Source organism: Arachis hypogaea, chromosome 10, assembly GCF_003086295.3.
Source record: "Arachis hypogaea cultivar Tifrunner chromosome 10, arahy.Tifrunner.gnm2.J5K5, whole genome shotgun sequence".
NCBI lineage: Eukaryota > Viridiplantae > Streptophyta > Magnoliopsida > Fabales > Fabaceae > Arachis > Arachis hypogaea.
In genome coordinates, this window is record NC_092045.1 from 17,585,991 (window position 1) to 17,730,169 (window position 144,179).

The following is a 144,179-nucleotide window of genomic DNA, read 5'->3' on the forward strand; positions in this document are numbered from 1 at the left end:
GCTCTAAGGTAGAGCTTATGATTATAGAAAAAGTGTTATCTTCTCCCAGAAATGCATATTTCAGGGATGGTGGTAGTGGTTTGAGCTCGGGTTTAGGAGGCTTCTCCCCTTCCTGAGGAGTTTTCAGAGGTTCTTCTATTTTCTCTGGTTCCTCTAGATCAAGCTGAACATCTTTAAAGATGTCCTCTAGCTATGATTCAAGACTCTCAGTCATATTGACCTCTTCCACCAGAGTGTCAATAAGATCAACTCTCATGCAGTCTTTTGATGTGTCTGGATGCTGCATAGCTTTGCAACATTCAAGTTAAACTCATCCTCATTGACTCTCAGGGTCACTTCCCCCTTTTAGACATCAATGAGAGTTTGTCCAGTTGCTAGGAAAGGGCTTCTTAGAATGAGAGTAGCACTCTTGTGCTCCTCCATTTCCAGCACTACAAAGTCAGTGGGAAAGGCAAATGGCCCAACCTTGACAATCATGTCCTCAACCATGCCTGATGGAAATTTGATGGAGCCATCAGTAAGTTGGAAGCATATTCTAGTTAGTTTGACATCTTCAATCAAACCAAGCTTCCTGATAGTGGATGCAGGTATCAGGTTGATACTTGCTCCAAGATCACATAAAGCTGTCTTGGTACAAGTACCCTCTAATGTGCATGGTATCATAAAGCTTCTAGGATCTTTAAGCTTCTCTGGTAAGCTCTTTAAAATGACTGCACTGCATTCTTCAGTGAGAAAAACTTTTTCAGTCTCTTTCCATTCCTTCTTATGGCTTAAGATCTCTTTCATGAACTTAGCATAAGAGGGTATTTGCTCAAGTTCCTTTGCAAACGGAATCTTAATTTCAAGAGTCCTGAGATAGTCTATAAAGCGGGCAAATTGTTTATCCTGTTCCGCTTGGTGGAGTTTCTGAGGATAAGGCATCTTAGCTTTGTATTCTTCAACCTTAGTTGCTGCACGTTTATTTCTTACAGAGGTGGTTGGAGAAGCCTTCTTAGAGGGGTTACTATCAGCACTTGCAAGTGTCTGATCCCTCATTGGCATTTGAATGCCAAGATTGGGGGGCTAGATGGGCATTTAACGCTAGATTTCCACCCTTTTCTGGCGTTTGAACGCCAAAACTGGACACCCACTGGGCATTTAATGCCAGTTTTTCCCCCTTTTTTGGCGTTTGAACGCCAGAACTGGGCATCCACTAGGCGTTTAACACCAATTTTTTACCCTTTTCTGGCGTTTGAACACCAGAAGTATTTCTCTCTGGGCTCTTACTGTCCTCAAAGGGATTTTGGGCAGTGATTTGCTCATCCTCTGTCAATTGTTCCTTTCTTGGCTTTTTGCTGCTTTGAGTTGAGGTATTTAATGTCTTCCCACTCCTTAAATGAACAGCTTGGCACTCTTCTGTTATCTATTTGGATAACTGCTGTTTTGTCTGATTCAATTATTTTTCCATATTCTGGTTAGTATCTTTGGTTTCTTGTAGCATCTCTTTGAATTCTACTAGCTGTTTTGTTAGAAAACATAATTGCTAATTGAGTTCAGCAACTTGTTCTGGAGGACCAAGTTCAGTGGATACTGCCTTAGCTTCTTCTTTCATGGAGGACTCATTGCTTAAGTACAGATGCTGATTTCTAGCAACTGTATCAATGAGCTCTTGAGCTTCTTCAATTATTTTTCTCATGTGTATAGATCCACTAGCTGAGTGGTCTAGAGATATCTGGGATTTTTCTGTAAGCCCATAGTAGAAGATGTCTAACTGCACCCACTTTGAAAATATTTCAGAGGGGCATTTCCTTAGCATCTTTCTGTACCTCTCCCAAGTATCATAAAGAGATTCATGATCCTCTTGTTTAAAGCCTTGGATGTCCAGCCTTAGCTGTGTCATCCTTCTTGGAGGAAAATATTGATTCAGGAATTTGTCTGATAATTGTTTCCATGTTCTTATGCTTGCTATGGGTTGGTTATTCAGCCACCTCTTAGCTTGATCTTTTACAGCAAATGGAAATAGCAATAATCTATAGACATCCTGATCCACTTCTTTATCACGTACTGTGTCAGTAATTTGTAAGAACTGTGCCAGAAACTCAGTAGGTTCTTCCTGTGGAAGACCGGAATATTGGCAATTTTGCTGCACCATGATAATGAGCTAAGGATTTAGCTCAAAAGTGTTAGCTCTTATGGGGGGTATACAGATACTACTCCCATATGAAGCAGTAGTGGGGTTAGCATATGACCCCAAAGTCCTTCTGGACTGTTCATTTCCACTTAGGCCCATGATGGAGAACGAGAGATGATGTGGATTGGAGATAGAAATATTATATTTATTATTTAATTTTTTTAGAAAACCAAAAATAAAAGAAGATAAAATAAAATAAAATAAAATAAATGAAAGATTTTGGGTGAGGACTTTTGAAAAATGAAGAGAGAGAAAGTGGTTAGGAAGTTTTGAAAAAGATATGATCTTAAATTTTAAAGATTGAATCTTTCTTAACAAAAAAACACCAAACTTAAAATTTTTCAATCAATTTAGTGAACCAAGACAAGAGATTCGAAAATTGTATGTAAGAAAAAGAAAAAGACTTTGAAAAATTTTATGAAGGATTTTCGAAAAAAATAAAAAGAGAAAATTGAAAAAGAGTTTGTTTTGAAAAAGGTTTAAGAAGATAATTTTAAAAATTGAAATTTTGACTTGACTAACAAGAAACTACCAAATTTTAAAAATTTTGACTAAATCAACTCAAGGAATTCGAAAATTATGAGTGAATAAAGGAAAAGATATTTTTTTTATTTTTTTTGAATTTAATGAGGAAAGAGAAAAATAATAAAAAGACACAAGACTTAAAATTTTTAGATCTAATGCTCCTTATTTTCAAAAATTTGAAGGGAAAACACCAATGAACACCAAACTTAAAAATTTTAAGATCAAAACACAAAAAAAGACTCAAGAACACTTTGAAGACTCAAAGAACAACAAGAACATAAAAAGAACACCAAGAACACTTTTTGAAAAATTTTTAAGGTAATAACAACACAAGAAACAAAAAACTTAAAAATGTTTATACTCTCGACACTAATAATTTGAAAATACACAGGAAAAACAAGGAAAGACACCAAACAAGAGAATTCAAAGATCAAATAAGGAAAATAAACAAGAACAACTCGAAAAATTGAAAGAAAATAACCACATGCAATTGACACCAAACTTAAAACATGAAACCAAACTCAAAGAAAATTAAAGAATAATAAAGAAAAATGATATTTTTGAAATTTTTTTTGAAAATAAAATAGAATACTCTAAACCAAAAAGACAAAATTTTCCTAATCTAACTAACAAGATGAACCGTCAGTTGTCCAAACTCGAACAATCCCCGGCAACGGCGCCAAAAATTTGGTGCACAAAATCACAATCACACTTTTGTAATTCCACATAACTAACCAACAAGTGCATTGGGTCGTCCAAGTAATACCTTACGTGAGTAAGGGTCGATCCCACGGAGATTGTCGACTTGAAGCAATCTATGGTTATCTTGTAAACCTTAGTCAGGAGATTAATAATGAAAAGAGTTTTGTTTGTAAAAAGTAAAAGAACATGAAATGAATAATACTTGTTATGCAGTAATGGAGAATAGGTTGAGGTTTTGGAGATGCTCTATCTTCTGAATCTCTGCTTTCCTATTGTTGTCTTCTTCACGCATGCAAGGCTCCTTCCATGGCAAGCTGTATGTTGGTGGATCACTGTTGTCAATGGCTACCATCCATCTTCTCAGTGAAAATAGTCTAACTATAGGTTCCGTAGGGCTAATCATCTGTCGGTTCTCACTCATGCTGGAATAGGATCCATTGATCCTTTTGCACACTATCACTACGCCCAACATTTGTGAGTTTGAAGCTCGTCACAGTCACCCCTTCCCAGATCCTACTCAGAAAATCACAGACAAGGTTTAGACTTTCTGGATCTCAAGAGTGCTGCTAATTGATTCTAGCTTATACCACGAAGACTCTGGTTTCACGGATTTGAAAACTTTGTTGTCAGGAGAGGCAATCAAATTCGTGAACTAGGAACCCAAGAGATACACACTCAATCTAAGGTAGAACGAAAGTGGTTGTCAAGCACGCGTTCATAAGTTGAGAATGGTGATGAGTGTCACGGGTCATCACATTCATCATGTTGAAGTACGAATGAATATCTTAGAATAAAAACAAGCGTGATTGAATAGAAAACAGAAATAATTGCATTAATCCATCGAGACACAGCAGAGCTCCTCACCCCCAACCATGGGGTTTAGAGACTCATGTAGAAGATACAAATTCAGATGTAAAATGTCATGAGATACAAAATAAATCTCTAAAAGTAATTTTTATACTCAACTAGTAACCTAGGTTTATAGAAAATGAGTAAACTAAGATAGATAGTGCAAAAATCCACTTCCAGGACCCACTTGGTGTGTGTTTGGGCTGAGCATTGAAGCTTTCACGTGCATAGGCTATTCCTGGAGTTAAACGCCAGCTTTGGTGCCAGTTTGGGCGTTTAACTTCAACTTTTATGCCAGTTCTGGCATTTAAATGCCAGTTTGCGCTATCAAATCTTGGGCAAAATATGGACTATTATCCATTGCTGGAAAGCCCAATATGTCTACTTTCCAACGCAGTTGAGAACACGCCAATTGGGCTTTTGTAGCTCTAGAAAATCCATTTCGCGTGCAGGAGGGTCAAAATCTAACAGCATCTGCAGTCCTTTTTCAGCCTCTGAATCAGATTTTTGCTAAGGTCCCTCAATTTCTGCCAGAATATACCTGAAATCACCGAAAAATACAAAAACTCATAGTAAAGTCTAGAAATGTGATTTTTGCATAAAAACTAATAAAAATATACTAAAAAGTAACTAAAGCATACTAAAAACTACATGAAAATACCACCAAAAAGTGTATAAAATATCCGCTCATCAGAGTTCTACATTATAGATTGAAGTAAATCATTGTTGTTAGAGTACATGCAAGAGTACATTATTTAATTGTTTTATGTGATGTGTGATGTGTTGCAGGTGTTGCTATTCGAGAAAGATCCAGACAGGTATTGTAACAATTCAATGTATGCACCATTCCAAGAAGAAGGGTTCATCGAGGAGAATGCAGCGAGTGATGGAGATGATTTCGAATGGATTGGGGGACATTCAGCTGAGTCAGGTGTAGAAGGCATCAACGATGATGTATACGGTGATGGCTTTTATTACAATTGGGAAGAAATGGGAATTGATCGACTGGCTGATCTAGGTTGTATAAATTTGAAGAAAATTAGGGTTGATCAGATTAAAATGTTACATTTTGTAGACCAGGAAGTTGCTTTTGCTTTCTATAACCTGTATGCGAAGATGAACGAGTTTGCTGCAAGAAGGTACCGGTCACGATGGAACATGAACAACGAGGTTACACAACAGTCTTTTGTTTTCTTTAGTCAGTGATTTAGAAAGCATAATGATTGTGAAGAACTTAAAAAGGGAACCAAAGCCAAAGACCAGATGTGGTTGTGAGGTTGAGATGTGTGTACATGTACACAGGGAAAGTGGAAGATGGATCATAATCTATTTTCAGGAAGTTCATAATCACAAGATGCTTGAGGACACACTAACTTTCATGCTTCCCAGACACAGGATCATGAATGCGGCAGCTATTAATCAGATGAATATGATGCTTAAGGTTGGCATTAGGACTCCACAAATTTATGCATCATTTGTGCAGACCGCAGGAGGCCACAAAAATGTTCCATTTAGACAAACAAAGGAAGCTCATTGGTGGGGATGCAATATCGTGTCTTAAGTTGTTAGAATCAATGGCAGAGCAGAATCCAGGAATGTTTGTAAGATACTTGGTGGATAAAGATGGGCGATTGGTTCACCTGTTTTGGTTAGACAATTACAGTCAGCTAGATTACCATCTTTTCGAGGATGTGTTAGCATTTGATGCAACATATCGTAAGAATAAGTACATGTGCCACTTGTGGTTTTTTCGGTGTAAACCATCATAACCAAACAATTGTATTTGCTGCTGCACTAGTTGCAAACGAGACAGAAGAAACATACACTTGATTACTTCAGCAATTTCTTGAAGTAATGAAAGGGAAGGCACCTGGATGTGTTATAACTGATGGTCACGGTGCAATGAAGAAGGCCATTGAAGCTATATTTCCAGGTGCTTATCATCGACTCCATGCTTGGCATTTAATTAGGAATGCTACTTCAAATATTAGCAATCCGGTGTTTACATCTGAATTCAAAAAATGCATGTTATTTGACTATGAGGTATCTGAGTTTGAGGAAAGATGGCAGAAGGTTGTATCGGAACTTGGTATCGAGACTAATCAGTGGGTGTGTGATCTTTATGCCAAGAGAGCAATGTGGGCCACTGCATATATCCGTGGACATTTTTTCGGTGGCTTCCGAACGACCTCGAGGTGTGAAGGTTTGCATTCTATGCTCAGCAAGTTTGTACACTCTAGACATAACTTGAAGGACTTCGTTGAGCAGTTCTTTCGATGCATAACTCAGATGAGGTCTTGGGAAGCACATATTGATTTGCAATCTATTGTTGGGGATTTGGTAATGTAGACACTATTGCATGCTCTTGAGAGATCGGCTGCAAATTCGCTTAGACGGGAAATTTTTCTATTGTTTAGGCCAATGTGGTGAGGGCCGAAGCGGGTTTAGGAATTTTTCTCAAAGTAGAATTGGCATTGCAAGTATAGCCCCAAACTCACAATCAAAGTTTGAATTCAAAAGAATGTCACAATTCAAAACCAATTCAATTTCGGGAGTGTTTAGTTCTCGGGTCGTCTCCCAAGGACACTTGAGATCAATGAGTGTTCAATTCCGGTTGGTGATCAAGGGATTTTCAATGAAGAGATAAACATATGAAAAAATAAAAGAACATGCAAAATTGTAATAAATGAACTAATGGAGGAATTAAAGAACTAACTATGCAATATAGACAAGTAAGGTATAAAAGGGATTAAGGTAAATGGCTATGAAAGATTTAAAACATAAAAGGTATCTTGGCTTGGAGTGAGCTAAGGGTCCTTTCCTTGTTGGAACCACAACTATGACAATTGGAATGGATTAATCTTACTTGATTAACCCTCACATCAGAGGGCAAGATAAATGAGCATAAGTGTTGTTAACCCATAAATCTTAAATTGCTTGCTAATTGTCTTAGCAACAAATTAGCGTTAGTGGGAACAAGAACAATTAACAATCCAAGAACTGACACTAAATGTTGGATATTCCAACTCTAGAAACCCAATTGCTCACTTTCCCCAAGTCAAGAGATAGAAAACTAGCCCAAAATCATAATTGACATTTTGTCAAATACTTGGTGGGCAAAAACAATAAACATGGGAAAAATGAGAAAATGCTTGAAACTAAAAGCAACAAATGATCTCAATCAACAATAACAACTCAAGAAAGCATGTAACAAACATCAATCATCAAATTCATCAATAAGAAATTGAAATTGCAAAAGAGAAGTAAAATCGAACTATAACTTGAATTATAAGAAAGAGTAAGAACAATGTAACTATAAAGAGTAGTAACAAAGAGATACTTACAATGGAAGCTAGCAAAATCTAAGATAAAAAATGGAAATGGCATTTGAATGTAAAACCCTAGTATAAACCCTAACAGAGATGATGAAAAACTTAGAGGAGAAAAACTATACTAAAGCTTCCTCCTACTACTCCTAAGCTACCCTAATGTTATCCTATCCTCCTCTCATCATTTTCCCCTCAATATGAGCTAAATGGCTTCAGAAATGGGCCTCCAATCCACTAAAATTGCGAGTCACGTGCAATTTTAATAAAGGCATGTGCAGGCACCTGTGCGTATGCACAGACGTGTGCGCACGCACACTCTGCCAAAATCTCTTCCTGTGCGTACGCACAAGTAGTTGTGTGCACGCACAGTGGGCGATGCTCTGAATGTTCGCGCGACGCGCACAATGCAGCTCACACGCACGCGCTGCTCCACTTTGATGCTTGTGCGTACGCACGCAGGTCTGTGCGCACGCACACATCACTGTGCTCTTTTCCTTTGATGCTTTATGCTTCCTCCTCTTAGCATGCTCTTCTTTCATTCTCTCCAAGTCATTCCTACCTTATACATCTGAAATCACTCACAAACAAAATCAAGGTATCAAATGGAAGGCAAATGGAATAAAATTGATCAAATTAGGCACAAAAGAGCATGTTTTCATAATCAAGCATAAATTGGGAGGAAAGTTCAAAAGCATGCTATTTAAGGGAATAAGTGCAGGTTTATATGATGAAATCCATTCAATTTCAACCAAAAATCATCATCAAATATGGATTCATCACAATGCTTTCACGAGCTTGCACGCTGAAGGTTCGCACTTGCACATACACACCTATGTGTGAGATTTATACACTTTTACGATTCGGAGATGCACAGCGAGAGTGGCAAGTCTCTCATTATCCTAATGGAACTTTCTTTAAGTGTTTATGCATGAGGATGGAGTCACTGGGTATTCCATGTGATCACATTGTGGTGGTCCTTGTTCATGTGGATGCCACAGAGATACACTCAACTCTGGTTCTGGGCAGGTGCTCAAAGGATGCCAGGTCCAAAGTTAGGGCATTCATGGAGAAAGGACCATTTTGCTAGGATTCAATGTTCAACTGTCGTAATAGGATGTTGAATAACTTTTGCTGGGAGCTGTGTGTGCTAGCGTCCAACGATGCTGATGAGTTTGTGGAAGCCACCCAGAAAATTAGGAATGAGATCTCCCGCATTAAGGGTTTGGTTAAAGAGGTTGGCAAAAGACCGAATGTGGTCGGATCCTCCACTCTGGAGGAATGTGTTAGGATCCAAATATCGCCCGATAACGTACTAGGCATAGAAAAGGTTCACTGAACCATCCATCAGTCAAGGGTGTCAAGAGGTGTAGCATTTGTAGGAAAGTTGGACATAATAGACTTTCATGCCATCAAAGGCAAACCAGGCGTGAGTCTGAGTCTTTGGTAGCGAGACGTAGCCCAAGCGCTGAGATGTACGATGATATCGTATACTATGAAGACATATCCCAGGTTAGTCTCGTATGACTCTTCAGGCACCAATTTGAACAATCAGTTATACACCAAATTGAATAATTATGACAAGTGTGTGTCTTTTCTTGTACCAATCTTATAGCATGAAGATGGAGATTATTATATCCCGGCACACATGACTGATGGTGATGTTGATGCTGATGAGGATGAATTGGCTGAGCAATGTGTAACGGATGAACATGAGTATGATATTTCATTATCGGAATCTTAGATAATTGTAATGTTGGGTAGTTGAATTTGTATTATTGAGTACTTATTGATAACTTGTTACCTCCAGGTAAAGACATTAGCTTCCTTTATTGTTTATAAGTAGAAAATGTAAGATGTTCTTGCTTATTGTTGTTCTACATTTTCTCAATTGAAGGGAATGACATTTGCTTGCATATCAAAGTGTATCTTCTCAATTGGTGTTCAACTTTATTCTTTTATTTGATCCAGAAAACTTTATGTAGTTATTGTAATTTTTCTCCCAGTTTTCCAGAAAATTAACGGTATGATAGTTGAGGGATAATGTCTTTGCTAACCTATGTTTAATAATTGGAATCCTAATTCAATGGTTTTGAATGAAATTTGTTTACATATTATGATAGAATATAGAAATGTAGAGATACAAACATAGAGAAATAAGGATATATTATTGTTGAGTAATTATGGGTAACTTGTTAAGTCAAAGTAAAGACATTAGCTTCCTTTATTGTTTTGATTCCAACCATTCTTAAGTTGTGATGTCCGAGCAAATCATTCATAGAACACAATTAAAAATGTTTTGGTTCAAATAAGTTTAATTTGTCTTGTCCGACTCAATGCCATTTACTAGTAAGATCCAGATACATAAAAGACTACATATAAGTTCATAAGTTCAAAGGATATCCGACAATTAAAAGGAAGATGTTTAAATAGTAGGCACATGCCGGATTGAAACATAAAGTCTACTATGATCACCGACCAATTCACAACAAAAGGTGTACAGCGAAGACCAGTCTCTCTTTATCTCAAACTTCTGCACCAATACTTGGCATCCAAGATGTCACTTCATTGAAGGGCGCCATGACCAAACCCAATGCGGTGTGCATCCTGACAAGATTTTCATCGAGCTGTAACAATTTTCCACAAGTCAAGCAAGCGGCATTTGTCATAGATCGAACATTCAAGAACATATTTGATTACTTACATGGGGCATAAGGTTACGCTGAAAGGTGCTGCTCATTGCCATTCAAATCAAAATTAAAAGCATTGAAGTCTCCCTACGCGGTGGAATTGGCATATTAACATTACACACTGAATTGCCATCCATAAGTGTACTTTACAATTTGGATAAGGACAATTGAAAGGCATAATGGATTCCACCTTACCTTGATTGGGCTGCTGGTAGACTGTCTGCTTTTCTTATGCGGAAGTATGTCACTCCTTTGTACTTCTTGGAGAATTGCAGCAGGTACTTTGGTTTACCAATGACTGCTAACAAACCATTTCCCTGAATCCATGCAAAATGTATTGTTTTAAGTTAAAGGCAACTCTATCCATCACAAATTTGAGTTACTGTATTAGACTAACCAATTTTTTTATGGTGGCTTTACGTCGAATTGCTTTTTCATCATCCGTCGAAGCATCCAGGTGATAAAGCACCTCATTTTTTAATGCTACGACAGCCAGGAACCAGTTTCCCTCATCCTCTTTGACAGGGATATAAGCCTACGAAAGAGTTACCTAATTAATCATTATGGAATAAATTATGAACATGTTACGGGTTGTATTTGTGAGTACATAGTTAAGATTCATAGAAGGCCTCATCCAAGTCAGTATGTAAGTTTCGGCTATTTATTGCACATCTATGTCATTGACGACATCATTCTGCAAGTAAAAATGGTCTTAGTTAGGCCAACGAAATCAAACAGGCAATGATATAACCATTGAAGGTCCTTACCAAAAATGATGGTGGAAGACACCAAATAACTGGTCCATCTTGTCGTTGAAACAATTTTGTCAGCCTCAAAGCAAACATTTCAAAGGTCTTATCATGCGGAAGCTCACCTGGTTTCAACGTCATCAGCTCCGCTCTTGTCATCATTAAATCCCCATATTTCACCAGTACCTCCCTATTTTCAGAAAAATATTATAGTCACCATTCGGTCTAGGATAATGTTACCATGAATGAACTTGCAAAAAACAATCATAAAAACTTAGTGACACTTACTCATGGTTCCCTTGTAGGTTGAATACATATGTTGCAATGCTTATTTGGAGTTCTAACAGTGACGGCTCAGTAGGGCTTGGTGATATAGTTGGATTCATCTTAATTATATTGTTATTAACAATATTGTGGTTGGGGGTTGTATTCATCACACTGCCAAATAGCTTCAATGAACTGCCTCCGTTACCCTTTTGTCCATTTGCACTCGACCGGCCTATTCTGGACGGAACGCCATGCAAAGTTTCTTATGCCCGAATAGGTAAATTGGTCTTTGAGTTGCCTATCTTCCCTCGTTGTATAGGATATGCTGCTGAGCTCAAATTTCCCCCTTTATATATCATAGCTGGACGGCCCATTAGCGGCGATTGGGGATTTTGTGACCCGACACCGATTGAAGAGCCTGCGTTCAATATCGAAGTTATAGAAATCGAGTTCATCTGGAACTATTGCTTCTTGTTGGTGGCAGGGACATCGCTTTGTGGCAATGGAGAACAAGGAAATGCAATTGCAGTGGCAGACTTCCCCTAAAACGGTTGTTATGATAAGGGTTAAATAGGTCAATTTAATTAAACAACTTTGATCTAACCCGGCCCAAGAAAATGTTATCCCGTTGTGGCTTATTTGCTTACCAATTCAATGCTGGATTAATTGTGAAGTATACCTTTTTTATATAAAATATACCTTTATCATGAATCAAAATAAATCACAAAAGTTTATTTTCATAGTCTTGCTTATTTTATTTTTATATACCTCAGTCAATCCCTAACATGCATGGTTATACTCTGAACAGGCCCAACCTCCCATAAATCTTAACTTATCTAAAAAAATCCATTATTAGAGAATTATAGTTGAAGTCAATTCATAATAAATCAATGCCAATGAAGAGATATGAAATAAAATCGAATATAATTATTAATAATTTAAATTAAATCAATTAAACTAAACCAAGTATTTTAATACGAATTAATTTTTATTTTTTAAATTAAAAATAACCTACAAAAATTGAGAATTTTTTAAGTATTTTCATAATATAAATTAATATTTATTATTTTAAATTAAATATAATATATAAAATAACATATTTTAGTACTTTTTTAAGTATTCTTTTTAATCTTATAAATTTTGTAGTACTCTTATTATTATTTTATTTAGTATTATTTTAGATGTAAAAGTTTATTATTTTATTTTTTTTAATAAGATAATAATTCATATTATAACAAAATTACAATACAAAATTTCATAAAATTTAAAAAATTTAAAATATGAAAGGACGATACTACTAAAAATGAACTTATGCAGTAGAAGCGTGTGAGGAAGAACCCAAATACCTTCGTTGAAGACTCGCAAGGAAAAAATATGATTCTCCAAACCTTTGTTTCTTTTCACTGTGGAGTTCTCACCTACTAGATCACCGTCATCGTCATCAAGAATGGAAATAGGAATGGGAATGTCGGTGTTCAAACCGTCAACCATTCTTGACATTTTTCCCAATGACTTTTGACAAATCTCCGTCTAGTATATTTTTTTTGTAAATGGAATATCTTGTTGGCTCTTGCCCATGTCTTTCTGGGAAAATGTTTGGGGGCATGTTTGACTCCATCGGAGCAAGTACTTTGCATAATGAGTCAAAGCAATGTTCAATCCGTCCTCCACGAACATCACTTTGTTCGACCCTCGCTGCCAAAGCATCAACGGAGGTCGCCAAAGCCTTGATGGCAGCAACAAGCTCCGAGTGTGCGCATAGATAAATCTGCATGGGTGCCAGTAATTACAAGAGACAAAAAAAATACAAAAACAACATATGTAAGTATTGTTAATGGCATGACAATGAGGAACACTATTCGAAGGTCGTTCCTTGCTTACATTTTTTTAGCTTTGCATAAGAGTCCCGCCAACTGACATTCCTGTGTGGTCGATGTTCATGAGAGAGTGGGTCTCCTCTACGACGGATGCATCTACAACCATTTTCTCTATTGCTTTAGAAGACTGCGACGTTGGCGTCTTCGTTCTAGCTGGAGAAGTTTTATCCATGTGTTTGAATGAGAATGTCAGGCAAGGCCAATGGATACGCGTTTTAATATACTAAGAGAATATAATATTAAATTATGAAAATATTAACAAATTAAAACAGGTCTTCGAAGAGGCAACAAAAAACAAAAAAATAAAATAAAATGCATCATTAGTGTCTCGGTGATGAAGCATCAGGGAGCACATGCCAAATTTTTTCTATTTCCAGTTAAAGATTGCGCCTAACGCTGATGTATATCAAAGATTGATACGTTAAATAAAAAATATAAACAATACAATAGAGAAGTTTTTTAATTATGTCGGTTTTATTATCCAAGTTGAAAGTCCATAGTACCAGGCATCATTTTTAGCCTTGACACCGAATGTGTCCAGAATCTCGATTCAATGACCTTGACAATTAAGCACATAGTCGAGGTCTATATTGGCACACTAAATGCGTATAAGAGTTATGTAAAACATAAAACATTTGCTATCTTTACAATGGTACTTGTGTCATCCGTGTAACTATGGGCATTATTTTTTTTCTTAAAACGTTTAAGAAATAATATCTGCCTGAGTGATTAAATGAATGATTTAATGTTAATGAGTCGGCTGGATAAAAAACATTTGCTTTGATAGAGACATTACTTTAACATTACAAATCCATAACAAAAATCATCTCACTTCCTAATATGAACCAACCAAGACTTCAGTATATAGACCATAAACTTTTAATATCTGGGACAGTGATGCTATCTTATGATCATGTTTCAGATTGTAAGAAGCTTATTCCTGCAATAGCTTACATACTATCATGGAAGTGGAATCTAGCCTTCAAATAACACTACTAATTTATAGGGTGTTCACATCCAAATCGGTAAAAAAAAAATGTGAAACCGTACCGATCCAAACTGAAAACCATTTTAAACCGCTCAATTTTGGATTTTTTTGGATTTTGGATCGGTTTTATTGCGGTTCGGTTTGGTTTTTGGTTCCACTCTTCACAACCGAACCAAACCGAACCGCATATAATAATAATAATAATGATACCTTACCCATACGGCATAATGGCATATGGCCATACAGCGGCAGCCCATACTCCCTTAGGCCTTAGTTCCTTAGTCCATTTCCCTTAATTTCCCCCCCACCAAGCCCATACCCAATCATCCACAGGCCATAGCACTGCATTGCACACACTCATTCAGTCATTTCCCGTTTTCCCTTTCCCATAAAGAAACACAAACCCTAAGAAACACAAACCCTGTATCTCACCGTCACAGACTCACATTACATACACCTCGGCTCAAACCTCACTCACTCTCACCATCACATGCCAAGTTGCCGACGCCATCCACTGCTCCTCTTCGACGTCATTTCTGCCTCCTCTTCTCGGTGAGTTTTATTTGTTACTTTTTTATATGATGATCAACATTATCTGTGTCTTTGATGTTCAAACCATAGTTGTAATAATAATATCTACAAACCACCACCAACTCTGTTTTCTTGATGACATTTTTATTAAAAATAAAAAGAAAAAGTCTTTCTTCTCTATTTCTGATTTTCTTTTAATGTGTTGAATTTGAAGTCAATCTGTTCTTTTTACTTTGACAATTTATTATGTTAAATTTGTTATTTTTGACAATCTATTATTATTATCTTTGAGAATCTGTTATATTAAATTTTTTGTTGTACTTTTGCAGATTTTATATTTGTTCAATTGGTTTTAACTTTTAATTTGAAGATCAACAATGTCAGCTTCATATCCTGAGGTAATATTCTTATTTTGGAATGTTTATGTTAGTAACAATTCAATAGGTTAATTATTTGAAAAAATATTAAAATAACAAACTAATTTTGGTTATCACAGAGTGCTTAATCAATATAGAAGCTCTCTTACCCCAAAAACTGTTGAAGCTTTGATTTGTGCACAAAATTGGTTTCGAGCCAATTCATTGCCAATTGATCTTGAGGAGTCTTTTGAAGAATTTGAAAAACTTGAGAAAGGTAATGTTCTTTATTATTATGTTTTATTCTATCTACATATATTGATTAACTTTACTACTTGATAATATGTTTAAGTTACTAATATTTATTTTATTATATTTTATTGTAGAACTTGAGCCAATTCTTCAACTAATAGATGAAGAAGACTCTGGTGTTGAATCTGATTAGTGATCGGTGCTTCACTTCTCAGCTTGGAGTTTTTTATGTTATGTTTTTTTAAGACTTTGTTATGTTATTTAATTTTATGTTGTTGAGACTTGTTTAGTTATGTTTATGTTGAAGAATTATTATTCAAGACTTGTTGGATAATTAGATTGTTGGATATTTGGACATGTTGCTTTATAATGTTTTATGAAATTTACATTTTATTATTATGTTAGATTGTTGGACAGGTTATCATCTCTATAAATTAAGTTATTATTAGTTTTTATCTAAAAAACCGCGGATTCAAACCGATCCAAACCGCTTGTAATCGGATCGAATCGGATCTCCAAAAAAAGTTTATTCAATCCAAACCACACCGCGAATACCCCTAAATTTATGGATTTCAAGGGTCCTGTTAGGACTGCATTTTGCTCAAACTCCCTCACCCCTAAGCCACCTAGCAGCCCGCACCCTTAGTAGGCTTTCCATCACGTTGAATATGCACCCCGCAAGAGAGATAGCCGTCGTTCTATGGATTGTGGAGTCCTCCATATGGAAACAAGAAAATAATAATAATCGGGGTAGTGATACCAAAATACTATGAATTACTATTTTTATGATGGAAACTTACTACTCCACTTATCTCCAAGGGGTTGAACCTCTCTTCAGGATCCATCCACGAGATCACCCAAGCACTTGAACTATCACTACACCCCCAAATTGTATAGCTTTAGCAATAGTAATATACAATTTATGATTTTTCAAGTTATCATACACAATCATGACATAGAGTACACATTTTATTAATTTGGCCCACTAGTTGTACTTAACTTTTTTCACACTTTTTTTTTACTTTTTTTTCTCTATGACTCTGTTTAGTTGTTTAGTTTTCTTTTATTTTATTCCGTAACCATAATTTTCTTGAGTTTCTAGTTTAAAAATTGAAATATATCCTACAAACTACAAGATGTGGCATATAAAAAGAGAACATCGTATTGCAGTTCGGGATTCCTTGTCCTCGCGGCACTGGCCAAGTTCCAAAATTCGATGGTGTATAAAGTCCATAGGGCTCAAAACACTTACTTTTGGTCACTTCATGGAGATTTACCAACTGAAATATCAATAATGCTATAACACATTTCAACCCTCGACACCAATGAGTTAATGGGAAATGCAGAAAATCATGCTTCTTACTAGTGTGTGCATAACTTTTTCCCTGTTGTGTACCATGTTTGGATCTGGATACGAATCAAGATGGTACACGCATTTGTCACTAAAGTCCACTACCATGTAGTACCAATGCATGAAGATGTCTTCAATAGGTATAAAGATCTGCTACGCCATTTTAGTTCGTCATAGTTGCGTAAGAAAATTGTTGTCTACGAACGAATTAAGCAACAAAAAAATAACTCATTCACTTACACGATTAACAAATTTACTTGGCTTGATCCAGAATGGCACATACTTCTCCGTTAACTCCTCTCCGCTCAAACCAAGCATAACATCTTCCTGCACCATATAATTCATTTAGCACGCATTTGGACAATGATTTGGATAGCAAAAGTGATTGTTAATAGTACTCACAGCAGAGCTTGGGGACAGGTACCAAAAGCTTGTATTTTTCACATGCTAATTGAGAATGCATTACGCATGGCAACCATCTCCACAACACTCCCATGTATAGGGCGTCTAGGAATGAGACTATAGATGTCTCGCCTTGTCAATCCATACTTACGAATTCGCATAAGTGTCTCACTGATTCAAACAACAGTGAAAAAACTAAGCAAAATCATGCATGAGGATCGAAAACTATACAAATGACACACTCATCACACATTACTTACTCCAACGGATGGCCATTCGAGAACTTGTAATTGAACAGCAACGTGTCTGCCCGATTGAAGTCCATGTGAAAGGTTGCCGTGAATTTTGGCTTCAATGGCTTCTGCATCATAGTATGATATTGTCAGCAACATGGAATGCCAAAAAAAATAAGAAACTCAACAAAACAAACAATCATGCAAATTAACGCGTGGGTTATTTGCAGCAGTGGCCCTTGCACTGGCCCTTGGTCGTTTTGCATTGCAAGTTAAAACTGGCCGGTGAGTATGAAAAAGCCTTTGCGCCTTAACGATTGGAACTATCACAGGTTTGTCCTCTTCAGTGTCTGCAGCGACATGTTGGGAGCAATGCGCCGGCTATTGTCACCTTCGATCCGCTCTGCCGACACGTTGCCTTCCAAGTAAATGTCAAGGATGTAGTCGCAGATATCCTGTCCTTGTTGCGATGAAAAAAGAACAAACGGCTCCTCAACTCAGACATTCGATCCCACCATTCCTTCAACCATGGCATCCCTAATATAATTCAAAATAATGTTAGCGGCCATTGCTCACTTAACAAAAATAACAATCATTATATGTGTATGTAAAAAATGAATTTCATGCCAATAATTTACCCTTTCATCACTAGGTTTGAATTCCTAGACTCATGCATGATCGCAGTCAAACAATTTTTGTCTATGAACAGATAATTTTTGCAATGGTCACGGACAACAGCATGCTAATATATACAGGTTCTCAACGTCTCATTCCCTCTAAAAACTTTACTTCCTTTTGATCTAACCCTAAAAATTTATATTTTTTAATTCCATATACTCTGCAATATGCGACAAAGTAAGGCCTACCAGACAGTTTCATAGTCCATTGGAAAAATACCCACCCTTTAGCAAAAAACAAAAGACTTTGGCTTGTTGCAGTGATCTAGGAACATGGGCATTTGATCTGTTGTGGATCACAGCTAACTAAGCTAAAACATGGGCATTTGATCGTGTAACCTGTTTGCATGAAAATATATTTTGAACGTAAATCTCCTATCCTGCTTGGCTTGAATGTATAGCTTTGTGGTGCACTTTGAAAAAGCCATAATATTAATTAATCTACCAAATCAATAATAGTATAAACACAAGTATAAAAACAATGTTGAAGATAAATAAATAATATTTACTTATTAACTGAAATATTCTATAAAATTAAATCTATATCCTAATATTTGAATTTCTAATCCTATTCTTAAATCATATATAAAATAATAAATTAAGATATATAAAACAACTAAAGTCTATAACTTTAATACTAAACATGCACAATTCTACACGTCATAATATTCTTTACCGTTAACATATTTCATGAAGACACCATAACATAATTTAATTGTTTAATTTTTTGGCTTCATTTGGCATAGACAGAATATAAATGCACACTTATCCCTATCACAGTGTTCTACTGAAAGCATATAAAAAAATTGCTGAGCACTATGATCCTCTATAACAACGACAACTCTATATCGCTGCCCTGCACTAAACAAATTAAATATAACACGACAAAATAGACTCTGTGCAATTATGTGTGTCGTCATGGCTACACGACAGTCCAACCCAACGTAAGACAGACAGGCCATAACTCCACTTTAAAAGAACGAACCAAACATACCGATAACTAACCATCTCAAAAATAAACAGTTACAACACATGCTAACGAAGGATGAGAAAAAAGATTAACTAAATTTCATCATTAGCAGCATCAACAAACACATTTCTATAGTACTAGCAACAACAACATCGACAAAGCAGCGTCACATCCTTGTACTCACATTGACATGTTAACTGAAATTTAATTTACCAACCTACTTAAGGACCCATAATCCAGAGAAATAACTAAAGCAATAGTTCACAAAACCAAATTCTTCTTTAACACATACATCAAACATATAATAACTTCATACTCACTATAACTAAATTCAGATAAACCCAAACTTAATTCAAGGGGATTGGCCTTCGATACGAGCGTTTAGAACAGCCTCAAAATTGGCCAAAAGTTTCTCATAAGCATCCTCCAACTGGCCCACCTTAGCTCGGAGTGCTGTATTACTGTCTCGAAGAAGCTTCACTCTTGAGTAGTAATAATCTTTAATTTCCTTACTAGTAATTTCCAGGACTTGGCCAAGTATCCTTTGCGCTGCATCTTCACGAGCCGCCTTTTCTACCACAGAAAACCGACCCTTAGCACTGAGTTCAACCTCGTACGGCTCGCCTGGAACCACCACGGTAAATCCGAAGAACGGACCTTTGTCTCCAACATACCTTTCCTGCTTGAAGAAACACGGCTCAGGAATATCAGATTCGTGGCACACCTTCACCAGCCAGTCTTCCATGCTATTCACTATGGCGAATTCACCATTAAGCTCTTCTTTAGGGATTATTGGAAGCCCTGCATCAGTAATCACTTCCACTAATTATTTTTTCTAAAATAACCCAAATATATACCATATAGAATAACTCAAATGAACAAAACATCATACGATTAACTTCGATTAAGCACATTCATTGAAACTCAAACTTACAGGGCACCACGGGTCAAGGCCAACTGCTCCGAGATGGCATACTTCCTTTCCGAACACCACTTCCTTCGCCGCTAGAACCAATCATGTCCAGCCTTGCAGCTGTCTCGGTGGCAATACATCATAATCTTGCGTTGAATGCCAATACAGCTTGTTGGTAGCTATTAAATCCATGAAATTCAAGAAACGGGTAGTTACAAACTTACTCTCTCGCGTCTTCCCAACTGGTATACACACCCGTCCGCATTCCCTTTGTCACTATGAAAAATAAGTACCTTTGCATGCTATCCTCCATCCTTCAAAATTGCTGCTTCAATGGAGCCAAGCCAAGCCACCAAACTCTCTAGTGTGTCCAACAAACCACCTATTTTAGGATAAGAAATCAATGACTTCTCAGTTGCATACAATAACATTAATGTCTCTTATATTAACATTGGTAGTATAATTGTGTATTTTATATGGGGACGACTAACATACCAATTATCCAAACATCTTTTTGTGAGGACAATTCTTAATAAGGTAATACGTATCTTATTTATTTGAGTTAAATAAATTAATTGATCCGAAATTAATGCATAATATATATATATATATATATATATATATATATATATATATATATAACAAACTAGATTTTAGACAAATAAAATGATGAATTGCTATAACCTTTTAAGTTAATTTTTGGGGTTAATTTTACTAAATTTTTTTTTAAATTAGATATTTTTTAATTAAATTATTTTAATTCAAATAATTAAAATACGATAATATTAAAAAGACTTAATTATAACATGAATTAGCTGAAATGGGATTCCTAAATTTTTTTATCATATATTTTTTATTTCTTAAAAAATATTTTTTGTTATTGAAAATTTTTAAAGATGAATACAGAAATAAGAGAGTGAATATTGCCACTTTCAATTTAAAAAATAGTACTCTTAATATAATATTCGTTTGTAGCAAAATTTTATAATTTAAAGGTGATATTATGAATTAATTTTTTTGTCAAGTGTTATTAATTAATTAAGAAATGACAATATTATTAATTAATAGTACTCTTAATATAGTGTTCGTTTGTAGCAATATTTTTTTTAGAAAATAGTACTATTAATATATATTTGTATTTTTTTTAATACAGACCCAAAAGGCCAAAAAATTTATCAACAAAAAATAAAATATAAAAATAATTGTCAATGTGTCAATTCTTCTTTTTCTATTCCATAGCCACCTAACCAATAATTCATTCCAAGACTATAAACAATAATTTCCATTTCATAAACATACATCAATTACTAACTATAACATTAAATTCTATAAATTAACTTCATAACTTGTAAGAATTATTTTTTTTTAAAATTAACAATTTATAAGCACACTTATTTCTTGAGTTTCGGATTGATTTAAATTAAGCTAGTGTTTTTTTTCAAAGTCAATGTTTTTTTTTTGGGACAAGTCCAAAATCAACATATATACAGCCATAAAAAAGATATACTACCACCATTTTATAAGTATACACAAAAATCAATATCACACCTTTACAAATTTAAAAACAAACACAACCCAAACCAGACGAAAGCAAATATTTAATACTGACTTCCCATAAACATATATATTATGTTCTCACCTAAGATACAATGGATACTTTTGTAAATATTATAAACCGGTTCTATCTCTATGCAGGTCAGAAGCAACACGTCCTTTACCATCAACGTCAATTGAGTATACATGTGGCAAATACTCAAACCTCCAACACGACAAAAAACTATCGGCAACGTGAGCACCTGAACTGGGTAAGCATATGCTAAAACTCACCATTAATATATAATAAAAATGTAGTAGATAGGTTGCTGCTTGACAAGTGGAGCTCCTTGTACTTGACAAGTGCATAGCTCCACTGCCTGACATGTGAAAATTAAACAATATACAACTGTGTGAATAAAATAATGGACTAGCGTGGTAAAATCATATTCTTATGTTCTTCAAGATTCAAACTTGCCTATAAAATGTTGCTGAGGACACGTCTATTAACATTGCGTTAAACTTGGAAAAAGCTCTTTGAGAGTGTTACCCACCCAAAAATAGTGAATGTATTTTCATTCCAAACTTGCATAAACATAACAGAGATATATGATAGGTTAATGGAAGTTAATCCAACGTAACTTCAATGGAATTTCAAGGTTTATATTTTTCATTTATGGGGAATTCCAAACAGGTTCAATGACAAGAAAATCAATGGCATTGAAATGGTTCTTCAGGATATCAAAGTAAGGTTGTTGGATATATGGTATATCTGATTATTTTCTAGCTTCTAATATTATTTCTAACTGATATGTTATTTTCAAGAAGTGGAGAGGTAATGTTGTGGAGTTTAACATGCACGTAATGTCTAACTACATAGTGGTGGATGAGAAAGAGAAAATCAGGACAACTGTAAATAGATGGACCATAAATTTTTCACAGGAGACCACTGTTCTTTTGATACCTCATCCCAGTTTTTCTCTAGAGGCATTTTCTTTTAAGCCTATCTCGAAGCTACTGTGTGCTGACAAAATCGATGATTCAATACTCATAAGCAACATAAAATTTTACAAAAATATTACCAGTTATAGATTTATCTACCAAACGTGCCATATGAGAAAATTAATTTGGTTTAGACTTTTCATTGTTGTGTAGATGTCATTGGTGAAGTGATTGAAAAAGAGGATCCAAGAAAGTTTATTACTAGTAAAGGCAGGGAGACAAAGCATTTGGATGTTTTGATCAAAGACCTTGAGTAAGAGTTCTCAATAATAGTTTAATTTGTTCACTTTGGTTATGACTACATCTATTAACAAAATTTTTATTGTCCTGACATTGTGATGCAGAAATAACGGTATTGGTTATGTGTTGTTTGAAAACATGGTAGACCAAATTCTACCCTATCTCGAGGAAGAAAGGGTGGAGTCTTTGATAGTTATAACTCAATGCTTTAAATCGAGTCGTTGGAATAGTATGTGTTTAAGCTAGATAGGTTATTGTTTTGCTTACTATTAATTGCATTAACAGTCTAAGAATATGTGGCTCATAATAATCTATACTCTCTTGTAAAAAAAATATCAGTGCACAGTCACTTTGAATATTCCAAGTTACATATTAATCTTGATCTGGAAAGGGTTAGAGATTTTTGTAACAGGTTAGTTAACATCCACAATGAGTGATTATGCAATAAAAAAATTTGTGTGTATAGGATTTAAAGTCTATATTTAATAATTTTGTAAGAAGCTTGTTGGAAAATCGACAAACTCGGCCAGAATTAATCAAGTTTTATATCATGGCCCGCATTCTAGTGCCGAGGAGCTAAAAAGGGGGAGATGTTAAAACTATAGAAGAAGCTATCAGCTCAACATACGCAAGGACAATTTGTATAGGAATCTACTTAATCTATTTTTATTGCCAGATATTAAAATTTCCATGTTATTATTTTTAAGAAGGGCCTATATGGATTGCTAGTACTATAGTTTCAATCAACTCTGATAAGGATGATTGATATTAATAATCATGTCGAAAATGTTCGAAGAAAGTAGAAACTCCTATTAAAAACAGATATGAGTGTGGTAGATATGGTCACACTCACGGAGCTGCATCACTTAGGTGTGTGTGTGACATATAAGTTAAATTTATAAAATGCATATTTTATGTTTCAGATTTTATTGATATTTTTTTGGATTCCTACTTCGTGTTATTGATGTTTTGATATGTTTGAATCAGGTACAAAATTGAGGTGATGGCATGTGATAGAATGGGTTGCATAACATTGTTAATGTGGGATAGAAAAACGGTACAGTTATGTGGGAGGCAAGTTGACCATATCAAGGACGAGGTATTATGTAAGATATACAGGCGTTTTTTATTTTTCTTTAACAAGTATAGTGATTGATGTCAATAAACACCCCAGACTTTTGATGGGGATGGATACCCTCCAACTTTGAAAACCATAATGGATAAGAAGTTACTTTTCAAGGTTAACGTTAAATCATCAAACATTAGGCAATATGACCAGGTTTATACCATCATGAAAATATGTGATGATGAGGAGATTTTAGAGATGAATCGCCCCCAAGGAAGTACATAATCCCGCCTCTGATGCTATAACTATATGTGCTGTAGATATTTCTTTTTGACACTGGAAATATTAACTATATTGGCGTGTATATTATAATGTATAAGTAAGTTTTTTGGGTGCCTTTTTATAAGACAATGGGTACAGTGACTCAATTGATGAGTTGACAGTTTTGGCCAATATGCAAAATAACACTGATTCTATGCTTTCTGTGGTGAGCTCATATAATATAATTGCTAGGAAGCATTATTTTTGTTCAGTATTTTTTCATAAAAAAACATTATATTCTAATTTTGGTTTATCGAACATAGTGTCACCGATCTCAAAGAAAAAACCCCATCTAAAAGAGCTCTCATGAAAATGTAACAGTCTTTGCCTTTAAATGTTGACACATGAAGATGAATTGAAATTTTTCACCAACAAATTCAGTCGCAAGGGTGGAAAGAAGTATAAAATACAAATTAGTGGAAGTGATAATTAATCATATGTTTGAATTTTAGTATGTTGTTTGGTATATGTAGTATTTTGGTTCCTATATTTTGATACAGCTATGGAAATAAATTGATAATGTTTAGAGGTTTCTATATTTTGATATGTATAGTATTTTGGTTTTTGTATTAGTTTAGCCATAAATATGCTAATGTATGGTTTTTGGTTATTTCGAAGAATAGTGAATGACTTTCATATAAAATTAGTAGGTTAATGCATTTTAAGGTAAATTTTATGTGACTTTCATGTGATCAGTGTATCAGTACATTATTTATAATTCCAATACAGTATTTATATTAATCTTCATTAGTAATATTTTGTGGATTTTAGAATCAAATTTAAAGTATACTATAAGTTATATATAGTTGATATATTGCAATAAATATGAACCAGATCACCTCAATCATGAAAATTTTGATAGTATAGTTAAAAATGAAAATTTGTTATAAAACTTTTAAAATTTTGGTTTGACAAATTGGCCTCAACTAATCTAACACCAAAGAACCTAAAGTGATGATGGGTTTTAATCACGATAAAACTTGATTATTTTTATGATATTAGGTTATCTAAATACTTTTTTTATTTAAAGTGTTACTGGATAGTAAAACTTTTGGCATTTTGGATATGCTAATTAATTTTGAATATAAATCAAATGATTTAATTATCTGAAACTGATGTAATTAGTCACTACAAGCTTTCACCATAATAGTTTTAGACTTTAGTAATCCTATTTTATTTCTGCAGTTATTGAGATATTAGAATGGACATTTAAGTCAGAACAAGATGGTTGAATTGGCATGTTGAATCAATTGAGATGCTTGCAAGTAAAAAAAAATATGTTACTTAACCATACTTTATCAAAACTTATTCAAAAGAAAAATTAAGAAAGATTCGTTATATGATTTGTTCAAACAATAATAATTAATTCTAATATATGATTTAAAAATAATTAATTCATTATAAATCAATGCTATATAGTCCCTGATAGCTGCGAATAAACAAGAGAATTTTTATTTGTATCGACTAAGTTAAATAAAGAAGTGAATATTCGACCAAGTAAAAGATAGAGGAACATCAAAATTGGAATTATTAATGAATTTAAATGTATTGGATCCGTAGATGATCAAATAACAGTATAAAATTTTTTATTGGAATTAGAGACATACTTCCTCATACAAAATAATCATAAGTTCCATACATTGTAAAAATAATTTTTTAATGGATAAATTTTTTGGTCTCATCATTTAAAGATTTATATAGAATGAACTAATATCAGAATAGCAATAACAGACAAAGAAGTTTAGAGGTAGACATACAATTTTTAGCGGTGGTAATATATTATAAAATAAATTTATTGGCCCAAGAAAAGTTACTAACCACTTTTTGAAAATTCTAAAAAGAATAGTATATCATAATAGGTATTGCCATTAAACTATATAACAAGAAGAACAGTTCTGATATTTGAATTTTGATGCATTTCTACAAGTAAGATATCGTCAAATGCTTTAACTCATATGAGAGTCTAGTTTTTAAGGACTTTATGAAAATTTATTCAAAGAAAAAATGGAAGATTTATTACGTGATTCATTTATACAGTATCTATCATATAATAAAATTAGAGATCACTATATGCCATCACCTTGTCCAATATAAGAGTATTAATAAAGAAGCAAGGTTTGGTAGAAATAAAAATATGTTTTAACAAATTATTAATGGCTTTAGATAATAGGGATATTTGGATAATAGAACAAGAGTACATGAGTGAGTGTTTTAAAATATACAGACCTTCTTTGTCATAAAAAAATTTTCATCTATGTTCTATATTTTTGTAGACAGAATCCTTAATAGATGAGATTATATATTTATTTGCAACAAGTAATATCAGGATATCAATCACAAATAAAGAGGATCAGAGATAAACATTTATTTTTAGCAGTGCCATTTTAATATATAAAATCTTATGGTCACCAAAGAGGGAGTAACCATTTTTTGAAAGATCACAAAAGCCCAATACATGGTAAAAACGTGTTGGCATGAATTTGGGATAAAAAAAGAAGCACTTTTAATTTCTGGAGTTTTATCATTTTCAACAAACAAGATATATCAAAATAATTTGAATATATCCTAAAATAATAAAATGCTAGACACTCTAATCCATTTTCAAAAGTGACGTTGAACTTTATTAAAGTGTCAAGCCTATATATCTATTTTATTTTGTCTAAAAAATCTCTTTTTTCAACATATGTTGTATAGTCTCACTCAATAACCTAAAAAATAAAAAGACATACACCCTATCTAATACCCAAAAGTAAAGTTAAACTAATTTGTAAATTGTCAAATATACATGCTAATAGGATAGAAAGTTTTAGACTAATATGTATAACAACAAGAATAGTTCTAATCTAAGAATTTTATATCAATATCAAAACCAATATGGATGGTATATTTTGACCCATAGCCTATATTAGATAAACATTGTACGTTCTTTTGCATACTGAAAAGTATTTTTGCACTAAATTATTAATTGTCTAATCTCACAAAATTGATATGCTGGTAGATAAGATAGATAAGCAATAGACTAATACCCTTTCACTCATAACATATTTCACATAAATGCCATACACTCTTTTGCATACTCAAAAATCATTTTTCACCAAATTATTAACTATCTATTCTCACAAGACTGATATCTAGGTAGATAAGATAGATAGATAATGAACAGATGACAGATTAAGTAGCTGTTCAAAAAAGATCAGAAAAAGACATCTTAAAGCAAACTCATTAGAGATATTTCACGCACTAGTTAATTATTAAGCTAAGAGAAATTTTATAAACCTTTTCTATAAACAAAAGATCAAGCCATTTATAATCTTTAGAACAAGATAACTAATGTGTTAGGATTGATCATTAGCCTCCATCACTAATAATATCATACATGATTAGTAAAAAGAATAGAGATCATAACTAAATAATGATCATTAAAATATGAAAAAGTATAAGGAACCAACTTCTTAACCAGCCAACTTGTACAACTCACTTAATTATAATAATTTTAATTTATTTTAATAAATTATAATTTGAATAATTACCATTAATTATTATTTTGAAAAATTAGGATTTGGTATTAACCACGCAACACGAACGCCATTCATGGAAACTCCCTTACCCTTCTATCATCCAGTATGCATTTAGTGCGTGTGCTTGACCAATTGTGCCGAAGAACTCAACGCCCGAACAACCTTTTTCCGCATTCTCAGAGCTCTGCCGTTCATGCCGCCGTAAGCGCTGTCGTCGCAGTGCAAGGCTTCCGGCAAAGAGCATCGTCCATGGAGTTTTCACCCACCGACCATCCCTGCCGCGTCTTTCATCGCGCTGTGGCCTCTTCATCCCACGTCTCTCTTTCTGTCACGATGCAGCCACCGCGGGGTTCTATTTGCGACACGCGATCAACTACTCCGATCCATGGCGACTCTTCCACTCTCGATGCACAGTCCCCGTAGCTTCCTCCTCGCAACACGCCACCACGAATCTTCCACCATCCACGCAACACCGTCCAAGACATCGTCACCGGCCACCCTGCGACTCTTCTTCTCCTCCTCCTATTTGGTTTTGAATGATTCTTTTAACTAATTTTTTATATTTCTTTTTCTTAAATTTTGGATGATTCTTTTTATTAGTTTTGGATGATTCTTTTTCCTATGTTTTGTATGATTTTTTTTAAGATTTGGATGATTTTTTTATTAGTTTTGGATGATTCTTTTTCATATGTTTTGTATGTTTTTTTCTTAGAATTTAGATGATTTTTTATCTTATATTTTGGTTTTTTTTAGAATTTTGAAGTTTTTTTTTTTAGAAAGAGAAATCAGGATTTGCGTAATAAATGGTAAAAGATGGATTAGAATAAGAAGAGGTAATTAATAATAATTAATTTTGTACTTTTTATAAAATAAAATTTAAATAATTACTAATTAATGACAATTAAATAGTATATAGAAGGTAGTTTAAAAATGTTTGTTGGCTTGTTGTTGGCTAGACTCCCTCTTAATTTTCTAGTAGAATTATTAAAATATATAATGAGCATTTATGTTGATAATATGGTCAAATGTATTTATGTTTATGCCATCTAAATAGATTAGCATGTGTATTCAATTAAATCGCTAGATGTGATCGAATTCAATCACTTAAAAATATCAATTTTGATAATGGGATTATAACAACTATTTATGCCTTTTAAGATTTTGAAAATATTTGTAATTGGCCATTAGATATAGAATTTATATATAAAATACTATGCAAGTCCTACTCACACATATACTAAAACCCAAATAAATATAAGTAGGTCTTATCATTACCAATGTGCTCACGATCTTAAGAATAACATGTTTAATCCATAATCAGAGACATATATAAAAATATAGGTCTGATTTGAATATGTGTGCAATTATCTTTAGCCATACAAAAGATGTTTATTTAAGTCACCATATATAAATACTTGAATTTAGTCCTACTAGATTAATTAATATAGTAAAATAGTAGTTATTTATTTATTCTCTTTTGATGATTTAGTCCAAACATGACTGATTGAAAGATATACAATGTCAAATACACATAAATTTATATAAAGGAAGCTTTAGTGTTTAGGATGACAATAAGATATATTTTCTATTAAGATAAGGATTGATCATTTTAGCTATACCATTTTGGTAGTTGTGCAACTATTTAAAACTAAATTGAGTAATGGCCTATGGATAAAGATTAGAAAAAATCATTTATGTTTAACAATTTCTCTAAAATGATTTTTGATAAAGAAAGTAACAAATTTTCAGTTTTTTTTTTTAATCAATTCAAGGTGGAATTAAGTTGAAGTAGTAGAATCCAAACAATGATGTCACCTAGACACCCAGAAAAAAAAAACAATGATATCATCTGGACAAAATCAGTTCTACACTTTGAAAATCGATTGTGGCAAGCTCTATATACTTTGTTTCTAGCTATAACATTTAATGTGAAACTTTTGATACACTCTTCCACGTCCAAAAATAAAACTTTGAAACGTAAAGCTTATAAGATTAGAGTTTATAAATGGTATAATATTAAATATAAAATATGACCATATATTATTTCAAATAAGTATTATTCTATTGATCATATCTTTGAATGTGTGTTTTTTCGGATTTTGTGCAATTTATTCTAATGCAAAATAATTTATGTTTAACAATTTTTCTAAAATGATTTTTGATAAAGAAAGTAATAAATTTTCAATTTCTTTGAATCAATTCAAGGTGGAATTTATTTGAAGTAGTGGAATCCAAACAATGATGTCACTTAGACACAAAAAATAATAAAAAACAATGATATCACCGAGTAAATACCCATAGTTGTCCCTGAGATTCACGCAAATACCCATAATAATCCCTAAGATTCCGATTTCCTTATTGTAATCCTCCAGATAGAGCTCCGAGTACTCAAAGTGGTCCCTGGGTATATTTCTGGTGATGAGTCATCACTGGAGTGCTGACGTGGACTCGGTTTGCCACGCTGGAGGGCTCCCAACGGCTAGCTGAGCTGGCGAGTTTCCAATTTGTACCCAGATTAGTCCCTCCTATTATATTTAACCCTAAATCCCCAAATTCTCATACACTTCATCTCTTCCTCTTGTTCATCTCTTCTTCTTCTTCTTTCAAGCATATCTCAAAGGTTTTGCTTGTAGAGTTTGTAAATTTCAGGTTAACTTTTATTTATTTATTTATTTTTCTTTTCTCTTTGGTTTGCAGGTAAATTTTATGAGAAGGTCTGTGAGGCATGTCATATTACTTTGAATAAGATTGCTATTTTTGGTGACAATGGAGTTATTATTCCCGGAGGTGTAAGAATAGGTAAGTGATGGTTCATTACATCTCAATCTTGAATGTTTTGTTTGCTTGGCATACTTGATCTGATATACTTACCCTGCGGACGAATTTTATTTTCTATTACTCAGGTACCCCTGCCATGACTTCAAGAGGATGTTTAGAAGCTGATTTTGAGACAATGGCTGAATTTCTGTTTAGAGCCGCGCAACTTGCAAACGTATTGCAGAGGGAGCATGGGAAAATGCAGAAGACAGTTTTGAAGGGGCTTGATAGCAGTAGGGAGGTTGTTGATCTCCGGGCTCGGGTTGAAGCTTTTGCAACTCAATTCGCAATGCCTGGTTTTGACATTTGAAGATGATATGGCTGGTGGTTTGCCATTATTAATTGTTCATAATATATGCTATAGGAGTGGGTCGCCCTGCCTGATTGCTGCAAAAGCGACTCATCTTGGACTGCAATATATTTTGTTGTAAAAGCTCTGGATCTTCTTCAGAATCAAATTTGGATGGAGCTTACACAGCGCTACAGGCATGGAAATCTGCAATCACTGATGACCCAAAGAAAAATCTAGGAACATGGGTTGGTCCAAATGTGTGTTCTTACAAAGGGGTTTTTTGTGATTTTCCTGAAGATGAAATGGGTGCATCTGCATCAGCATTCCCTGTAGTTGCAAGCATAGATCTCAACCATGCAAATCTCCAAGGAACCCTTATCAAAGAGTTATCTTTACTCACTGACATGTCCCTTTTCCACCTTAACAGTACCAGTTACTTCTCCGGGACAATCCCTCAAGAACTCTTCTACAAGAATCTTGATGCATTGTTTCTCAACAACAATCAATTTGAAGGTGAAATTCCTCAGAATCTTGAAAATTTTCCTGCATCAGTGATAAATTTAGCCAACAACAAGTTGAGTGGAAACATCCCAGCAAGTTTTGGATTCATGGGTTATAGAAAGACAACACCTGATGCTTGATGGTATATACAAGCCAGACAATTTATGTTTCACATGACATGCTTGAAAGAAGAAGAAGAGATGAACAAGAAGAAGAGATGAAGTGTCTGAGAATTTGGGGATTTAGGGTTAAATATAATAGGAGGGACTAATCTGAGTAGAAATTGAAAACTCGCCAGCTCAACCGTTGGGAGCCCTCCAGCGTGGCAAACAGAGTCCACATCAGCACTCCAATGATGACTCATAACTAGAAATATACACAGGGACCACTTTGAGTACTCGAAGCTCTATCTGGAGGACTACAATAGGGAAATAAGGATCTTAGGGATTACTATGGGTATTTACGTGAATCTGAGGGACGACTATGGGTATTTACTCGATATCACCTAAGCAAAATCAGTTCTACGCCTTGAAAATTAATCGTGGCATGCTCTATATACTTTGTTTCTAGTTATAATATTTAATGTGAAACTTTTAACACACTCTTTCACGTCCAAAAATAAAACTTTGAAATGTAAAGCTTATAAGATTGGACTTTATAAATGGTATAATATTAAATATAAAATATGACCATATATCATTTCAATGTGTCAGAAATTGAAGAGTCAGTCATTAGGATAAATTAATCAATGAAATTGTAAAAAACTAAAAAATAAATAGGGCTATTTATAAACTTTGAATAGTGTTGAAATTCATGCTTGGATCGGCAATTTTGGTTGTAAAGATTCTTTTTAACACTTGCCTTATAACTTTTTTATTATGTTTATTAGAATTTTTTTATTGCTATTTAATTATCTTGAATTTTCTCTTATATGTGCATGAGTGTGTGTGAAAAGTGAATCAAGCGTAGCTAGGATAGAAATTAGAGAGGAGTAGGTTGTTCTAGGTTGGGTGAAAGTTTAAACTAATCAATTTTTAAATTTTTTGTACACTTAACCAAATACATCCTAACTTTATCTTAACCTCATTACAACCCTCTAAAATCCTCATGATATTTGTATGTATGCATTGAATATTTGTTGATTGTTAGAAGGAGAACAAGTTTTAGAAAGCAAGGTTAGAAGAGAATTGAGTGATTCAATCTTATACACTAGAGCAATAAGAGACTTAATACGTGCGGTGAGGGTTCGATTGCTCAATTCTATGTTTTCTTATCTCATAGAAATCTCATCTTGCAAGTTTTTTTTTTTTTCAAAACTCAAATTGATTGGTGGATTGGATTGATTGCTATATTGTTTTGACCCTCTATGTTCATTTATGTTCTTGAAAATTTAAATGTTTTAACCAAATAGATAGAAGTAGGTAGAATTAGCTAGAGCATTTGAATGAGTGTTAGGTAGCTTACATTTAATAAGTGTTGGTATCCTTTATTTTTTTTCTTTTTAATGAGTAGTATGAGCACATGCTTTTATTTAAGTGTGGAGAAGTTGATAAATTCATCTTTTACTACAATGTTTGGATTGAAAAAGAGGAATTTATCAATTTAACTTACATTTAGCCCTTCTAATTACATGCTTTTATGAAATTTCTCCTATTTGACCTTAATTGGTTAAATATGCTTTTTGTACTTTAAAAATCGTCGAATTAATTTTATTTTTTTTCATTCAATACCTTGATGTGTTTGTTCAAGTTGTCTATGGTTTAGGAGCCTAGGATGACTTGGAAAGATAGATAAAAAGCATGCAAAAGTGGAGATTTCTCGAAAAAATGAAGTAATAAAAAATTCTATGTTGTGCGCATGCACAAGGACGGACATACAGGGGGGCCGATGAAGGCCTCGGCCCCAGTTTTTTTTTTTAAATTAAAAATAAGTTATTAAGTATGATTTAATTTTTTAAAAAAATTATTTAATATTTAATTTAATATAAATAAAAGTCTAGTCTAACCTAAATATTAATGATTTCTAATATCTAAAAAGTAAGTAACAATATTAAAAAAATCTAAAAAAGATATTACTAATATTTCTTAATTAAATAAAAATTTTGAAATCACATAAAGTGAATTTTTTTTCTTCTTGTGACCATTTTTCTTGATCCATTTGATATTAATTCTCTCTATTTCAACTACTATAATTGAAATATCTTTTTTAGCTATGAATATTACGAAGAATGACTCAAAAACAAAATGAAAGATGAATTTCTTACTAATTGTATTTTAATTATATTGAAAAAATTGCTAAAAAAATTGATACAGATTCTATTATCGATGAATTTTATGATACGAAGAGTCGTCCACTTTATTAGTAAAAAGTACACATATATTTTTTACACTTTATATATTCTCTATCGGTAAATTTTTGTAATACATCTTACATTATATAATTTTTTTAATATTATATATGTTATTGGCTCCCATAATAATATTTTTGGATCCGTCGCTGTGCACGCACAAGTTTGGTCGCATGCCTCATTTTAAAAGGCACATGACTCGTGATTTGGGGCCATCTTGGCCCATTTTAAACCACTTGGGACTGGATTTGAAACAATTCATGAAGGAGGCTAACACACACACTCACATACACACCATTTTTACATTTTTCTTAGTTTTGTTCATAGTTTTTAGTAAGAGAAACTCCAACTTCTCTCTATGTTTTCTAGGATTTAATTCAATGTTGTTTCTAGTTTTGGATTTCAATCTTGTTAATTTGTAGTTTTGAACTTATTTTCTTGTTTTTTTTTTCTACACTACATTGTTTAGATTTCTTGTTAAGTTTACTTTCCTTCATTTTCCATTTTGATGACTATGTGAATTCTTGATTTTCGTGAATGAAGTTGATGTTTTAAGTTTTATATATGCTTGCTTGAGTTGTTAGTATTAATTTCTTGCATTAGTTAGTTGTAGTTTTTATTAATTTTTCTAATTTATAATGATTTTCTTTCATGCATACCAAGTATTTGATAAAATGTTTACATTGATTATGGAGTAATCTTGACTTGAGTTGAAAATTTTGGTGACCTTGAGTCATCAATGTCCAATATTGATTGACAATTTAGAGTTATTAGTTGATTTTGTTTTCACTAACGCTAACCATTTACTAAACTCACTTAGTAAGTTGGTTAGGATTTGTAAATTAAGATCAATTATGCCTACTTGACGTTCCTCAATGTTTAAAGGTTAGCGAAGTGAGATGAACTCTTAAAAATTACCATGTTTGTGGTTAATGACAAGGATAGAAATTCTTGAATCTCAACTCTAACCAATATCTTTTAAGAACTTGAATTTCACCTCTTTATTAGTTTATTTCCTTAATCATTTCTAGCTCACTTTAGTTGTTTCTAGTGTAGTTATCACTTTAATTATTGTCTTTTTATTCCATGTTTGCTTATTTACTTGCTCATTAATTTCATTTTCTTAAGATTTATTTGTAACTTGTCTTTTTTTAATTTCTAATCGATTTACATTCCCGTAATTGCGTTCAATCCCTGATTTTCATAACTAATGATGTGCACCCTATTGCAAGTCTAAAAGAGAACATCCCGAAATTAAAACTCCAGTTATTGATTTGAACTTGTGACATTTTTTACTAAATTGTGGTAGCGTTAGTTACCAGTTTAAGACTATATCTACAATGCATTTAAGCTTTTATAACTTGTGAATTTCTAAATTGGTATTAGTGCACGTCAATTTTTTGGCGTTGTTACTGAAAAATTATAATATGTGCTTGTTATTGGTTATTATGAATATATGAATAGTATGAATAGCTTACTTTTTGTTTATTTTTTTGTCTTTGATAGTATTTAGGAGTTTGTCTTTTTTTTCTTGATATTCTTTGTTTATATTTACTCTTTTGATATGAATTCTCATCCTTATGGTTTTTAGTTGTATGGTTGTGGGAATATTGTTGGAATTAGACGTTTCAATGATTATTTGTACCAAAGAATCAATTATCAATCGATGGAGAAGACTTACATTCAAGAACTATGGCATAAACCATCTCCACACCACTATGATCACAATCCATCCTATGGTGCATACCAACCTAATGACTATGGTGGTTCTTGCTATGATTATGAATCTCAACCACCATATTCATATGACTTTTACCCTCAACATTGTCCTCAACCAAAATACTCTCAAACCCCATCCCACCACCACCAGTTACCTCCGTGGGATCCAAATCTATATCCACCTTACCACTATTCATAGAGTCTTATGAACAACTAATTTTTGAAAACCATTCCAACATGCTTACTCTTATAGTTCTCTTGAAACACTACCTCCCATGAACCCCCATAGTCCTCTTGAAACACCATCTCTCATGCACCATGACTTCTTTCAATACAACCAACCCTGTTTTCACTACAACTCTCAATAGAAGAACCCTTTCAACCGTTGATCTAAGAACAAAAGAAACTTCAATCTGTCTTCTAAGAGAGAGATGGGCAACTAAATTACCTCAAAGAATTAATAGACCGGATCATCGCAAGCATACCTACCCTCTCTTCTCTTGTATGACCAATGGATGAATGCTCGAAAATAGAGCCAACCAAAGATAGTGGAGTGAAAGATAGCTCGGAATCTCAAGTGAGAGAAGAAGAGTTGAGGAGTAAGTTGCAACAAGAGGAGGAGCATGAGTGCATTAAATCAGAAGGAGTGGTTGAGGGTTTAGGAGAAGTTGAGCAAGAAACAAACTCTATCATTGGGGACACTTCTACATTAACCAATCACCTCAATGGGTTTGTTGAACTTCTTCCGTTGGGCATGAAGGCGATGTTGAGGAGGAATATGCACAATCTCTAAGACACAACTTGAGCAATGAAGATGATGTGGAAGAAGTTGACAATCAAGAGGTGGAGGTTATCAAAGAAAAGTTAAAGGGAGTAGAAATCACATCAGCAAATCTTTTGGGAATCTCCCTAGCTAAGTCCTAAGTCGCCATCTAATATACAATTTGAGTGGGTAAAAATCTCATCCCTCGTCTCTTATCTCACACACAGCTTCTCTCTCTCTCTCTCTCTCTCTCTCTCTCTCTCTCTCTCTCTCTCTCTCTCTCTCTCTCTCTCTCTCTCTCTCTCTCTCTCTCTCTCTCTCTCTCTCTCTCTCTCTCTCTCTCTCTCTCCATGCCACCATATTCTTCCCATATCACCATCATTACCAAGCCTTATTCCTCATCATCTTCATCACCACAGTGCCGCCATCCATTGCCAGAAATTCCTCTTCTTCCTTCCTTCTCCTCCTTTTCTTATTCTTTCTATTCGGATTCACCACACCTCAGAGACACCATCCTCCTCGTGCCATCTCCATCGAGCCCACTCCATCATTGTCATTGAGCCTTTCTTCTTCTTCCACCATCGCCAAACAACGCACCGTAAAACCCATTCTCTCTTTCTCATCTTTTGTCTCTCGCCTTCTCTGTCTCGCCGCCAACTACCATATAGCACCACCGCGGCCATCTGCTTCTTTTTCTCTTCATAACCTCGTACTCTACCTCTCTAGCTCACCCCTCTTTCTCCCAAGACAGAGTCATCAGAGCAGCAAAATAGAGCAGGGCTCAACTCCAGCCCTTATTCCAGTTTTTCAGCGAGCTTCTTAACCTTCGGTGACCAACCATCTGCAACCTTTGGCTCCGACAACAGCATAGTGCCACTACACCTCTTTCCATTTCTTTTTTCTATCAGTTTCTGCACTCCATATTTTTTTTATTAAATCGCCATTTTATGGTTTATTTTATATTATTTTTATTAATTTAGGTTTTAATTGTTGCTTAGTCTTAGGCTTTAGTTAGATTTAATTTTCTGTTAGTAGATTTTAGGTGGTTAGGATAGGTTAGAATTAGGATTATTAGGTTTTGAGTTGCTGAAAAGTGTTTGGATTATTAAACTGAGCTGATGCTATTGTGCTGGATATGCTTTGTTATTGTGGCTTTTGTATTTGAACTACTTGGAATGATTAATGCTTATTGGCTAATTGAATTGCAACTAAAAGTATTGGAAATTGACTTAATCAATGGATATATTACTGCTGATTTTGTGTTAAAAATGCTAAATTTGTATGAATTGATGTTGGAAGAATGCTTGTTTGTGCTATTTCTTGTTGTTTTTACTTTCGCATGCCAAGTATTCGATTATATGTCTTTATGACCATTTTCCATTTTAAATTGCATGTTGTAGCTACTATGTGATTTAGGATGTTTGATTGTGTTTGGCATGATTCATTAAGTCTCATTGTGATAAAGGATTGTGATGTGCTCAAAATCATTTGTTAATTGAGTTTTGGGTGTTTATGTTGTGTGTAAATGCCAAGTTGGCTTCTTTGAAAAAATTGAATTTCAATCACAACATCACACACACTAAAGCTCTTCTTTTGCACAATCCATCACAATTGCATTAATTCTTTTAGCACCCAAGTGTTTTTGAGCTCTTTTGACTTGTTTGCTTGCTTTAAATTTCAAGTTATCTTTAAAAAATCTTTGGCGTACTAATATGAGGGAATCGAATACTTGATTGATTATTTGTGACATAATGCTTTTAAGTAATTAGTGTATGTTCTAAACTGCGCGCATACTTAGAATACACACATTGCTTTCTTTCATGTCACATATTATACAATTCATCTCACTTTAGTATATTATAACTTTACTTTCCCTTGCATCAATTTTTACCTTAAGTGTTGCTTTGCTTAATTGAAGTAATTTTCACACTTAATTTTTTATTAAAATCAATTAGGCACCTTATGGTTTAAATTGTTATACTCAGACACTTGTAATTTAAAGATAATTAAAGAATAGATTTGTCATTTGATTATGCTTATTTCAATTATGATATCCTTATCTTAGAATTTACTCATCTTACTTGCTTCACTTGTTTTATGTTTTAACATATTCTCTTTATATTTTTTCACGATGAGTCATCGTAAGCAACAAAGAAAGAAGAAGAGAGCTAGACGATGGACTTGGGATGCGCACTAGTCATAGCAGCTGAAGGTGAAGATTTGTAGAGTCTCTGTAATCCCTCCCTGATTATAGTGAGCGCACGGTGAACCGTGTAAAGTTCAAGTATGGAGAGCTTGGATAAGCAATTTAGTTGTAAAGATTTTTTTTCAAGCACTTGCCACTTCAAAGTTTTGTTTATTTGTGGCATTTTTTAGGGTTTCCAAACCCCCTCCCCCCACCCTCAATTTGAGGTGCTACGAGGTTTTTTGTAGGAATTTTTAAAAATCTCCACAATCTATTTAGTGAGGGATTTTGTGTGTATTTAGTGGGAGATTTTATATTGAACTTTTGTGGCAGTTTTAAATAACTTTTTGTAGCCATTTAAAACTTCCAAAAATTAATTTTTTAATTTAATAAAAATTAACTATTTTGTAAGATTTTTTAATCTATACAAATTTTATAATTATTTATTTATTTTTTTAATTTTAAATCATTCATTAATCTCATCTTATTTACATACTCTCAAATTTGAGGCATGCCTTATAATTGTTTTTATATGTTTCTTAGAATTTTTTTATTACTATTTGATTATCTTTGAATTTTCTCTAGTTAATTACATTTTCATTTCAGGTATGTACATAATATAAAATTTTTTTATTTTACTATACTTTTAGTTTATCTTAGTGTGTACATATTTGTTTTTCTTTTCCTTAATTTTAGTCGTAAGATAAATACAAAGAATAGGATTTAGCTTTTCTCCTTATGCATGTTGAGAACTAAGAATCATAGTTAAAATAGGAAAAAAATTAGAATTACATCCTTATCCAACTTCTTTATCCAACTTCTTTTGAAAAGAAAATCTTTTTAAGCAATTTGGTTAAAATAATGTCTCCAAAAAAGAAAATCTTTTTAGGGCATTCCATTCATTTAAATTAAAGCTTTTCATTAAAACTTGTTTGAATAAGAATTTGTGGAACATAGATTAGAACTAGAGCACATAATCTAGTGAGATTTGAACCTTTAATGTGTGGTTTACGTACCTTTAGCCACTATTTTATTCTTATGTATGTTATTCTCTCTATAATTGTAATCTTTGACTTGTTTGATTTTAGATGTCCAATATTTTTTGTTTGCATGTATTTATATGATTGAAATCATTGTTTCATATTAGCTCACTTACCCAAATAATCTTACCTTTTAAACTACCATTGTTAGCCAAATTTGAACCTCTTTGATCCCCTTTATTCTTAATTTTAGCAAACACTAGCCCTAATTGAAAAACCATAAACGCTCTTAATTTGATCTTTAATTAGCTTAGGCTAATGACGAGTGCATCATGTAAATATGGAGAAGCAGAATTTAAAAATTATGGTAGAGAAAAAAATGTGTGCTTTAGCTTTATTGAAAATTTTGAGAATTGAATACATACTTATACATTCAGTAATTGAACCATATACATTTGCTTTAAAAAAATGTACATAGTCAACAAAAAAAAGCTCAAAAAGAATTTAAATAGTACCCAAAAGAAGCTTTAGTAGTAGATGCATATGTGACATAATTTATATGTGTGTGTGAATAGTATCCCTTAAAGAAGCTTTAGTAGTAGATGATATAATTTATATGTGTCTGTGTGAAAAGTGAATTATAGGTAGCCAGGATAAAAATTAGAGTGGAGTAGGTTGTTGTAGGTTGAGTGAGAGTTTAAATTAATCATATTCAAATTTTTCGGACACTTAACCAAATACATTCTGAGTGATGCTAGGGAATCAAAGAATAATTATAATATAGAAATGTCATGTAAAAATTCTCATTCTCTTGATAAGCAAGTGACATACACTTCTTTATCACCTACTATTTTAATTTGCTGCATGCTTAAAGTCATTAATATTCTTTCCAAAATCAATTTCAGTTTCTTCCAAATCAAATCCCTAATATCTCTCAATCACATTATTATCCATTAAAATGCAATAATTTTCTGCAAAAATTATGAAAGTTAAATTAAAAATTTTTAACAACTTCTACTATACAACTTATATTTTACATATAGACTATTAAAAAATAAAAAATAAAATATAAACAAATTTAAAAATAAATTTTTAAAAATAATTATTAACTCGTCATATTAAAATCAATAAATAAGCATACATATGAATATTAAATAAAAATATTAAAATAATTAAAATTATGACCTATTAGTGCACATATGAGATAATTTAAAAAATACAATAAGACGTATAGTTTAAAGTTTGACAATATTAATTATAAAAATTTATTAATTATAGACATCATATGTATGAAATTATGAATATTATGAATACAAATTATAGATGTTATTAATATGAAATTATGGATGTTATGTGTATGAATTTATGGATGTTATGAGTAAATTTATCAATTAAATAATTTAATTTAAGAATTTGACATTTTTTTAAATTCAATTATGATAAAATTTAAAAGCATCTGTGTGAACTCTATAACTACTTATGTAATAACTAAAAAATAATATGTGTATAGATGTAATATCTAATAAACATGAATTTAATTTTTAGATGTTAGTTGTATGTATGGATATTATGTATATGAACATATGAATGTTATGTATATGAACTTAGTTAGTACAATATAATTATAAATGCACATAAAAACATACAAAAAAAATTAAATCGGTTTATTATCATACCTCATCAAAGGTAGTGTGATTTTTCATATTCTCAAAAATTGGTTGACTGATAACAACCCCGTCGGGTGAATCCGTCTATTGTTCAAATTCTTTATCAGTACCTTCTACCATGGATACCGTATTAAGGTCGAATTCAATTGTCATACTATTTGTAATGATAAAGATGACTTCTTGTAAAATTCTTTGGTCTATTCTAATTGTGCTTGTAATGGTATTAGAGTTGTGAATTTTGAATGAAAATAATTGAATTAACGAAAACAAAATCATATTAAGGTAGCTTTTAGGTTTTGTATCTCCATTGAATGATATAAATAACTTAACAAAAATAAAAAATCAATTAAAATTAACTCATTTAATACAAATTATCATTACCATTCTTTATAATTATTATTAGTCTTTATTATATTCTTAAATATAAAAAGTAAATTATAAAAAAATATTAAGTATTGATTACAACAATGCCTAATAGTAAGAAGTATGATATTATAATTAATGTCATTAATAAGTGGGACTGATAAGAATATGATAAGTGGATGGATAGAAGAGTGAAATAAAAAATAAAACTGTTGTTAAGTTATATAAATGAAATAAATTATGAAAAATTTTGGCTAATTATGGTTAAAAAATTTTTGTTACCAAACTTTTTTCATACATTATCACCTTACCCCAGTCTCATTACAATCCTCTAAAGTTCTCATGATATTTGTATGTATACATTGAATATTTGTTGATTGTTAGAAAGAGAACATGTTTTAGAAAGCAAGGTTAGAAGAGAATTGGGTGATTCAATCCTATACACTAGAATGATAAGAGAGTAAACACGTTCGGTAAAGATTCAATTTCTCAATTCTATGTTCCCTTATCTCATGAAAATCTCATCTTACAAGTTTTTTTTCCAAAACTTAAATTGATTGGTGGATTGGATTGATTTCTATATTGTTTTGGCCCTCTATATTCATTTATGTTCTTGGAAATTCAATTATTTTAACCAAATAGATAGAAGTAGGTAGAATTAGATAGGGTCTCTAAATAAGTGTTGGGTAGCTTGCATATAATGAGTGTTGGTACCCCTTACTTTCTCTTTCTTAATGAGTAGCATGAGCATATGCTTTTGTCTAAGTGTAGGAGAGTTGAAAAATCTATATTTTATTATAATTTTTAGATTGAAAAAAAAATCAAACTTATCAATTTAACTTACATTTAACCCTTTTAATTGCATGCTTTTGTGAAATTTCTTCTATTTGAACTTAATTGATTAAACATGTTATTTATACTTTAAAATCATCGAATTAATTCTATTTTTTTCATTCGGTGCCTTGTTCAAGTTTTTCAAGTTTTGGGAAGCAAGGATGATTTGGAGATAGATGAAAAGTATGCGAAATTGGAGATTTCGTGAAGAAAAAAAAGAAAATGACATGCCATTAAACTAAATCATGATTTTTTTATTTTAATAAATAAATTAATTATAATAATTACTGAAATAAATAATTTAAAAAATATTTACCAAAATAAATACTTCTCTCTTATCTCGTTTATAAACGAGATAATTTTGCATGTATCTCGTTTACAGTGAGAACGAGATATTTATCTCGTTTACCGTGTATTTCTTTAAAAAAATTAAAAATAATAAAAAACATTAATAATATCAATAATCTAAATTTTTAGTATGCAATTAGTACATAAAAAGATTGGTAAAAGAGATTAAAATATATAAGTTTGGTCAAGTAGTACTCAAAAAGGTTGATGGGGATAGTGGGAAGAGAATTCAAATAGTTATCTCTCACGTTATCTTCCACATGAGAGATAACCGTTTCAATTCTCTTCCCACTATCCCATCAATCTTTCCTAACAATTGACAAACGGTTATTTTTATTTTTCAAATTTAAATCAAACAAATTGGATCATAATTTAAACTAAAAGTTTTTATGTACTCTTTTTTAGTACTAATTTTTTTCTCTAAAATAGTAATTTTATTGCAATAAAAGGAGTTCTATTACAATTACCATATTAAGGGTACAAAATTAATAAAATATAAAATAGAGCCACTCCCAAGAAATTAATAATAGCAAGCTTAAGAAATTAGGTTATCAGACAAAAGAAAAAGGAAAAGTCTCTTGCATCTTCGTCATTTGATGACTATAGAAACCTACTTGGGTTAATGAAGCTCTTAGATCCTTTTTTCTCTGTGCTTCATGATAATGAGGATTTATTATCGATTTAGAATCAATCAAAATAAGAATCGATTCGTTATTAGCATAATCCAAACCAACAATGAATTCTTACAATCAAATGTAAAATTCAAATTAAAGTAGTCGAGATCGAGAGTAATTTAACCTCGGGTCGTTCTCCTTAGGAGTCACAATGGAAGTATCATATTATTGGCTATGGGAGGAAATGGGGATTGGATGACAAGATATGCAATAAATGTAAATAGTAAGAAATTAAATGAACATGCAAGAAGACTATTGGTGAGAATTGAGGAATTAAGGATTCTTATCCTAGTTGTGGACCACAAATATGGTAATTGTGTGTGAATTAATCCCAATTAGTCTATCCTAACATCGAGGATAAGTCAAAATGGTATAATTGATTCCAATTTCTAAGTCCTAGTCAACACTAGTGGGTCACTTAGAGTCAAGGGAAACCAAACCAATTAACAATCCTCACACTGCGGAATGGACATCCACAACTCAATTTTACTCAAGCACCCAATTTTTCAACCAAGAGTGTGAAAACTAAACATGCAAGAAATTAAACATCAAAGCAATAAAGTGCAAGGAAAGAAAACTTCAAATGTAAGAAACCTCTTGGCAAGTAATTGAGAGTTAAGGTTACCTATCCTAACCATTGACTACAAACACATGATGATTATGAAGAGTTAATCATACTTAGTCAATCCTATATCGAGAATAAGTCAAATAGGCATAGTTGATTCCAATCCCTAAGTCCTAAGTCAACACTATTGGTTCACTTAGAGTCAAGGTAAACCAAATCAACTAACTACTCTAATATATCAAACAAGAATGGACATCAATGACTCAAGGATCACCAAAGTCGTCAATTCCAAGCCAAGAGTGAAAAAAAATTAAGTAAAAATTAAACCAAGTATTTTATCAAAAACTTGGTGTGCATGAAAATAAAATAATATTAAATTGCATTAAAAATAAATTCTAACTACCAAATGAAAGAAAATCATAACAACAACTAAAGAAAGCAATAAATGAACATAAAACACAAATTGAATTAAATGGAAATCAAAATAACAAGAGTGCTCATAAACATAAAAAGGTAACTAAAATGAGAAATTAACAAGATAAACTAAGGAAAGTAAGACAGTAAAACAAAGAAAGGTAGAAGAAACTAGATGAAAATAAGCAATAAAAGTAGAAATTACAAGGAAATTAAACTAAAAATCTTAGGTTCTAGAGAGAAGGGAGAGCTTCTCTCTCTAGAAAATGAACTACATGATGATAAACTAACCCTAATTGCTCTCCCCTCCCCCCCCCCCCCCACATGGAAGGAGGCTTTCTTTGATATAGCACTCAATCAGCTTCAGAAGGTCCAAAATTGGGCTCTGGAGGCCCAAAAATTGCCTCCAACGATTTGCATTAAATGAGTCAAGTGCTGCCTGTACGTACGCACACTTGCTGGTTTTATTTTTGTGCGTACGTACACATGGCTTTGTGGTTCTCGTGCGTACGCATACAAGCTTGTGCGCATGCACATTCCAATGTGTGCTTCTCTTTTATTTTCTTCATGTTTTCTCCCAATTCCATGCTTTTCGTCCACTCTTATCAAGTCATTCCAACCTATTACACCTGAAATTACTCATCAAAACTATCAAGGCATCGAATGGGATGAAAGTGGGATAAAATTGATTAAATTAGGCACAAAATAGCATGTTTTCACAATTAAACTCAATTTAGGGAGAGAACACAAAAGTATGCTATTTAGATGAATAAATGTGGGTTTATGTAATGAAATCCACTCAAATCAAACCAAAATATATCGTCAAATATGGATTCATCAATTTTCCTATACTTAAACAATAGCATGTCCTCATGCTAATCACAATCAAAGGAGAATGATCAAAGGGTAAGCAATTTATTCAATACAACTACTTATATGCATGCAACTATACTAAATGCTATATATCTATACCTATACTAGAGTCCCTACCGAAATTGAAAAAACAACCAAAATAATTCCAATCAATCCAAAGTAAATCCTTGGGGCTAAAGTAAGAGAATATAGCAATATGATTCACATCCAAAGATTTGAATTGAAATTTACAAAAATTAACAAGCAACTTGCAAGAAGATATAAGATAAGAGATGGGAATATAGAATTGAGCAATTGAATTGAATCCTTGATTAGATTAAATATCCCACTCAACCTATATCAATCAAATCACAAAAATGCATTCTAACCACTCATTACTTCTTTTCACATACATTCATGGCTTGGTTCTATTCAAAATACATATGCATTTCTTATCATTCATTTCTTTTTTTTCTTTGAAACAACCTTTGTCCCCTTTTATTATTATTATTTATTTTATTTTATTTTTTCTTTTGTTTTTCTTTTTCTATGACAAATGCATATGGTTAAAGCAAATTGATACATGAATGTGCACCCACTCTTCCAATAAGTACTCAAAACAAAAAAATTTTTCTTTACCAATGCTTCCCAAAATTTCCCCCACACTTAAATAAAACACACACATTAACCTAAGCTAATCAATGATACAAATCAAGGTAAATTATGATTTTCCGCTTGAGGTTGTGATGTGGTGATATTAAAAACAATGGGGTAAATAAGGCACAAAAAGGGTTAGCAACGGTAGATGTAAGGGTAGTCCATATGGGTGAGTAAGTCTAATTCAAAAATGGCCTCAATCATGCTAAATACATTCAAAATATCAAACATCGGAAATAAAGAATCAAGCAAAACCAAGATTACAATCATAGAAGGAGCATAGCACACAATGAACAAAATTTGTGGTTATAATGTGTAACCACTCATTAAAGCTCAACAACTCACAAGGTTGTTTTGTTCTATCTCTCTTCTATGTTCCATAAAAATTATTCAAGCAAGTTTAAAAAGAATTTTCCAAATCAATTCAATAGAATGCCTTAAAATAAAATTCTTGAAAAATTCTTGTTGCTTTTTCACTAAAATTATTTTCTATATGTATGTATGTTGTGATGGATGTAATTTTCAAAATTTTCCTAATTCTATTCTTAATTTTCAACAACCAAAAATTAACTTGAACAATTAGGATAAAATTGAACTATGTACTATGCTATTCACATCATCTAATCACAACTTCTATCTATAAATATATATCATGCAAATGCAATATATATATATATATATATATATATATATATTAACTAGAGTAAGGATGCAATAGTCAAAATTACAAAATTACTAACAAATATATACAAGAAACATAATAAAAGAAAATAAAAAATAAAGTGCAAAGTGTTCGGAAAAGAAAATTTACCCCCCAAAATTGTGAATCCTCAAAACTTTGATAGAAGGCCAAACGTGGTTTCGAATTTTTCACAAAATAGATTTTCGTTGTAAGTATAGCTCCGAACCAACAATTGATCCTAATCAAAATTTAATCCAAGATAATGTCACAATTCAAACCAAATTAACTGAGAGTATTTAGACTCCCGAGTCGTTCTCCCTAGGAACTAGTGACAACAAGTGCATAAAATTGGTTGTGAGAAAGTAAGGGGTTTTCAATGATTGAAGTAAACAAATAAAGAGATAAAAGAATGATTCAAAATTGCAATTAATAAACTAATAAAGGAATAAAAGAACTAAATATGTAATATAAACAAGTAATGCTATAAAGTGTAGGAAAAGGTGGTTCAAAACATAAATGAAACCTTGACTTAGGATGAGTTATGGAATCCCTTCCTTACCATAACTACAACTATGATAATTATGATGGATTAATCTCACTAAGTCAACCCTTAACATCGAAGGATAAGTCAAGTGAACATAATTGTTATTAATCCACAAATTCTAGCTAACTTACCAAATTAATTGGTAAAAAGCTAGCGTTAGTGGAAACAATAGCAACTAATAACCCAAGAATTATCACTAAATGTTGGACATTATGGCTATAGTAATCCATAAACTCATTTTCCCCAAGTCAAGGGGTGGAAATTACCCCATAATCAAAATTGGCATTTCATCAAACACATAGAGGGGATAAACATAAAACATGACAAAATTAGTAAACTAATGAAAACTATGAACCAAAAATACTCAAAATCAATTAAAGAAACTCAAACAAACATGTAATAATCATCAAGCATCAAATTAACCAACTAGAAATTCAAAATTACAAAACTATATAAATATTGACAAATAAAATTAAAATAGAAGAAAGTGTAGAGCAAATGGTATAATAAAAGAGACAATTAAAGAAATACTTACAATAAAAATTGCTAGAATCCAAAATCAAACTTGAAGTATAAAATACTACAAATCCTAATTAAGAACCCTAAGAGAGAATTTTCTAATCTACACTACTCCTACTCCTACTATGTGTTTTTCTACCCTACAAGTTGGCTCTCATTGTTATGTGTTGTTGCTCCTTCATATAGGCTTTGATTTTATCATCCAAGCCATCAGAAATGAGGCAAAAGAGCCCCAAAATCGCGAGTCACGTGCGTTTTTAATGAAGCACGCACTAGTACTTGTGCGTACGCACACTTCGCTGAATTTGCACTTGTCGTATGCACAGGGAGTTGTGCGTACACACACATGGCTGTGTGCTTCTCCTTTATTTTCTTCATGTTTTCTCCCTTTGTACATGTTTCCTTCCACTTTTTTCTTGCCAAACTTACCTCTAGGATCTAAAATCACTTAACAAACATGTCATGGCATCGAATGGCATAAAAGTGGGATTAAAATCACTAATTTAAGTACAAAAAATGCATGTTTTTACATTTAGGCACAATCTAGAGAGAAAACACGAAAGCATGCTATTTTAGTGAATAAGTGTGAGTTTATGTGGTGAAATTCACTCAAATCAAACCAAAATATATCGTCAAATATGGATATATAACTTTGCCGAACCCACCATTACCAAGGGTGCAGTTTTTTATCCCTGGGTATCAAAACTCAAAAATCAATTCGGTACTGCTGATTTCTACTTCTTTTGAATTCTGCCGCGAGATTCATTGCTTGGGCCAGAATTTTTTCAAGTTCTTTTTTGCTTCCTTCAAATACCAAGGAGTTCCTATCCAGCCAAATACTCCAAAGAAGGTAAGCTAATCCAGTCATGTTGACTTTGGCCTCACTTCCATTTGTCACCACTGCCACAACATCAATCCACAACTGCCAATGTTGAAGAAGATTGTTCCTGGGAATTGCACTTGTCATTGGAGATTTGTGCCAAATTTCTGCAATTTGTGGACAAAAAACCAGCGCATGCAGGACTAATTCCGGAGCGGCAGAGCATTGAGGACAACGCGGGTTTGGCTGAGGTATGCGCTCATAAAGCTTTTCTTTCATCGGTAGGCCATTGTGAATTAATTTTCAGATAAAAATTCTAATTTTTGTCTGGCAGTTAGTCTTCCAGATGGCTTTTCAGATCCCATTTTCTCTGAATCATTCATGGAGTATCGCTGAAGTTGGATGGAAAAAGAGATATGCAATGTTGTAGGCAGATTTTGCATAGAATTCACCGGAGCTAGTATGTATCTAGGTTAGTTTGTCTTTATCCTCTTCAATCTTTGTTTGGCATATTTTGGAACTGGTTTTACTGTTGAAATTTGCATTGATTTTGTCTAGGTCTCATTTTTCGGAGGCGTCAATCAGTTGTTTAACCCAAAGTAATTGTTGGTTACCCGGCTCATTTGGAGGAATTCAAAAGGGGGTTCATCCCCAAACCAAAGATCTTCCCAAAACTTTACCGCTCTCTAAAACTAACATCAATCCACACCAAATAGCCCACAATTTTATGTGGAGAATACTTGAAGGAATTTTTTCTGCACTTTCCAAAATCCACACACCTTCTTTGTCATGAAGAACACAACCATATTTGATCTTTTCAGAGTCGTAAAAATATTTTTGTCACAGTTAATTTTTACAAATTCAGTATCCAGTCGAGTCCACTTGTATTCAATTAAGAAAGAACTTTTGTTGAAAATTCGAATATAAGCCAATTCAGAACTCTTTGACCAAGAATCTAACCTTGAAAACTATGGAAACATGGGATTGGTTTTCATTATTGAAGATACAAGCATTTCTATCAAACCATATGCACCACAAAGTCACTGAGAAAAGAAACAAGTCAGTTCTTCTTAATAATATTTGCAACCAAGTCCAAAAATCTTGTACAATTGAAGCGGAAGCTTGATCAATTCCAAGGTTGCTCTAGATGCATTGAGCTTTGGCACAATTTCTTAAACAATGGAGAACATCTTTTGGAGAAGTGTTGTAGCAGCACCAAGTATTTGAAGATTCAAAATGATGGTTGAAACGGAATTTACAAGTGAGATGAGTACTGTAAAGGCATAACCAGAACAAAAATCTCACTTTCTTGGGAATATGAAGTTTCCACCACCAAGTCCAATTCACTAAATTGTCGGCAAGAGCATGCATATCTAAGAATCAAAGAAATTCATCTTTTGAGGTATGTTCACTACTCCTAAAACCATACCAAATCCAACTTGAAATATTATAATAGGAGATAGTCTCATAACTTTGAGTAATAAATTTTAGATATTTAAAAATATTTGAGGCAAAACTTTAAAAATTTTAAAAATGATTAGAAATAAGATCCTTCACACCACACGCAAGTGAGAGTCCGAAATGTGAACATAATTTATCCTTTCATCTACACATCCATAAAACATACATGGAAATAACTAAAAAGAATTTAAAAAAGACCTAATGTTTCTCCTAAATTTACCTTTGAATTTTGAGGCTACAATAATAATATTTTTTCATATATGAGAAGTGCACCCTTACAAGATTGATTAGAAAGAAAAACTCTTTTTCTTCCATATTTATGATGCATGATCATGACTAGGGGTGAACACGGATCGGTTTAGTTCGGGTTCAAGGTAAAATTAGAATCGAACCAATTAAAATATAATTGGTTTGGTTTGGTTTGGATTTGTATTTTTTTGTGTATGTACTCGAACCAAACCAAACCGATTAAGAACGGATTGGTTCGGGTCGGGTAATTGGGTACCCGATAACTTTGAAATTCATAAAAAAAATCCAAACTTTTATCTTAAAAATTCAGCAAGTACAATAAACATGTAACATCAATAGAAATAATCCAAATATGTTAAACAACAAATACATTAAACACTAAACACATTAAAATCCAAACATATTAAATACAAAAAATATTAGAAGCTAAATACAAAAGTGAAATAGAAATATATATTTTTTTATTTAATTAATATATGATCGGATTCATAGGTTAGTTTGGATTTCACACTCCCAAAACTGATATCCGAACCAATCACTAAAAATAGTCATCAGTTTAGTTTGGGTTGGACCCGATTACCCGTTAGTTCCAAAACCAATTTAATTAGTTTGGTTCAAATTCAGAAGAGTAATTGAATACCCGCTGCTCGTGCTCACCCCTAATCATGACTCATAGCTTATTAGAAAGAAATTGTCAAACTAATTTACCAAAAAAAAAACTAAGTTAGAGTCTCTAAAAACAAGACCATCACCAAATCTTTTTGAAGTAATAAATATCTTTCAAACAGTGAGATCTAATATTTGATTTATCATTTCACACAAATTGTTTAACACATTTGTCGATCTCTAGATACACCGTTATCAAAAAAATAGATGTTTGCATTCTATAAATAGAGATAAAAGCAATTATCGATTTTGCGAAACATATGCGCTCAATTCTGTTGAGAAACCAAGTAACTAACCCCTTTTAATAATATAATTTTTGTCGGATTTTGTTCATAATTTTTTTGAAAAACTGTTCTAAAAGATCTAGTAACAAAGAGACACCCATAAATATTTATCCAAAGAGTTGATAATTAATATTATTTTTTTATATTAGGTTTTTTAGACAATTAGATGTTGTCAAAAATTTAGTAGTATAAATTATAGACAAATCAGAATTATGTAAAGTCATGAATAATTATTGTAAAGTTTTAAATTAGTCTCTTACGTTTGAGTGTAATTCTATTTTGATCTTTAAAGTTTAAAGTGTCCTATTTAAATTTAAAAATTTTTTATTTAGTTTCAATATACTCTCACCGTAAAGTCAAAGTTAAATAATTAAGGGAATATTCTACATGACAGTAGTACAAAAATAAGGTCGATAGTTTGGAGAATAAGTACAAACTCAAGAGGCATAAAATCAACCGTAAATGCATCAATACATTTATTTATCATTCTTTTTAGTTCAATAAAAAACATTTTATTTAAATTGTAAGGAAAATAATAAATAAATATATTGATACATCTACGGTTGATTTTGTGCCTCTGAAACTTGTACTTGTTCTCCAAATTATCGATCTTGTTCTTGTACAGGACATTTCATTAATTATTTAACTTTGACCTCACGATAGGACTACATTAAAAATTAAATAAAATTTTTTTAATTCAAATAAAATACTTTAAATCTTAAAGACCAAAACAAGATTACGTCCAAATATAAAAAATCAATTTAGTATTATATATATATATATATATATATATATATATATACTTCTATGTGATTAACATCGTCAAGGTATGTTTTCAGTTATGTATTTTAGTTTTGTAATCGGAAACCTATTATTATTATTATTATTATTATTATTATTGGATCACATTACAGTAAAAATGTAAGGTACAGATATTTTCTTTAAAATTTTTATCTATAAACATGTGTCTTTACTCTCTTTTTTGTAATAATTAACTTGTGACCATGACAGTAAAAAGGCTGGCTTGGCTAAAGCATATTTAAACTAAGTGATCATATATAAAAATTTGATAACCTTATTTATTTTTTATTCAAGACTTTTAAGATTTTGTTTAAGATTTTTTTTGCCTAATAGCAATTCTATAGTAATATAAATTTCTAATGGAGGTTTATCAAAAAAATATTTTTAACAAAGACCGCACGTTTTTTTAAATAAATTAGTGTATATTTTCGTACACTATAGGAGATCATTAATAAAAATATATAATTTTTTTTATTAAAAGAGATTAAACAAAAAATATATAATAAGTATAATTATAAATATTTTACAAAATTATAATTAAAATTAAAATTTAATTATTTTTAATATTAAAAATAATTAGTATTTGTCTTAACTGATTTAGATTGATTAAGTGATCATCTCACTCGTCTATCTAATTAAGTATTATTATAAATATTTTACAAAATTATAATTAAAATCAAATTTTAATTATTTTTAATATTAAAAATAATTAGTATTTGTCTTAACTGATTTGGATTGATTAAGTGATCATCTCACTCGTCTATCTAATTAAGTATTAGAGTTTCGAATCCCGCCTTGTGTATGTAACAACTCATTGACTAGCGGGAGACCCTTAATAAATGGAGCTTCAATACGTGAATGATTAATTCTCGACCTGTCGAGTTGGAAGATACAATGAAAGAAAATAGTATTTGTCTTGAAAGTAGAACAATTCTAATTAATGATAGCAATACTTATGGAGATTTGCCTTTGTTGAAATTTAACTATGACAGTTTTATTTATTGGTATCATATTCATTTAGAAAGTCAAACAATATGATCAACGTTATTACCGGTTAAAATTTTATATTTTATTACATGATTTTCAAGTTTCTAAACTTATAAACTTATGTCATTATAAAAGCTATTAGATTGATTAATATTTTTTGGCAATATTACCAAAACACCATATATAGTTGAGTATATTAATTTGTGTAAAAAGAAACTATAATAACTTTTGTTATTCAATATATAATTTATTTTATTGAAAAATGAATTATTATTCCTAGATTGGAATATATTTTTTTCTCCATTTTTATATCATTTTATTTGATAATAATTGTTATTAAAAAAATGAATAACTACACTATTTTATAATATAATGTACAAAATAATTTTTTATTTTAAAATTAATTCTAGTTAGTGAAAAAACTTAAAATATTTTCTTACACGAATTTAAATTTAAATTTGAATTTAAAATTGATTAACAACTTATCTTTTTTAAAATTTTAATAATAAAAACAAAATTAGTTAGCTGCAAAATATTCAGCATTTAATAATTTTAATAATTTAAATTTTAATTACCAAAAATTGAGTTAGAAATTAATTATAACTTAATAATCTATATATATATATATATATATATATATATATATATATATTAGTACATAAATAATAATATCTAATATATAATTTAATTTTTTTTAACAGAGTTAATGTATAATTTATTGAGAATTGATTTATTGTCTAAATTTTTTTTTATAAACTTTCTAGTATATGACTTATTTTTTTAATTTGATTATAAAATCTATTGTAAGTATACCTAACTTTTATATATACTAAATATAATCATATTTAATAGTACAGTATTTATTACAGTAATGACTCAAAATATTAAGTAAAGTGAATAAGATCAATCTAGGTCTATTGTTAGGATCCTAAATCTGAATTAGGTTTATTGTCTTAAAATCCAATGTAGATAAAGTTCACGTGTCCTATCTCAAATCGGCCCAAATTGAATTTTCGTTGTTAGTTAGATATAGTAATAGATACTCGTGTGGGCATAGCGGCGGACCTCTTTTCCCGTCCTTCGCTCCCGTTTAAAAAAATATATATTCTCTGTTCGCTTTCCATCTTCGTCGCAAATCCCCCTATTTAATTATCCCCTTAGCGAATGTAGATACCCACGATTATTTATGGATATTTTTTGAAAATTTTTGAAAAAAAATAACAAAAAATATAATATAATAATAATATAATCAATTCAATATAATTCAACACAACTCATAATATATTCATTATAAAAAATAACATTTAAAAAAATATAAAAACATCTTCCAACATAATAACATAATATAATATTTTAGAGTGAGATGAGCGATGACGAACTTAAGAGACAGAGAAAGTGAGTTAGAAGAAGAGTAGATACAAAATCAAGGATAAAGATGAATTTAGAAAAAAAAAGTTTAAATTGGAGATAGGAATTATGATTACCAAATTAAGATATATATATATATATATATATATATATATATATATATATAAAAGGATAAATCAGTAATTTATATTCATATGAATTTAACGATCCCTTCACACAAGAGAGAGAAATCAGTAATTTATATTCATATGAATTTAACGATCCCTTCACACAAGAGAGAGAAAGAAAGAGAAAAAAGAGAAAAGAGAAAGAACTAGAAAAAAACACATTATGATTTTGTATAAACAGATAACATTGAAAAAAATAAACTAATTAAATTAATTCATATATTTCGTTATCATATTTATTATTTACTAAAATAATTTTATATTTATTCCAATCAAATCAAATAATTAATATAATTAACTAAATTAATTAATTAATTAATATAATTAATTGTAAGATTTAAATGTCTAATCAAATTAATTAATTGATATCATTAATTAGTTATAATTGATTTGCTTTACAGAATTAAAAAATAAATCGAAAACCACTCTCAAAAGTATGACACGTCAGCTCTATCATTAAATGTAGAAATCTAATTTTTATATAATAAAATAGATTTTCATAAATAAATATCTACATAATTAATTAGGTGTTTGCTACGGTACAATGATAAATTTATACGTACCGATACAATAAAAATAAAGACAAATAATAAAACGCCATGTGGGTTATATTATCCTCGTCAACATTTATTTTTTTTAAAAAAAATATATATTATATCAATATTTTTACTAAAATATCCTTATAATTTAGCAAAAATAAAAAATAATTTTTTATTTAATTTTACAAAAAGACCCAAATACCCCTTTTTTATGTTAGAACAAAATTTATCTCCTAAAATTAATCAAATCTTAAAATTGAGCTAATTTATATTAATTTTAAACAATTTAAAAAATAAAACAACACCTGCTATCAATTTCGTAGATACTATTCCATAAACTAATTTCTACACATCTGAAAAACAAAAATTCAAAAGAACTGTTCTTCATCTTCCCTGGGTTTTCTTACATCTTTCTCAAAGAACGTCTCTCTCTCTCTCTTTCTCTCTCTCTCAATTCGCATACTGAAACTCTCTCTTCTCTCTCACACTAGCCCACTAGAGTCTCTCTCAGTCTCACTCGAGCCTCATCTCAGTCACACTCGCCGGCGTCTCCATGTGTCGCGGCTTTCCCTGGGCTCCTCGTTGCCAGCGACAGGAGCAACTCGTCGGATAGTCGTCGCTCGTCGTCTTCTGGTTTCGGACCTCGCCGTCGCCGTGGACCGTAGTCCGTTGGTGAGTCCCTGCATCGTCGCTTCTCCTATTCTGTCTTTTCCAGATTTCCCTTCTCCTTGTATTTTGAGATGATGTTGAATTGCTAATCAATTAATTTACTTTGTTTCTGATCTAAATGTTGCTGTAAATCATGAATGATGTAGGATTTTCTGAATTTGGTGCTAATAACATGAGCTAACTTTTGGGTTGATGAAAATCATCAGTGAGTTAAATTTGGAGCTAAATTTTTTGTTGATGAAAATTACCAATGAGTTGAATTTGTTGCTTTAATAATAAATTTGATTCTTAGTATTGATTGATTTGTTCTTACATAGGCAGTATTGGTCAAGCTCCAAATTTGTCTGGTGAAGATATAGATGCTGACTTTGAGATCACTCCTTGGACTAGATTTACTTATTTGGTTATGTTTTGCTGTATGTTTCTGTTCTGTTTTATCTTTTCATGTGCTATTGTGCATGCATTAGTTAATCTTTTTGCTGACTAGTATTCTGAGATTAGCTTTTAACAAATTAAGGTAGATAGCGCTAATGAGACCTTATTTAAATGAGTGCTCTTAGAATACTTGTTGGTAAAATCATTGTAATAATTCTCTTAAAATCATTTTATAATAATTGATTCAAAGAAGTTGTGCCAACTTGATCTTGAAGAAATCCTCTGTGGTGAAGATACAAGGACGACTTTGATTATTAAAAGCATTCCTAACAAGTGAGAACAATTAAAGAAGCTTCCTATCCTAGTCAAGTTTTTGCTGTTTTAATAATTTGATACAAATAGTTATTAACAATTGCTCATTGTGGTTGCTTTAAGGTACACATCAAAGATGCTTTTTGCTGCAATTGATGAGAATCACCATGGCACTTATGACTTAATGCACTTGCCAATTGATTTTAAGGTATATGAATCCAAATTTTTCTTTTTTTTAACCAAAGATGATGGAGTCTTTTGGTCAGGTTGGCTGATTGTCTATTTCTTCTTGCAGAACAAGTGTAATGTGGGTTATGCCTTCATCAATATGGTGTCTCCTTCACACATGATTTCATTCTATGAGGTTTAAAATCTATGCCATGGCCTTCTATTTGTCTGTTAAATACTTAACTTTCGTATGCATTGTTTGTGATGCAAGGATTTGTAAATGTGACATGCATTGTGCACACATTGATCCTGATCTTGTACATACATCTTGCAAACTTGATTTTGAAAAGTCCATAAGACTTTAGAACTAGATATGGTTTAATTTATAAATTGATCAATTATTTCTTTTTTCTTATCTTTCCAAGGGCTTTTCTGAGTGTTTCTCTCTTACCATCCAGGAGAAATTTCTATCCAGCAATTTGAATGTATTGGTCAACCAGATGGGTCTTACTCAGGTGATTTGTTGGAGAGTCCAAAGGGCGATTGGGACGAGAAACTAGAAAAAGATTAACCATTTGATAGCTATTTATATGTTCCTAGCCACAAAGTTTGGGACTGCTAACAACTGCATAGGGCAATTTTAAGGTGTACAAAGCTAATTGATTTAAGAGAACAACAAAATTGGTGTACAAAAGTGAAGAAGCAGCTCACTTATCTGCTGTTGGGGACTCCAAATTCGTCAATATTTCATAACAATCATCAATGGAGGAAGCGACAAGGAACAACCAGTTGAATGTGGAGAAAACAGTTTGTTATGAATGTATATATGCGAACCAGTTTCTTTGACTTGTTCTTATGATAGATCAGCCATCTAGAATATTGTTACTGGATACACTCATGTTGGAACATCCTTGAAGTACTCCTTATTTTTCTCTGGAATTTATCCTTAGTCTATCAATATTCTTTGTCCTGCTTTATAATTTATATCATGCATGAATTTTACTATTTTAATTTAATGGTGATTGAATTTTTATTTTTCAATTTACATTTTAATTTATTTTAGAAGAATTTAATCCAAAAATGTAAATTACAAAATTAAATTAAAAAAAAGAGTTATAAACAAAAGCATTCAAAGTAAATTAATGGTGATTGATAAGTATGTCTTTTATTATTGTTTTCCATAAATATATATTACTACCTCTGCATTTGCTCTTTGAATTTGTTTCACTGCTATTTTGTGATTTTTGTTTTTGTGTAATAGAAGCACTGAGAGTTAGTTCTGCGGTAATAAAAACCTATAAACTAATTGAAATCACTTAGCACAAATGAATGAACCTTCATAAAAACAACTAAAAAGTAAATGTGAATAAATTAAGACCTCAACTTGAGATCCCATGTAGATAAAAAAAACTAATTAGCCTATAGAGCTTTTGTACTCTTTTGAAAAACATACAAAGTTAAAGCTATGTGTGTCATGTGCACACCAAGAAGTCGGTAAGTTACTACATAATCTTTTTTCTCCTATTGTTGAAAAATTGCATGTGAGCCAACAATTATTCCCAAATATAAATAAGTCAAACTCACAGCCATCAAACTTTTGAGATTAATATTTTACATGTCGTGTATTATATGCAGATAGCAGATTAAAACAACTATATGATAGATTATGCTGGAATTATATCCCATAATTATCTACATTACTTTAATGGTACAATTAACTCGAGCCATCTGTTATGCGCCTTCTGACTATAGGTTGATGTAAATCCAGGAGTTTTTTGTAGTGCCTGAGAATGGTGGTCTTGTCATTCAGTGACACAAAAGTAAGACTTTCATTCATTAACAGGCATAAAATTTTTAATAGAGAAACACAATTTAGGAAGCATTTTTGTAGGGGAAAAAAAGACTTGTATAAGAGAAATTCACACTTCTAATGAAAACTTCACAAACTTAGCTCGACCTAGATATAAAAGAGATTCTGACATCGTCCAACTCTGCAACCAAAATAGATCATATGCGCTTGGAAATTTTCAATGATTTCTTATATATGTGCAATTGACACAATTTTATTAATTTGTTTGTTATAGCCTTTAGTCTCATTGACCACAACAGAAATAGAAGGCCATCTGGATGTCCACACACATAGGATCTCAAGCAATAACGTCAAAAAATATTCAAAACCAGTCTCCAAAAATTACTACATCTGTAAATATGATCCAAAAGCAATAACGTGAAATTAGTGATCCAAGTAAATATTAGAATCATCGATCAACAAAGGGCTTATTCAAATCAACTACAAAGTTCTGTGCCATCATCTTGGTATTGAACATGGACCAAGGATTTGGGTTGAAATTCAGACGAGGGTTGAAATTTGGGGGGATTTGGTTTTGAAACTAAGAGAAACTAGAATTTTGGGGGGATTTGGTTTTGAAACTAAGAGAAACTAAGGCACTTCGGAAAAAAAATTAAGAAAAACACAGAGAATTGAAAAAGAGAGTGAAAGCAGACTTTCTCTTCTTCCTCCAAACCTCAAACCTTCTTCTTTCCACCAGTGGTGCGCCTCTTGTGCAAAGAATTCCTAAAAATACCTGAAATACAACAAACAAACGCATTAGATACGGTATTACAATTGGATTCTGTGAAAGCATCAGAAAATTTGGCAGGTGCCGTGGAGGCTCCACTGAGAAAGGGCTTCTTCTTCTTCTTCCTCTTTCCCAAAAGATAATTCGTTTCTTCTTCAAGATCAAGGTGGTACAACTTCTTTGATTCGATTATTATAAAATGAACAATTTTAAGAGAATTATTACAATAATTTTACTGGCAAGTATTCTAAAAGCACTCAATTAAATAAGGGCTCATTAGCGCTATCTACCTTAATTTGTTAAAAGCTAATCTTAGAATACTAGTCAGCAAAAAGATTAACTAATGCATGCACAATTGCACATGAAAAGATAAAACAGAATAGAAACATATAGCAAAACATAACCGAACAAGTAAATCTAGTCCATGGAGTGATCTCAAAGTCAACATCTATATCTTTTCCAGACAAATTTGGAGTTTGACCAATACTGCCTATGTAAGAATCAAATCAATCAATACTAAGAATCAAATTTATTATTAAAGCAACAAATTCAACTCATTGATAATTTTCATTAACAAAAAATTTAGCTCCAAATTTAACCCAGTGATGATTTTCATCAACCCAAAAGTTAGCTCATGTTATTAGCACCAAATTCAGAAAATCCTACATCATTCATGATTTACAGCAACATTTAGATCAGAAACAAAGTAAATTAATTGATTAGCAATTCAACGTCATCTCAAAATACAAAGAGAAGGGAAATCTAGAAAAGACAGAATAGGGGAAGCGACGATGCAGGGACTCACCAACGGACTACGGTCCACGGCGACGGCGAGGTCCAAAACCAGAAGACAACGAGCGACGACAATCCGACGAGTTGCTCCTGTCGCCAGCAACGAGGAGCCCAGGGAAGGCCGCGACACATGAAGACGCCGGCGAGTGTGACTGAGATGAGGCTCGAGTGAGACTGAGAGAGACTCTAGTGGGCTAGTGCGAGAGAGAATAGAGAGTTTCAGTATGCGAATTGAGAGAGAGAGAGAGAAAGAGAGAGAGACGTTCTTTGAGAAAGATGTAAGAAAACTCAAGAAAGATGAAGAACAGTTCTTTTGAATTTTTGTTTTTCAGATGTGTAGAAATTAGGGTTTATGGAATAGTATCCACGAAATTGATAGCAGATGTTGTTTTATTTTTTAAATTGTTTAAAATTTATAAATATAAATGAGCTCAATTTTAAGATTTGATTAATTTTAGGAGATAAATTTTGTTCTAACATAAAAAAGGGGTATTTGGGTCTTTTTGTAAAATTAAATAAAAAAATATTTTTTATTTTTCCTAAATTATAAGGATATTTTAGTAAAAATATTGATATAATATATATTTTTTTTAAAAAACAATAAATGCTGATATAAATAATATAATTCATATGGCGTTTTGTTATTTGTCCTTATTTTTATTGTATCGGTACGTATAAATTTATCATCGTACCGTAGCAAACACCAATTAATTAACAGATATCCACTTATTCACTTGTAAATAAATATCTATATAATAAAAGTTTATTTTTATTGAAAAGCGCATGGGAGTGTTTTTTACAGATATCCACTCCCTTATTCTTTTATTATCGACGTATAATTCATCTCAACGAAAAACTTGTAGAAACTTATGGACAAACAAGCTATATAATTACTAACCTCCACAAAAATAATAATAATTATAACCCTAAACTTAAACTCAAATCTGATACTCTTAAATCTTAAACAATATAAGTTAAAGCTTACCCCCTAATGTGCAATAGCTTTTTTCTGTTTATCAAAAAGCAAAAAAAAATTACATTTTCAAAAAACCAAGATGACCCTCATTTTTTTATTTAATGAAATTAAGTTCTTACATAAAAAAAATTAGTAAAAGTTGTTTTTAGTATAATTATTAAATCTAGTTTGATTTTGTTATTTGAATTGGTAAATCCAATTTGACTTAGTTGATTAAATTAAAAATTTGACCATCAATTCGTATTGGGTCATTAAAAATAATAACAACACCTTCTATTACAATTTAATCTTTCAAAACAACAATAACAATAATAACAACAATAACATTAATATTTGAATAATTTTTTTAAAATTTGGGGTCATTTTTATGTTATCTATAGATTAATTTGATTAGTATTTAACTATCATTGAGACTTTAATATTTTTACACATTTAATTAGTATTAAATAAGTGTTTTAATTTAAAGAACTCTAATTTTATCTCAACTTGACAATGAACTAAACTTGACGATGAACATATAGTGTTATTGTCAAATTAAATACATGAAGTGTTGCTTATAAAATCATTGAAAATTAAATTTCTATAGAAAAAATAATAAACGAAATAGAGAATATAATTAGCATAAGAAAAATAAAAAAGAAAGATATCTTGAAACATGCATTTAAGTATAATAACAATGCCTAACATTTATTCATAAAACTCAAAATTTAAGAGATAAATTTCACTTTATTCTATCTCTATTTTTAGATAAATTAAAAAAAATTGTAGACACTAAAAAATCTACCTAATAACAATGAGTTTATATGCCGGAAAAAAAAAAGAAAAAATAAACAACAAATGGAAGCTAGAAAAAGATAAAACACCGAAATAGTTTTAATAATTATAAACAATCATATTAAATATATATTAAAATCATCCGTTAAAATTAGTTATTAATATAATATATATTAAAAATAAATTAAATAATATATATATATAATAATTAATTTTAGTTTACAAATAATATTTGTTGGTTATTAATCCAGATTTCACGCTCTAATTGGATTAGAATTTAGATTTGTTTTGGTAATCAAATACTAAAATATATTATCATATAATATAACCCATAATAATAATAATAATAATAATAATAATAATAATAATAATAATAATAATAATAATAATAATAATAATAGTAGTAGATTAGTAGTACCCAAAGAAAAAAAAGTTCAGCATAGTAATAGCTAGTGTAACTGATGAGTGATGAATATGATTTGGCTAAGAGATCAGCCAATTAAGCAAGCTATTAAAGAGTTAATGAGCAATTACATTCTCTTGCCTTGCTTTGAGAAAAACAACTACGTGTCCTTTGAACATTAAAAAGGAAGGAATCTCTGTATCTCTATACCATATACATTATAATTCTCCTTATTATTATTATTATTATTATTATTATTATTATTATTATTATTATTATTATTATTATTATTATAACAAACATAGGAAATTGCATTCATTTTCAGGAAAACTGGGTATTGTAGGTCCTTCCTTAATCGGACAAGCAAAGGGTGAACTGAAATGGAAATATCCCAAAAATAAAAAACAACATAATAGGAAATGGAGAAAATCTAGGATATTGTAGTATTGAGATGAATAAAATTGTGTTACAACTTAAAATTTACAAGAGCCTTACAAGTTACAAGGTTAATGGAATGAGAAATTTTTCGAGGACAGTAATTTTTAATATTTTGAGTAATTAGTATAAAAATTAAATTATTTTTAATTAATAAAATTTATTAATTTATGTATATAAATTTTAAAAAATAAATAAAAATTATAATAATTTATGTATATAAATTTTAATAAATATAAATATAAATTATATATTTTTTATATATAAAATTTTATAAATATAAATTATAACTAATTAAATAATAATAAAAAATAATAATATTTATTGACTGTATAAGATTGTTATAGTAAAATTTTTCAATAAAATAAATGAAGTCCTCACACAAGTCGCAACAACATCATCATCATCATCTCATTCTTCTCTTTTTCTTTTTCTTTTCTCTCTTTTGAGGAAGGTGGCAACCGGTGACCACCAGCACTCACTTTTTGACAATGTTGAACAACCAAAATCCCAAAACCAATCTCCTTTCTTCAATTTTCTTTTGTTTTTTCTGTTGTCACGTCAAATTTGATTATTCTCTTCTTTCCTACCTTTCATTACTTAGAATTTTGATTCCGTTCTTCCTTTCGGGAACTTTTTCCTAACTTATGTAGCCATCCATGGCGGAATCTCTTGCATCCAACGCATTCTTCATTTTGCATTGCCGCGTCGGCGATTAGGTATGTCTGTCTAACTCACTGTCCATGAACTCCTTCATCTCCATTTTTTTGTTTTGTTATTATTTTCTTAATTTTAATTTTTATCATATTATTCTGTTATTTGGCATAATTTAGTTTCCAGGTTTATATGATGATGCCTCTCATGCAATTTTATTCTTGAGATGGGGCGTTTGAGATTTTTTTTTCTTTTAAATTGTTCTGTGAGATGAATTGGTTGGTAACTATTGGAATTTGGGTTTTTTTCACTTTTCAGTAGCTTTTAGTTCCTAGTTTATAAGTTATAAGTCATTAATTTTGATAGGTAATAAGTTTATAAAGGAATCAGTTTATAATTGTTGCATGAGGAATGCATTCAGGGCCTTCATTTTTAATTTGCTTGAGCCTTGGATAATAAAATACCACTTTGCTTGTTGCTTTTGAGTTGATCATAGGGAATTTGTTATTGATTGGAAATCTGAAAACAGATTGTTATTTATGTCTCTGCAGTAACTGTTTTGTACCTTTAACATATTGATGATGGTGTTTGGGTGCGAAAGCTCATAGTTTTCTATCGCCATGATTTTAGTTGATAATAACGGGATTGGGAACACCGGGAATGATGAAATTGCGGAATCTAGTGGGAGTAAAATGGAGTTTGCTTCAGTTGATCTTGCAACTTCACAACAGACAATTCCGAACAGTGAAAATCCTCAGGGAAAGTTCGAAGGCACTGTCTCTAGTTCCCTTTCATGCTGGATCAAGTCCCTAAAATTTGGTTCTGCATCTGCCAAATTAAAACGGCTCACTTCCGATAGAGATCAGATTTCACAATCTGTACCTGCTCCTAGTTCTCATGGCACGAGATCACGATTCAGTAACATGTTTGGTCAGAAACTCGGTTGGGGTTCGGTCAAGAAGGTGTGCATGGAATGGATTAGAAATCCAATGAATATGGCCCTTTTCTTTTGGATAGCCTGTGTTGCTGTCTCGGGTGCAATTCTGTTCCTTGTGATGACAGGCATGTTGAATAATGTGTTGACAAGAAAATCTCAGAGAAATGCATGGTTTGAAGTAAACAATCAAATACTCAATGCACTTTTTACGCTTATGTGTTTGTACCAACATCCGAAGCGGTTCTACCACCTTTTTCTTTTGTGTAGATGGAGGCCGAACGACATCTCTAGGTTGCGAAAGATATACTGCAAAAATGGGACTTATAAGCCGAATGAGTGGGTGCACATTATGGTAGTGGTCATTCTCCTTCATGTGAATTGTTTTTCTCAATATGCACTCTGTGGTCTAAACTTGGGGTATAAAAGGTCTGAGAGGCCTGTCATAGGAGTTGGAATATGTGTATCTTTTTCAATTGCTACGCCAGCAATTGCAGGTTTGTACATCATTCTTAGCCCACTTGGGAAGGACTATGATTGCGAGATTGATGAAGAAGCACAGATTCAAACTACATTTTCTCAAAGGCAAGAGCAATTGAGAGAGAAAGCACACGAGAAAATATATTCATTTGCATCCAAGGATCAAGAAAAGATTATTGAAGATAGACCAAAGTGGAGTGGAGGAATTTTTGACATTTGGAACGATATTTCTCTAGCATATCTCTCACTTTTTTGCACTTTCTGTGTCTTTGGGTGGAATATGGAGAGACTTGGATTCGGAAACATGTATGTTCATATTGCCACTTTTATTCTGTTTTGCATTGCACCTTTCTGGATTTTCACATTGGCTGCTGTTAATATTGATGATGACAAAGTTAGACAAGGTCTTGTGGCCATTGGAATCATCCTTTGCTTTTTGGGTTTACTGTATGGTGGATTTTGGAGGATCCGAATGAGAAAGAGGTTCAATTTGCCTGCCTATAAATTCTGTTTTGGTAAACCTTCAGTTTCCGATTGCACTCTTTGGTTTTGTTGTTGGTGGTGCACCCTAGCTCAAGAATTGCGAACTGCAAATAGCTATGATCTTGTTGTAGACGATGAATTCTGCAGGAAAGAAGTTGATACCGACCAACCATCGGCAATTTTGCCCTTGGTTTGTGAAGATGTAGCATCAACCAAATCCGGCACGAGTTCTCCTAAGGGTAACAACTCTTCTCATCTTATGATAGAAACATCTAGACCTCTTAGTTCAAATAACGCCTCAAATGAATATCACAGTTCGAGTAGGTCTCTATCCCTTGTAGAAAATGTAATAATGAATCCACCAACTCAATCAATAATTGAAAGGGAAGCTCCTTAGTCCCTAAGAATGGTAAAAAAGGGGGTGGGGGAATGATTATTCTTTGCTTGCTACTTGTAGTTGACATCATTTGTGGAGTTCTAATTTTCTGCAAATGTTTGGGGCTAAACTGTTAATCCCACCGGAAACCATGGTTTTGCTCTCAAGTTACATATGTCATCCATTTCCCTTAGGATGTAAATTTTTAGTTAAATCTGTCACATTTTCCATTTAATTTTGAGTAGACATTTCTGAGTGACTATGGAGTCCTTTTTTTACCCTTTTTTTGTGTTTCTTCTCTTCAAGAAAATTATATCAAATGAAATACATAATAAGGATTGATTGTCATGTTTGAATTTTCATATTATTAATTGTTATAATTTCTTTGGTGAACTAATATACAATGTATAATTCTGTTTCACTTCAGCTCCTCAAGTAACCCTAGCTTCTCCATTGAGCCACACTTTTAATTCATAGATTTTTAGATTTTTTTAGATTGTTCAATACACACTCGATCCATATAAAAGGGAGATAGACAAAATAATATCCTATGGTTGGTTAAACATTTTCCCTTGCCATTGCCATCAAGGAACAATAAGTAACCCCCCACAGAAAATTAACCACATATCCTCGACATGAAATAAACATGCAGAACAAAACATTTTCACTACTTTACATTCCAACCCAGCTACACATGCCTCTCCTATGATCACCAAGCTTTTATATCTCGATAAATGCTAGATGACCACCAGAATTTATTGTTTTTTACTATTACTTTTAACCATCAATCTAATTTCTTTAATCTAGTGATCCAACAATATATTTTAATCCACACTTTTAAACATTAATAACTAAGTGATGGCCAAAAATAATAAATTTTGATGGCTCTCTAGCATTCCTCTTTATATCCCTTTTCCATGCCTTAACTCTCTCTCTCTCCCCTGCCATATTCTTCTTGTTCCCAACGGACCCAGAGGCTGTTATTAGCCATTGCCATTTGTTTCCAATTTTCCCTCTCTTTGAACTCATTGGCGCCAATGTTTAAAAAAAATGGCAATGGCAGCGCCATGGCATTTATGGCGTGGCGGATTTTGGCCTCGCCGGCATAAGGAGGTCGCCGCAATGTGGTTTTCACGGCGGGTGAAAAGACAGCCGCAATTGCGGTGGCGCCATGGCTGAAACGCCATACATATGGCGGAAATATCGGGTTTCGACAGATTTTTAAAAAAAAAAATCTAAGGGTAATTGGGTAAATTAGACAACCCTAAGTGATATCACTAACCCTAATTATTCAAAGGTGAAGTCTATGGTGTAGATGCCAAAAGACATCTTCACATGTAGAAGTAACGTGTTTTGTTTTTTAAGTGACATTTGGTGTCTTTTTTTTGGAGCTAGTGCGATTTGATGTCTGCTATTGGTATTCTTTTTCAGATGTGCAGTAAGAATACTGTAACTTTCAGCTTTTGTCTACCTTAAATATAATGTTAATTGTATTGTTAAATTTTAATGACATCCATTTTTTTGTCACATAATAGGCCGAATAAAAATTTGAACAATGCATTCAGTTGGGCTATAAATCTGCCCAAGCATAGCTTTCTCTGTTTTTCTATTTTCTAACTATGTGTAGTAACAGTATAAAGTGCAAAATAAAATCATGCAACATATTATTTGGTTCCTTTATCAAATTTACTCATCTAACAATTATTTTTTTATTATAAAATTAGATTTTATAATGTCATGACTCCTTTCAAGAAATATAAAATGGTCATAAAGTTGCTAAATTTTAAAGATAAATTTTTTTAATTATATTTACAAAAAATTATATTAAAATAAGATATTAACTAGGTGATACGTGTTTCAAATATTCGTGATGTAAAGAGTTCAAATATTATTTAAAAGTTATTAGTTTATATTTTTAGAATATTCAATTTAATTTGATGTATTTTGATTTTGTTTAATTAGTTACTAGATTGGGCTTTATATTTATAGGTTTATGTTTTTTTTATTTTAACCTAAAAAAATGTTATAAATACCTTCTAAACTATTGTAATCGTCATATTGAGTGATTAGAGGTGTGAAAAGTCTCTTTTAATTTCATGATAAAACCATGGTGTAGACAAGTGAGGTTGAATAAGTCTCTATTGTTGTATCGGAGAATTGGATAGAAGGTTGAACATGTCCCTTCAATTCAATTCTCAAAGTATAATATGGACAAGTTAGGTTGAGTAAGTCTCTTTCTTGTTGCATTAAGAAATTGAATTAAAAGTCAAGTGATTCTCTCTGTATTCAATTTCAATCTATCCTTTATTTTCTATTTTAATTTTAATATATTTTTTATTCAATTTTTATTCTTGTCTTTTGTTTATTTTGAGTTCTGTTCTTTATCGATAGACCTATTTCAGAATATATGTTTAACGATTAAATATTTTATTGCATTTTAAATTTGAGCCTTATTCTAAAGTAATATACTCTTAATTCTTTAGAATTGAATACTAATAAAATTGTACAATAATAATATAAATATTAGTTAATATATAAATATTGATTAAATTACTAAATATATTTTAACCTTAAATAAAATTAATTTTTCCTGTGTAAAAGTAAAATAAAAGGATATTTACAAACTATATATATATATTATAAAAGGTTTAATTGTTCTGTTGGTCCTTATAGTTTTACTAAATTTTCAATTAGGTCTTTATACTTTTTTTTCTTTTAATTGGTTCCTACACTAATTTTTTTTTCAATTAGGTCCCTCTTGGCAGTAATTAGCTTAATTTTATAGGGACCCAACTAAAAAAAATTAGCGTAGGGATCCAAATAAAAGAAAAAAAAGTGTAGGAACCCAATTAAAAAAAATTTTGATACAATGACTCAATTGAAAGAAAAAAATACAAAAACTCAATTAAAAATTTCGCAAAATTATAAAGACCAACAGAGTAATTAAACCTTTGTAAAACTTAAAAGTTCTAAGTATATAAATCGTATATCTTAATTACTTACCAAATTAATAAATATATATTTGTATAGCAATAGGATTAAGAATTTTAGCATTGACGGAATAAAACATTCCAAAGTTTAAAAAAGAAATCAAAGGGCAACTTAAAAGACCCAACTGAATGATTTTATTTGGCCCAACAATGTATACCAAAAGCTAAATATCATTAAAATTTTAATAACATAATTAATATTACATTTAATAGATAAATTCTGAAAATTACAGTATTTTTACTGTACAGTATGAAAGACAGCACAAATAACAAACACCAAGTGTCACTCATCAAACCAAAACACGTTATTTCTACATGTATAGATGTCTTTTGGCATCTATACCATAGAATTCGCCTTATTCAAAAACTCCCTCTCTGTTCTCTGCGCCTCTTCTTCACGTGAAAACTCTTCTCCCTCTTTGTTTTCTGTGCATCTAGTCACTGTCGATTGTCAATGCCGCCCGTCGCCAGTCGCCACTGATTGTCGCCGCCCTCATCACTACAGTCGTTCCTTGCTGCCGCTGCGAACCACCGTTCCTCTTTCTCTGGTTCGTAGTTTCTTGCATATTATTTTTTCTTCGTTCAGTTCATTATCTCCCTCTCTTCTTCCAAATTTTTTTCTATTTTTTTTTGTTTAGCTCATTATGTATACTTCCAAACAAGCCCCTTATTCCAATGTACCTATCCCTGATTCTAATGAGACAATGGCTTTGATCTTTCGATTAAATTTTTAGTTTTTATGTTCTATGTCTTATGTTTATTTGTTAAATTTGCTACTATATTTGCTCATTTTGCTGCATTAATTAGTTGTCTTATGACTAGAAAAATAATTATATAAATTAGATTTTATAATTTATTATATTTACAATTTTTGTACATATTTTTTATACATACATATGCATTTTTTAGATAATCTACCATTTTTCGTAATGCCATCTGTCACAATTTTTTGGTGGATTTTGGCTCACTGCCATGAGCCGTAATCCGTAATAAAAAACTATGATTGGCGCTCCCATACATCAAGCATATGATTCGGAGTATTTTAATCATACTATATGTGTTGTTCCTTAGAAACCTTAACTCGCAAAGATGTTTCTTTATTACCTTTAAACCACTCAACAATATTCAATAAAAAATTGCAACGTCTTTTCCAGACCGTCAAGCACAGCCTCACCGTTTGATTTTTCTAATACCACCTCACCCATATAACAACACCACCCTCCACCTTTTACTTCTGTTAAGTATTCACCCGTGCTTTTCTATTATGGAATTATATATTACACATAACTATTATATCCATTTACTCTCATATTCTATTTGAGTTGGTCTTACATGCCCACCTCTCTTCATCCTCTCCAATATACGCCATTTAGGGATGGTAAAACTCTTTGAGATGCGGAGATTCATGTAGGGACTGCCTCAAATAGAAATTTGACTGTGAAGAATTTGGCAAAATTCTCCTGAGGCAGGCGCAGAGACCCGGAGCGGTAATTTCCACCCCGTCCCTGCTAATTCCCGAATTTCATGAATTTACTTAATTCTCCTTAATAGTTTATTTCTCATATATGTTTTTTAGTCATTTCACATGCCATATATATAGACTTTTTGTATAAAATCTTACTGGTTTTGTATAGAATGAATACTTTCAACTCTATTCCTATGGAAATTAATAATTAATCAGAACTATCAAAAGAGATAGGAAACAGGTCCCTGCGGAGAATGGAACCTGTGGAAAATGGAATGGATACTTTCAACTCTATTCTTATGGAAATTAATAATTAATCAGAACTATCAAAAGAGATAGGAAACAGGTCCCCGCGGAGAATAGAACCTGTGGAAAATGGAGAAGGAGAATAATATTCCCCCACAGCGAAGAACAGGGACGGGGATGGGGAGCAGGCCCCGTTGACATCCCTAACGCCATTGATTTACATGAACCTTAATCAGTTTCTAGGCACTCTCTAATCCCATTGTTTCATTTTAAAAAAATGTCATGTTCTTACTCTTCTAAATAGGTCTCACAATAGAAAAACACCATTTTAATCCTTAGATTTTTAGAAAGTATAATATTATGAGCAAAGTTCAATTTATTTTACATGTAACTTGAAAGCTTCTAAATCTCAAGTTTGTCAGATTTTCTATCTAATTTTGAGTAAATATTTCATGGCATCAATAAAGAGAGTTAACTTTGGAAAAAACAATGTTTCCAAGGGTGAAAGGCTGAGAGCAGGATACCGGGAACAATTTGAGTACAAAATTGTTATGATTAACAACGATCTTAAACTTGCACAATCAACAACTATTGGTATTGCAGAAGTTGAATCAAGAGGATTAGGATGGTTAAATTTGAGATGAGGCTTGAATAGTACTCAGAAGATGTTCAATTCTGTATTTCATAAGAGGCTGCCCTTTTCTGGTCTTCTTAAGCATTTTGTCCCGCAGAGCTTTTCTCCTGGCTTGGGCTTCTTCTCTCTCTTCCTTCTTTGCCATCATTGCTGCTTCTCTTTCCATTCTTTCTCTCTCTTTCTCTTCATGCTTCTTCCTGTACAATTCTTCCAAACAATACTTTTTCTTCCGCCTCCTCTCACTCTCGCACTTATCCTCTTTCATCTCAGCACTGCTATTCTGCACCATCAAATAGAAAATTTATGTTAATGGATTCAACTATTAGAATCTTGACCTATAACAGTTATGATATATCGAAAAACCTCAATCATCAGTTTCTGTGTCGAGAAATGATCGCTTTGCTCCGTTTGATGCTTTAACATCTTCTTAAACTTCTTTACATTCTTCGCATTCTTATAGAATTCTTTTTGCTTCTCTGAACAAACAAACAACACCTAAATCAGACTGCTTCATCCTCTGTTACAATATAAAATTCAAGATTGAGAAGTGGCATACTTATGAGAGCAGGGTTGTAGTGGCTTTTATCGGATTTCAGGTTGACGGAATAATTCTTCCTCTTCCTCTTCCTCATCCTCTCGTTGACTCCCTCGTTCTTCTTCATTGTGGTCTGTGGAATGGGAGAACAAACTGAAAAGCGGAAACCCTAATTTACAGAAGATCAATTTCTCTTGATCTATTGGATTGGGGTCCAATGCTAACATAAGACAAAAAGAAAAAGGCCAAGTATAATGCGGGTCGTGATACAACTGGGTCGGGTTTGACTCATTGGCCCAATACAGGTCCAAGATGGCAATGCCTTAAACTATTGTGATATGTGAACATTACAACGCCCAGTCCAAAAAAGTTTACCACACAAAAAATATTTTATCCTAATAGTCCTTCAAGAAAATATATGAAATGAAACACATGTAATGTAAAATAATGAGTAAATGGTTAAATTAATTTCTAAAAGATCATTCGTTTTTTAAATTGGATTTCGAAATTTTTTTTTATCAAATTCGTCTTTTAAGATTTTAAATTAATCATATTAGTTCTTTCGTCACTTTATTTGTTGATGGTATCAAAATTTGACACTTTAAGTGACACCCCAACACACATCTAAGAGTCTTAATTAACTATTAACATGATCAATTTATGAAATTAAATCAAATCAATCTCAAATTGAGAGATTTCAATACTTCAAGTTCTCCTTTTAATTAGATTTTAATTTAATTTAATTTCATAGATTTATTATGTTAATAATCAATTAAGACTCCTAAATGTGTGTAGGATGTCACTTAATATATCACATTAACAAATTTTGACACCATAAATAAACAAAGTGACAGAAAGACTAACATGACTAATTTAAAATCTTTAAAGGACGAATTTGATTAAAAAAAATTTTTGAAAACCAATTTAAAGAACGAGTAATCTTTTAAGGACTAATTTGACTATTTACTCGTAAAATAATTGTAGTGAATTTTATTTCCTTTACGATTGTTTACTACAAATTAGAGTATAAAATACAGAAAAAGGATTGATTGTCAGGTTTAAATTTTCATATGAATGCTTGTTGTAGTTTCTCGGCTTAACTAATAATGTTTGTTGTTTGGTTCTGTTTATCCAATCCAAGATGTTCCACCTCAGCTCTTTAGGTAACTCAAGCTTCTAAATCTCAAGTCTTATTTTAAAAATAAGGAAACTTAGGAATATGCCTTTGTATGAGATTAAAAACGGAGTCGAATTTTTTGTGAATGTATAAATTTATAAATAGAATTGATTCATTAAAGTTTTGAATTTCCCATACTTCTTATAGACAATTTAAATTTGTTGATTGCTTTTAATTGCTTAATCAATTAATTGATGGTTTCCACCACCCAAGCATGATTGATAAAAATGATTATCTTACTTTTAATAATAGATGAGATATGCATCTGTGACAATTTGTGGAAATTTATTTTTAGTGCAAGATGACATTACAATTAACAAAATGTTCAGTTAATATAATATTGACCGATCAATTAGAAAACATATAAACTATGTCGTTAATGATGGCACTATTGCGGAATGACACTTGTCCCCATTGATGAAAACAATTTTAGAAGTGACATGCCTTGGTGTTGGAACCATTACTAGAATATAGTAGTGGGTTACTATTTCCAAGGGGGTTTCTTCACATGACATTTAAATTCAATGTCCATAATTGGAAAGCTATGGGCATTTAATTTACCTGTCCTTTTGTTGCTTTGTTGGTGCGTTTTTTTTTTCGTGTCTGAATGTCTGGATTGGCATCAGAAAGAAATAATCTTTTAAATATTAACAAGATTTCCGAGAGCCTGATCATTGCAAAGGCTATTTTTTTTATATATGACACCAAATTTGGTTTATCGCTGGGTTATGGAATTTAGAGGAGTTTTATACTGATGTGACGGTGTTTAAGTGACGAAAAAAATTAGAGGGTCTGATTTATTGCAGTTGAAAGGGAACACAAATTAGGCCGTTCAATTTATGGTTGATGGATCGCTCTGCAAAGAAATTGAACCCACCGATTTCATACATTGATGTTCAAATTTTATTTGGTCCAAAGAAATCGGACCCAGTGATTTTTTTACTGCAGGAAAAAAACTTCACAGGCCACTCAAATCGGACCCAGCGATTTCTGGATTTTCTTTATTTTTTTTGAGCGGGCCGTTCACTAATCGAACAGTCTGATTTTATTGTTTAAAAAAATTCGAATCACCGTGAAAGCGGTCGAACAGTCCGATTTGAGTTATATATATATATACCCAACCCAAGCTGAGCATCCCACTTCATCTTCCTCCTCTCCCGATCTCCAAATTTTTTAAACTCACGTCTGTCTTTCTCTTCTTCTCCATTATCATGGATGATAGAGTGAGATTAAAAGTGTATTATCATGGCCAAATTTTATTACAAATATCTGAAGGAGTGAAATTTGTGTGTAAAAATCCATTAGATATTATAATTCCTTTCACACTTTCATACGAGGAATTAAAATGTGTGATTTGTGAGAAGATGGATTTTCTAATATCTAGGAAAGTATCGTGTATTCTGTACAGATATCCTATATCTGTCTTTGGTGGGTTCGTTCAATTTCAAAGGAAATTCGTGACCGTTGAAGTGAGCATGTAAGAAATATTTTCAGTGTATCTTGAAAGTCGATCCCGAATATCGTTCATCGAACTGTATATCGAGTTCGAACAATCTACAGCGGACCGAGATATTGAATTAGAAGATTACAACAGTGATAGTGAAGAAGAGTTTGAAAGTAACTACGAAGTCATTGATCCGGGTGTAGACGAAGATCAAGCTAACGATGCTATGGTGGCAGACGTGGTGGATGTGGCAAATGCACTAGCAAATCAGCAGCCATTTGTGGAGCCGACTTTCATGCAGTCGTTGGATTTGGAGGCCATGCATGCACCGGAGTTTCCTCAATATGTAAATGCAGGTAACTCATAATTTTAAATAATGAATTGTTAAATTATGATTTGTGCATATGTTGAGTTTGGTACAAATATTTAAGACAACGGTAAATAGGCATAAATATAGCATATAATTAGTAATAGTTTAGGGTTTAATTATCAATTAAACATGTATATTGAAAATTTAATATTTCACATTCTTATGTTATTATTAATTTATTAAATATCATTTGATAACGTAGTTGATAATTATATTAACTTTTGATGGATGGTGAATTTACTGTGGGAATGGAATTCAGTTCTAGGAAGGCAGTAATTAAAGCGATGAAAGATTATACCATCCCTAGAGGTGTAGATTATCGGGTGCATGAGTCAGAACTGACGACCTTCTATGCTAAATGCACCCAATATGGCGCAGGTTGTGATTGGTTGATCAGGGTGAGTAAAATGTCCAGGAAGTACTGTTGGGAGATAAGGAGGTACAATGGTAATCACACCTGTACTAGGGCCACCATTTCTCAATATCATTCGAAGTTGGATTCCAACACAATTGCAGAAGCAATAAAGCCATTGGTAAAAATTGACCCATCCATAAAGGTGAAATTAGTGATTACGAAAGTACAGTCGAAGTTTAACTACACCATAAGTTATCGCAAAGCATGGTTGGCAAAACAGAAGGCAGTGGAGTCAATTTTTGGAAGTTGGGAAGCTTCGTACGAAGCTTTGCCGATATTGTTTGAGGCCATGTGTCACAAGGAGACATCTGCAGTCGTTCATTTTGAAACAATGCATGCGCATCGGGGGAAAGACTTGGTTCCTAATATTCGTGTACTACACCGAGTCTTCTGGAGTTTTTACCCTTGTATTAGAGCATTTAGACATTGCAAGCCAATAGTGCAGGTAGACGAAACTCATTTGTATAGAAAATATAAGGGTTGTTTGTTGGTTGTAGTTTCACAGGATGGCAATAACAATATCATGCCTATTGCATTTGCGATAGTTGAGGGAGAGACATCTGATGCTTGGCATTTTTTTCTTAGTAACTTGCGACAACATGTTGTGACACGTGATGCTGTGGGCTTGATCTCCGATCGACACGATTCCATTAGGTCAGCTATTGCTCGTAGTAACGGAGCTTGGTCTCCTCCCAGAGCATTCCACATGTTTTGTATTAGACACATAGAGTCCAACTTCTTGAGGAAGTTCAAGGCTCCGTATCTACAGAAGCTTATCTTCAATATCGGAATGATAGTTACTATTGCAGTTATTCTTAAACCTAGTTATTATGACGAACGTTGTTTATAGTGGGTCTTTTTTTATTGATAGGATACTTGCGAACAGTTCGCGAGTACGAGACTCGTTATCAGCATTTACACGAGCGGGGTGAGGCTTATACCAACTGGTTGGATCGGATTCCACGTGAGCAGTATGCTTTAGCATTTGATGGGGGATATCGATGGGGTCATATGACCACCAATCTAGTGGAAACAATAAGTCCAAAAGGCGGTTCTTCTTGGTAAGGTGGTGGTGTGTATTGAGGTGGTTCTTGGGAGTAGTAATCTTGGAATTGTGGTTCCATGTATGGCTCATATGGTTCAAAAGTTGGTTAGTGTGACGAATATGGATTGGGATCGTATGGAAGTGTTTGGTGAAAATAGGCTTGTGAGCGTGGTTGAGGTTGCTGTTGAGGATATGTCTTATAGGCGTATGGTGGTGGCGCTTGAAGGTTACAAGGAGATTCACCATAGCCATTTGATTGGTGTGCATCATAGAATGGCTCTTCTTCATAGTGCATTGGTGGAGGTTGTTGCCAAGAAGATTGATCATATGCATATGGCTCCTCCCACCTTTGATTGTCCCATCCTTGATACACATCCTCATTGAAGTTCTCATCACCTACAACATAGTTGTAATTACACTCATAGCCAAAGTGAGAATTCATAATGGAAAGAGAAAATAAAATTCTACAACTAGCAAATAAAGCAAAAAGCAAGATATTCACACTATTCACATATGTACAATAACCAATAACATAACACCATTGCAACTCCCCGGCAACGGCGCCATTTTGATGATTAGATTTTTGATGGTATAGAATTTCACAAATGAATTATCGTTGCAAGTATAGTTTCCAAACCAATCAAAAATCCTTTTCATACAAAAGATTGTTTGTCACAAGTAACAAACCCCTAAAATTAATAAACCGAAGTATTCAAACCTCGGGTCGTTCTCCCTAGGAATTGTAATGAAGTGTCTTGTTATTGGTTGTGATGTGTTTTGGGGGTTTGGATAAGAAGCATGATAAGTAAATGGCAATGAAAATAAACTAACAACTATAAAAGGCTCTTAGCAAGGTATGAAAATTAGAAGTCCTATCCTAGTTATCCTTCTCAATTGTGATGAGGATTGTTCATTGCTACCATTTAGTTAACCCTTACTAAGTAAAGGAAAGTCAAGTAGATGAATTGACTTGAGCCACAAGTCCTAGCCAACTCCCAAGGAAAGACTAGCTTTAGTGCACTCCAAACCAATTAGCAATCTCTCCAATTACCAATCAACAAAGGAATTAGATAACTCAAGTGTCACTAATTACTCTACCTAAGCCAAGAGGGACAAAATCTATACTATATCTAGAAGAGGCATTTCAACAAACACATAAAAGGCAATAAAATTAAACAACATAAATTGCAAGAATTAAAGAAAGATCTAACAATAAAGGCAAGAGATCAACAATAGAAAAGCAAAGAAGAACAATTATTATGAATTACCTCTTATTGAATTGAAAGAAAATGGAAGGAACAATAGTAGATCTACAACAAAATATAAGAACAACATAAAGGAAATTACAATAAAAGAACGGAAGAAGAATGAATGTAACAACAAGGAATTAAGAAGATAGAAGTAGAAGAAGATGAATTAAAATCTAGATCTAAGAACTAAACCTAATCCCAATCCTAATCCTAGAGAGAAGTGAGAGCTTCTCTCTCTAGAAACTACTTCTAAAACTAATCCTAATTATACTATATGCTAGAATGATGATCATCCTTCCCCTCAATCCTTGATCCTTTTATTCCCTTCTATCAGCAATTGGCACCAAAATGGGTTCAGAAACCCTTCCAAATCGCCAGGCATGTGTTGCTTTAATGAAGTCATGTGCGGTCATCGACGCGTGCGCGCACGGTACGCGTGCCCGTCCCTGGCCGATTTTGCAATGTGCGCGCGGGCGCCTTGTGCACGTGCGCGTGCTTGGTCGAGATCAATTCTTTGGCTTTTATGCTTCTCTCCACTTGCTTCTTCCTTGCTCCTTTGATCCATGTCTAGCCTATTTCAACCTGAGATTACTAAGAAACACATCAAGGCATCTTATGGAATCAAAGAGGAATTAGAATTCATCAAAACAAGGCTTAAAAGGCATGTTTTCATACTTAAGCGCAAATACAGGAGAGATTACAAAACCATGCTGATTCATAGGTTAAATGCGAGAAAAGGTCATCAAAATACTCTAAATTCAATACAAGATAAACCCTAAAAATGGGGTTTATCAACACCTTTCACAACGTCCTGAAACGAATTGTACCAAATCCATTGCCTCCTTTAAAGGCATGTAAGGATAAATGGTAAATAACTGGTTGTTCATCTCCAGCAAGTTGTCCATTTAGAACTAAGTCAGTTAGAGGATTTCCCTCTTTATCTTCCTCTACTTGCAAAATCATAAGATGTTTGTTAGGACAACGATGGTCCAAAGTGAAGCGTTTATCACAATTAAAACAAAGTCTCTTCTCCCTCTTTTGTTGAATTTCTGTTGGAGTTAAGCGTCTGAATGGTTGTCGTCTAGGTGCATTAGTAGGGCTTTTAACTGTTGAAGAGTTGGTAACAAAGGGAGAAAATTTTGTCCGAATGGTGTTGTTGAGCTTTGGTTTGGTTTAGATGATGAAGAACCTCTATTATAGACACTAGAATGTTGCTAAGTTGATTTTGCAGGCATATATTTTTTCTCAAATAGACGGACAAGAGACACTACACGTTGTAAAGTCATAGGGTGAAATGCCAAGACATCCCGTTTAATATCTTGTTGAAGACCACTGATAAAACAATCAAGGATAGCATCTGGAGCTAGACCAAAAACACGATTTACAAGAGAAGTGAACTCGGAGTAATAAGCATTTACTGTCGTTGTTTGAGATAGCTTGAATATTGTAGCTCGAGGGCAATCAAAAGGGGATGGACCAAATTCAGATTCCAAGGCATGAGCCAGAGAAGGCCACGAATGGAAGTTGTTGGTACGTTACATCATTTGGTACCAAGGAACAGCATCGCTATCCATATAAATCGCAGCAATGGTAACTCGATCCTCATCAGGCGTGTTGTAATAATAAAAAATTTGCTCTACACAAAAAAGTCATCCCAAGACATCTCGACCATCAAAACGTGGAAAATTCAACTTCACACTACGCACCTGAAATGGAGTGGGTGCGAGGTTGCGAAACCACACTGTGTACAAAGGTAGGAGAATGCTCAAGTTGAACTTGCAGATTAGAGAGTAAAGTTTCTATGTGTTCAATGCGCTCTGACCTTGTTAAGAGAACTTCCATTCTAATTCCAAGATCAGTCAAGCGAGCCGTTGAATTGTTAGACACGGTGAGAAACAATGAAAGCACCAATGATGGAAGACAAGTGTTTGAAGAAATTACTAAATGAATTAAAATAGAAAATAAGAGGTATTGCAATGTTGTTGAAATTTTATATGATTGAAATGAAAAGAAAAAAAAAGCAATTCACAATGGTAGTAACAATTGTTGGGATAGAAACTTAATGATAAGCCACAGAGGTCACATGGTAGCAAGTGTCTGGAGAAAAAGAGAAAAAAAATTAGAAAGAATCAGAAAGAGAGATAAAGACCTAGAAAAGAGAAGAAGAAATGCTTACACTCTCCCCCTTTTTGTAGGATGTACTCATTTAATTAGTTTTGTTGGTATTTTTTTTCCTTTCACTCTTTCTTGTTGTTACAACTTCAGGAGCATTAGTCACGTGTTCACTTTTTTTAACAACGTTATTTTCATTCTCATTATCATAATCTTCCAATTGTATTTGTATTTGATTCATTTGCACATCATGTATTTTTGTATTTAGTTACCTTAGCGGATAAAGTAGACAAAAGTGAAATAAACATGATAATTTAATCATTATTATAGATGTAGTGTTTAAAAATTGAATATCCTCTCTTTTTATTTTCTAGGTTATTGGCGTAAATCTTCAAATATTCTCCGTTACAAATCAACAACTATTTTTTAGTAAGGGTGAACGTGGATCGAATCGGATCGGATATAGCTGAAATTTCGATCCAATCCACACTAAAATTGTCGGATCGGATCGGATCCAATATCCGCGCTTTTTAAGCTTAGATCCGATTCGATCCACACATTTGCGGATCACGGATATATCCGCAAAATATAAAAATAATTTTAAAAACTTATTTTTATTTAAAAAATATCAATAAAATACTATTTTTCTACTCTTTTAAACATGTTTACTTTTAAAATATTATTAAACATATTTTTTTAAATAATAAAAAAATAAAATAATACAATAGATATGATAATTATTAGTTGAAATAAAATATAAAAAGAATATTTACTATTTATTTATTTATTTATTTTTGTGGATCCGTAGATATGCAGATCGGATATGCGGATACCTACATAAAATCCGCAATCCGATCCGATAACTTTCCTGATCGGATTCAGATAAATACCATAGATATGCAGATCAGATTCGATCTATAAACACTCCTAATTTTAATCTGGTTAGAATTTAGTTTTACTATGAAATTTTGTTCTATAGTATATATTTTTATGAGAATATTTTATACAATTTTATAATTATATTTATTTTTTTGAATAACTATTTTTTTTGGTGACTTTTGAATAACTATTTAAGAGATCAATAAAAATGATAATTATTTTTTATGATGCGATACTACGTAATTAAATATATATATAAAATTATTTTACATTAATAATATATCAAAATTAAATTTATATTTACATATGCTTTTTTTCAATTAAAAAATCACATGGTATTAGAACGCCCCACGCAAATTTGCGAGCGAGGGAGGGTAGAGACGTAGAATTATAGCCCAACCTCATCATACTCATACCATGCTAGTTATAACATTTGAACCCACAATTGATCCGATTTTTTTTTTTTCCCAAAGACAGAATTTTATTCATTAGAAATAGAATTACAAAAAAGTTCAACTATTGAACTAGTACAAATAAAATTGGGATTCTTCTAAATAAACTCAAAAGAGTAAAAAAGACTTAATTTAAAAAAAAAAATAGCACTTGAATGTGGGATTGCAATGATGAAATCTAATGATGGAGAATTTTTTTCAAATATATGGGGATTACGAGTCTTCTAGACACACTAGCACACAGTAGCTTTAATCATATGAATTGAATTTAATTACAGTTTGTATGGTATATAATTATATATTAAGCAGCAAGTTGGCTTGGTACTAGAAAGCGTCCTACATGTGCAATGACCCTAATTTTATTCTTTCAGGTGCCATTTTTAAAGAAGAGACTAGAATTTATGAGTAGTCTCGTATTGAAGGACTACAAAGAACTACTCTTTAGGTCCAGTACACGTAATCCTTAGAATATTTATTGGAATTCACCTTTAGAAGGATAAAAAACGGGCCATAAAATCTGTTGTATACATGACTTAGGTAGAGCTGTTGTCAATTTCTAATTTTATTTACCAAAATGCCATAAAATGTTTAAAAAAAATATTGAAATTAGTCTCATAAAGTATAAAGGAAAACAAATCAGCCCAAAAATCATTAAACTCATGCTATGATATGGTCCATTGAGAGTATAAAAAGTTGGACAAGTTAGTCCCAACGAAACTCTGAAGTAGCGTTTGGTGGATAGACAGAGACAGAAAGACTAAGACTGAGAGACTGAGACTAAGAGACAGGGATTAAAACAAATCTCAGTATTCTGTTTGGTGCAAAATGGGAGACAGGAATTGAAACAAGAATAAAACTCTAATTTAATTTGCACAAAAGGTAAAATTGGAATTAATTAATTGAAATGAAAGTATTTTAGGTATAAAATATTATTAAAGTTTCAGTCTCCATCTCTAAAAATTTCAGTCTCCTGTGTCCCTACTTTTTGGAGGTACTGAAATACTGAGATTTTAGAGACAGAGACAGAAATTTTAATACCAGTCTCTGAACTAACAAACACGATACTAAGTCTCAGTCTCTCAGTCTCTGTCTCAATACCTGAAAACAAACGCTACCTGATAGACTTAATAATGATGAATACGCACGTGTGACATGTTAGGTTATATATATTGCATCCAATGACTGGTCTTCGTCTACACAGTATCAATCAAAACAATATTGCTTTCTTTATGGCTTTTTAATAACTAATGCAACCCAATTTTCCATCCACCCAAAATGCATGGTTCCCATATTCCTAAATCTTAACCTAGTGGCAGCACTTAAACACCAGCTAAATTTAATGTTTTTAGAGGTGAAATTATCATCAATAGAGACTGAATTATCTCATCGTGCAATTTTCCTATACTGAGATTCAATGTTAAAATTTGAATTTTTTTTACAGTATATAGATAAAATAAAAAATACTAGAAAGTCATCAAAATTTATTATTTTTATTCGGTAATTAATTATTGATATTTAAAAATGTGAGTTAAAATATGTGGTTTAATTATTAAACTGAAAGAATTGGATTGATGATTAAAATTGATGTTCAAAAATAATAAATGCTTATAATTTTTTAGTATTTTTTTGAAAATAAACATACAAGAATATATAGAAAACAAAAGTATAACAAAAAAATTCTAAAATATTTTGATATATTCTAAAAATTATTTAGACAAGTCAAAACTTTTTGTTATCTGATAGTATACTGGTCTCATATAAAATTGTAATTATATACTTGATAATCATTCAAATTTCAATGCAACAATTTAACAAACTATTTTTATTGTCTTTATCTTTAAATCTATCACTATATATATAACTAAAAAGGAAATTTTAACTTACCTAAATAATTTTTAAAGTGCATCAACAAGTTATTTTAAAATTTTATAAATATATTTTTATCTTTTTGTATTTTTTTTATATATATTTAAAATTGTTTTAAATATTTTAAAATATTAATATTTAATTTTTTAATCGTTAATTTTATTTATAAAAAATATATATAATATATAAATTAAAATAAACTGTGAAATTTTTTAAAAATAATTAAAGTACTAAAAAAAATTTATTCTTTTAATTTTATACAAGTGAGGGGACTTGACAAACGTAAGACATGAGCCCTCGGATTGTGGAGCATAGCTGAGAGTGACAGTAAGGGATATTGATTGATTGATAGAGATTTTGATGCATAGTGTGTCTGGCATTTAGAATTGAGTAGTTGTTACTGAAAATGAACAGCTTTGGTATAGTAGAATGTGGTGTTTCTTCTGGGGTAGTGCTTATTTGGTACATTTACATCCCTTACTAATCGACACCATACACATACTGATAAAATTGTAGAGTTGTAGACATATCTCAAAGAGAAAGGTTAATGATTGAATTAGTCTCTAAATTATTTTTAAATTTAATTTAAAAAAATTTATTAATTAAATTAATGTTTTAAAATAATAAATTAATTATTTTTGTTTTTTTTTATCATTTTGTTAATAATTTTTATCAACTATTAACGATGTAAAGTGTTAACTTTAATTAGATATACTAGATGTTATGTATACTGTTAATTAATATTGTACTTTATTAATTATTGGCAAAAATTATTAATGGAATAATTAATTTATAATTTTAAAAAAATCAATTTAATTGATAAATTTTTTTAAAACCAATTTTAAAGAGTGGTTTATCTTTTAGAAACTAATTTGACCCTAACCAAAATATTTTAAATTCCAAATTTTGCTTGGTCGATTGAACTGATTCTAATATAAATTTATTATTTAAAGTAGAAACTATAGCTAATTACTATTTTTTCTTGTTCATGTATAAGCTAAAGTTGGCGTACACAGATTTCTTTTCTAACAAAATTTTATTTTGAGAAGCCTTTTTAATAAGATATAATTTATACAAGTCCAATATTGTCAAATTCTGTCAAGCTAAATCAGTCTAATTCCAACCGTGACAAATCAATCAATGTTTGAAAAAAAATTCTTGTAATTAATTTTTTAATTTTATTTTAAATAATATATTTTTTATCAACAAAATATTATTTTATATATACTAAAAATTAATTACTAAATAAGTATTATATATTTATGTATAAATATATATATATATTTTAATTTATTTTTAATATATTTTTTATTTTTAATATACCTTTTATATTAACAATTAATTTTAATAACTAAATAATTTTTAATTTATTTCTTAAGAAAAATCTATTAGAGAACTAATTAATTATTACAGGAAGCTGAAAGATTATGGCCAATGCTGTGTCTCAAGCACTGAATTTCTGACTGTGTGTTCTGTAGATTATAGTGCAATACCATAGAAATAAGTGATGGTGTGCCAGCTGGATATACTAACTTTGCCACACCATATTTCCATACATAAATACTATCAAATGTCAGGCAGAGAAGTATATTCAACTTTGTTGTAGTCTACACATACCATTAGGTAGTTTTTTTTATATGATATAAAATAATAAAAAACAAAAACAAACTTGACGTATTAGGTAGCTTTTGTTTTTGATAAATATTTGGCACCAACCATATATATACTGTCGAAACAGAGAGAACTCTTAGTAATATACAAGCCTCTCCGTAATTTATTATATTAATATACTTTTATCTATTTTTTATATATAAATATATAAATGTTCGGCTGGTTTGTAACTTTAAAAATTAAAGTTGATTTGTTTAATATAGCAGTTTGTGAATTAATTATTATTATAAGATGATGTGGTCCATTTTTTATGGTGTTTCATTTGGCATCAACCATTAACGAGATATATAATAATTAAGTAACATGAGAATGAGTCATATTTTAATTATATATAAATTTGTTTGACTTAAATATTTACTTTTTATAATTAACTAATATCTACATTACTTTACCGGTCACCTTTTTTTTTTTAATCAAAAAAGCTAACATATGATGAGATCATATAAAATTCTCATGCGAAAAAAATCTGTTATTATTAAAATGCCAAAAATGTTATGTGAAAGAACTCCTACTAATAATCTAATTAATACAGGCCCCATAAATCATTCATTATTGTCAATTCAACTGTTAAGGGACTCTGTAACTTAGAAAGGTTAGTTCATCCATGAATAGCTTATGGATTGATAATTACAATAAGCTATTGTGGTCCACTCTCCTATAAAATTATATATCCTATAAAGTTAATTAGTGCTTTGCTTTCTTTCCACTTATATTGAATAGATAGTGCTAGTCCTAATCAGTCATCACACTATAAGTTTTCTATTCATGCATTTAGAAAAAGAAAAACAACCTGCCTTGAATATTAAAGGTTTCTTCTGATTATTTATTTATCTAAATTAGGGTATTGCTAGTAGGTATAGTGAAAATACTAATAGGATATTGCTTAAATAAAAAAATAATATAAACTTATTAAATTAAAATTTTAATTTTAATATATTTTTAGTATAAAATATTTTTTACAGTATATTTAATTATATATCGTTTAATCAGAAAAGATAACTATTTTTCATATTGATTGCATGAATGATCATTCAACAAACAAATATGATTAGACGACTTGTAAAATATTTTACCTATCCATGTATTAAAATTGAACTCTTAAATTAAAAAAATTTAATTTTCATACATTAAAATTTTATACATATATTTAATCATATATTTTTTGGATAAATCATTTAAACAATACAAATGTCACTCAATATTACACTAAAGTCTCAAAATTCAAAACATTATATGCATGTCCCTTTTTAAAATTAGATCTATATAAATTGAAGTTAGAAAACTCGATTAACAAATGCACAATGTAAATTGAATTAGGTAAGATCGATTTACCAAAAAACAAGTAAATCGAATAAGTTAGACTCAATTTACTAAGACCATCAGTAAATCGAAATCACCTTAGTCGATTTATAAGGAGGAGGAATCAATAAGTAAAATGATACATGCTATTTCGATTTACTATTTGAAATAATCAAAGTAAATTGAGTTTACTTAATTCGAATTACTATGATACCCAATAAGTGATATAAATCAAATTAGTAGTTCCTATATAAAAATAATCAGAACGTTATGTATTTATTAGAGTGGAAGTCATAATGGCTAGTGATGATAGTTTTTTAGTTCTGATGCACTATAGAGGGTCAATTAAGAAAAAAATACATTCTGAAATTAAATTTAATGATAAATTTTCACTTAATATTTTTTTCAAACTTTCAACAAGTTTTATCGAGTTTCAGAATACTATAATCAAAAAACTGGGGATGCAATGCGTGAAACGGGTGGAGAAGTTATTCTATAAAATTTTGATTTTCGTATTGCGGGATGATGTGAAGTACGATTCGTTCGTCATAGGCAGTGACGAAGATTTGCAAGTTTTGTTCCATTGTCGTCGGCAGTTTTTCGAGGTGAGGACTCCTGAGCTGTTGGCTAAGCTTGTAGATGTGGTCTGCAGTTCAGGAGGTTCAAACCGTAATCCTCAACCTTCAGCAATGGCTTCTTGCTCTAGTTCAATGCCTGTTGGTGCCTCTTCATCTGTGTCCGTGATTGCACTTGAGGCAGTTTTGGTTTTCTATCTGTCCTTCGTAACTGATCTAAACTGCAATCGTGATGGAGAAATAGGTGATATTCGACCTTTCGGTGAGCTTTCAATTACGATAGTTGGTACTCCTGATGTGGTACTGATTTTCGAACAGGGTAGAGCATCGGATGGCGTGAAAGATGTATTGCAGGAGGAAGATGATGATGATGTGAAGTCCGCCACAATTGCCGATGATAGTAATGATGACATAGCGAGGAGTAATCCAACTAGAGGTAGTGGAGCGGCTAGTTCAAGAATTCAGCAGTATTCCTGTACTTTTTAATTTTGGACTTACATGCCATAAGACAGCAGAAAATATCTAGCGTACCTGTTGGATTTGGGGCCAAAGATATACAAGATACAAAAGACTTAGATGAGTTTTAAGTCGATCAGCAGTTTTAAGATAAAGAAGAAGCCGTTTTATTTAATCATTATTACATCAAAAAGTAACCAAATTTTAAATTTATTATTTAAAAAGTAATTAAAATCTATAAATATAACTGAAAGATCATATAAAATTTTTTATACTATTAATGTATCAAAATTAAATTCTAAACTAAATACATTAATAGTTGTGGTGGCAATATGTACCCTATCTGCGAATATTCAACCCGACCCAACCTGGTCAGATAGGGTTGCCAACCCGATCCACAACTGGTAGAGTAGGGTTCTTGTACGGGTCGTGTAGGGTGCGGGTTGAGTCTCAATTTTACTCGACCAACCCATACTCTATATATGTATATGTTGTATACTTATATAAAAATATGTTTTAAGTGGATGTTGACTCAAAGATCTCTTATTAAATGCAAAAGATCTTTATTTTTTAGTCATTAATAGAAGATCATTAATTAATAATTTAATATATTTTTTTATATAAAAGTTAATTTTATTTTAAATTATTATTATTAAGTTATATAATAATATTATATTTTTTTATAACTCACAAGTAAAATCTAATATTCATAAATTAAACATAAATAGGACTAGAATTGAGATATTCTCAAAATGAGTATAAATGGCCATAGAAAGACACCAATCACACCAAATATAGTAGAAAGACCTCAATTGAACATCTAACTAACTTCATGACCTCTTTAAGCAATGCCACTCATCATTATTTTATATATATATTTTTTAGAGATTTTGTCCATGAATATTGAATACCCTTACGCTAAGTCACTCAATAAAAAATTAAAAAAATAAAAAGATTTTAAAATTAATATAAAATTTAATTTTAATATATTATTAATGTTAAATATTTTATACGTGTATCTAATTACACGATAGTATATAAATAAAATAACTGTCTTTTATATTATTATCTGAATGATCATTAAAAAAGATAATAACATCGAATGACCGTATAAAAGATACATAAAAAATTAAACTCTTTGATGTAATCGTGTATTAACCAAATTTGATAATTCAACCTTTCAATTCGAAGTTTTTAATCTTGGAGTATCCTTAAAAGTTAAAGCCCTGCACGCTTATATATTTAAAAAAATGAAGTGCGTGGAATCCTGAACATTACATTAAGGCCAAATATTGTCTAAAGTTTAACGAAAACTTATAAAACATTTAAAAAATGCTTATAAAAAGGGACTTAGACAATTTTATTATACAAGTTTCGACCATTTATCATCTATGTCAATTATAATTGCCGTCTTTAGAACACTTTTTCAGTAAACACTTTCCCTTGTTGGACAGTTGGACTGGTGAAGGGGGGATTTAGGGGAGGAATTAAAGGAGGATGTGGGAATTGGAATTGAAATTGGTGTGTGGTGTGATTTTGGAGGCATCCTTAATTTTTTGCCATCTGTGGCACTTCTCTCCCCACTGTTGAAGACAAATGGGCCCATATTATGCAACAAAACAGACTGAAAATGGCCCACATTTTCCAGTCCACAAAACTTATCATTTGTCAATGTCAATATCAATATTATCGTCTAATTATTAATTTTTTTTTTGTCAATGAGCTGTAGCTCACACGGCATTCCGCCCCTTCTTCATTTCAAAGGTCTCGGGTTTGAGTATATGAAAAATGTGTGGGTGTGTATTGTGTACCTAGGATTGGGGGTTGTCCAATCCATTGGGTACCTAAAATTGGGGGTTGTCCGCTTAAGCAAGTGTCGGGGATTCGAATCCCGCTTTGTGCATGCAGCAATCTATTAGGGGATTAGTCCTTGACCTGCCGGGTTGGGGGATACCGTGGGAAACAAAAAAAAAATAAAAATTATTAAAATTTTATTTAAAAAGAAAAAGAATTATATTTTAGAGTAAAGTATATTTTTATTCCTAACGTTTAAATTATCATATTTTAGTCTCTAACGTTTTAAAATTGACTCAATATTTTCTGACCGTTAGGGATCTGTTAACAAAATTGACTGCGAGACAAAATTGAGACGATTTTGAAACGTTAGGGATTTAAATAGGATGAAAACGTTTAGGATAAAAACGATACATAGAATTAAATTTTAATTTTATCCTTCAATAATAACAATTTTTTACGGTACATAGTTATTCAATTATTTTTTAATCACATCTAAGTAAATTATACTTAATCACATTACTTTCATTCTAAATCAATTAATTTTTTTATAATGTTGCTCTTAAAAATTTTTACTCATCATGAAATATTTGTACAATTACTAGAATCACATTACTTTATTGTATATGTATCATTTTTTTCCGCAAGTTTATGTACTAGTCATTCTACAAATATTTCATGATGATGAGTAAACATCTTTAAGAGAAAAATTATGAAAAAATAATTTTTTTAAAAAAGTAATGTAATTAAGTGTAATTTACTTAGATGTGATTAAAAAATAATTGAATAACTATGTACCGTAAAAAATTGATATTATTGAAGGATAAAATTAAAATTTATTTATATGTATCGTTTTTGTCCCTAACGTATTCGTCCTATTTAAGTTCCTAACGTTTTAAAATATTCTCAATTTTATCCCACCATCAATTTTGTTAACAGATTCCTAATTTGTGAGCTTAAAATTTCTTATTGTAAACGATGCTATCAATTGACTCGTCATCTTGAAATCTTTGGTTGAACCACAATGGTGGTTGGTAATATGTGTGATTTCTTTTAGCATGAATTTTTAAGATATCTAATTCTCTAATTGAACTCTGAATTATCATAGGTTTTGGATGAGAGGGATCATAGTCGAATATTATCTCTTTACAAGAAAATTCTTCAATGGATTGAGAATACAAGAAATGTCAAAGTAATAAATTTGTGGCATATTGTGGGCTTTGTTCTATATGCAAATCAGGAAGAAATAGTCTCTCCTCCTTGGTAGGTCTGTCCTTTTCATGGGTGGCATTATCTTCAAGGTCTAGTGACTCTTAAGTTTGGCACTGCCATCAGTATTTTAAGGCATGTGCGTATAGTCTTTCTTTTCCTTTTTCATTCTTTGGTAAGTAAAAGGCTGAAGGTTCCAAGATGTAAAACTTTAATGCTAAAATTGTTATCTATTTACAATTATTGCTGCAAGTTCATCAGTTTCATTGATTATAATTTACTTCGATAACAAAATTTTGCTTGGCCGTAGTTGGATATTAGAACCAAATTGTGCCTAAGGGATAGTCTATACCGTTTGGCTAAGAGTGTCGAGCAAAGACATAATGACTCAATTGCAAATGGTTGTACTGGAGATGATCAAGCATGCAAATCAATGGTGCCATATAATGGTAGCAGGTATTGGTTGCTGTCTTCACTTCAGTTTTATTGCTCAGTTATAAGTACTTAATGTCAGTGCATAGAAAGTACTGTTAAACAAACATTTTTAATTTATTGCAAAAATATAATGCTATTTAATCTTCTTGATAAGTATAACCTGCAACTTCATTTAGGTGTATGGGATTCATGGATATGGAAACTGACACAAACCCCATTGATTGATCTATAGCACATACACTTACTGTTTCACAGGCCCCATGATCAATCAATGTCGCATCCGTATGATACTATACCTTTCAAATCCAGTGCCACGGTATGCTTTCATTAATTCTTAACATGTTTAAATGAATGAAGTAGAATATTATTGTTTGATCCTTGCTTCATTTTCTTTATTCAATTGATGATAGATACATGGGTCACTAAATTCACCAGTAAAGATTGAGAAACACGTTTATCTAGAAGACTCTTCTACTAGAATGAGAAAGAAGACTGTAGGAGGTAACACCTAATCAGTGTCTAAATCAGCTTTGGCATATTTAGCTGTCTGTATAATGATGAATTTTTTCAAGCGCATATATGTATAATTAGTCAGGCTTACTTAGATCCTGTAGTTAACTTGTAATTCATTTTTTTTTTGCTTTAGAGTCATTGTTTCTCTTTTTATAATATGTTTATCTCCTGCATATGGATTATGATTTTTAATTGAAAATTGTTTGGCTTATGCGGTTGTTTCTATTTGTTTTTCTATGCTTTCTGCAGTAGTTATCACTCCTCCACTCCTCCAAAAATTATTGTGGCACGCAGAAGAAACCCAGAGGTCTTAGTAGAACAAGCCGCCAGGAAAAAGAGAAAACGTTGAATTGATCTTAGAAGAATTGAACAACTAATGTCCAGTCTGTGCTCATGTATTTCCTTGTAAACCAATGTTGCTTGGGGATTATACTCTCTATATTTAGTTTAATTCTAGACTACTAGGTTTATGTTTATATTTAGGCTAATTCTGATAGTGGTTAGTTACAAGAGCAGATTGTTTTATACACCTTTAGTGTATGCTACATACAGATTTTACAGATTTTCTTTTTTCCAGTGGTATTTATTTAGAATTATAGTTGATGTCAATACACTTTGTTGATGTATGGTTGACTGGTTGTTACTTATTATTATAGTTGATGTATTAATATACTTTGTTTATATTTTGAATTATATTAACTTGTTTATTTATAGTACTTTTCTTTTAGTTTGATAATACGATGAATTTGTTTATTTTTTGAAATATTATAAATATTCGAATACAAATTAGATAAAAATTTATATTAAATTTATATTTATTTTGTATGAAAATAAGTTTATTTTGTAATTGAAAAAATTAAAAAAAATCTATTTTACTTTACTGACGAATTTACAGGCGAATTTTCTAGCTATAATTAGAGTGTGAGATGATTTTCCAAGATTCAAATTACAGACGGAAAATTCGTCGAAAAGTTCGACGTCTTAGGGAAATAGATGGAGAATTTTAAAGGAAAAATCTGTCGGTAACTGGTAAAAATCCGTCGATAATTTCGTCGGTAACCAAAAATCTGTTTGTAATAAAGACTAAATCTGTTTGTAAATCTGTCTGTATTAATCCATTTTCTAGTTGTATAGAATATCTAGAGTTAAAGATTCATTGCTACCTTGAATGATTTAGAGCGACAGTTCAAAGGATCTATGCCTAAAGAAGCTAAATATGATTGTTCTGCTGATTCGAATTCATTCAATGCCAAGAAGGCATCACCTTAGCAAATATAAGCCTGCAAAGTGAATTAAGAAATCTGGTGACATGTTTCTACAACAATAGAAGTGCATCTAAATTTAAGACAAACCCTTAAATGATAAGTTATACCTAAATATCAACCTCTGCTTGTTTCGTCATAAGTAGAGCAAATACAAATGAGAAAATAACATTTTAGCCATTTATATGGAAGGTCCAAGAAAACATGAATCAAGAGTTAGTGACCTTAGAATAGCAAGGAGCTAAGTTCAAAGCCTCCCTAGCATCTTGAAGGGCCCTACAGTAGTTGCTCAATTCCAACCTTACAACTTACCTGAATCAATATAATACAAAATAGTTTCAGTCCAATATCATCATATCAAGTTTAAAATAGTGATTGTTGAAGAATTACTTGCATTTAAAGAGGACATGCATGCCACTAAAGGGCTCTAACGTCCAGAACCAAACATGCTATTAATGACAAGTTTACCACACACCTTTGTACTCATAATGGCAGTGACAACACAACTTTGCTGTTCTTCACCTACAATGTTGACAAATATTAGATAGAAACAAAATGTACAACACAGTTTTCTAATCAGATTATGGATGCCAGCTACAACTCCTAGCAAATAAGTTATTAAGTAAACACATTCTAAATTTAAGGATAGAGATAATACTAAACACTTGGTTATTTTGAGATATGTAAAGGGGATGGAAATGGAGAAAAAAGAAAAAATACAATGAAAAATTAAGGAAAACTTATACCATATAGTTTTCACTTGTCAAACTTCAATAGCCATGTATCCGAACCAATATGTGAAGCTGACACATCATCCACTCAAATCTTCAATATTTTTCCTTGGCTGTCGCCGTACACCTTTCTCAAAATATTTAGATGGTCCTTGATATGATGCTCAGTACCAGAAGGATGGATAAAAATACCAGTTGGATGCTGCATATTAAATGAAATAACAACTTAGAAACTTAAAAAGACGAGATAAGTAATTTTTAGATACATCCATGAAATAAAAAGGCACTCATAGATTAATGTCCATTTCAAGTAGTTGGAAATTGTTGAAAATATTGCAAGAAAGGAAAGTTCTCCAAAAGAAAAATTTAGAAAAAAATTCTTAAATAATAAGCAATCTTTTAAGTTTTAACATAAACAAAACACACGATAAGTCTGTAAAAGTAAAGGATGTCAAACATACAACAACAACCTTTAGTCCAGCAAGAAATAGCTCAGTGTCCTCAACTTCTGCACGCCTGACGAACGGATTTTTGACGGTTTAGAATTTCACAAATGAATTCTCGTTGCAAGTATAGTTTCTAAACCAAGCAATAATCCTTTCATACAAAAAGTTGTTTGTCACTAAAACAAACCCCTAAATTTATAAACCGAAGTATTCAAACCTCGGGTCGTTCTCCCTAGGAATTGCAATAAAGTGTCTTGTTATTGGTTGTGAGTTATTTTTTGGGTTTTTAAGCTTTTGGACAAGAAGTATAAATGGCAAAGAAAATAAACTAACAACTAACAAAGCTCTTGGCAAGATATGAGAACTAGAAGTCTTATCCTAGTTATCCTCCTCAATTGTGATATAAATTGTCCATTGCTCCCACTTAGTTAACCTCTAACCATGGAGGAAAGTCAAGTGGATGAATCAATTTGATTCCTCAAATCCTAATCAACTCCTAAAGGAAAGACTAGCTTTAGAGGCATTCAAATCAATTAGCAATCTCTCCAATTATCAATCAACAAAGGAATTAGATAACTCAAGAGTTACTAATTACTCTACCTAGGCCAAGAGGAACAAAATCTACACTAAAACTAAAAGAGACATTTCAACAAACACATAGAGTGCAATAGAAGTAAACATTATTAAATGCAAGAATTAAAGGAATCTATAACTACAAAAACAAGAGATCAACAATGGAAGAGCAAAAAAGACACATTTATTATGAATTACCTCTTATTGAATTGGAAGAATGTAGAAAGAACAATACTAGATCTACAACAAAATGTAAGAACAACATAAAGGAAATTACAACAAAAGAATAGAAGAAGATGAATGTAGCAACAAAGAATTGAAAGGTAGAAGTAGAAGAAAGCAAAGATTAAAACCTAGATCTAAGAACTAATCCTAATCCTAATCCTAATTCTAGAGAGAAGTGAGAGCTTCTCTCTCTAGAAACTACTTCTAAAACTAAACTATGACTAATGGTTAAAAGTTCAGTTGATTCCTCTTCAATCCTTGGCTTAAATAGCATTAGAAATAAGTTGGATTGGGCCCACAAGGCTTCTAAAATCGCTGGCCACATGTTGCATTAAGTGAACCAGATGGCAGCAACGGCGCGTGCGCGTACTATGCGCGTGCGCGCCACCATACGTGTAGCAACTATGGCAAATCTTATATCGTTTCGAAGCCCCGGATGTTAGCTTTCTAACCCAACTGGAACCGCATCATTTGGACCTCTGTAGCTCAAGTTATGGTCGTTTAAGTGCGAAGAGGTCGGCTTGACAGCTTTCCGGTTCTTTCATTTCTTCATGAGTTCTCCAACTTTTCATGCTTTCTTTCTTCATTCCCTTGATCCAATCTTTGCCTTCTAAACCTTAAATCACTTAACAAACATATCAAGGCATCTAATGGAATCAAGGAGAATTAGATTTAGCTATTTTAAGTCCTAAAAAGCATGTTTTCACTCTTAAGCACAATTAAAGGAGAATATACAAAACCATGCTATTTCATTGAATAAATGTGGGTGAAAGGTGATAAAATTCCCTAAAATCAATACAAGATAAACCCTACAAATGGGGTTTGTCAACGCCTCCACTTTTCTAGTAACAAGTTGAAGTTCACTACTTCATGTGCTAGATGCGCATTTTCAATGTCTTTTGTAAGATCTGAAACATCTCTAGGCGAAATGTTTGTACCTAACTTAAAATGACCTATAGCTTGTATAATCATGGCTGCACATCGCTCTAAGGCATGAAGAATCTTGAGGTTATTTTTAGCATTTGCAGCATACCAGTGCAATAATTCTTCTTGACCATTGCTTACCTATACAATGAACAGAAACAGATGCACTAAGAAAATAGTATCAATCTTGACTAATAAGGTAAAGCATGACAATAAAATGGATGGAATACCAACCATGACGCCATGGACTTTTGAAATGCTGAATAGCTCAGCATCATTTCCAAAGTCACCACAAATAATAGTATTAACAGGTCGTTTTCTTTCGCTCTCAAATTTTTTGATTAGATAAGTGATAAATCCCATTTTTAGGGTTTATCTTGTGTTGAATTTAAAGGATTTTATCAACTTTTTTCACATTTATTTACTAAAATAGCATGGTTTTGTAAATTCTCCTTAAATTGTGCTTAAGAGTGAAAACATGCTTTTAGGCCCAAAAATTGATCAATTTAATTCACTTTAATTTCATTGGATGCCTTGATATGCTTGTTAAGTGATTTCAGGTTTAAAAGGCAAAGATTGGATTGAAGGAATGAAGAAAAAGCATGTAAAAATGGAGAATTCATGAAGAAATGAGGATTTGCTGAATTCAGGACGACGCATATACGTGGCCCATACGTACGCGTGGGAGAAAATCTATCAAGCGACGCGTATACATGGCCCATGCGTAGTTGTGGAAAGGAGCACATGACCAACGTAAAGGCAATACGCTGGGGTGATTTCTGAGCCATCCAGGCCCAAATCCAACTCATTTCTGATGCTATTGAATCCAAGGATTGAAGAAAAATGAACCAAGTAGTCATAGTTTAGTTTTTACCATGTTTTAGGTTAGAATTCTAGAGAGAGAAGCTCTCTCTTCTCTCTAGAATTTAGGATAGTTTAGGTCCCATTATCTTAGATCTAAGATTTTAATTCTTGTTCTTGTTAATCCTCTTTATATTTTCTTGTTCTATTGCCTTAATATTCTTAGTTTTTCTTGTTAGTTTCTTTATTTTGTTTATTTTAGCTTATGAACAATTGTTGGATCTCAATTTCCTTTTAATGCAATTTTATATTTCTATGTCTCTTGATGTTTACCTCACTTGCTATTGTTGATTTCTTGCTTTTGTTAGTTATAGCTTTTATTAATTCTTGCATTTTATGATGTTTACCTTTTTTGCACTCTAGGTGTTTGATAAAATATTTTCACTAGTTATAGAGTAGTTTTCTACACTCTTAGCCTAGGTTAAGGGAATTGAATGACCTTGAGTCATTGAGTCTAATTGGATTAGAGATTTGAGAACCCTTGTTGGTCAATTTGATACCCATTGACACTAGTCTACTACTAAGTCAATTAGTAGCTAGATTGGGACTTATGGGTTGATGTTGATCAAGCCTATTTGACATACTTCAAGTATAGAAGTAGACTTGATGGGTTTGGTCCCTCATAATTGTCTATATATGGTTTGTAGCCAAGGATGGTGATCTCAATTTTCAAGCCTTAGCCAAGTGTTCTTTTTGCCATTTAATTTCTATTTTTGTTACTTTAGTTACCTTTCATTTAATTCCTTGCATGCTTATTTATTTTCTTGCTATTTACTTTTCTTGTCAATCACCAAATCAAACTCCCTTGTTCCTTCATAGCCAATAATTGAGCACTTCATTGCAATTCCTTATGAGACGACCTGAGCTTTAAATTCTCTTGATTTTTATTGGGGTTTGTACTTGTGACAAACAAATTAAAACTTTGATTGAAGGTTGTTTCTCGGTTTAGACTATACTTGCAATGAAGTTCTTTTTCTATTGAGAAATTCTAGATCGACGATAATTCTCACATCAAGTTTTTGGCGCTGTTGCCAGGAAATTGCAATGATGTTATGTTATTGTCTATTGTGAATATGTGAATATCTTTCTTTGTAGTTATTTCTTGGTTTTGCTAGTAGTTAGGAGTTTATTTTCTTTATTTCTTTTTAGTTTTTATCCTTATTTCCTCTTTTCACTATGAATTCTCACTTGTTTGGCTATGAGTTTAGTTCTAACTATGTTGTAGGAGATAGGAATTACAATGACAACATGTATCAAGGATGAAACAATCAAAGATGGGAGGAGTCTCAAGGATTTGATCACCCTTCTTGGCACCAACCTTCTCAAATGTGCTATGAGCAAGAGCCATTCCATGATGCATACCAATCCAATGGCTATGGTGGACCTCCTTGTAATTATCAACAACCACCACCATATGCCTATGAACCCCCTCCTCAATATGACCCTCAACCATCATACTCACGAGCTACATACCACCAAACACCTCCATATGACCCTAACCCATATCCACCATACCAACCACCGTATGAGCCATATAAACCATACATAAAACCACCCCAATTCCACCACCAATACCCTCAAGAACCACCACCTACATGCCATTACTAAGATGAACCACCTCCAATGTATGAGAACTTTTAACCACAACATGAATTCTCCTTTCTACCACAATCCTCTATGGAAGAATATCCATATCCATCAATCCAAGAGCAATACGATCCTACCTATGTTAGCCAAATGGAACAAGAGCCAATGGTTTGTCTCAAGGAAACAATGGATCGGTTTCAAGCAATCATCCGTCAAAAGGAGAAAGAGGAAGCCCAAAAGAAACACGAAGATATCATGACTAACCTTTCCAAAATTAAAGCCACCTTGGACTCATGGGACTCATGCGACAAGCAAAGCATTTCCACGGATGAATGTAAAAAATCAACCAAAGAGAGGAGCATGAAGAAGATTTTAGAATCTCAACATGAGAACAAGGAAGTGGAGTGTGTTGTGCAACAAGTGGAAAGGATGAAGATTGTTGAAGAAGAATAAGTGGTTGAAGACCTAAACGAAGTTGAACAAGAGGTAGATTTCAAGATTGAGAACACTTCCACACCAAGTAATGTTGTTGGTGATTTTGTGGAAGTGGTTGAACCTTCTTCCATTGAGCTTGAAATTGATGTTAAAGAGGATAATGTGCAACCTCTTGAGCATATTCGAAATTGGAAGAAGTTGAGCAAGTGACAAGTCCTACTACTGAAGATGATTCCACACCAACTAATGTGCTATTTGAGATTGTTGAACCTTTCTCATTGTATTGTGAAATTTATGTTGAGGAGGCTAGAGCACAACCTCCGACACATGTCTTGAGCAATGAGGGATGTATAAAAATAGTTGGTGAACAAGGAATTTAAATTGAAAAAGCTTGCCAAGAGGTGGAGGTAGTCGAAGAAGAGCACAAGGAAGTAGCACTTGCAAGATAATTGGGACTACCCCTTCCTAAGTCACAATCATCCATTACGTCATTCAAGTGGGTAAACCTCTTATTCATAAGCTTCATTGTCCCATTTGAATATGGTTTGCTTGAAACGGATGGGCAACTTAGAGTTCTTTGTGGATTGAAGAGTAAGGGAGAATTGTGTAGTGGTTGGCAAAATGATGTTAGACTCATTAAGGTTGAACCCTCAAGACATAGGTCCCACGGTTGGAGGAATGCTAAATTGTATGGATCTAGGAAGAGAATTTGGTGCTCAAATGAGAATTCAACTTGCTTACCACCTAAATGAAATCATGATGATCAATTAGAATATGGGTGTGAAAACAAAGTGTAGGATCCCGAATCACAAAAAGAGGATCAATTTTGGGAGCTCATGGTTTGTGAAGAACTCCATCAAAGCTTGATGCAAATGACTTGGAATGATGGAGCTTATTAGAGATTCAAGAATTGGTGAAAGTTCAAAGATGAATTCAAGCACAAGCTTCCTTGATTCTTGATTAGAGCTCTCCATAAGTCTAAATTGAGGACAATAAATAAAAGCGCTAGGTGGGAGACACCCCACCATGGTAAACTCTTTTCACTCTCTTGTAGATATAATCAATGAATGAATTGAGTTGCCATTGTTAGGTAGTTTTCTTTCTCTTTAAACTCTTGCATATCTTGTTTTGATTGTTAAGTTACTTGTTAGATTCATGTTTTGATTAGAATAGTTGTTTTTGAATTGCATTTTGCTTGAAGTGCAAGTTTTGTTTGCATTGTCTTTGAAAATATTTTCAAAAACTAAAAATATTTTTGTTAAGTTTTAAATTTTAGTTGCTTTAGAGTGTAAATAGGGTAGGAGAGTGTTTAATTTTGTTTTTATGCTTTCTCTAAAAAAAGAGTAAAAAAAAGTGATGCCCACGCATGCACATGGCCAACGCGCACGCGTCGCGCTAATGCTGCTGCTGCATAGGCCAAAAACCAGAGAGTTGTGTTGGTAGGGTGCCAAAATTGTGCGTCTAGCACAAATTCCACTTCACGCGTAAGCGTCTTTTCCATTTTTTCCCTGTCACGCATACGCGTAACCCACGCCTACGCGTGACTCCCTGCCCTGTTCACACAACTTTTTTTCTTCTCTTCTTTCCATTTCTTTTCTTCTTCTCTCTTCTTTTCTTTTATTTTCCTCCTCCAACCATCACCCACCACTATCATTCACCATCCACCATTTTTCTTCTTTAGTTAGTTTGTTTGTTACTTCAATTTTCTGTTTTGGTGCTAAGTATTGGATTATTGATTTAATTTGCTGATTTTGATGTTAATTGCTATTAATTACCCATGAGATGCTATCCTAGCATCATTGTTGTTAATATTCATTGTTAGAGTCCTTTATTGAGGTTATATTTTGCTACTTGATTTTGAGTTCTTCATGCTTAATTTTATGCATACCAAGTGCATGAGAATTGCCTTTCAAGCATTCTAAATCTTTTGAATTGCATGTTGTAGCTAGTCAAAATGTAATTGGAACTCTTTACTTTGACTAGGCAATTTTTTTATGTTGGATGTTGTGCATTTATCTCAATGCATTGTGTTGCTTGATGATATGCATCCATATGTTATGCTTATGCCTTAAGGATATGTTGACCCTCAATTGTTTAACTATGTGCTCTACATATACGTGAAACTAGTCATTTTGGCATAATGCTCCAATTGTGAATTTGGATTGTAAGCTCATCTAGTGACATCTTTTTGAAATTGTCAAGCTATATGGACCTTGCTTGCTATGTGATTAATTTTACCTCTAGTCTCTTTTATTACTTTGCATAGCAACCATGTGTCCTATTTTATGTCCACTAGGTGATGAGAACAAAAATTCAAAGTGTGTCATTGGTTGATGTGTGATTTTCATTGTTCCTTTATCATTAAAGTTTCCTTGCACATCAACCAATGTCCCTTCATCTTCCTTTTCACAATTGTTTGATTATCGCTTGAATGCTTTCATGCTTCTTTATGACTTGTTTGTTGGTCTTAACTTACAAGTTTTCTTTGAATCATATCAATCACACTAGAATGAGTGAAGTGCATGTTCCTTTTGTGTAACTGTGACATAGCTTTTTATGTTAGTGTGTGTGTTCTAAATCGCGTGCAACTTAGAATGCACACTTACTTTAATCCATGTCACACATTGGGTCACTCACTTCATTCTAGTGATTATTACCTCATTCCAACAATATATGCTTTCTTGCTTTTACATTTACTTGTGTTCTTATCTGGTTTTCTATTTTTCATGGAGGATGCACCATAAGCAACAAGGGAAGCGAAAGAAAGAACATGCAGCAACCGGTTGATCCATCAGCTGAAGGTGGCAATCTGGAAAGTCACCATATCCCCCTTACTCATCTTTGAATGCACCAAGGACAGTGCAAACTTTTAAGTGTGGGGAGGTTGTCTGACCAAAACGGTCATTTTTTAGGTGACAAATTTCTAATCCTAACACTTCCACATTTTATTTTTCTTTTATTATTAGGTCTTTTAGAATTTTTAGATGCATTTTCTAGGTTTCCATATATGTATAATAAGCTTAGTTAAAATAATGAAATTCTCTAAGAAAAACATTCTTAATAGGGCACTGACATCCCAATTGATTTGAGTAAAAATTTTTCATTGAACTTGCTTGAATTATACATTGTGGAATATGTTTTTGAGCTTAGAACACACAACTTTGTGAGTTTTGAGCCTAATTGTATGGTTACATCATATAACCACTATTTTCCTTCTTGTGTGTGATTATTCTCTTTCTATGATTGTAAATTCTTTATATCCATTATTCCATGTATACATGCATTTATATGATTGAGGCCATCATTTCATTTACCTCATTTACCTAAATAGCCTACCTTTAATCAATCATTGTTAGCTAATTTTGAGCTTATTTTAATCCCCTCTTGTTCTTAATTTTAGCACATTACAAGCCTTAAAGCAAAAAAAAATAAATGTCCTTAATTTGGATCTTTGATTAGCTTAGGCTAGTGAGTGTGTGTATCATTCAAGTGTGGAAAAACTTGGGACATTGGTTGAGGTAAAAGTATGTTTTGTATTTTCATTGAAGATCTTGAGAATTGAGTACATACTCATGCATTAAATATTAAACCATATCCATTGATGCTCTTGTATATATTTTTAGTTTGAAAAGAAAAAAATAAAAGAAAAAGAAAAAATATACATATATAAAAAACATGAATGAAAAAGAAAAGAAAAGAAAAAGAAAGCAATAAAAAGGGGACAAAAATTCCCCGAAGTAAAGTAATAATAACAATGCATATGTCTTGTGATAAAAAAGAGAATGAATGAGTGTGTGAAAAAGTGAAGAATGGGTAGTTAGGTTTGTATTTGAATTGTATAGGTTGTAGCTTTGTAGGTTAGGTGAGAGTTTAAGTTAATCAAAGATTCAAATTTCAAGCTCACTTAGCCATATATAATCTTACATTGACCCTACCCCCATTACAATCTTTGAAAAGACTTCATGATATATGTATGCATGCATTGAATAATTGTTGATTGTTAGATGAAAAATAAATCTTAGAAAGCATGATTAGAGGAGAATTGAGTGAATCAACCCTAAAAACTTGAGTGACTAGAGCGGATACACATCCTGTGAGGGTTCGAATGCTAAATTCTATGTTTGCACCTATTATTATTTCTTTTCTTGCAAGTTTGTAAATTTCTTTCAATAACTCAATTCAATTGTGGAGTTGATTTGATCATGATTGCCTTAGCTCTCGTATTCATATATGTATTCTTAGGAATTGATTTATTTTGACCAAGTAGTTGTATGCACTTAGATAGATTGCATGTAGATAGATTGTATATAGGTAGTTACCTTGAATTAATGTTCATACCGTTTCTTATCTTTCTTGGTTTAGCATGAGGACATGCTATTGTTTAAGTGTGGGGAGGTTGATAAACCCCATTTTTAGAGTTTATCTTGTGTTGAATTTAGAGGATTTTATCAACTTTTCCCATATTTATTCACTAAAATAAGATGGTTTTGTAAATTCTCCTTAAATTGTGCTTAAGAGTGAAAACATGCTTTTTAGGCCCAAAAATTGATAAATTTAATTCACTTAATTCCATTTGATGCCTTGATAGGTTTGTTAAGTGATTTCAAGTTTAGAAGAAAAAGAATGGATTGAAGGAATGAAGAAAAAGCATGTAAAAATGAAGAATTCATGAAGAAATGAGGATTTGTTGTATTCAGGGCAACACGTATACATGGCCCATGCGTATACCTGGGAAGGAAATCTGCCAGGCAATGCGTATACGTGGCCCATGTGTACGCGTGGGAGAAAATCTGTCAAGCGACGTGTATACGTGGCCCACGCGTACGTGTGGAAAGCAGCACGTGACTAACTTAAAGGCAATACGCTGGGGGCGATTTCTGAGCCATCCAGGCCCAAATCCAACTCATTCTGATGCTATTGAACCTAAGGATTGAAGGAGAATGAACCGAGTAGTCATAGTTTAGTTTTTACCATGTTTTAGGTTAGAATTCTAGAGAGAGAAACTCTCTCTTCTCTCTAGAGTTTAGGTCCCATTATCTTAGATCTAAGATTTTAATTCTTGTTCTTATTAATCCTCTTTACATTTTCTTGTTCTATTGTCTTAATATTCTTAGTTTCTCTTGTTAGTTTCTTTATTTTGTTTATTTTAGCTTATGAACAATTGTTGGATCTCAATTTCCTTTTAATGTAATTTTATATTTCTATGTCTCTTGATGTTTACCTCACTTGCTATTGTTGATTTCTTACTTTTGTTAGTTATAACTTTTATTAATTCTTGTATTTTATGATGTTTACTTTTATTACACTCTAGGTGTTTGATAAAATATTTTCACTAGTTATAGAGTAGTTTTCTACACTCTTAGCCTAGGCTAAGGGAATTGAGTGACCTTGAGTCATTGGGTCTAATTGGATTGGTGATTTGAGAACCCTTGTTGGTCAATTTGATACCCACTAACACTAGTCTACTACTAAGTCAATTAGTAACTAGATTGGGACTTATGGATTGATGTTGATCAAGCCTATTTGACATACTTCAAGCATAGAAGTAGACTTGATGGGTTTGGTCCCTCATAATTGTCAATATATAGGTTGTAGACAAGGATGGTGATCTCAATTTTGAAGCCTTAGCCAAGAGTTCTTTTTGCCATTTAATTTCTATTTTTGTTACTTTAGTTACCTTTCATTTAATTCCTTGCATGCTTATTTACTTTCTTGCTATTTACTTTTCTTGTCAATCACCAAATCAAACTCCCTTGTCCCTTCATAGCCAATAATTGAGCACTTCATTGCAATTCCTTATGAGACGACTCGAGGTTTAAATATGCTCGGTTTTTATTGGGATTTGTACTTGTGACAAACAAATTAAAACTTTGATTGAAGGTTGTTTGTCAGTTTAGACTATACTTGCAATGAAGTTCTTTTTCTATTGAAAAATTCTAGACCAACGATAATTCTCACATCAATAACCAAGAGCTTGACCTTTGTTAGCACCTTGTGGTAGTATATCCAAATCGATTCCCTCCACTATATATTATTTTAACATCCAACTAGTAAAAAATAAGGTAACATTATGAAATCATAAACAATATTAAATGAATAAAGACGTTAAAGGAAATTCTAAATTGTACACACAATGTACATACAAAATCATTTGACAATGAACAAGCTTCCACAGCACCGAAGAAGGTAGCAATTAACATAAAGGAGTTATGACCTATGGCTCACCCCTCGCCCTTTGAGAACCTTATTAAGGGCCTCTGTCACTTGTTCAGCCTTCTCTTTCTTGACATAATGATTGAGTACATAACGTGCATCAAGGACTGTTGCTGCAGCTATCAATGAGAGGTAGTGCAGAACAATTTGATAGTGCATAAGACCAAGTTCTGCTAGGAACAAAAGAAAAAATAAACAAAAAACTGGTAAATCCAGAGCATCAATTCACCAAAACAAATATAAAATCAAATAGGAACCCTATCAAACCACAGTGACCAGCAAAAAAGATGAAAATTCAATAGGTAAATCGAATCTTCAAATCAAGAAGAATTGATTATGCTAACTAGGTTTCAGTAATATTAATGCGATTGTTATTAATAAACGCAAATTCAAAATTTCATGATGAAAATAGTAGATACAAAAACTGAAAAAAATATAATAATCAGAGAAAGATAGAGAGGAACTTACAAGAAGCTGCGACGGTGACGGGCTCATAGCGACGGCGACCGGCAAAGATGTTGCAACGACGAATCTGTGGAAGAAGAAGAATTTACATGCAAATTCACACATCACAATGTGATAGAGTGAGAGAGAGAGAGGAACTTACATGAATAAGATGGCGTGGCGGCGGGCTCGGCGGAGAAAAAGAAGAAGAAGCTCTGCTCTCCGGCGGCTCTCTGCCTCTCTTCGTGACCGTGACCGTGACCGTGATTCCGTCTCTGGCCTCTACTCTCGGGCGTTGGAGAAGAAGAAGCAGCCTCACTCTAAGATTTTGGGATTAATTAGTCTATGTCTCTGTGAAGGTTTGGGATTAGTTTTGGGGGAATTAAATGATACGATGGAGAGGGAATTGAGTGATATGATGGATACGGGAAGTAAACGCGGGGACGATTTTTTGTTGATAAAAATTGATGGAGACTTTGTCGATTTTAATGAAATAAAAATCGACATTTTAGCCGTCTATTTTATATAATAAATCTACACCATCTATCTAGTTTCAGAAAGAAATCTCCATCGTCTAAATTTATCGACGATAAAAGCTGTCGATATTATAATTATTAAAATAGACACCCAATCCGTCGATTTTTTTAAAAAAAAATTCACCCACCATCTTCGCCGGCAATGTGACGATAAAGTTAAAAGACTAGAAAGTTGCCAAAATAATCGACGGCTATGTCATCGATTTTAATATTTTATTTCTAATAATTTCTTTTTCATTTTATCGATGACAAGCCGTCGAAAGTTATCGACAGAAAATCTGACCGTCGATTTTTAACGTCGATAATTACCCTGTTTCTTGTAGTGTCATAAATATTGTTTTCAAATGTTTATCCCATCTTGAGTTGAAATCTCTGTGTAAGACTGATATGCAGTTTTATTCTACTTAAATATTTTTTTGATTTCATCTTCTACCCTCATCATACCTTCATAGACATACCATCTTGAGTTGAAATCTTTTTGTAAGGCTGATATGCAGTTTTATTCTACTTGAATATTTTTTTGATTGCATCTTCTATCGTTATCATACCTTCATAGGCATACCACAATGATGATTTATCATCAGCATCTACAATACTCGACAATTTAATTAACATGCTCACAAGTTTGTATGTAGTAAAATAATCATCCCAAAAAATTATTAGGCTCCTTTCTATCATTAACAAGATTACTAGCCGTAACATAATTGACTACATTGTCAGTCACTATATATACAATATTATTAGGCTTAATCCATTCAATCACCTCAGAAAACAAGTGACACAAGCTTGAAGTATTGTTTACCATATTTAAAATATCTACAGGCTTTATAAAGCACAACCATTTTGAACAATAAGCCGAAAAGTTAATCAATGTTCTTTACTTTTGATCTATCCAACCATCAGCCATAAGGGTGCATGCACTTTCTCTCGAAGCATTCTTATAGCTATCAAAAAATTAATCAGTGAGAACGACGACAAAGCTGACGCGACAGTGGTAGTGATTAGATAGCTTGAAGAAGGGCGAGCCGGTGAGAAAATGGATGTTTAGAGGAGCTGTCTCTACATACTTAAAGATGAGAGGAAGAATATAAATTAATGAAAAAATTTAAGATTTCTTTCTTAAAAAAATTTGAAACGACATCATATTAAACTTTTTTTTTAAAAACCGACCGAATCTCAATTCAGTTATACCACTCAATTTTTTTATGATTTGTTCTCCGAGTTTTTAAGGAGAGTTTGCTTATTGCCCAAATTTCTAAAGTTATTGGTTATCGGTTCGAACTAATTTTTAGAACATTAATTTTTATAGAATTCCTTTTTTTTCTTTTCGGTTCTTATACAAGTTTTATATTTTGTTCAACAAAATAAAAAGTTCAATTTTAATTAATATCGTTAGTTTATTTTATTAAGTATTGACATATTATATTATTTAACATGTTATATCAGTATTTAATAAAATAAATGAATCATCAAAACTAAGGTAAAAAAATTTAAATTTTATTGGACTAATAAAATATAGACAAAAAGCGAATATTTTATAAAGATTTTACTTAAGGCCAATTTTTAATATGAAAAGATTATTGTTTAATTGTGGTTGCCGATAGTAAATTGATAGTTGATATATTTATGTTATAATCTATAAATGTGTAAAGAAAAATAATTTTAATAATTAATTTATCTTTGTATAATAATAAATTTATCTATTAATTTTTTAAATTTAGTTAAAATATATTTTAAAAATTATCAAATAAAAAAAGAATTTATTGAAAAGATACAAATTAACATTAATTAAAATATTAAAAAATATTAACCACTTCAAATTTTATATATTAATGTTTTAATCAAATTAAATATTAATATAAAAAAATAAATTAATCATTTAATCTATTTGTATATGAAGTAAATTAATTCTTTCAATAAATATTTAATAATTTTTATAAACAAATTAAATTATACATAAATATAATAAAATAGATTAAATACATGATTCAAATTTTGCGCGGGCCATACATTAGTTTATTTAAAGTTTAAACTAAAAATTGTTTGTTTTGCGAAGTGATATTGTATCGACTTTTCTTGGATAAATTGATCAACTCAATTTCGTCCTTAATTGATCGCTTGCTTTCTCTAAATTAGTTTCAAAATTTTTTTAATCAAATTCGTCTTTTAAAAATTTTTAATTAATTGTATTAGTCCTATTATAATTTTGTTGACAATGTTAAAATTTATTGATGTGATACGTTAAGTGATACTATAACACAACACACATAAAAATATAACACAATACACATAAAAAATTTAATTGACTATTAACATAATTAATTTATAAAATTAGATAAAATTAAAACCTAATTGAAGAGAGAACTTAAAATATTGGAATCCCTCAATTTGAGATTAATTTGATATAACTTCATAAACTTATTACGTTAGTCGTCAATTAAGACTACTAAGTATGTGTTATGGTGTCATTTAATGTATAATATCAACAAATTTTGATGTCGTTAACAAATAAAGTGACAAAAAAACTAAAATAACTAATTTAAATTTTTTAAAAGACAAATTTTTAATTAATTTTTTTAAAATAATTTAAAAAATAAATAATTTTTTAAAAACTAATTTATCATTTATTCCAGTTTTCTTATGAAACTTTTTGTATGAAGACACTAGTCTCTAGGCCTTTATGTTTATTTTGTGGTTTATACATATGATTGTATCTTCTCCAATTAAAAAAAAAGAGAAGAAGAAAAACGTCTTACGTTTGTGTAAATGTCTTTAGATCAATAACAAATTAAAATTTTAATATGAATTGATAATTTATAGTTTATACTTTATACAAGTATTCTCATTCATTTTTGTTTTTTTGTTTAGATCCTTAATATAATCTCCTTTGTTACATTACTCGTGGAAAAAGATTAGCATCATATTCTAGTAGTGGTCGGTGCCGTCCGTTGAATCGGAAAGTAATATGGAAGCACTTTCGGACCCGGAAAAAAAAGAAGGCAAATTTTTTGCACCACTTATAGGATCCTTTTATTGACAAAGTGCCGAAATAAGTCAAAATGCAAGGCAACTTAAAAAAAATTTAAAAAGAAAAGAAAAAATAGTAAAACTTATATGTTAAATCTTGTTTTTAAAGCGAGGCAACTTTCCAATAAGCTAATTGCCATAACAATAATGCATGTGAGCCGTCGCTACAGTATTAATAGTCGTTTATCTCTTCTTATCTAAACGCATGCATGTTTTTAAAATTTTAAAATTAAGAGTGATTTATCTAGAATGTAAGCTTATACTTATGTCCATTAACATAATAACTAATTTAACGAATATAAATTATAGCTAAAAATATGTGAACCACAACAAATACAATAGAACAGAAAAATTGGCCAAAGTGACATCTAATTTGGAATGGAGGAAATAAAGTATAAGTTTTACAATTTTTTTTAGCGGAGGGGTTTAATTTAATAAACCGAATTAATAAATATAAGAATTTAGTTAAGGTATTAGTTTAAAATGTTAAAATAAAAAGTTATTATTTTTTTAATTTTTGAAAACTTATAAAATTTAATTTATAATTTTATAAAATATATCTTATAATTTTTATTTATAGGTAGTATCCTTAATTAGCAAACCCTACATAAGAATATTGCATCTTTCAAGAAATATTAATTTAATTTTACATTTGTATTCAATTTTGTTCAGTATAATGTTTGCCAAACATAATCTGCTTTCCACGGCATTGCATCGTCGTTCAATTCCAACCAACAATAGATATACCTCGGGAAAACGCCACAGATAGAACACAACCAATTCCAACCCCCTTTTTTCAAAAACATTAATTATTTTTAGACTACAATATACACTATGAATAAATCTTTACGTTGAAATCATAATCTAACCAATCTCGTCCAACTAAGCATTTTAAATTTATACACACACGTCTATTGTCATCGCCTTTTTCTTAGGCTATGTTTGGTGGGGAAAAAAATAAAAAAAATTGAATGAATTTTTATTTTTTTTAGATTTGTTTGGATAAAAAAAATAAAAAATATTATAAAAAGATAATTTTATTTTTATATTATAAATGATATAAAAAAATAAAAAGATAATATTAGAAGTAGAGAGAGATTTAATTTTTTTCCATTTTTTTATTATTAGAGGGAAAAAATTGGTGGGTCCCACCAATAATTTTTCATCCATTTTCCTTCCTCTCTCATTTTTCTCTTCAACAAAATAAAAAATAACTATTTTCCTTCCTATTTCTTTTCCTTCCTTCTCCTTTTTCCCATTTTCACCTCAAACAAATACACCCTTAGGATTGGCAATATATACTCTACCGGCAGATACTCAACCCGAACCAACCTGTTTGGATAGAGTTGTCTATTCTATTCGCTACGAGTAGGGTAGGGTATAGTGCAAATTTGCCTGCGGGTAAAGTAGAGTACGGGTCTAGGGTATATCCTATCCTATCCGCATCCTTAATATATTATATAATATATATAAAAGTTATGTATGTAGTGAAGAAAGTGAGTGTTGAATTCACAATCTTTCTCTTATAAAAATTTGAACTAACTACTAAACTAGTTGATGATCATATTATTTATAATTTTAGTTGGATTTCTTTAAGATTTTATTATTTTTAATTTTAATTTGAACTTAGTTTTTTATTTTCTATTTTATTAATATGTATGAAATTTGCAATGATTGAATTTTATATTTGTTTGAAAATCTTTTATTTTTCTACGGATATGGTAGAGTTTAGAATTTTAGAGTGCGGGTAGGGTTAGAGTTGAGAGATTCTCAACCCGCAAACAGAGTAGGGTAGAGTTTTAAGATAGTTTTCAACTTGTGGGTAGGATTAAAATTGAGTCCAAATAAACCCTACCCTACTCCTACCCATTGCCAGTTTTTTTTTCGTCATCTTTTTTTTTGTTATCATTATTACCAACAACACCAATATTTTGCTAATATCTTTATTAGTTCTAATTTTTTGTGGTGCCATTATTAAATAATTTCAATTAATTTCTTAGTTTATTTAAGATTCATTTGGATTCAGAAATGAATTCGATATGTTTTTGTTGATAATTGAGTTTTTTTACTATTTGTCCAAATTTAAACTAATTTTGATTTATTTGTAAATTAACTGAGATTCACTTAATATTATTGTTAAGTATTGATCAAATTTTTTATTTCTTAAGAAATACAGAAATTTTTACGTAGTTAGAGTGTGTATTCACATTATACTAATGAATTTGATTTTTGTTAAATTTGAACCAACTTAATTAAATTTAGTTGCCAAAAAAATTTGAATGTGTAACTGCTCTTAAATATTAATTACAAAAATTTATTTATCTTGTGAACTAAGAATACATATAACGGCATATGTTAAAATTACAAAATAAAAAAATTATTAAGAATATAATGTATTTATTTTATATTTATTAAATTAAAATATTTAAAATTTTTTATTAATAATAAATTTATCATATTAACTAAATTTTTATATATTTTGTTTGATTATAAAAATTTACGTACAATTATTTTTATACAAAATTAATAATTAAAAATTATTAAATAATAATTTAATTAAATATATTAAATTCACTAATAATTTTTATCAATCAATTTTGATATTAAAATAACTATATGTAAGCTTTTAATTTCTTTTTTAATTGGATATTCTTAAATTTCACGAGAAGTGACGTATGTAGTATACTAGTATTAGTGTATACATATATATTGCCATGTCGTCACTCGTTAAGGAAAACGAACCTCATTTTCATAGGAAGATTTGTTCTTTCAAACATGGGACTAGGAAGATTTGTTCTTTCAAACATGGGACTTGAATAAAGTGCGTACGTTAGCGTAAGAAATTAACACAAAAACGTCATGTGAAATTAATTAATTATAACCTACTAAAACTAAAAAAAAAACTAATTATGTTCATTTTTTTTATACTTTTACTAACAAGTGTCCTAATAATTAATTAAGGTTACTTATTTTGATTTTTTTTCAATTTTTATAATTTTTTTTATATAATAAACGCTTTAAAAGCGTACAATATTTAGTTATCAAATTTAAACATTTTTATATTTAACATTTTATCAAGTATAGTTAAATCCTTTAATGGAACAGTCACAAAAAAATCCTTTAACGGAACACCAAGTTTAGACGGTGTTAATTTAACCAAAAAATGTGTTGGCAACCTTTGATAAAATAAAAAATACAATTACCCTAATTTAATATAATCTAAAATTAAAAATGGTATTTTTATCCACAAATCTACTTTTACCGAACACCCGCAAAACTCGTATAGTATCGAGGTGAAAAACGTAGGTTTGACTTTCTCTTGTTTCCATCCGTATCTTACGCGAAAAAAGAAACCCCAAATCCAAGAAAACAATAAAACATGAAACCTATCCTATTCCCAGCTTCATCCTCCTACTATTCCAACCCCAAATCAAAACCCGCCACGTCACCACACGCCCAATCCCAAAGTAGACCCAGCCGCACCAGATCACAAACCCCCCACAATTCCAAGCTCCCTATAAATACGAAACCTTGTCATTCACAACGCCCTCAACAAAATCTCTCAGTTTTCTCTAAATCAAAGCCCTAATCAGAAACCACCTTCTAGAACCGTCGATTCACATACTTTCAGCACGAACTGGCTAACTCTCAGGGAGCGTTGTTGGTGGAAGCTGCTGACTCCAGCAACATTAAGCTGGTCCGAGCACTTTATGACGCCCTAAGCGCGCGTGACTCCCACGCGGTTCTCAAGCTCGTGGCCTCAGACCTCGAGTGGTGGTTCCATGGTCCACCCTCCTGCCAGTTCTTGAAGCTCCTGCTCACCGGAGAATCCTCCTCCTCCTCCGCCTCCTCCACCGCCGCTGATTCCTTCAAGTTTGTTCCGCAATCCGTCGTATCCTTCGGCAGCACCGTTATCGCCGAGGGCTGCGACACCGCGCGCTCCGTCGTTTGGGTCCACGCCTGGACTGTCACGGATGGGATAATTACTCAGGTCAGGGAGTACTTCAACACTTCCTTGACCGTTACCAAGATCGGAGATTCTGATTCCGATTCCGATTCTGAGATTATTCCGGCGAGTTCTGACTTCGGCAGCTTTCCTTGCGTCTGGCAGAGCAGCCTCTCCGGTCTCGCCGGAAAATCGGTCCCCGGTCTTGTCCTGGCAATATAAGAAGGGAAACACAATAATTAATAATAAATAAGTAATAAAATTGTGAAAAATATTAAAAATAAAAGTGGTTGTGCACGTGGCGGTTGGCGACTCTGTTTCACGGGGGCATTGATCGTGGTGCTTTACCTTGAAGCCATAGAGATGTAAGACCCTGTTTGGTGCAGTGTGGGATTTGGTATTGCTCCCATTTTTTTCCTTTTAATTATAATTATTTTTAATTACTATTTTAATTTCTGCGGGAGTGTGATTTGCGTAGAGCCATAACCATTAAGGGTGTCTTTTGGTTTTGGTATCTAGTGTGTTACTTTAATATGATGTGGTTTGATAATGATGCATTAAGAATATATAAGAATATTTGTTTTAAGATCTGTGATGCATATGCTCCTATATTCCTATATTCTCAAGCCAATAATTATTTTAGCTATGATACTAATCTAGTTGCCGGATTGTTGACATTTTGATATGGTGTTAGGAGTATTATTTGATAGAATTTCATAAAGTATTATTAGTAATTGACTAAGTCTAATGTTAATTAATGAAGCAAAATGGGAGTTAGCTTTTATTGCTGACGGTGTATTAAGATGAAGGTTATGAAACTCCTGATATGATACTCCTCTTATTAAATGATGGAATTGATATTATAAAATTTTAATTGCAACGTTACGACTGGGAAATGAGATGCTACCTATCAGATCAGTTTGTGTAACTTGGCAAAAGTAAAGAGGGTTGGACTTGGACCGGGTATGAAATTTGAGTCCGCTTAAAATAAAAGGTCCAACCTAAATTATATTATCTAATTAATGGGGGCGTTGGAAAGGGATGGTGGGGCGTGGCTGAGGCTTGTGATATAGTGGCAAAGGTGTTTGCCTCAACTAAGCCACACCCGATAACTAAGCCACGCCAGGTTCAAATTTTATCAACGGTGGCTAGCTTAATTCGTGTGTGTGACTAAGGTCAGTATGACTAAATTTTTTAAGTAAATTTTTTTAAAAAAAAATTTAAAAGATAAGGACTTTTATTAATAATAATTTTTAAATAAGTTATTTTGTATTTAAAAAGTTATTATAAAAGTCTTTCTTTTAAAGTTGTATATTAAATAGAAGTGATAAAATAGCTTTTGAAAATAAGAAAAATCATATTTTTTAATTTTTTTAAAAGCTCTTAAATAACATTTTAAAAAGTTAAAAATTTATTTAAAAAATTATATCAAACACTATTAATATAATCTTTTATAACTCAAAAGCTAAAAAAAAAGTAACTTTTGGAATTTTTCAAACGGACCCTAAGAAAAAAAAGAATGTGAAAAAAGGTTTTTTTTTCAGTTCTCTTTTTTTTTAAATTATAATTTAAAACAAAAAATAGTTAATTTTTTTGTATATTACTAATTTATTTATTATATAATAATAAAATACCTTTTAAAAATATTTTGTAATTTCGAAAAGTAGTGATTAAATCTTTTGAAAATATTTTTTAAATAAATAATAATATTTTTCTATGGGCTAAACTGTCAATCAACCAATTTGTTAGAAAACTAGCAAATTAATATTTTACTATTGGGTTAACCACCAAAAACATCTCCGAATTATTTAAACGCTGACAAAAATATATCCGAATTTTATTATCAACAAATTTAAAAACGCAACAAAAATACCTAACAGTAAATATATATTTTCAAAAAATACCTTAGAGATTGAATTTTGATGCAATTTTTTTCAAGAATAATTATAAAATTGAGATATTATTATTCTTAAAATTTGGTGATTTTTCGTTAAGTATATTATTTTTTTATAATTTTTTTGTTAACAACCAATAATACTTTTAAAAAATCACAAAAAACATATATACTTAACAAAAAATCACCAAATTTTAAGAATAATAATATCTCATTTTTTTAATCATGTTTGTAAAAAATAGCATCAAAATTTAATTTCTAATGTATTTTTTTAGAAATACATATTTAATGTTAGTTTTTTTTGTAAGATTATCTAACATTAAATATGTATTTCTCAAAAAATACATTAGATATTGAATTTTAATGCGATTTTTTGCAAGCATAATTAGAAAAATGAGATATTATTATCCTTAAAATTTGGTGATTTTTTGTTAAGTATATAATTTTTTGTAATTTTTTTGTTAACAACCAATAATACTTTTAAAAACTCACAAAAAATATATATATTCAACAAAAAATACCAAATTTTAAGAATAATAATATATCATTTTTCTAATCACGCTTGAAAAAAATTTCATCAAAAATTAATTTCTAAAATATTTTTTAAAAATACATATTTACTATTAGATATTTTTGTTGTATTTTTAAATTATTTAAAGGCATTTTTGTCGATAATAAAATTTGAATACATTTTTGTCCGCGTTTGAATAATTCGGGACATTTTTTATAGTTAACCCTTTACTATTTTTAGCTCATTTCTTTAAGCGGGATAGGCCCAACTTATCCATTTACTGTTGGTTTTGGTGGGATTGAATGAGATAGGAAACCGTGAGACTCAGATCTTTGGAAATTTTTCCAAATGAGATTGTCCTCTATTTGTGTGTAAATTAAAATTGTTATTAAATAGAAATAGCTACCAAAATATTACTCTCACCATTTTAAATTAACCATTTTAAATTAACTATCGTTTTAATTGTGCACAAATATTAAGTTTTATTAAAAGGCCACGACTCTGGTGGCTTTGCATGCAGTGACTACAGGTGACCACAATTTGACTAGCGAATGAAAGAACAACACCTGGCATCATTGGATGTAAGTATTTTTGTTTTTCATCAGTAATATGAAGAGTTTAGCTTGGAAAATCGGGTTAGGCCCAAATTGAATGAGAAGGTGGCCAATGCGGTGGAGAAAAAAAGTGTCTCGAACATGGATGGGCAATGACAAACGACAAATGGACATGGCGATGGACAAGGTGAAGTGGTCAAAGGCTGGGAATGATGGAGATCGCATTTCTAAGAGTAGTGGCCATGGAGCAGCATTGTGGAGACCTCGAACCTAAGGTAAATTGGGTCAGGAAGGGACGCTCTCTTGGAAACCAGCTCTGGGATATGTGATCGTATTCTGCGCCAATTGCCGAAACTAATAGAGAACCAAAAGGAGAAAAGAATGAATATTGCAAGTTATGTGAAACCAAAGCAATAGAGAGTGCAACTTTGAGAGTGCGACACCCAATAAAGAAAAATTAGAAGAACAGAAATCAGATAATAAAGGCTGCGAGTGATGAAGCTCCAGCCATACCACCGTCGCGGGGTACCTAATCGCCATGGCGGTTAGGGATGCGTGTCCTAAGATTGGGGTTCTGGGTGTTATGCGGGTTGGGTCGGGTCTTTGACCCCATCCAAAATATGGGGGGGGGGGGGGGGGGTGATGACGTTTCCGAATTGGTACCTAAAATGCTTCTTGAGGCTGGATTAGTTTTCATGGGGTCATCGTTAACAGGTCATAAAGCTTAGTAAAAAAGCATTTCACTATAGCCAATGAGAGAGTCCAATGACTCTAGCCATTATAGGCACGGAAAGAGAATGGCCACTAGAGACTGCACCTTATTAAAAATATGAACAATTAAAAAAAATTAAATTATTTTTAATATTATTTTCACTCAGTCTTTTAATTTTTAACTTTTTCTTTCTATTTAAGGCATGTTACGTAAAAATTAATCAATGACTTATTAAAATTAAAGAGATACTTTGCTAAGTTGTTGTGTTCGCATGTCGGATATTCTTTAGATACGACACTCACCGATATTTGTTTGATACGTGTGTCTACTGTGTCCAACCGTAAAAAAATATATTATTGAAATAAATTTTGATATATTAAATACTTGATATAATTAAAATAAGACATTAAAAATAATTAAAAAAATAATTTATATTTTAATATCAATAAAATATCAAAATATCATTACGATTTATCTAAAAAATACTTTATATTTTATATGTATACATGTAACCGTGTCTTATAAGATTTTGAAATTCGCGTGTCGGCGTGTCCATATCGTGTCGTGTTCCGTGTCCGTGTTAGTGCATCATAGTTAAAAAGCAACATATAGGTATAGTTTGATAAAATTTTTTAAAAAGATATTTATTTTTTTCAGAAATACAAACTTCTCATTTTGTATTTGGTAAATAAAAAGATAATGTGTTTATATTTACAACTTTTAAAAAATAGGAATGTTTTTAAAAGTATTTGAAGTGAAACTTTTAAAAAATGACTTCTACTTATCAAAATTAAAAAATTTAATATAATCTCATACATTATTGATATCCAAATTTAATTCTTACATTAATGTTTACTATAGTATTTTTAAATTTTAAAAGCTATTTTACTAAATACATTTGTAATTATTTGTATTTATTAAAAATTATTTTTAATTTAATTTACTAAACATAGATAACTACAACTTATATAAATTACTTTTGAATTTTGAAATGCAAAAGTTTTATCAAAATAAATTTTAATTTGCAACAAAAATAAAAATGAAAAGAGACATTTAATATGTGTAAATGTGACTGAAGAATGAAAAGAAAATAGGGATGAGAGAGAAATACTGAAATGAAAAAACTATTATTATTTACTTAGTGTTTAACAAAGTGATTTTCTTATTTATATCTAGTAGCTAATAACTTGATTTAGGTAGATAATTTTTACAAATCAAGAAACAAATCAACACTTCTAACGGATCTAATAACGATCATATACTTAATATTTTCTCACAAATTCATGTTAAATGAAAATTCAATCTGAGTTTATTTTTGAGTTTATCAAAGATTGTTATTGAACCAGATTTTGTAAGAATATCAACCACTTATTTAGTAGATAGAACATGAGTAACAGCAGCTAAATCTTTAATTATTCTATCTCTTACAAAATATAAATCTAATTCAAAACATTTAGTCCTATTATAAAGAATAGGATTATAAGCTAAAAGAACTACAGATATGTTATCATAATATATAACGAAAAAAGTAAGACATGGTTGTTGGAATTTCTGAAGAAGGTTTTGAATCCAAACCAATTTTAAAAACATAGTTACAAGTGCTCTAAACTCAGTTTCAGTGAAGCTTCTGCTGACTATAGGCTGTTTATTGCACTTCTATGCCACCAGATTTGTTTCATAGTAAACATAGTACCTTATGGCTGATTTTCGATCATCTAAATTGCTTCCCCAATTAGAATATAAAAAGGCAGTAAGGCGCAAATTTGTAGATTTATGAAATTATAATTTAAAATGAGCAGTTCTAGCAAGATAACAAAGTACTCTCTTCATTGCAGACCAATATTTTAGAGAGGGATTAGTCATAAATTGACTCAATTTATTTACAGAGAATGCAATATTAGGTTTGGTAAGTAAAACATATTGCAAACCCTCGTAACTTCGATGCCTAGAAAAAAAGTTAAGTTCCCAATATCTTTGAGTAAAAAAGTAGAATAAAGGCTATTCAAGGTAGATTTATTTTCACTTTCATTATTCCTAGTAACTAACATATCATCTACATATATAAGTATATAAATAATTGAGCTTGTATTAAATCAAATAAATAAAAAACGATCAAATTTTGTATGTTTAAAACCAAAAAAGTGTAAAGTAACAGATATAGTAAGGTATCAAGTCCTTTATGCTTGTTTCAAGCCATAGATGGCTTTATGAAATTTGCAGACTAGATTTGGATTGTGATGAACAAATTCAGAAGGTTAAGACATGTAAACTGTCTTTTGTAAAGTCTCATTTAAAAATGCATTATGAAAGTCATACTACGTAATTTTTCATTCTTTTCTTCACATAACTTTTAACTTTCTTTTTTCCCTTTCGACTAACTTTTCTTTTAACTTTTTAACTGTTTTTTTTTTCGTACATAGCAACAGTACTCCTTAATTTTCTTTATCTTTGATAAATAATCAAGTCAGTTATCTTAGATTACTTAATTCGATTGAAAGTTACTTCTGTTTGCTTGTTGAATCTCATGCATACTTCCATTCAAATTTTTATTATCCGTTCACTTCATATACTGTTTTGAGACTTAGTTCTTTCCTTCTCGGCACCACCATCGTTCTTGTCACCCTTTTATCACGAGACTCACCAACATGATGAGCCGGAGAAGGCACGAGACAGTGGAGGCGACGACAGTAATGACTCCTTCCACTCCGCTCTTGAACACCGAGGACAGTGCTATATTTTAAGTGTGCGTGGGAAGGTCGTCTAACTTCATCAGCACATTTTGGGTGAAAACTTCCTTTCCGAACACTTTTAGTTTAGTTTCTTATTATGCTTTTTGGTTGTTCTATACATATTTCGTCCATTTGAAAGTTTTTACTTAGTTTATTACTTTTTACTTAGTTTATTGAATCTTTTAATTTTGCTTGTACATAACCTAGTACTATATTATAGTGATGTATGTTTAGATTTTCTTTTTAGCCTTTACCCTTTTTTATGATTTGGATAATGTGATGATTGCACCTAGTTTGATTTTCTATACACTTGCTATTTTGGTTTGATTAAAATTAGGAATTAAACTTAGGATTTGTGACATTTTTCATCCAATCACATTATATACATATATAGAATAAATGCTAGTCAATTTAATGAAATTTCCAAGAAGCTTACTCTTTATATAGGGCAGGAAATTCAAATTGAATTGAGTTAAAATTTTTCATTGAAACTTGCATGATTTATGCATTGTGGAATATGATTTTTGAGTTAAAGAACATACAACTTGTGAGTTTTTGGGCCATATTGTGTGATTACATCATTTAACCACTTATCTCATTTTTGTGTGTTTTCTTCTCTATGATTACAATCTTTAGTTTGTTTAATTCTATATATCCATTGTTTAGTGTATATTTATCCAATTATGTGATTGAGGCTATTACTTCATTGTAGCTTACTTAACCCAAAAAGTCTACCAGTTCATTTACCTTTGTTTGCCACTTTGAGCATATGAATGCCCCTTTTTGTTCTTGATTGAGCACACCACTAGCCTTAAGCGGAAAAATAATGAATGCCCCTTATTTGAATCTTTGAATAGCTTAAGTTAGTGAGAGTGTGTGATGTTTAAGTATGGAAAAAATGTAGAAACATTGGTAGATAAAAATATATGTTTTATTCTAGTTGAAAAATATTGGAAATTTGGATACATACTCATGTAATAGTATGAAAACCATATGCATTAATCTTTGGTATATATATATAAAAGAAAAAAAGAAGAAGAGAGAAATAATAAAAGGGGACAAAATTACCCCAATATGAAATTCAATAATAATCAATGCATATGTTATGAATTAAATTTAATGCATGAATGTGTGTATATGTAAAGTGAGATTATAGGTAGCTAAACTTGATATTAGAATTGTATAGGTTGTGTATGTGTTAGGTGAGAACTTAAGTTAATCAAAGATTCAAATGCAAGCTCACTTAGCCATATATATATATATATATATATATATATATATATATATATATATATATATATATATATATATATATATATATATATTCTTACCTTTACCCTTAGCCTCATTTAGACCTTGAAAAGATCTCATGGTTTTCGCATATGTACTATACTTGTTAATTGGTTAAATGAAAAATAAACTTTAGAAAGCATGATTAGAGGAGAATTGAGTGGATTGACCCTAAATACTTGGGCGACTAGAGCGCATATACACATCCGATGAGGGTTCAATTACTCAATTCCATATTTTTCACCTATGATCATTGTTATCTTGCAAGTTTGTTAAATTCTTTTACATGACTTAATTCAGTTGTGAATGTGATTTTGTTATCATTGTCTTAGCCCTTGATTGTATATAGATGCTTTTTTGAAAATTGATTTATTTGGACTAGTTAAATATATATTGATAGTTAGATAGTATAGGGTAGAATAGTTACATGCATATAGATAGATTTCATATAGATAGTTATATTGAATAATTGTTAATTCTCCTTCTTACCTTTCTTTGGTATAGCATGAGGATATATTATTGTTTAAGTGTGGGGACGTGATGAATCCACATCTTATCATATTTATTTGCTCTATTTGGGTGAATTTTACCAACTTTTTTTGTATTTATCTATTGAAATAGCATAGTTTCATGATTTCTTCCTAAATTGTGTTTGAAAGTAAAAAGATGTCTTTTAGGCCTTTTAATTGCTAAATTTTATTCACTTTAATCCCATTTGATGCCTTGATATATTTGCTAAGTGATTTCAGATTTTCAAGGCAAGTATGGATTGAAGAAGTGAGAAAAGAGCATGCAAAAGAGAAGAAACCATGAAAAAATAGAGTTTGGAAGTTTTAGCATCCGTGCGTATGCACAATTGTGAGCTCATGGTGACGTGTACGTGTGACCCGTGTCACTTGAGCTCATTAATTGCAAAACGTCGGGGGAATTCTGGGCATCCAAAATCCAGTCCAACTCAATTTTTATGCTATTTCAAGGCAAAGTGAAAAAGGATGAAGGGAGGGGAGCACTTAGGTTTAGATTTTTACATGTCTTAGCTTAATTTTCTAGAGAGAGAAATTCCCTCTTCTCTCTAGAATTAGGGGTTTTAGCTTAATTTTCACTTTGATTTCTCTTTTTAATTCTTGTTTTAGTGTAGTTTCATTTACATTTTCATGTTCTATTGTCTTTAATCTCTTAGTTTCCTTTGTTAATTTCGCTTTTATGTTACTTTAGTGTTATGAACACTGTTGTTACTTTTAATTTCATTTAATGCAATTTTGATGTTTTATAATTCTATAATGGTTGTTTGAGTTTTATTACTATTCTCGTGCAATTGGTAGTATATATTTTATTTTTATTGCAATTTATGATATTTTTTCTTGGGTTAACCACCAAAAATGCCTCTGAATTATTTAAACGCTGACAAAAATACACTCGAATTTTACTATCGACAAAAATGCCTTTAAATAATTTAAAAATACAACAACAATACCCAACAGTAAATATATATTTTCAAAAAGTACTTTAGAGATTGAATTTTGATACAATTTTTTACAAGTATAATTATAAAAATAAGATAGTATTATACATAAAAATTGGTGATTTTTCGTTAAGTATATATATTTTTTATAATTATTTTTGTTAACAACCAATAATATATTTAAAAAATCACAAAATAATATATACTTAATAAAAAATCACCAAATTTTAAGAATAATAATATCTCATTTTTCTAATTATACTTGCAAAAAATTACATTAAAATTCAATCTCTAATGTATTTTTTGAGAAATACATATTTAATGTTAGTTTTTTTGCAAGATTATCGAACATTAAATATGTATTTCTCAAAAAATACATTAGAGGTTGGATTTTGATTCAATTTTTTGCAAACGTAATTAAAAAAATGAGATATTATTATCCTTAAAATTTAGTGATTTTTCGTTGAGTATATATATATATATTTTGTAATTTTTTGTTAACAACTAATAATAATATAATACTTTGAAAAAATCACAAAAAATATATACTTAAAAAAAATTTATCAAATTTAAAAAATAATAATATCTCATTTTTTTAATTATGCTTGTAAAAAATACATCAAACTTTAATCTCTAAGGCATTTTTCGAAAATATATATTTACTATTGGGTATTGTTGTTGTGTTTTTAAATTATTTAATGACATTTTTGTCGATAGTAAAATTTGGATGCATTTTTGTCAGCGTTTGAATAATTCGGGAGCGTTTTTGGTGGTTAACCCTTTTTTCTTTTATGCATGCTAGGTGTTTGACAAAATGTCTGTTATAGTTTTTGTATAGTTTTTCACATTCTTGGCTTGGAATTGGGTAATTAGGTGAACTTGAGTCATAGATGTCCATTCCATATTGTGTTAGGATTGTTAGTTAGTTTGGTTTTCACTAACGTTAGTCTTTCACTAAGTTAATCAGTGAGTTGATTAGGACTTGTGGATTGAGATCAATTATACCCTTTTAACTAATTCTCGATGTTAGGATTGACTAATTGGGATTAATTTTATGGAACTACCGTGTTTATGGTCTATGATTATGATAGAAATCTTTAATTTTCAATCCTTGCCAAGAACCCCTTTTTTGTCACTTAAATTTTCATTTTTGATTTACTTACTTTGGATTTTAATTCCCTTGCATGCTTATTTACTTTCTTGCCTTCTAATTTTTTTACCAATTGCCATCAAACCCCTTGTTTCCTCCATAGCCAATAATAAGATACTTTATTACAATTCTAAAGGAGAATGACCTGGGACTTTAAACTCCCGGTTATTTTGTATTGATTGTGACATCTTAGATGTAAATTTTGATTGAGAGTTAATTGTTGGTTTAGACTATGCTTGCAACGAAATTCTATTTTGTAAAATTCTAGATCAGCATTAATTTACTACATCAGCCAACTCAATCATTAGTAACTAATTTTACGTATTGCCGGATCGTTAATAAAAGTTCATCAATTAATTTATCGTTAGTAAAATTCAGCTAGTTTTACTGATACTTTGTAATTGCTAATAATATTATTAATATTAATGACATTTGAAATGTTCGTAAAAAATGTCAATATAATTATTATAACAAAAAGTTATAATAATTATATCACTGATAAAGTGATTAATAATATTAATAAATGATATTTTTATTATTTATTTACTAACGGATTAATTTATAAAAAATAAAATATTTTTATTTAGATATTAAAGATAATTTGTCCATTGACAAAATTATTTTTAAAAAATAAAGAAAACTTGTACTACCATAATATTCTTAACAATAATAAAAATAAAAATACATGTATAAATTTTGTATTTATTTATTGTTAATAATAAATAATAAAAACAAAGATAGTTCATATAAAAGTAAAATGTTAATAATAGTCATAAATTAATAATAACGAATGCATCATAAATAATCTTTATCAAAAAACTCTTCATTGTTAACATTGTGCTCAAGGCTAGAGGGTCGTGTCAAGGTTGAGAGGACGGCTGGCTTATGAAATATTTAAACAAATATCAAACAATATGCAATTTCATTTGTTATTGTATTTTTGATCATTTTAATAATCTTAATCTCCACATCAACACTAAAAACAATTTGACTATTACCAACTGCATTCTCGACAACTTAGGTAGCCTCATTGATGAAATTTAGTCTTTTTAACCTACGTCTCTAACATTGAACTTAGTTTCAAAATCATTTTTTGGATAAAAATATCCTTATGTTTGTTGCTCTCTCTCTTTCTTATCAAACTCTTTTGCAGAAAAATTTCTTCTTCTTTCTCCACATCCCCTTTTTCATATTCGCCAGATCTTCCTCCTTTTTCCACATCCCACGACCGTCCTCACACTTGTTCTCTTTCTTTCTCTCTCTCATTTCCCCCTCTCTCCTCTACAACACTGCTACCCACACCCAACCCCATTATCGCACTCGCACCTTATCCTCCTTCCAACCGACGATGAATTTGGTATTAAGAGTTTGGTGATGAACATTTATGGAGACACTGAAGCTATTCTTGGAGGTGAGAGTGAGCTTGATGTCACTAAAAATGACGTCGTTAAATTGGTTGTCAGGACTGCGAGATCCCAAGAGCTTCGAAATTTGCTACATCATTAAGGGTTGCCTGTTGAGAACGGGAACATTGGGTTCAGGTGGTTGGATCTGACTCTGAAAGTAAGGGCAGTGGTGGCTTAAGACGTCAGGCTCATGTAGGGCTGGATCGAGAAGAATATGTTGGGAACATATCGATGATGATGATGATGATGATAATGATGTGGTGATTGAGAACATGTCTGAAAGTGAGTGCGGTGGTGGCTAATGGTGTCGGGAACATGTCGATGATGAGATGTTGCGGTAATTGAGAAGAACAACTTCTCTCTCTCTCTCTCTCTCTCTTTGATTTTTTTAATTTTATAATTATTTGTTAGGGGTAATTTGGTCCTAAAATTTAAGATTTAGGTAAAAATGATGATTTTAAAATAAAATTCAACATTTATTAAGCCAATCACCAGACTCAGCCCAACACGAAGAATCATACAACAATGAAGCGGTCAAAAATACATAAACATACACCTTACTTTATTTTTTTTATGATATGTATATTCTATTTTTTTTATTGTTCTAGAACCTATGATGCATCATTCAGAATCAATTCTGTTAGGATAAGGAATATTTCTAGATTTGATGGTTTTGGGCGGATTTGATGATCTGTCTCTCATTGCATTCTTGTATGTAATTTGTACGTTGTAAACTTTGAACACATACTGCAATATACACATTTTTCTCATCTTTCTATGTCTATCAAACTTATTATGGTATCGGAGCACGCTGAGCTTTACTAATACCCAGTATGGCCAAAATATCCAACCCAAATAACCAGTCTTCTTCTTCTTCCTCTGTCTCTCTAACCATGATAGATGTTCCCATCAATCCTTCACAAGTTCCTGTCAGTCCTTACTACATTCATCCAAGTGAAAATTCCACATCCGTTCTTGTCAGCCCTGTTCTTATGGGAAACAACTATCACTCTTGGTCACGATCATTCACCATGGCAGTGATTTCAAAGAACAAACATGACTTTCTCATTGGAACCATAGCTTCACCCTCTATAGATGACCCTCTTTCACAGCCTGAGAACATTGCAATAATCTTATTTTGTCGTGGTTATTTCATTCTCTTTTCCCATCAATCACACAGAGCGTTATTTACCTCAATACAACTTCATCCGTATGGCAAGACCTTCATGACAAATTTTCCCAATTTGATCTCCTCCGTGTTGCTGAATTACAGGAGGAGGTTTACACATTGAAGCAAGATCCGTCCTCTGTCACAAGATTTTACACTTCTTTGAAAACCTGTTGGGAGGAATTTGAGAACGCCTAACCACTTTCCACCTGTGTCTGTCCGGCGAAGATGCATCAGTCCCAGGATTTCATAATCTGCTTTCTGAAAGGACTCGATGAACGCTTTGCAAGGGTTCGGTCCCAACTTCTTCTCCTTGAACCACTTCTGCTTGTCACATGGGTTTTTGCCCTTGGCATTCAACATGAGCGACAACTACAAGCGGCTACTGGTGTTCTTGATGAACCGCGCATTCTGGCTGCCGCCATCAAAGACCGTCGCACTTATTATGGTAGAGAACGTGGGACGGCGACTCCTGAAATTGGGCACGGCAGCTCCTCCTCGAGGGTCTGCACCTATTGTTGCTGAACGGGGCATATTATAGATGTGTGGTACGACAAGCATGGTTATCCCAGTCATCCTTGATATCCTGGTCGGTCGCGTTTCAATGACTGTGACACAACTCCAGCAGGCAGGGTAGTTGTAGCTTCATCTTCTTCACGTTCTTTGGTTCAGAGAGAAAAAGGGGTAGCTGGGTCCAGGCCTCTACCTGAGCCCAATTTTTCTTTAGCTCTATCTCTGCAAAATTCTCTCATGGCTCTCTTAAAACGAGCTGAGGCCCAATTTTCAGAACATAAAGATGTTAAAGCTCTCATTCGTTCTCAAATTGGGCTTTCTAGCCCAGATTTGGGTATTTATTTTCTTTGCTTCATTCACATTTTCTCTATTTTAAATAATACATCTCTGCAATTTAATTTTATTGGTGCTTGGATAATTGACAATGATGCTATTGATTACATATCTTCTGATTTATCTTGTTTTGTCTCTTATTCAAAAATTGAACCAATCATAGTTCATATGCCTACTGGTTCTCAAGGTGATGCTCACTACAAAGGGATTGTTAAATTCTCCTCTTCATTAATTATTTTTGATGTCATTTATTTGCCTCAAATTAATTTCAATTTGCTTTCTTTTTCAAAGATTACCTCTATGCTACCTTGTCTCACTTTTTCACAATTTTCATATACCTTACATGCGTCGAGCAATTTGAGGATGATTGGTTTGAGTAAACTGAGAGAAGGGTTGTATGTTCTTGACCAATACATTGCCGCCAATAATCCACCTTTAACACAAGGGTTGTATGTTCTCGACCAAGATATTGCCACCAATAATCCTTCTCTAACACACACAATAAATTCAGCCACTCTTACCCCTATCACACATTCAAACTTATGGCATTTTTTTAGGTCATCTTTTTGGACAAAGGATTAATATTTTGCTCAAACATTTTTCTTTTATTCCTTTACACCATGAAGAGGCTTATGATATATGTCATCTTTCTAAGCAAAGAAAATTATTTTTTCCGGAAGTCTTAGCAAAGCTAATGGTATTTTTGAATTATTACATATTGATATTTGGGGTCTTTTTATCAATCTTCAATTCATAATCACAAATATTTTTTTAACTATTGTGGATGACTTTAGTCGATTTACTTGGATCATTTTGTTAAAAACAAAAAGTGAAGTTCCACAATACGCTAAAAATGTTGTTACCTTAGTTGAAACTCAATTTAATTCTAAAGTAAAAAAAATATTCGTTCCGATAATGGATCTGAATTATTTTTGCATGAACTTTTCTAAAGGCATTATTCATCAATGTAATTATGTTGAAACTTCTCAATAAAATGGAAGAGTGAAACATAAACATCAACATATTTTAAATGTAGCACATGCTTTATTATTCCAATCAAACGTGCCTTTAAAATTTTCGTCATATATCATCAATCATGCGATTTATTTCATAAATAGAGTTCTATCTTCAATTTTTCCAATTCAAAACTCTTTTTGAAATTTTGTTCCAAAACTCCTTCTACGATGATTTAAGAGTTTTTGGGTGTCTTTGTTACGTCTTCATACTTGAAAATCATTGTTCAAAATTTGATCTAAAAGTTTATAAAGCCATCTTTCTTGGTTATCAACAAGGATTTAAGGGATACATTGTTTATTCTTTACATGACAAGAAAACTACTGTGGCAAGATATTTTACCTTTTATGAAATGATTTTTTTCATGACTCAATCCATCAACAGTCTTTCATTACCAAATATCACCCATTTTGAATTTTTGGCCCAACAATTTCCAAAGACCCAAAATAATTTTTTAACCCAACACCTTCCTATACCTATTGGGCTCACTTCCTTATCCATTGGTCCACCCTATCACCCTTCTTTCTCACCCACTTCCATTACCCCCTTCACCTCCATTACTCCAGATTCTCCATCATCATCTAGTCACTTAACACCTAGTTTTCAAAATCTTCTCTCATCACAAATTCTTTCATTGGCTTCTTCTTTTTTTTTCAGCAAAACTCACACAATCATCTCCATTACATTTACATATTCCCCTACTAGCTCTTTGGCTTCACTAGCCCATTCTTTCTCAACCTCTCCATCCATTACCCCAACATCTTCCTTCCATCCTCGTCGAAGCAATCGCACTATCCGACTCCCTGATCATCTCTGTGACTATGTTTGCAACTCTTATCTCGTGTCATTTACCCCTACCATCTCTTTGTATCAACATCCCATTTTTTCTGTTCTTTCTTTATCTTCTTTTTCATCTTCTCATAAAAAGTTTATATCATCTTTATACTCTGAAATTGAGCCAAAATCTTTTCAAGAGGCTCGCACTAAGCCTCATTGGTGTGATGCCATAAAGGCAAAACCTATTGCTTTGGAGTTAATAAAACTTAGACTTTGGTAAATTGTTCTGTTTTTGTGAAACTTATTGGTTGTAGGTGGATTTACAAAATCAAACATCCAAATGATTCAATTGAGCAATACAAAGCTCGTTTGGTGGCAAAAGGTTTCATTCAGGCAAAGGGTGTTGATTTCTTGAAAATTTTTTCTCCAATGGTTAAATTGGCCACTATTAGAAATATTCTGGCACTTGCTTCTATTCACAAGTGGACTATTCAGCAACTCGATGTCAACAATGCCTTCCTTCACAGTGATCTTACAAAAGATGTGTACATGACTTTTCCACCAGGCTTCAAATCCAATCATCCTAACCAGTGTTGCCGCCTCCTAAAGTCCATTTATGGCTTGTGACAGTCTAGCAGGATGTTGTACGAGAAACAAAGAAATCCTAATTTGATATTTATTGTTTCTTCTTAGGCAACTTTCTAGTTTCTTAGAAAACAAAGAAACAAACCACTGTTGTACGTTCTTCTCCCGAAACTGAATATCGAGATCTTGCCAATACTACTTGTGAGCTTCTTTGGATTCTCATCTTGCTAAAATTTCTGAATGTGTCTTGTGCTCGTCCTCTAACTTTGTTCAGCAACAACAAAGTGCTTTGCATATTGCTACAAATCCAGTTTTCCATGAGCATACTAAACATCTCAAAGTTGACTGTCACCGTGTTCAACAAAAGGCAAAAGCCAGTTTCATGAAGTTACTGCTCGTTTCTTTCTTTGGTCAATTACCCGATATTTTCACTAAACTTCTCCCATCTCATGCATTTCATCTCAATTTGTCCAAACTGAGAATTATTGATTGCTTCCATCCTCTAGCTTATGGGGGGCATATTAAGCTAATCATATCACCAGACTCAGCCCAACACAAGAAATCATACAACAATAAAGCGGCCCAAAATGCATAAACATACATCTTACTTTATTTTTCTTTCTGATATATATATATATATATATGTTCTTTCTTTTTTTTATTGTTCTAGAATCTATGACTCATCATTTAGAATCAATTTTGTTAGGATAAGGAATAGTTTTAGATTTGGTGGTTTTGAGTAGATTTGATGATATGTCTCTCATTGCATTTTTATATATAATATGTACATTGTAAACTTTGAATGCATACTGAAATATACACATTTTTCTCATCTCTCTTTGTCTATAAAACTTATTAATATTAGGGATAATTTTGAATGTTAAAAAAATTTTTAGGACGATTTTAATTTTAAGACAAAATTTTATAGACTAAAATCATATTTAACCTTTAAATTAGTGATTAATAGAGATGCCTGGGCCAATTCAAAATAAAAAATACATTAATTGTACCGTCGCCTTTAGAATTAGTAATAACAGTTAACCATTTTTATTATAAAATTTACCACGCTAGGCATCATTGGTAATGGTACATTTTTTCTACCACTTGTTAATATATATTAAAATAAATAATTAAATTATAAAAATCAAATATTCAAATAAATTACAAAATCAAATAATATCAAATTTATTAATTACTAAATAAATAATAAAAAAACAACAAAATTCAATACAACAAAATCCAAAATCTATAAATGATTTCCTTCGAGCAACTTATCATCATCCTCATTGACCCTATGCCACTCGTGGGGAGTGATGCGTCTACATGGTGGGGGTAGTATATCGTCATCAACTCTGTAATTATAAGACTGCATTTGTTTTCAGACACACAGAAATATAAAGACATAAAATCATGTTTAACAAATGATGAGATATGGATAAAAATATTGTGTTTAAAAATATTAAATTAATATATTTTGTGTCTAAAAATACTAATAAAAGACAATTTATTTTTTTTTTTATTATTTTTATTAATTTTATATAATTATATTTTTTTTCATAAATTTTCTGTTTGAAGAAATGAGAATAAATTAAACTTTTATAATTTGTTCTAATTTATTACCAAATAGAATACAAGAATATTAACTTTTGTGTCTATCATTTTATCTTATTTTCAGTATCTTATCTTATTCTATTTTTCGAATAAAATATAGTCTAAGGTCTTACCATCCTTGGCCCAAAGGAAGTTGAAGGGACATTGGTGCCCTTTTGGAAGAGTCACTTCGCGTTGACTGCATGAACTCATGATGGAATGCTTTGAAGGAAGAATAGTTAAAAGTATACATGAAAGTTCATATGGAAGACACAATTACGCTCAAATTATTTAATGAGTCATTTGTACACGCTAATTTTATACTCCGTTGGTCACATTCACTACTCCGACAATGAGAGTGTATTTCCGTTAGTAAAATTGAACACGTGCATATAACGATTTCGTCCACCCTGACACTGTTTTCATCAGTAATGTGGCTCTTTAGTGACACATTAGATATTTGATTTTAAAATTTAATTTTTAAGTAAAAGATTTTACTTCCGTCATCTTTCCTTACAGCAACACAAATTGGAGAAATTTCTAGAATCCTAATAGAAAAAGAAGATAGCTACATTGCAATGAAAGAAGAGCTCCATCTCACTGGATAGCTACATTGCAATGAAAGAAGAGCTCCATCTCGCTTAGATGTGCTTGTTAGAATAAATAATTTTATTAACCCAGATCATCCATATTAAATCATCAAAAATATATTATAATGCAGAAGCGTACCTTTACTCATAAGAGTCAGAAACTAATGGAAGAATTTGGATCTTGTGGTTCTTTCGATCTTCCTCAACCAAAGCCTTCTGTATTCCTAGGTGGCTGAATTGCAACTCTTTTCATGGGGAAAGAGCAACAAAAGCGGCTTTGGTATATTGGGGACCGAAACCCTGAAGGCCTATTTATATTTGAGCATGGCACCCATTAAACCCTAAAACCCAAATAAAATAGTATCTAAAGCCCAAAAGATAATATATCTAAAATCCAAAAGATAATTATCTAAGGAACAAAAGATAATATCCGGTTTTATTCTTATTCAATTCCAAATCAAAAGTAACAATGACTTATTCAATTAGTATTTATAACAATAAATGAGATCATCATTATATAAGTCATTTAATTTGAAATAGCATAGTTTGTGATTATAATTAATATATGTATTGCCCACAAACAAATTAGAAAATTGAAATAATTTCCTAACAATCTCCCACTTGGGCTATACATATATTCTTTCTTGACATAATCACATCTTATAAACTTTATGCGCGCATCTGAATGCTATTTCTCTCATTACTTTAACAATCTTGTCCGTTTCATACATTAGATATGGAACTGCCGTAGCTTTTATCACATTAAATGCCATGACTAAACCACGCCAATCACCATCCTAATATACTTAACGACATAGATCAAATTTGGATGAGTAATATAGAAATTACATGCCAAGTGATCTCATGCATGTCTATTTCCAGCTAGTCCAACTTTATTGAGATCAGACACAATACAAATATTGCAAAATGAACATTTCATATAACATGAAATAAACCATCAACTTAATTCTGCAGAAAAATAACTCAATATCTGTCATAGGACATATAGCATAAACTCCCACTAAACCAAGGCATCACACATATTGACACCCATCCGAGCAGTGTGCTCATGAAAGACTTTAGGGGTCAATCCCTTGGTTATTGAGTCTACTAGCATATACTTTGTTCCTATATGTCCTATGGAAATATGTTTTTCTTAAACTTTCTTCTTGACAACTAAGAACTTGATGTCTGTATGCTTCGATTTTGTCAAGCTCTTATTGTTGTTGGAGTATAATACTGTTGACTTATTGTCACAAACTATCTTTAATGGCCTTTCAATGTCATCTACTATATGAAGCTCAATGACAAAGTTTCGTAACCATATGCCATGAAATTGGAATCAGAGTACCTAATGATCTCCAAAATTTTCTGATCTCCAATAAGCAAGCATGTAATCATTTGTTCTCTTTAGATAACGTATTACGCGTTTAATAGCTATCCAATGATCCATGCCTGGATTGCTCAAGTATTTACCCAACACTCCCACTATAAATGATATATCGGGACTTGTGTAGACTTGAGCATACATTAAGCTCCCTAGTCCTGATGCATAAGGTTTATCATGCATTGCTGTCCTCTCAAGATCATTTTTAGGGCATTGTTTGAAACTGAACTTGTCTCCTTTAGTTACGGGTGTATCCATTGGTCTACAACTTTCCATGCCATATCTACTTAAAATCTTTTCGATATAGTTCTTTTGTGATCATCTAAGAATACCTTGAGAGCGATCTCTTAGTATCTCGATTCCTAATACAAAAGAGATATCACCAAAATCTTTCATTTCGAATTTGTTCGATAGAAATTTCTTAGTTTCATGTAACAAGCCTATATCGTTACTGGCAAGTAGAACGTCATCAACATGTAAGACCAAAAAGATGTATTTACTCCCATTGAACTTGCGGTATACACATTTATCTATAATATTTACCTCAAAACCATATGAGGTAATAACTTGATGAAACTCGTGATACCATTAACGGGAAGCTTGTTTGAGATCATAGATGAATTTTCTCTATTGGATCTCCTTAATGACACTTTTTGAGGTTGTTGAGCTTGCTATATGGATTGGGATTGAAGAGTATTCTCATTATTTTTCTGTGCTGTAGCAGTATCTTGAGCAACAACGATATTCTCATTGTTCTCTTGTACTGTAACTGGATCTACAATAGGATTCTTATTGTGCTATTGTACTATAACTGTGTCTTGAACAATAATAGGTACAAAGACCTGATCATTGTCAGTTACAGAATCTTCATCAAAAGCAATATTCCTAACATTTCCTTCCCCCCAAACTCAACATCCTCAAGAAATTTCGCATTTTCCATTTCAAAAAATAGACCTTAATACAGGATTGTAATACTTGTACCCCCGTGAACGCTCAGCGTAACCAACAAAGTAGCAACTAATTGTCCTTGAGTCCAATTTTCTTTCATGCGGCCTATAAGGCTGCGCGTCAGTTGGACATCCCCAAATATGCAAATGCTTTATACTGGGTCTTTTCCTAGTCCAAATTTCATATGGGATTTTGTTAACTGCTTTGCTTGGCACCCTAATAAGGATGTACACTGCGGTCTTTAAGGCTTCTTCCCAGAATGATTCAGGCAAGGAAGAATGACTAATCATACTTCTCACATGTCCTTAAGAGTTCGGTTCCTTCGCTCTACAACACCATTCATGCTAGGTTTGCCTGGCATGGTGTATTGCGGAACAATACCACATTCCTCTAAGAAAAGAGCAAAAGGCCCAGGACATTGCTTACCTGAACCGTCATATCTTCCGTAATATTCACCACCACGATCAGATTTGACAGCTTTAATTTTCTTTCCAAGTTGAAGTTCAACTTCAGCTTTGAAAGACTTGAAAACATCCAAGGCTTGGGACTTTTCATGAATTAAATATAGATACCTGTAACGAGAGTAATCATCTATGAACGTAATAAAGTACTGTTGTCTATTCCAAGAGACAGTAGGAAATGGGCCACATATATCGGTATGTATCAGTTCTAAGACATCTTTAGCTCTCTCGGCACCTAATTTCCTTTCGTTTGTCCTTTTCTCCATTTATGCACTCAATGCAGACTTCAAAGTCTGTCAAATTTAGGGGTCCGAGAATTCCATCCGACACGAGCCTCTGAATTATCTGTTTAGAGATGTGGCCTAGGCGTTTGTGCCATAATGATGCCGAATTCTCATTTAGTTTTTGTTTTGTACCCGTTTGCAGTATTTCATTATTATAGGAATTTAAGTCAAGCCTATATAGATTATCCACCAAATGACCAGAGCAAATATTATTTGAATTATAAAAGAGGCTGACTTTATTGTCTCCGAATGAACAAAAATAACCTGATTTGTCCAAACGAGAAACAGAAACCAAATTTTGTCTAAATGACGGTACATAAAATGTCTCTAATAAATATAAGTAAAATCCACTCGTGGAACATAATCTAAAGGTTCCTATAACTTCGACTGCAACTATATTGTCGTCTGCCACATAGATGTATCTTTCAGCATCACGTGGCGGTCGGCTCCACAGGCAACCTTGCATAGTAACACTTACATGAGTAGTAGCAGCATAATCTACCCACCAAGTATCAACAGGTGCATAACTTAAACTAGCCTCAGAACAAACAAAAGTAAGAATTATACCCTTCTTTACACGCCTAGTGGCATATTTGGTACAATCCTTCTTCATGTGTCCCGCCTTCTTACAGAAGAAACAGGTTGAAACTTGATCCTGTTTCTTAGCCTTTTTTTTTGCTGAGAAGGTATATCTGCAGTAGTATCACGCTTTCTTTTATACTGAGAAGATGAAGCCATGTGAGCACTTTCAGTCTTATCTTACTGTAGCCTCTCTTCTTCTTGCACATAATGAGATATAAGCTCATTTAAGGACCAAGTGTCCTTCAGAGTGTTATAACTCACTTTGAATTGCCCAAAGTGTGCAGGAAGGGAAATCAAAATGAAATGCACGAGTAAATCTTCAGACAACTCTAACTTTAGTGCTTTCAATTTTGAAGCAAGATGAGACATTTCCATAATGTACTCCCTAATGTTCCCTTTACCTTTATACCTTATGGAGACAAGTTTGCTCAAAAGACTACTTGCCTCCACCTTTTCATTCTTAGTAAAGAATTTTTCAACACCCTTTAAAAACTGTTTGGCATCTTTATCCTCAGTATTTGAGCCCTGAAACGCCTCAGGAATTGAGCGTTTCATGATCATAATGCTCATTCAATTGGATCTCTCCCACTTCTCTATTTTAACCTCATTGAGATTTTCCAGAGTGGAAGTAGGTTTCTCCTCTCGAAGAGCTGTATCTAGATCCATACAACTGAGGATAATCTCCACGGTATCTTTCCAAACTTTAAAGTTTGAACCATTCAGCATAGGGATACTGCTAATTTGTGCAGAAATATTAGTAGCTGAAGCCATAATTTATAGATTAGAACAAAAAGAACATGCAGTAAATATTAGTTAACTAATGAGAAAAATCCATATTGAGATATCTAACACAACATTAATTTTCAATCTTTGGATAGAAAAATTAACTGTAAGTGATACTCTCATCGCAGTAATCAAATATTGTCAAAATTCCTGTCATACATTAAGCCTTTCTTTGAACCGACTTAATGCGCACATGAAAACTTAAACTTTGCAACTTATTTATTACCGTATATATTTTCTATTAATTGGCCAAACAATAACCTTCCTTTGGACCAATTATTAACCACATAATTAATAAAAATTAAACAAAAGTGTGCAATGCTTATTATTTGGCCAAACAATAAACTTTCTTTGGGCCGATTATTGTTCGCATAAACAATAAGCATTACTTTATTCTTAATTAGTTACCCAAATATGTATTTACTATCCATATGTGTATGTAATTTGGCCAAATACAGACCTTCCTTTTGACCGACCAATATTTGCATGAATTACATATCACAATATTTCTAATGTTTTAAAAAAATCAATCTTCACAAAATAGGCTATTTTGACAGCATAATGTTCAATCAATTTATTTTAAAACCAAATATTTATAATAGATGGTATAATAATCCAAATTGTTACTAATTTTCTTATGTAACAATTAAAAAAATATTTAAATCGCAAAAGGATTTAAATTTTAATAGTATCTTTTCAGACCTTTATATATATATAATTTAATAGTACTCCATCAATATTTCAAATGAAATTATCAATTTTACAAACAAATAAAATACAACATGCTTTACACATTCTGTACGCAAGAATGTACATATACAATCAAAGAATAATATATATATTATACATGTATATATGAATGGCCGAAAACACAATCGGATTCAACGCAAATAATATATATTTTATATATATGTATATATAAATGGCTGAAAAAGGAGCAAGCAAGCTTAACGCAAACACAGGAACAAGCAAGCTTAACGCAAACGATCAATAATATATATACGTATCAATTTTTATATATATACATTGATGCACACACACAAACGCAAACAAGTTCATATATATGCGTGCAACGGTTTTACCACGTAAACAATATACATATATATATTGATTCGATAATAAAAAAATAAAAAACTAATATTTTCTATGACTAAATTATGGATGGCTCTGATACCACTTGTTGAAATAAATTAATTTTCAATAATTCAGATCATCTATATTGAATCACCAAAATATAACATAATGCGGAAGCGTACCTGAATTCATAAATATGAACTATGATTGGAAGATTTTGGATCTTGTGGTTCTTTCGATCTTTCTCAACCAAAACCTTCTGTATTCCTAGGTGGCTGAATTGCAACTCTTTTGATGGGGAAAGAGCAATAAAGACGGCTTTGGTATATTGGAGACCGAAACCCTGAAGGCCTATTTATATTTGAGCATGACACCCATTAAACCCTAAAATCCAAATAAAGTAGTATTTAAAGTCCAAAAGATAATATATCTAAAATCCAAAAGATAAATCCGATTTTATTCTCATTTAATTCCAAATCAAAAGTAACAATAACTTATTCAATTAGTATTTATAACAATAAATGAGATCATCATTATATAAGTCATTTAATTTGAAATAGCATAATTTGTTATTATAATTAATATATGTATTGCCTACAAACAAATTAGAAAATTGAAATAATTTCCTAACGGTGCTAGTGCTTTTGACTGCTCATCTTCATTACTAAAGAACAAGAAAAAAAAGTTTTACTACAACAATGGCAAGTGCTTATATGGGTTTGATGCAGTGATGCTCGAACTTTGAACTGATTTGAATCCGGAAGTTGTTTTTTCGATGTCCTTTGTGGGAGGTATCTTGTTGCATTACATTTCTTTTATACATTTTTGTCATTCCATAATTTCTGTTCCTCCTTTACTATTTTTTGAAACTGTATAGAGCGTTGAACAGAGATGTGAGTAGTTTATATAGGTTGATGAAATTAAAGGTGGAAAAAAACATGAGAATTCAGAAAAGAAATGAAAAAAATCAATGGAATGAGTCATGTCCAAAAAAAGAAGAGCTTACTATTGGTATACCAAAAAATGATAAAAATGTGAGAAATAACAAATCACAATTAGTCAAAATTAGGGAAGAATAGAAGTGCATTAAGAAAAATAATGATGACTATTTGCCTAGGATTGGAAACTTGTATCTTGTTGTTTATGGTAATTGATCAAAATTAAAGTTTGGAGTGTAATTCATATGCTCGGCTGTGTTTATTGTGTAATTTTCATTGAACGAATGAAAATTTATTTTATGATTTATGTCAATTCTAAACAAGTCCAAAAAGCAACAATTAAATTGCAAACTAATTAAATTTTAAAAATAATATAAATTTGTTACTAAAGAGTCACATCACTAATGAAAACAGTGTCATGTTGGATGAAATTATTATATATGTGCAGTTTTATTAACAGAGACATTTTTTTATTGTTAAATTGGTAAATGTGACTATCAAAAAATAAGATTTATGTGTACAGTGTACACATAATTTATTAAATGATTTAGGTATAATTGTATTTTTCGTATGGATTTTTATGTGTATTTTTAATTGAGGAAAATACACTCTTAATTGAGTTTTTTGTTAGCAGTTGTAATATGAAAGTGTGAAACATAAAAAAAGATGATAAAAAAATAGTAAAATAAGATGCTTGAAATAAAAATCAGATCAAAAAATAAAATTTATGTGTACACATAACTTATTAAATGATTCAGGTATAATTATATTTTTTGTGTGAATTTTTATGTGTATTTTTAATTGAGAAAAATATACTCTTAATTGAATTCTTTGCTAGCGGTTGTAATATGAAAGTGTGAAACATAAAAAAAGGATAAAAAAATAATAAAATAAAATGTTTGGAATAAAAATCAGATGTTAAAATATTATGGAACTAAAGTATAGTCCAAAGATTAAAATCTAAAATAAGTACATACTTTACCCACTATATATATATATATCGGAAGTTCTACTGATAGTATGGGAAGTTATGGTTAAAAATGGTCAAAAATTGACTAATCTATAAAAAGAGGGCAGATGATTTTGCTTTGACTAATTTTTCAAAATGCTTTAGAGTGGGTTTGAACTCTTGACCCAAGGATACATGAAAAATAATTATACCACTAGGTTAGAATGTTTATTACATTTTTGTATACAAATTATAATATATATATATATATATCTTTTATTTTACTTATATTCAATTTATTTTAATTTTGAAGTCACTCATTTTAAAATTAATAATATTTTATTTAACTATAAATTTTATTAAATATATAAAAATTAAAAAAATAAACAAAAAAAATTATTAATCACAATCTATTTTTTTATGATTATATGATATCTATTAATATTATTTTTTCAATAAATACTTATAGTATATAATAATAGGTAAAGATTCACATGTAGTTGTCTTCATATGAAGTTAATAATTGAAAGATTTTAGATGATATTTAGTTAAACTTGTCAAATCATCTAACAGTTCTTAAATATCAACTTCACATGAAAATAACTGTATGTAAGTTTCTACCTATAATAATATAGTAATACACTAAATATAAACTAATTAATAAAGTATTAAAATTTAAAAATGATAATTATTTTTATAAAAATAAAATAAAAGTATTTATAATAAAAAAATAATTAAATTTTATATAATTATTTAATTATACCGAGTTAACCGGTTTGATCAATGACTTACCGATTGACCCAATGACCCAGTAATCTTATACCGATTCTGTCCTGACGTCCATTAAACTGGTGTGAAATGCAATAATTTGCATGAGTTTAATGCAAGGTAGACTTGCAATTAAGTTGCCTAAACAATATTTTTTATATTTAGGTTTTGCAAGTAAGTAGACAAATTTTAATAAATTAATTTTTTTTCTTAATACTGGTCCAATATAAATGGTTATAGATTTGTGAAACAAAACATCTTCTCTAATTTTTTTTCACATATATATATATTAAATTATATTTTATATATGAATAAATGTGTGTCAAAACAGAAAAACATGGTCAATGTAAAAAATAAAAAAGAAACAAGGTCACTGATAATAATGAAATACATAGCATGGTATCGTTACCCTTGTCGGTAATTGGTCTCACTATTGAAACATACGGGCAGTGGTTCCCCGGGATTCAGCCATCGTCACTCGTCATGTCTATTTTACTTCTTGGACCCATTTGTGTGCAATGGATGTGCACCCTTGTTTGATTTTTTATATAACTCAAACTAAGGGTTTTAAGAGCTTTTTTAACTAAAGGATTTTTTTTTTTCCATTTGTAAGTATACTTTGTGTAAGAAAATTAGTGAAAACAAAAAGAATATTTAAAAAATTGAAAAAATGGTCCATAATTAGTATAACAAGCTATTATTAATTAGCAAACACGTGTTGTTTAGACAAACAATATGAGGAGGAGTTGACAAATCAGACATGAGTTATTCATTGCATTATTTGAATTCAGACAGAACAACAACATTGTCTACTGTTTCCGTTGGTAATAATGCAGCTTCTTTTGTTTCTTTCTCTTCTCTTGTGTATACATACAGTGGATTCCAGTGATATATATGACAACGGAAAATAATTGGTGACCCCAAATTCAACTAACTAATATACATGATTAAAAGATGGAGTGGAGGCCAGAATAATTAAAGTTTTTATAGAAAAACAAAAATGTTGCAATGGACGATTTCAATACCTTCAAATAAAGTAAACTGAATTAGTCTTGCATTGAAAAGTGTTTAATTGTTTGTAGACTATAGTAAGAATTAAGAAAGCACTGGAAAGAAAAAAGGTCATGATACTTTGGCGTAGGGGATACAACGGAATCATTTTGTAGCTTTCCCTATTTTCATGGGAATCCAAGTTCTTTATTTTGTATTTTTCTCAAATAAAAGAGTTTAATTCTATGTAAGTGTTCACAATGTAGTTTGGATTGATTTTAAAAAAATTAATTAAATTAAAAGTATTTAATTTGTTGTAGTTTAAATTCGATTGGTTAGATTTAATTTTCAATCCAGTCTAATCCAACTTTTTTTGAGACTTGGACTAAATTAGACTATTCCGCTTAGAAAAAAAAAATTAACATTTAGGATTTTAAAAATTAACGATAAATATAACTTTAATTGATGATGAAATAAAAATTTAATAATAAATTAATTAAATTGTCGCATATTATACAATGATAATTTTGATCGGTTTAGAAAGGTAATTCTAAAACCAGACTTAATCTAATCCATGCAATTTACTAAAAGTATGTTCTAATTCAATTTGACTTAAAAATATTTTATAAATTCAAAAAATATTCCGAAATCCGTCATTATATATATTTATATTATTTTATATATTTTTATAATGAAATAATTATTTATTAAAATAATTAAATCATACAATTATATGATTTAATTTTTGTGTCCATATATTATTATTCAACTTAATGTATTCGTTAGGTACAAAACAAAAAATTTAAACAACGTGAACAGCAGACTAAAAATTTGGTCCAATAAAATTTAAAAAAGAACACTCCACCTAAATTATCCAATTAAAAAAATTTATTCAGTAATTCAAAATTTTAATAATCTATTATATCCTAATTTACCAAAACACCAACTTCTCCTCCAAACTCTCTACAGTCGCGGCGGTCGCTTGGTCGGCAATAAAGACCCTCATCGTGGTTGATCTCCTCTAGACCAGAAACGAACGGCGCCGTCTGGCTCCTTCTCACCGTCGTCACTTGACTTGCCACACACTGTCACCAGCGTCGCTCACTCCTACTAAAAATAACCATCTACTTAAGGATAAAAATAATCATCCGCATATCTAATAAATTGAACATCCAGCATATTTTAATTATACATACTAAACCCAATAAAATCAAAATAATCATCCGCATAAGAATTAAAATAACCATTCGTATACCTACTAAAATGACCATTCTGAACTGGCTATTGAAGTAGCTCCATTGAAAGGCGCGGCCGTGTTAAAAACGACGCAACAACTAACACTACTGCTCCTCCTTCAACAGTTCGACAACTACTGATGGTGACCATCGGTGAGAATGATGGTAGGCAACCCCTTCCGTAGTGGTGAAAGATCGGTGCATCCCAGTGGTCACGTGCTTTCACTAGATCTATGTATATTGGATGCACTGGAACTTCTTTATCGTTCAAAAACATGGCCTCTGCAACTACATGACCTAGACATAACAAATAAAAGAATGTATATGACAAAAATATTAACACCACATAAATAGCGAAAAATAAAAAAACCTCCGATCATTTATCGTTTCATGTGGTACCGGGCTTGAAGGAACGGTGAAGAAACTCCCATCATTGATCATTGATCGACGATGAAGCCAGTGGCGTAGCTGGCACCAGCAGACTTATGTCAAAGGAGCAGCATGCGGTTATGCAGAGGACGACGACAGCGGAGACGACCTTGCTGAGTGCTCTCCGCCAATCCTCAGCGGTAGCGACGTTCTCCTACAATGAGGGAGGATCGATCTCCATGCAGAACTCATCGGTCTTTGCTACAAAGGGAAAGCGGCGTCATGTGAGGCTTCGGTGGTGTCGACGGGCAGCTACGGCAGCGTCGGTATGGCCGGCGGGAGTGCAGCAGCGTCAGGTGAGGACCAAAGAACAATGATGGCGCGGACGTGTAATAAAAATTATGGTAATATTAAGAATAACTGTATGTAATGTAAATACGTTTAAATACTAATTATTTTTTAATTCATTGTTCACATTAATTATAATTGTCATTATTTTCTTATAATTTTTCTTTTAGTATTGATAAAAAATATGTGTTACACTATATTATTTGACTTTAGGTAAATTTTATTTTATTAGAGGACAATCTTTTTTATTTTTCAGAAGATACAAAACATTTGTCTAAAATTTTTTTAATTAATTTAAGAAAAACATAAATTGACGTTTTTATTAAAAGAATATTTTTTTAATTTTAAAAATTACTAAACTACTAAACAGCATTGTCGTTTTATTTTTACATTTTTTAAATTATTAAAATAGAAAATAGTATTGCCTGTTTTGTTTTTAATTTTTTTTTTAATTTTCAAATAGAAAACAGCTTCGTCATTTTATTATTTTAATGAATTTGAAAATTAAAGTTACGATACCTCTATATTTCGGTACAACATACATAAAAAATCATGTGGAGAGATAACAGTCGTAATATTAAAAAAAATAAAATATTAAATTGACCTTTTATGTTTGGACATAATTCTGTTTTAGTTTTTAAAGTTTAAAGCGTCTTATTTGAATTTAAAAAAGTTTTATTTAACACCAATTTAGTCCCATGGTGAGGTCAAATTTAAATAATTAACTGAATGTCCTACATAACAACAGTACAAGAACAAAATCGAGAATTTAGAGAACAAATACAAGCTCTAGAGATACAAAATCAACTATTGATGCATCAATATATTTATTTATCATTCTCTTTAGTTCTATAGAAAATATTTTATTTATATTATAAGAAAAATAATAAATAAATATATTGATGCATCAACGGTTAATTTTGTGTCTATAGAGCTTGTATTTGTTCTCCAAATTATTGATTTTGTTCTTGTATTGTTGTTATGTAGGACATTTCGTTAATTATTTAATTTTAACCTCACTGTGAGACTAAATTAATGTTAAATAAAATATTTTTAAATTTAAATAAAACACTTTAAACTTTAAAGATTAAAATAGAATTACGTCCAAACATAAGGACCAATTTAATAGTTTACCCTAAAAAAAATAAAAGATCGAGTTTCGATGCCTTGAAACTGGGTTTGTCTGGCATTGAATAGTGTTATTGAATAGTAACTACCACCAGAAATAGAGTACTTGGAAGAAAAAAACGTGCAAGATACTTGGGCGCTGGCGATACAAGTCATACAACAAGTCCTTTCCCTACTTAAATGTTACATCAAGTTTTAAAATAAACGACTATCATATGTAAAACACGGATACTTAGTTAAATTATGATGTCAAATGTATTTTAGATACCATACTTATTTATATTTGTCAATTATATATATTTTTTGTGTTTAATTATATTTTAATAAAAAATAAAAATTTATTTTAAAAATATTTAAATAATATTATAAATTAATCTGTCTAATTTTATTTTAATATATATTTTTTAAATTGAATTTAAAAATAATATATATTATTATTTATTAAAAAATATTTTAAATATTTTATATAATTTAAAAATATTAAAAATAAATTAAAAAATTAATTTATATATTAATATCAATAAAAAATATCAAAATATTATTATAATTCATCTAAAAATTACTTCATATATCATATTTCCGTGTCTTATAAAAATTTAAAATTCGTGTATCTATATGTTTAATATCGTGTCATGTTTCGTATCTTATGCATCATAGCTAGTCATCATAAGTCATGTTAGATAGATAAAATCAAAATTAACTAATAATTAACTCCTTATATTGGAGTATATATTAAAATATAGAACAATTAATTCATGTTAGATAGTAGACAAAATCAAAATTAACTATTAATTAACTGTTTATATTGAAGTATATGTTAAAATATAGAATAATTATTAAATTTATAATTATATTAATTAAATTTAATTTACATTTATAATTGAACTATATAAATAACATAATCAAACTAAATAATTTATATGTATAATCAAAATATGAATAAAATTATGAAGTACATTAAGAATCGATTTTTTGTATTCACGAAAAAAAAAATAATTATGGCATTGTAAAAACATTAATTTATTTTGGCGGTTTGATCACTTTATAATTATTGAAAATATATGTCAAACAAACGTATATATAAAGAAACATAAATACATGATTGTTGTGGATTTCATATGTTCATATAGCATTGTTGCTAATTTTTAAGTAGGTATTTGTAATACGGTTTAATTTTGAAACAAAAATTAATTTAATTTTAAGTATATATAAGTTTCACTACAAGGAGGCTATATGGCGGCCGTTTTTTTATGATTAGCAGTGATTTTAAATGGTCGCAAAATCAAAGATCGGCGGCTCACTGAACCGTCCTAGTTATAGGCGTCGGAATTAGATTTGGCGGCCATTTTAAGAAACCGTTGGTATAACCGTCCGTTAAATAAATATTTCACGACACACGATTAGAAAACTGCCGCTAAATGTAAGTTACAGAATTTGTTTCATGTTTACTGGCGGCTTTTTGTTATAATATACATATAATATATTTAAGATAAAATATATTTGCACGATAAATATATTACTTTAACATAATTATATTTTTATTAAAATTTGTATTAACATTATTTACAAATTAGTTATTTATATATTAAATTTATTTATTTTTTTTAATCTTATTTAATTTAAAATAAATTTAAAAATTTATATTTATATTTAAAATATTCTTTTTTTAAAATACGTAATTCTAATAAACAAAAATTATTTCTTTAATCTTATATTGAACATTTTAAATTATCTTTAATTTTATTATTATTTTAAAATTATTAATTTTTATTTTGATTATATCATCTCATCGTATTATACACTATTAATTTCTCTTATTATTTTTTTACATGTATAACTATTATTGTCTTATCGTCGCTATCATATTGCCTTGTTTTATTCTCTTTTTTTTATTCTTCTATTAACCCCAACCGCAATCAATTACCACCATATCATATTACTATTATCGCAACTCTCATTTTTGTTTATCACTTTGATCCATACATATTGTGTTAACTTTTGAGTTGTTAAAGATTTGTTAAAAGAATTATTTTTTTTTGTTTGATTTAGATATTTAGATGTATAACTATTATAAAGATACTTATTTTTCATACTTACTTGTTAAGTCATATTTTATTATTTAAAAAAATTAAGATATCAAGCATTTAAAAAATTTATATAGAATAATTAAATAAGAAATAAAAAATTTATTAGTTATTTAATTTCTTTAATATATAGAATAATTGAATTTAAATTAATTTAGGTGTAATACTAAAATCATTATGTTGTTACTATGTGTAATGATAAAGATAAAAATTTATAAATATTTATAAATTTATTTATTTCTCAATTATATTTAATTTAAAACAAATATAAAAATTTATATTTAAATCACTTTTTTTCTCGCATAATTTTATTAGCTAAAAAAATTTACTTCTTATAATTTTATATTCAAATTTTTAAATTATCTTTAGTCTTATTATTCTTTTAGAATTTTTAATTTTTATTTTATTATTCTTTTTTCTTATCATTATCTATCTATATATGCCTCACCACCACTCTTATATTAATTTGTTCTCTCTTCTTTCCTCTGTTTTTATTCTCTTTTTATCTTCTCTCCAATAGCAATTAGTACCAGCATATATTAGTTCAT

General features: G+C 31.2%; 4 protein-coding genes and 1 pseudogene across 5 annotated transcripts; 3 read left to right on the forward strand and 2 right to left on the reverse strand.

Annotated features, from left to right (window-relative positions):
• The first annotated feature begins 62,422 nt into the window (after window positions 1-62,422).
• Window positions 62,423-65,331, forward strand: LOC112715301 (uncharacterized). Of its 2 annotated transcripts, none has more exons than XM_025767052.3 (2): window positions 62,423-62,775; window positions 63,262-65,331. In XM_025767052.3, exon 2 carries the CDS (start codon window positions 63,331-63,333, stop codon window positions 65,002-65,004), a length of 1,674 nt encoding a protein of 557 aa, XP_025622837.1. In that variant the 5' UTR covers window positions 62,423-62,775; window positions 63,262-63,330; the 3' UTR covers window positions 65,005-65,331. The 2 variants fall into 2 exon arrangements, with proteins under 2 accessions (XP_025622837.1, XP_025622838.1); XM_025767053.3 differs by having other exon boundaries at window positions 63,341-65,331.
• A 4,776-nt stretch (window positions 65,332-70,107) lies between these two features.
• On the reverse strand, window positions 70,108-71,069 carry LOC112715302 (uncharacterized). The gene is made up of 3 exons (XM_025767054.2): window positions 70,875-71,069; window positions 70,682-70,794; window positions 70,108-70,598 (listed from the first exon to the last, which is right to left on the reverse strand). Exons 1-3 carry the CDS (start codon window positions 70,978-70,980, stop codon window positions 70,314-70,316), a joined length of 504 nt encoding a protein of 167 aa, XP_025622839.1. The 5' UTR covers window positions 70,981-71,069; the 3' UTR covers window positions 70,108-70,313.
• A 2,999-nt stretch (window positions 71,070-74,068) lies between these two features.
• Window positions 74,069-78,148, forward strand: LOC112717375 (uncharacterized). The gene is made up of 5 exons (XM_025769428.1): window positions 74,069-75,083; window positions 75,131-75,320; window positions 75,463-75,530; window positions 77,640-77,674; window positions 78,005-78,148. Exons 1-5 carry the CDS (start codon window positions 74,069-74,071, stop codon window positions 78,146-78,148), a joined length of 1,452 nt encoding a protein of 483 aa, XP_025625213.1.
• A 13,081-nt stretch (window positions 78,149-91,229) lies between these two features.
• LOC112717376 (sucrose-phosphatase 1-like) lies at window positions 91,230-103,378 on the reverse strand (annotated as a pseudogene).
• A 310-nt stretch (window positions 103,379-103,688) lies between these two features.
• LOC112717378 (uncharacterized) lies at window positions 103,689-111,611 on the forward strand. Its single transcript, XM_025769429.3, has 2 exons — window positions 103,689-103,787; window positions 110,687-111,611. Exons 1-2 carry the CDS (start codon window positions 103,689-103,691, stop codon window positions 111,245-111,247), a joined length of 660 nt encoding a protein of 219 aa, XP_025625214.1. The 3' UTR covers window positions 111,248-111,611.
• The last annotated feature ends 32,568 nt before the right edge of the window (window positions 111,612-144,179 follow it).

Bases quoted from the DNA above. Each gene is read 5' to 3' on its own strand.
- LOC112715301 (XM_025767052.3), top strand. From the start codon at position 63,331: ATGATTTTAGTTGATAATAACGGGATTGGGAACACCGGGAATGATGAA.
- LOC112715302 (XM_025767054.2), bottom strand. From the start codon at position 70,980: ATGAAGAAGAACGAGGGAGTCAACGAGAGGATGAGGAAGAGGAAGAGG. The intron at 70,795-70,874 runs GTATGCCACTTC...TTGTTTGTTCAG, and splicing joins CTACAACCCTGCTCTCATAA to AGAAGCAAAAAGAATTCTAT. The intron at 70,599-70,681 runs GTTTTTCGATAT...TTGATGGTGCAG, and splicing joins CACAGAAACTGATGATTGAG to AATAGCAGTGCTGAGATGAA.
- LOC112717375 (XM_025769428.1), top strand. From the start codon at position 74,069: ATGGATGGTGAATTTACTGTGGGAATGGAATTCAGTTCTAGGAAGGCA. The intron at 75,321-75,462 runs GTAAGGTGGTGG...TGGTGAAAATAG, and splicing joins CCAAAAGGCGGTTCTTCTTG to GCTTGTGAGCGTGGTTGAGG. The intron at 75,531-77,639 runs GTTACAAGGAGA...GTTGTCGTCTAG, and splicing joins TATGGTGGTGGCGCTTGAAG to GTGCATTAGTAGGGCTTTTA.
- LOC112717378 (XM_025769429.3), top strand. From the start codon at position 103,689: ATGGCGTGGCGGCGGGCTCGGCGGAGAAAAAGAAGAAGAAGCTCTGCT. The intron at 103,788-110,686 runs GTCTCTGGCCTC...ACCACCTTCTAG, and splicing joins GTGACCGTGACCGTGATTCC to AACCGTCGATTCACATACTT.